The sequence below is a fragment of the Galeopterus variegatus genome, unplaced genomic scaffold (genome assembly GCF_000696425.1).
Source record: "Galeopterus variegatus unplaced genomic scaffold, G_variegatus-3.0.2 Scaffold4140, whole genome shotgun sequence".
Taxonomy (NCBI): Eukaryota; Metazoa; Chordata; class Mammalia; order Dermoptera; family Cynocephalidae; genus Galeopterus; species Galeopterus variegatus.
Window position 1 is genome coordinate 63834 of NW_007730251.1, and position 117916 is coordinate 181749.

The 117916-nt window shown below is 41.2% G+C and overlaps 1 protein-coding gene across 2 annotated transcripts; it reads right to left on the reverse strand.

The window, feature by feature from the left end:
- Positions 1 to 5574: 5574 nt before the first annotated feature.
- Positions 5575 to 101489, reverse strand: CCDC93 (coiled-coil domain containing 93). Of its 2 annotated transcripts, none has more exons than XM_008586827.1 (24): positions 101371 to 101489; positions 96978 to 97091; positions 95356 to 95450; positions 82850 to 82961; positions 78513 to 78611; positions 78057 to 78113; positions 67351 to 67451; positions 60163 to 60199; positions 57482 to 57574; positions 57144 to 57194; positions 56193 to 56279; positions 41332 to 41448; positions 37235 to 37297; positions 33268 to 33341; positions 32038 to 32119; positions 30989 to 31060; positions 29524 to 29577; positions 27837 to 27899; positions 25514 to 25622; positions 23368 to 23450; positions 22053 to 22090; positions 20597 to 20681; positions 15540 to 15653; positions 5575 to 10590 (listed from the first exon to the last, which is right to left on the reverse strand). In XM_008586827.1, exons 1-24 carry the CDS (start codon positions 101410 to 101412, stop codon positions 10537 to 10539), a joined length of 1896 nt encoding a protein of 631 aa, XP_008585049.1. In that variant the 5' UTR covers positions 101413 to 101489; the 3' UTR covers positions 5575 to 10536. The 2 variants fall into 2 exon arrangements, with proteins under 2 accessions (XP_008585049.1, XP_008585048.1); XM_008586826.1 differs by having other exon boundaries at positions 57144 to 57191; positions 101371 to 101487.
- Between the last annotated feature and the right edge of the window lie 16427 nt (positions 101490 to 117916).

A 117916-nucleotide genomic window follows, 5' to 3' on the forward strand; every position in this document is an offset into this window, starting at 1 on the left:
GGGGGGGGGAAAAAACCCAAACCAAGGGTTTCAAACCCCCTTCTGGAAAAAAAAAAAAAAAAAAAAAAAAGTGTTCAGAGTAATCCACACCTGCTGAATCAGACTCTCAAAGAGGTGTGGTAATCTATGTATTATGTTCTCAGGATGATTTTCTTTTTAATCAGTGAGATATGCTTCTGAATGCTTAGGTTGCTCTTTAGGCCAATTAAATTGGCATTGCTGGGGGATAAGACCTAGGTAGCAGTGCTTTTTAAAGCTCATCAGGTGATTCCAAAGTGTAGTGAGAGTTGAGAACCCCTGGTGTCTTAGTCTGTCTTCTGCTATCACAGAATCTCACCGACTAAGTAATTTATAAAGAAAACAAATTTGTTTTTCACAGTTATGGAGGTTGGGAAGTCCAAGGGATGGCACTGTTGTCTGGTGACGGGCACTGCATGGCAGAAAAGCAAGTGAGACTGAAAAATTGGGCCAAACATCCTTTTTATCAGAAACCCATTCCTGCAATTAGTCCATTCATGAGAGCCCTGCCTTCATGACCTAATCACCTTTTAAACATCTCAATTCTTAACATTGTTACAAGAGCAATTAAATTTCAACAATAACTGGGGTAGGGACATTTAAACCATAGCACCTGATGAGGTCTTGTCTTTGCTTCTTTGCCACAAGGGGCAGCAGCTGTGATAAATTTTCCCATTACTTCACCATACTGACTTGTATATGTAATCAAAATACTTTTGAGGTATTCATTTCTAGGCTCAGAATCCTTATTTATAGTGCACACACACATATGCATGTGACAATGAAATGGGGAAGACATTGAGGTATAGGACTCAAAATAACACCGAACCCCTGCCCCCCACCCCAACTGTCATAGTGATTCTTGGTCTTCCAGAAAATATTAAGTGTGGCCCATGTATATAAGAGTCTAAGAGTATGGACTACAAGAACATGGGATAAGTCTACCTGATTTTGGAGGTGAGCTGGTTGTCTATTGATTAGGTTTTAAAATTTGCACAAAAGGGTCTACAAAACTGGCTTATTTGATGTCTGAGGTATACAGACATTCTTTACACTTACACTACAGAGTACCTAAACATTGGGATTTATCAGAGAATATAGTCTACAATGCCTTTTCCAAAGCCTTTGGGAACACATATGCTTTGGAATCAAGAATTTTTTTTTTAGGGTTTAGAAAGGCAATACGGTATACAGTCTATAAATTAGGTAACACCATGGCTGCGTCTGCCTGTATTCAACACCTGAATATTTCTGCAGTAAAATGTATGAACATCTACATTGTGAGAAAAGGTCTAAAAATAGCCTCACATCAGTGCAGGTCATTTGGGTCAGATCAATTTTGTTAAACGAGTTACAACCTTTGCTGCCTGAACTTTTTGTATCTTTGAAATTGTAGATGAGTATTATGGACCAAACCACATACTGTGCCAGATTAGAAAGGTCCCAGCCCTGTTAGGAAGAATGATCTGAAGGAAGTCTGGTAAGATTACATGGTCCAACCATTCCACCATTGCTGGAGGTTGGAACATCATGAAGGTAATAGGTATGGTCCTGTGGACAGCCTTCTTGGAGGTGCATTTTGGAATTATGTTCTTTTTCACTGGAAGATACTACAGGAAACATACTTATAAGCCAATCAATGCATTTCATACAAGGATGCAAAGTCATTCCATTATACTCTCTGCGAAGGCATATTTTCTTCTCATCATAATTTGGACTATTAACTGACTACGCTTCCATTTCCATTTTGATCAGGAGGAAAGCACAGAACCAAATTTCTGGCTTAACTTTGGAATCTATGTAGGACTTGGTCATCTACTTATAGGTGTATAAATGTTTCTAGCTAGTATATAATTTGAGTTCTTATTTACGTTTTCCCTAGTATTTTATGTTCTACTCATATTTGACTATCTTATTCAGCTTATTTCCTACAGCCACCTCAAGTCCTCTGTGAACTAAGGCAGGGAAGAAAGAAAGAAGCAGATAACTGGAGGAAGTGGAGCAGGTATGCATGTAGCTACCAATCAAGTGGTGTTCTCAGTCATCCATCACTGTCTTTTAAGGGCTAGAGCTCAAGCTTGGATCTACTGGGAATTTTCCCTTCTTGGCTAAAAGACAACAAGTGATGTTAATAATATTCTCCCCTTACCTTCATGAAATGCACATTCAGTGACAAATTTTAAGTGCATTGTTTATTGAGCATCCACCATGTGCAGCTGTTGTACTGGGTTTTATATACAAATGCTCATTTAATCCTGTATCTACAAGGTAGGAATTGTCCTCATTTAACTTCACTCCAAGAGGGTAAGTAGCTTGTCAATGGTTACACAGTGAGTACATGGCAGAACAAGTATTTGGACTCAAGTCTGCTTGTATCTAAACATGAGAAAGGTAAAGAGAACTCAACAGAAATCTGACTAAACTCCATGTTTCAACTTGGGTTGTGTTTTACAGCTTGAGACCTGCATGTACCCTTGCAGACTGTACCTGATGTAGCAGATCCTCTTGTATTATTCTAGTTGGATTCCAGGAAGAAGGCTTAGACAAAGACAGTCTAGGTATTATCAGGTGAGCACCTACAGAATTTTTTGGTTTACTCTTGTTATTAGATAGGATGGTCTTATCATTGCTTATTTGACCTGGGATTTGACTTAATCTAGTATAATTATGGGAGCATCTCAGGTAGAAGGAATTGCATTTGTTTAGAGTCTTTTCTTAAAAGAAAGCTGTTTGCTTGCTAATTTGGTGGCAACTTCTGCACCTTTCAGACTTGAACCTTCCAGCTACTAAGGCCTTCCCCAACCACTCACTATAATCATGAAATGCTGAATTTCTGAAAGATTGGTCAATGACTGCTTTACGAAAGAATGGACTTGTGATTCCTTTTAACTCAGGGTATAAATATAAGCCGACTAAAAAAAAAAAAATCTGATTTGCAATTAACATCCCAGGAAGAGCCCTGAAAAGTGTTAATGTCTCTGTTTCAAATCACTTTGCCTATGGAACATTACTCAGATGGAGTTGGGAGGCTGTAAGAAAAATTCTTCTCTTCCTTGTCTGGATTTATTTAATAAGATGTCACTAAAATGTCTTAGTGTCAGAACCCAATTCCACAAAATTCCAGGCCCACAGGATGGATATGGCTAAGCTAATAAGCTTTATTTTATAAATTTGGTTATACCAAAGTATGCTACTTTTCTCCCCTTTAACATGGCCTCCATGTTTCTTCAGGGGTGTTGGGAAGGAATTTGGATTATCATAATTGTTGTCCTCTGTGAGCATCTATTCTGTATGTGAGTACCCATCTGCAGAAGCCTGATCTTCTGGGTGGTGTAGAGAGGTATCTTTTAAACTCCAGGTCACAACCTATCATGAAATCAATTTGGTGGTTGTTTCAGTTAGCTATGTTCTCAATAATTATATGCAATTACTACAAAATCTTGGTGGTATATAGAAATAAGCCTTTATTTCTTGCTCATATGCCTGTAAGTTAGCTGGGATTTCGCTGATCTAGGCTTGGCTCTTCTGGGCTTGACTTCAAGCTCTAGATCAGGTCTAGGTCTGCTCCATGTGTCCCTCATCCCCTCTTGGGCCAGGAGAGTAAGCTGTTCTCAAGGGAGAAGGACAAGAGAGTAAACTCAACCATACAAACACAATTTCAAGACTCATGTCAAGTCTGCCAACAACCCACAGGACAAGCAAAACCCCAAAGTCAAAGGGTGGGGAAAGACATTCCTCCCACCATGACAAAAGTGTCTGTGATGGTGGAATGAAGAATGAAAACCAATAATTCAATACTCAGCATTTAAAAAAAGTACAACAGAAAAAAAAAAAATCAGAGTGTAGTATTGAAAGTGTAAGTTTTGTCTTGTAAAACTTTTGTTTCACTTGTATTTTCATCTAGATTATTACAGTGGTCTTCCTGCTTCTGCCCTGGCCTCCTTGCAGTCTGTAGTCAACAAAGCCTCCAGGGGACAGCATGTTAAAACAAAGTCAGATCACATCGCTTTTCTTTTTGAAACCCTCCAATGGCTTCCCAACACAAGTCCCTTAATATTCCTCAAACTGACCTGTTAGGTGTGCTCCTACCTCAGGGACTTTATACTTGCTATTCCCTCTGCCTGGAATTTTCTTCACACAGTATCTATACGATGCACTCCCTCTAGTCAGTGAGTGAGGCCTGGCCCTAACTTCTCAATATAAAATTGCAAAACCACCACCAAACCAGACACTCCTGACACTTAGTTGCTTTAATGAGCATGTTGAGGCAACATGTGATATAATTTACATATTTATCTTGTTTGTATGTTTTCTCCACTGGAAAGTAGCTCTAGCAAGGCAAGTTCTTCTGTCTGCTTTGTTCACTGCTGTATTCCCAGGGCCTGACACTAATAGAAACTCAAATATTTGTTGGTTGAATGCACAAGTTAACAGGGATTTGTTTTTTCTCATGGAACAAGCAGATGGAGGCAAGTGCTCCACAGGTTAGTTCAGAAGCTCTTCGTGACTTCAGGGAGCCAGGCTCTTTCCATCTTTTCACTCTGCCAAGCTCCATGTGTTGGGATTCTTTCATCATGGTCTCAAGATGGCTGAAGTTGCTTAAACCTTGTCCTTCCTTGACAACTTGAAAAAACAGGAAGGGAAGGCAGAAGCTCTTCTGTGTATCTTTCATTGATTATCAGTAGGAAAATATCCAGGAATCCTTAGCAGTCTTCACCCTACTATCTGTAAATGGGTCAGACATCCATCTGTAAACCAACTTTTGGCAAACAGAAGTGAGATTCTCATGACTATTTTAGAACAGCTCTCATGATTCCTCTCCTGGGGCTGGACACATTGCCAGCCCAGAGTTGGACAAAATCAGAGTTCTCCTGATAAGGAAAGAGGAGTGGGGTAGGATCACCCATAGCAGGTTTCCACACAAGATGGGCATGGCTTCTAAACGATGTTAACAGCTCCCCTTGGACTGCAGCTCAGAAGTACCATCCCCATATTTTGCACCCCCAAAATCAGAGAAACCAGGCTTGCACTCTGATTCTCAAGAGATGCAGGCAACCCTGCAGCTGCCCCAGTCTGCTGCCAGGGCTGAGCCATTCCATTCCCCTCTGTCCCCCTCCCTGCAGCCCAACACACTCATACAGCAGGAGCAGAACCAGCCTCTCAGTGCTTCGTCACCTCAAAGCTGTTCCACCAGAAGAGAACAGCCCCTGTCACACTGGCCTATTGCCCATGAGAACTGAAAAAAGGAGAGTTTAACTACCTTTTTTTTTCTTTTTTGTGACCGGCAAGGGGATTGCAATCCTTGGCTTGGTGTCGCCCGCACTGCGTTCAGCCAGTGAACGCACCGGCCATCCCTATATAGGATCTGAACCCACAGCGGGAGTGCTGCTGTGCTCCCAGTGCCACACTCTCCAGAGTGAGCCATGGGGTTGGCCCGAGAGTTTAACTACTTTTGACTCAAGGGTTTTATCTTCCTTAAGAAAGCAGATTTACTGAACCAGAATCTTCTTCCACCTTGGGTCTTTTTCTTTTTTTTCTTTAGAAAAGTAAACCAAATTAAAATTTAAAAACTATTTATTTTTGAATAGATAATACATGTACATGGTACAAAATTCAAAGGTACAAAAGGTATACAGTGAAAAGTAATTCCCACCCCTGTTCCCAGAGGCAACCAAGACCGCCAGGATGATGTGTGTCCTCCCAGAGATTTTCTAGGCATATGCAAGCAGACACGTGTGACAGACATTTATCTGTGTGTATACATATTATATACATATATATACACACACACATGCACACATCTACAGACACATTTTTCTTCATCCCTTTTCTCTTTTTTAAAACAAACACTAGTATACTATCAGCTTCTTTTCTTCCCCCCATGTAACCATACATCTTGGGGATCATTCCATGGCTGGACACACAGAGCAGCTCCATTCTTTTAAATTCCTACAAAACATTCCATTGTATGGACTGGCATAATTTAGCCTGATATTGGTGGTACTTTCCAACTTTTTGCTATTACAAACAATGTTCCAATAAAAATCCTTGTACACAGGCAAAATTCTCAGAAGTAGCATTGCTGCTTCAGAAGGTTTGTGCATTTGCACTTTTGACAGATACTGTCCCACTGCCTTCCATGGATGTTGTACAATTCACACCTCTGCCAACACCGTAACTGAGTGCTTCTTCCCACAGCCTTACAATGTTGCCCCACTTCTTGGTTTCACATGGCTGAGACATTTCTACCAGTTAAATTACCTTTAGATTCACGACACATTTTGAGCCAAAATACACTCATGATCTTATCTTTGACATTAGTGTGCTCCCTTTCTCTCACTCTTTTTTTCCTTATATAGGGAGAAAACACATCTGTAAAAGGTTTGAAACCTCTGACACCTTTTTTTATCCCAGCCTTCAAGGTGAGAGTATAACAAATGCATTTATATGTCTTATAACTAAGACAGATCGTCTAATATTGCTGAATAGAACTGTTAACCTGTTCTCAAACTAAGCACAAATTAGAGGAAAGGTTAAATCTAAATTTTGATAATACTGGGATGCCAAGTTGCAAAATGGCGAAGCCATTTTATCCAGCTAGCATTTCCTGATCATCTAACTTGAGCCAGATGCTGGGGAGACTGTAGTAAGACAGGCAAGGCCCCCACTTTTGTTGCTGTTACATTTCAGAAGGGAGGGCAGGCAACAAACCTCTCAAGGAACTAAGAGAGATTCACAATGACATGTGCCATCCATACAGATAGCAGGGGAAGGACAGAACATGTTTGGAGCTGGCAGACGACATTAATGAGGTTGCAAGTGTATTAGGTGGTCAGGGAGAGCCACTGCCCAAGATTTTGGAGGGGACGGCAGGGCAATGGCTATGGCACATCTGAGGAACTGACATAAGGCTGATGTGGAGAAACCGCACTATTCCCATGTTGTCAGATATGCTGCAGACCAGGTATTTTAAATCATCCCTAATATTTTTACACAACATATAAGTATTTATTGTGAGAAGAGCGGACACTCTTTACATTACTTTTATGTAGCACTTTCAGCCTATCACCATGTGCTGTAAGAAGGAATGCCCTGGACTGGGTGAAAAGGACCAGAGGGCATGGAGGATTCTCAAGATGCATCGAACAAGGCGCTTCCCCTGGTAATGCCCAACCACAGGCACAGACAACTGGGCTCTTCACTGTACTGTTCTATGTTAAGATGTTCTTTTACCTTGAGGCCTACACTGGCCGTGAATAAATCATAGAGCACTTCCTTAAAGTGTTCTTCCACAAAGCATGTTTCAATCCAACTCTCTGCATTTCAGAAAGAGGGACTAAGGCTCAGCCAAAGCATCTGTCCAAAGTTATTGCTAGATTGCTTAGTTCCCTCTTAAACTGATCATCAGTCACCTACAGAGTGGGTAAGACAAGACTGTCCCAAGGCAGTAGAAATCCAGGCAGCACAGGTTACAGGCCACTGCTCACTGTCCAAAGCACCCTTTCAGGCAGGTCTGCTTTGGTCACTACAGACGTGACCGGGGTCTGTCAATGCTATAACCCTGAGGTCATGGGAATGGCACTTCGTGAGGTAGGAAGAGGGCTGCTGAAGGCTTTCCCCATCCTCTGCTCAAGGTTTCTGGAGGTCCCATGGGCTAGTGTTGTTGGGGACATTTCCCCATGAACTCATGCTTGACAGACTTGGAATTTGCCATCTCTGTTAAAACACACCCCTTATGTGTGACTTTGGCAACTGTCCTCTGACACTCCATATCTCCAAGTGGTACCAATTCACTCCAGTCTTCCAGGAGAGACTGAACGCAGGGCCAAGAATGATGACAACAAATGTCCCAGGTGTCTCCCGATACGTCATGATAACATAGTCTTGTCCTGCTCACAGCAGCTCTGATTTTGGTTTGAACCAGAGTAACCCCATGTACTCCATGAGAAGCACAAGGAAGGGAAGAAGGGGAGCCCCAACCCAAGGCTCTGAGAATCCAGGGCACCCGGCAACCAGCCTGGAATAGTCTGTGCTGTCAGCAAGCTCACTGCTCTGACTGGGAGGAAGAACTTTCGGCTTCCTAGGAAAACTGGATTCCTTCTGAGGCGCACATTGAAAAAAGTAACTTATGGATGTTTCCCCCTTCCTTTTAACTCTGGAAAAGCCTGTGGGCTTAGAATACAATGCCTTACTATGTCTAGGCACATAAAAGATGTGGCCTGGGAGGACTCCCTCCTCAACCCCTGGGGGCTTCCAAAATGATCAGGGGCCTTGGGGCATCTTCTTGGCTTATAAGTCTTTGACTGTCAAGCCCACATAATGTTCTAATCACTCACAAAGGCACTAACCACATGCAGGTTGTTTGTGGCAAACATGGAACCCTCAAGACTTTTGCAGTATAACTCAAAGTGTGTTAAGCAACGGAAACTAATTTATCATCTGTATAGGCTTTGTCTATTAAAAAAAGGAAAAAGATATCTACTGACACTTCTTCTACACCAAAACCAAACTCTTGAGAAACACAGACCAAAATAAATGCCTCCATTTTCAAAAATTATTATTGGTTGTTTTGAATTAGTCATGCCTTACTTTCCCCATCAACACAGAGAGGTAACCCCAGAACGTCACCAGCTCCTGCCTCCCTACCACCTTTGGACAAATATTCAAATAATCTCCATACTGCTCACAAAGTTCAGTTAGCCAGCGGTCGGACTATGAGGTTCTTAACAAGGTAACAAAGATGTTTCCCTAAACATCTTCCCTCTGTCCTCTAAACACCACCTGATCCTTTGCAATTACTTGTTTCAACCTTACTGAGCTCTTTCAAAATCCCCATACTACCACAGCCCTGGGACCAGCAAGGTGGAGCTGCACATGGCCCAGGAAGTACACCCAGCACCTGGGAGTGCCGTTCAGACACTGATGCCTCTGCCCAGTTCATCATGCAGGCCTCGCTGGTCCTGGCATAGAAACCAATAGCTGTCGTTAATTTAACAATAGGATTTTTTTTTTTTTTAAGTCTGTATATGTCAGCCCTGCTTAATCACATACATTTGAGAGCTAAAAATGAACATGATGTTTCTATGACTGTGCTGGGTGCCCAATTTGCCTGACATGTTTAAGCTTTTATATGTTATGGTCCAAAGCTGCTGACTGGTATTTGTGCAAGGCGCATGTAGAATGCAGCACAAACCTCACACCAGGGTTTACTGAACATGACTGAATTGCTAGACTCCTGAGGGCCAGAGCAGAAGGAGCTCCATGTTTGGTCTGAATGGCTCTTTCCAGAGGCTAAAGATGACTCCTCTGCTGCCCTTTGAGGCCCTCCAAAGGCTGGTCCAGTCCATCTTTGCAGATTTGTCTGTACAGCCTCCTGCAGAGACCAGCTTGTCCCTCCTCTCCCATGTATGCCTGTACTTTCCTGCACCTTCTTGAGTTTTTAATCATGTGTATCTTCTAAAACAGCTTTCCCACCTATCTCTACCTATTAACATCCTATTCCCCTTTCTAGGCCAAATGCTGCCTCCTCCATGAAGTCTTCCTGGATCTCTGCACACCCCACTGTGCTTCCTCCTGATGCCCTGTGGTACCTACTCATTGTCTTTCTGCCTGCCCTGACTGCAGCAAGTGGTGTGTGTGTCTCTCTTGTTGAGACCGTAATCTGCTCTGCTCATGAAATGTGCCCTCAATGAGGGGCATACACAAACCCATCCACATGTTGGCTGTGACAGAAATGACAACTAGGGCATGGAAAGATATAATTCTTACTGAATCATCCTCAATATGAGGCCCATTTTCAATTTTTTTTTCTTTTCTGATGACATAAACTTAAGTGGTGTATAAAGATTAAGCCAATGACACTGAGGTTTTACCCTAACTGTTATGTATGCCATCCAAGCCTGCTGGCTGGCACCTCAAGGAGACAGGAACAAAAGGCACCATGGGCAGGTTAAAGGCCCAAGTGGCCAACACCCACATGGACTGATCATTCAGCTAAAAGCCTTGTTAGTGAAAAAAATCTCAGATAGCCAAGCTCTGGGGTCAAGTGGGCTATACCTGCTCCCTGAACTACTTGCTGGATCCTGAGGAGTAGGGACTGTGCTTTACACTTCTTTGGATCTCCCTCCATGCTTACTTGTCAGTGGTTGTTCAATTGATACTTGCTGAACAAAAGAATTCTTCTTTATTCAGAGAGTCCTTACAAATACAGGTACTTTCATGAGTGCAATGTTACTGGAGAAATAAAAGTTGGATGGACACAGAGAACAAGTACTGCCCACATTTCTTCATAGGGTGATGGGTGTTATCCAAGCCACAGTGTTTACACTGTCTGATTCCATCAACAGCCAACACAGAGATGAAATGAAAGCAAAGAGGAGAAAGAAAACATCCAGGGTGTTGAAATCATTACACCTGCATCTCTCTACTGGTGCTTTCAAAACCATTTCATGATCTTGTAGTTGATATATGGCATTAAAAAAAAAAAAATCAAGGACATACGATGATCATTGGGAACACTCAGGAGGCCTTGGCTTTCACCTTGGACAGCAGCACTTCATTCTTGCGGCCCTCCTGGAGGAAAGCAGAAAGAGTGAGTGTAGAGAGATGTGGTGACTACACTAGCATCCCGCGAAGCCCAGAGGTCTCACCATCCTTCCTCCAGTGCCATGGGAGACACCTTCTGACCAACTAAACTGGTCTCTCTGCATGCTGCCACCATCATGGTGATACTTCCTGGTGACCTATTGACTTCAATGCCAATATAGCTATAATGATGCTCAGTTTCTGGGCTGTCAGACTGAGAACAGGACAACAGGATTAGGTACTGTAATTCCAAAAGAGTTCATGAAGTCTCTAAACTCTTCAAGGAGAGAGAAGCAGAAAGCAGACACTCTGCCAGTCTTGGCTGACCACAGTGAGGAAGGGAGAAGGGCCTTAGAGACAGCAGCCTAAGGAGTGATAAAAGGCAGCCCTAGTTTACATAGCAGGCACAACACTAGAGAAGCTCTTACTCTCACAACAGTGAATGCCAAGAATATCCTTAGCCTTAAGAGAGTCATACAGTCAAATAGGATGAGGAGTGAGCTATATACGGCATGTGCCAAGAAAATATTTGAGGGAGGTCACCAGCCCCATACCCTGCCCATGGAATCTGATGTCCGATGGTATGAGTCACCTCTGCATCATATTATATTCCCTTTGCACTTCTTCAAAAGCTTCTTGCTGCACCCTCCACCCCCCACTCTCACTGGCCTTGATAACTCAGGACACCTCCGTCTGCTAGCAAACCTCCAACAATTCCTGCCCCTTCCCTGGGCCAGGTCACAAGGAGCTCTGCTTCTAAACTGGGAGGTAAAAGTGGTAATGGGAAGGGCCTAGAGAAGTAGAGCTTATAGGGCTCAGGCTTGGCAGATGTCATGGCTCCAGTAGCCGTGATTTGCTGGAGATCCATTTAGTGTGCAAGTAAAACTTTCCTTCACCTCTAAACTCTCTGTATCCAAGACCCCCAAAGTCAATTTTTCCATCTCTGGAGGCCCTTTGCTCTCTCTGGCAGTGCTGCGGCAGCATGGCTGCAAAGACCTTGGTTTTACTAAGATGAATTCTGGTTCATCTATAGAATTTAGACTTGTCTTCCACTTGGAGAGCTGGAGAATAGCTGGGCTCTTGGGTCAAGAGTAAGGATGGAGTCTTCAGTTAGACTGTCAGAAACAAGGTGCTCTGACACTTCCTGAGCACATTTGGGGTGGGGAAGCAGTTAATTTTTCCTGGGGGTGGGAAGAGAAATAAGGTGATGTTGGGTTACATTTGCTTTACTAGAAACATTAAGAAGAAAGTTTTCCTTTTTAAAACAAATTGAGATTTTTTTAGGGAAAAATACCTCCAGCTTAAAAAAAAAAAAGTATGGAGAGGAAGAGATGAAACAAGAACAGGCAGATATACTATTACATTGTTATAATACTCTCTTCTTGCATATTTTTGGAAATTTCCGTAATAAAAATATAAAACTATAAATAAGTTAGTTTCAATTATCACTCTACCTCACCTTTTAAATGAGGCAAAAACAACCTGGAAGCACCAAAACCCTCCTGCTGTAAAAAGTCCCCAATCACAGGTAATTCTGTGTATCACACACCACACTGAGATGATGTTTGAATTTTTCAGTAAAGATATCCTACACTGTCACCTGGTGTGTGTGAGCATTGATTAAATTTCATGCATTCTACTAGAAGCCTTTTGGGAGACTATAGAATGATACTGTGTCTCTCTTCAAAGCAAATATAAAAAAGGTCCTCTCGGTATTTCTTTCTAGAAGAAAAGGGAAAATGTCTCATTGCCTCTGTCTCTTTCCTGCTGAAGACTATATCCAGCACACTGTGTGCCAGATACAGTACATACCAGTGAGCGCAGTTCACACAAGATTTTGTACCCAGGGCCGGCCCGGTGGCGCACTGTGCTAGTGCGCTGCTTGGGAAGTGCGGAGGCGCTCCCGCCGAGGGTTCGGATCCCACATACAGACCGGTTCCCGCTCACTGGCTGAGCGAGGCGCGGGGGCAACACCGAGGGTTGCGATCCCGTTGCCGGTCCCGGTCCAGTACGGGGGTGACACTGAGGGTTGCGATCCGTTGCCGGACACGGAAAAAGACAAAAAAAAAAAAAAAAGATTTTGTACCCAAAGCCAGCTTCATAAAAATGTAGGCATTGCATTCACCAGTGCTAAGTTAGAATTTAAATCTTAGTTTCATAGCCTTGTGAAAATTGTGGTTTAGATACAATTAATTAATATGATGCTGCAATTAAGGTGATTTCAGAGTATGTGTTGTTTCTTGGCAGACTTATAATTAACAAACTCTCCTAGGGTGAGGCAGTCAATGGGACTTTAGAAAAAACTCAATGTCTCCAATCAAAAAGGTTCTGATACCAGAGGCGGCTAGGAATTGGATGAGAGCACAACCTGGTGCCTCAGCGATATCCATGGGGCATTACTGGTGCTCCACTAATGTGGGGTAAGCCAAACTCAAGAAAGACAACTGCTAAGATGGCCAAAGACCATATTCTGGACAACAATATTGTGCTTCATATAAAGAATAATTATTGCTCAGAACAAGGGCTAGGAACGAGGATACAGTGAAAAGTCAGAATACAGGAGTACGAGACCAAGGAGGTAGGGGAGAGGAAGATAAAAACAGCAGAACAGAGAGGATTCTGGAAGAAGATTCTACCCTGGGATGAATGCCCAACTTTTCAATCTGCTTTTCTACTACAAACAAGATCTTACTAGGAACTGCAATATGAAAAACAGAAAAACAGCAGAATTACCCTGGCTGAAGATACAGGGTAGAGACTGGAGATTAACAAGTAAGCCTCCATCACTACCTCCTCCTCAGCACCTGTGATGGCTCCAAATTACCTCAGAGGAGCTTGGGAGAGAAAGCTTAAGGTCTTGGAACACTAACACACATGGTTGACAATTTTAAATTTTTGCCAAGTAAAATGTTTAAAAAAAAAAAAAAAAAAGACTAACATCACCATTATTTTATAAGAGAAAGGCAATTTTAACCACCCCCCAAAAAAACAAAGCAAAACAAGAGAAAAGAGAAAATGTTATTTTTAAAAAGGTGAAATATATTTAAATTAAGTATGTAAGAAAATAAAACATTCTTGTTTTTTTTTGACTTGCTTTGGGGTGAAGAAAACTTAAGCACGGGCAAGCACCTAGCCTAGGGGGTCTTTGCTGGCCCTGAAGGAATCACGCTGTCTGTGATGTGAGAGCAACTGTGCGCATGCATAGTGGGAATACGAGACTCTTGACGCTTAACACATCTGAAGAAACTTTTCTTCAGAGGTCATCTTAAGCCTTCAGCCCTGACAGCCTGCAGTGCAAGAATGAGCTTTTCCATTTCATTTTTATTTGCTTTGATTTTGACAGCTTATACTAATCCTCCTCAACTTATTTGCTTTTTGTTTCTATACTGTCAGAAGGGCAGTGCTAGTATGTCCAAGCTGCGTTTGAAATATAATTCTTCTCCTCTGGGCCTTTTTTCTTTGTGAGTTATATGGATTACAGGGAAGAAAGAGCTCCAGAGGGTGAGCAGCAGGTTCCTGTCTGTTACTGGCCACCTCACTCACTGGTCCTTCCCAAACTTCAGCTCCAACCTCTGCTAGCCACAAAGGGCTCCTAGACTGGAGCAGCTCTCCCGGGTCACTCTCCCTGTGCAGCCCGGCCTCAGGGCCTTCACACAAGCTGCTCCCTGGCTGAAGCACTCCTGCTCTCCCCATGGCCAAGCCCCACTCACCCTACAGAGACCTTCCCTGACCACCCCATCTAATTAGTCCCCTCACATGGCAAAGTTTGAAACTGTTATTTACTAGGGTTTCTGTTCATTTCTGTTGTTTAGCTTTTTATGTCTTCCCCACCAAAACATAAGCTCCTTGAGGGGAGGGACCAGGTCTATTTCACAACCTGGTACATACCCAGGGGCAGAGTAGGAGCTGGAAGAACATTTGAAAGGATAAGAAATTTTGAAATGCCCATGGGTTGTGGCTCCCAAAAGTTAAATCACAAAAAAGAGAAGGGGAAGTAGAAAAGACAAAAAAGATGCAGAAGAAAGGGACAAAGAAGTCTTAAAAAATAAACAAGAATGAAATTATTGGCATGGGGAGATAACATTTTTTATTTTGTGGACCAAACACCAGGATACAACCTACCTTTAACTCTTCTGTATTTTCAACAATATATAAACTCACAAAAACCACATAAATTTAGGTTAGGAAGGGAAAGGAATTCTTGAAAATAAAACTGATGAGACCCTGGCAAATGACAAAAAGTAAGTCTCCTTTTTGGAAAAATCTCTTAAGAAAAGGGCAGACATTTTTCTTTCTGGAATAAGAAAGTAACCCTGCCCAAATGCAGGAGAAAAAAACAGGGATAAACAAAATTCAGTTGAGTGTTGGGTGTTAGTAGGTGCTAGACACTGTGCTATGTGCTATAACTCTCATCTGACCCAACAGAGCCCACCAATGAGGAAACTAAGGTTTGGAGGGATTAGGTCACTGCCCAAAGAGCACAGCTGCTAAGTGGTAAAAAGTAGGATTCAAACCCAAGCCTGTCACGCTTCATAGTTCTCTCTCTTCACACCTGGGTTCTCAAAGTCCCTCCAAATCCTAAGACTGGTAGGAGGGAAGATTCTATGTCTGAATCCGTAACAAGTGCTGTTTCCAGGTGATCCTTGATGTGGGTTGATGGCACTATTTTATATGTCAATTTAATGTGTTTACTAAGTGTTAGGAAGATGAAAATAAGGATGTGATGTCTTTTAGAACATTTAAGATGAGCCATAGAATAATGCAATCTTCAACTACCTAGATGCGACACCTCACTGTCAGATCATACCGTCAACTTGATATTTCTCATCACAGATCAGAGGAAAACCAAAAAAGTGACCTGGTTTTTAAAGGCTCATCTTGAGGTGAACATAAATTTCACCTTAGCCTTAACATGTCGTGCCCAACCTTCCTCTTACCTCCTTGAACTCCTTCACAGTCTTAAAGTATAGCCTCTGTTTTTCTAACAGTTCCAAATACTGGTCGTTCAACTGGTCTCTTCGCATTTTGTTCTCTTGCTTTTTCTTTTCCATCTGTTGAAACATTTTGGGAAATGGTAATGAAAAGGAATGTTCTGACCAAGGGCTGCTGGCAACATCCAAGAGGCAACTATTATTAACATTTTCATGGACTTCCTTCCAGTATTTTCCTTACATACATAATTTCTGAGGTTGATTTATTTGCATGAGATTGCATGGAGATGCTATAATTTATTCAGTAATTCTCCTATCATTGGGCATTAACTGTTCCCATTTTCTTTGTCACTACAAACAATTTCGCAATGAACAGTCTGGTGATTCTCCACTGGGGGCTATTTGACTCTTCAGAGATATAGCAATGTCTGGACACAGTTTTGACAGTTACAACTGTGAGGAGGAGGTCTCCTGCTATCACTGGGTAGGAGCCAGGGATGCTGCTAAACATACTACAGTGCACAGAACAGCCCCCACAGCGAAGAGATGTCTGGCCCAAATTGTTAACTATGTTGAGGTTGTGAAATCCTGATTTAAATAACTGAGATCATACAATAAAACTGTGTATCTACTTTTCATTTAACGTATCTCCATGTTATTATAAACTTTCTATAATTTAAAAAATTATACAATATTTCTGATCATTGCTCACTTACCTGTCTTTCTACTGGTAGACAATTTAGATTGTTCCCAGGATTCTGATCTCATAAATAGAGGCTAGACTTTGATTTAAAGAGACTTTTCTAAGGTACCTGAAAGCCTGTTCAGTCAACCAACACTGAACACCCACTGAGTACCTAAAGGTAAGTGGTGAACAAGGCAAAGCCACTGCTCCCACAGAGCGCACATTCTAGAGGGACTGATACTAACAAACACCCTAACAAACAGATACATACTAAAATTCCCAGCAGTGATCAGTACTATAAAGAAAATGAAACAGGGAGAGGTGATAGGGGCCTCTTCAGACTGAAGGCCAGGGAGGGCTTTCTGAGGAGGTAACATCTAGCAAAGCTGGGAGTGGAATGTGCTATATTTACAGAAGACAAACTCAGGGAATTGGCCAGCCAGGAAATGAGGGCAGAAAGAATTATGGTACCAAATCAATGTGGCTCATGGCAGGTGCTCAAGTGCTTGCTCAATGAAATCATGAGCGATGCTCTGCCCTGGCTTCACTGATGCCTGAATATGATTTCTGAGTTTTACTTTGGAAGGGATTTTATGGTTAATAAACACAGGTTACAGGTAAACTGGATGTACTTTCTTCAGTAGTTCTCTCCACTCTTCACACCATGCACCTCTGTTGACCACATGGTTGAAATACAACCTGGTGTCTCCAAGGCCTATCCCAACATTGTTTGGAGGACAGTCCACCCCACATGGGGTTTTATTTGCCTGGTCCAACCTTGACCTTGCATCTACCTCCTGAGCCCCAGGACTCTGTGTCTTCCTCTTCCCACAAGTCTGTATACGGATACCTGCTACATACCTGTGCTTAGAATCAAGTGTGGTAATCTGCCTTGCGCCCAGGTCTTCCAGAAGTGAACATTCCCTCTGAGGACGCTGGCCAGTGCTCTCATACATTTAGATCCCTGGTTTAGCAGCCAGTCCTGCTCCCTGCCGAGAAACTTCCTGAAACTATCTGCCTGGATCTTTAGTGTAGAGGATTCTTAAAGCAAATGTACTTCACGGGGCCTGGTTTTCCAAATCCTTGCAGTTTCAAGTGTTGACCTTGCAAAGGACAGGAAATCTTCCTCAGACTGTAAAGTCTCTGGTATAAGATAAAGATTTGTGGCACAGCAAGGTTGCTGGCTCAAGGACAGACAGGTTACTGATTGATATGTGAAGATACTGGAAAATTGCTTTAAGAAGGAATGTTTGCTAGATCAAGCTTTTGTTGGTGGATCACTTAATTGTCTAATGGAATGTCATCCGACTTGTTTCACTGAAAGTTACCAGCCTATACTGTTAAACTATACCCCCACTATGTTCTCTTCCTGTAACTTCCTGGTCTGGAAAATAAATGCAGGAAGAGAACCCCAATTCGGGGTTAATTTCCCAAGGAAGGGATGGATGACTCTCACTTGAGGGTTCTGGGGAAGTTAACCACTTCGGGGCTTCTCACTGCTCAGAAGAGATGGGCTGAGTAATCCTTTGTGGCTCTGTCACCCAGGGGAAGTAGGGTGACAAATCCATGGTGGGCAAAGCAACACTTTAGCCCCAGCTCATGGTTCCTGCCACAGTGACCCACCAGCCCACCACCACTCCCACCGCTGTTCCTCTTGGACCCCACTTCCCAAACCTGCTAGACACATTTTCTGCTGGACTGGTTAGGACCTCATAGCTAGGTCTCTCCTCTTACTTAGCACAGCAGGCATTTCTCTCCTAGGTCTCTCCTGTCTGCTTTGTATTTTAGTAAAAAATTGGCCATGATAGATTATGTCCTAGTGGTACAGACAACACACTTGAATTCAATTATGAATTTATCCAGGACCCACTATGGGAGGTAGGGTGTTAACTTAGTAAGGGTATGAGCTTGATGCCAGGAGGGCCTGGGTTCAAATCTTCTCTCTGCCACTTACAATGTATCCTTGGACAGGCTATTTTACTTTTTTGGATGACAGGTCCCTTGGCTGTAAAATAAGGATATCACATAGATCATCGGTTTTGTTTCAAGGAATATGTGATAATGAATGTTAAGTTAATGAAAGAACATTTGGTTCAGAGTAGCTGCTCAATAAAGACAGCTTTTCTTAACATTTAACATCCTAGAATGTGTGAGGTAAATGGTAAGAGTCCCACTCACTTGCAGAATCAGGAGCTGACTCTTTGGTCAAAGTCTCATTTTCACACTCTTCTCAGCATCCTGGTGCCCACTCATACCATTCCTACTCCTTACTTATCACCTCTTCACACCTTAGGTCAGGAACTCCAGATTGCTATTGCCAAGCACCTCCCCACAGTATTCCAGTGATCCACAGACCTTACCTCCTGTGGGTAATGTCAAAATGCCTACTAATATGTGACCTCCTTTTTACTCAGAAACCCTTAAGTGGAACATAAACACCTATTCTATCACTTGTACCCAATGCTGGTCTATCACGTGTCAACCAGAACCTGCTAGTTCTGGGGAATCTATGCTTAGGGGGAAAGACTCCCCTGCTACATCTACAGTAGCAGGAACCCATTAGGGCAATGTCACAGGGAGGGCCACATTCATTTTTTTTTAAACAAACACAACAAAACACATCCATCCAAATGAGTGCTGTTGTGCAAAGCAGACTGACTGAGTCCATTCAGGGTGCCAGTCAATATTCAAACCCTATCTGGAGCCCTCTTTGAGAAATGCTTTTAGAGTACACTGAATGAATTCACTCATTCAACAAACAGTTGTTGGGCGCCCACCACGGGGCAGGTGCTACATTAACCACTGGGGATGCAGACCTAAGAGAGAAAGCCCACTCTGCCTTGGGTCTCAATCACCTGCCTGGTGCCCATCACGTAGTGGGAAGGCAGACACAGCGGCAGCTTCCTTCACTGGCCAGCACTGAGGTGCCAATAGCATGAAGCCCAGAGAGAGTGGAGGTAATGAAGGGGTCAGACCCATTTCTTCCTCCAGAAATGCAGCTTCCTATAAACAGGAAGGGGAAGACAAAGGGACCCCCCCCTCCCCCGCCACACACACAAATTTCTCTTTCTCTTTACTACAATCAAGGGCACCTTCCTCAGAAAAAGCAACAGCAGGGTAGAAACTGTCCACCACACTGAGATCTGGGCTGTCACAGGCTTTTGGTCAGCCAGGTTCTCTGTCTACTTCACATGCCAGGATCATCCAGAAGAGATGCCATTTGCTCTCTGCAGGAAAGCCTATCCTGCCTTGGGTGAGTGTACATGCACCAGGCAAGTGCTGACTTAGGTTTGCTCTCATTTCCAAGAAATCATGCTTGTACTTTTTCCCCCCTCCTTTGAAACCATTTTATTGAAGTCATTAATGCAGACATTAATATTTTTCTACAGAGAAAGGGATGTGGATGGCATCTGCCCTTAGCTCATCTCTTGTGAGGTGAAATTACAGGCAGTGTGAATGTTTGTCTTTTGTAAGTGGGTTTTTTATGATGACAGGATCTACAGGCAATTCTTTCTTTCACGTGTTTACATTCTGGCATCACTCACCGGAGCACTTGGCTCCAAGATCACGATAGGTGATACCCTAGGTCCTTGGAAAATTTAACTGCCATGTCTGAGGACCACTCTGCTGTGATACATTTATTTAAGCAGGACTGAAAGCAAGAGCTATCTTAGGATTCATCCGAGAATGGTGATAAACTGCGGCTACGTGTCTGTCTTCATCTATAGTAGTGAGAGAATCCATCTTACTATGGACAAAACAGGGCCCACCTGCAAGACCACAAAGGGAAGAAAACCCCAAGCTGTTCCCAGACTGAGTAGTTCTTTGCAAAGCTCCCTCTAGTGATCCCATGCCTCTTTTCAGTTCTTCTCTTTTTTCTTCTGACTTTCAAGACTCAATTTCCTCTCACTTTAGCAGAACTCAGTTCAGCGATTATTTGACTCTTTTATTGGAGATTCCTGAAAATTAAAATGCTCTCAAGATTCTCAGATTCCTAAGGAATGACTCTAATGGCATCATGTCAGGAACCAAAGATCCAGTAAGGAAGTTATTCTTGGCAAAAGAGGAAATCTGCTGTTAAAAGGCAGTTTCCTCATCTGTAAAAGGGGGGTACTACTCACTTAAGAAGGCTTTTAGGAGGACTAACACAGTAGGTGTTCAATGACTGGGAGCTATTGCTAATAGCAGCCTCTGAACCACCCCATGGGCCCTGCCCACTGCAGAGGCAGATGCATGGGGGAACCCCTCTGCAAGAAACAAGTGTCTACAGGATTGAGAGCACACTTTGAGAACAACCAGAAGAGGCCTATTCTTCCCAGGACCCTCCCCATCACCACTATGAAACCTGGGATGCATTACAGAAAAGAAGCTATCTGACCTTCATTTTGCTTTGCTTAATTCCTTCTACAATCTGTTCCATCTGGCGTAAAAACTGGTCCCGGGAAGCTGGGGAGGCCATGGCTCTGAAAGAAAAACCAGCAGAGGTGTGACTAGTACACAGGATTCTGAGAAAGGCAGAGACACTAAGGAATCAGCTCTGTACACAGATTATGTCCCAAGAGGCAACAGGGACTTTGCAAGGCACAGTGGACCCATGGGAGCTCCTAGGATCCCAGGATACTAAATCTCTGAGGAAGGCATGGAAATTAGCCTGGTCTTGTAAGTGAATATTAACTTTCATTTTTTTTCCTACTTTCCCTACAACTTTCTTAAAGAAAGAAAAAAAAAAATACGTATTTCTTAAAATAAAATGTGACTAAAATTAACAAAAACATTATTTACTTTGAGTTATGACATGTACTTAAGAAATGAATTTCATTTTGTTTTTAAAAATCTGAGGATTCAGAGACACTATTCAAGATTGGTGGACTTTCTGAAATTTCCTAAAACCAGGGCTGGGAAACGAGGTCCTGTTTCTAGAAGCAGCAGCTAAACGAGTGGATTCCCTGATGCCCTAAAACATGCCTCTTCATCTTCAGCTCTGCAGAGGGAAGGATGCCAGGAGGATCAGAGTGCGTGTACACACCTGCTCACACACACGCACACACAGAATTGAGAATATTTCCAAAGGATGGGCTGACAGAGCAGAACTCTTCACAAAAACACTCAAACTTCAGGTTCTCTCAATTATCAGAAAAGAAAGATGAAAGCACCATTCTTAGAAATGTCACAAGGTCATAAGTCACTAATGTGTCCCCTGTCACCTGCCAGAGATTTTGCTAGAGAAGAAAGCCTACTATCTAGGGAGCAAGCCCTGAGCTGCCTGGATGGTGGGGGACGGGGGGTGCAAATGGACATGCTAAAGGCTGGTATTATTTGAGTATTGCTGGGCCTTGTCATCCAATTTTTGGAGGAAAAAATTCATATCTGAACAAATTTAAAAGATGCACATTAACTTAAAAATAAAATGTACCAAAATATTGTCAAAATCCTTAAAAAAATAGATATTATTTCATTATCTAAATAATAAAGCATCTCTATATACTCAAGAATAGATGGTATTAACCTGATTTTACCAAGATAAAAAACTAATATACAAAGATTATATATAGCAGCTAAGCACAGTCAAATTATTTGAAAGGTAACTTTTTTCTTAAGCTCATCCTTTGTGTTTCTAAAATTCATTCTGATATTGTATTTTTGCAGGAACTCAAGGACAGTATAAACCAAGATACACATGCAGTCAGCAGAAGGGGTAAAAGTGTAAGAATCACATACACAGTGTGAAGTCTTGCATGTACCTTTCTCCATCACACTATGGCAATACAAGAGGGGCCAAACACAAAGTACAGGGTGACCGGGAATTTACAGAAAGGAGGACTGACAGTACTTACTGTGAGAAGTTCTCATGAATGGAGTTCAGCAGGCTAATCTGGGAAAGTAAAAAAAAAAAAAAAAAAAAGAAAGAAAGAAAAACAAACAAACAAAAACCAAACTCTCAGTAAAGGGCTGAAAGACCCCTGGCACTACCTCGATCACTGAAAGACTGCCTTGTTTCTGGATACTGCTTCTCAAAGGAACACATACTTTGTTTATGTAGATTAAAGTAACATTTAAAAAAAAAAAAAAAGGGTGCAACATGTTCTTAGCCCCTTAGTTTTCCTCAGGGAACTCACTTCCTTCTACTCACAAAAAACTCTTCCTCTAACGCAGTACCACAGGAGTGCAGGAAGAGGGCTCTGTGAAGGGCCCTCCATCCCACCTGAAAAGATGCTAAGCTAGCACTAGGGCTCTTCAGGTGAGCTGCCACCACAGCCCCTTTCTATCTTGCCAAACACTGAACTTTATTTTCAGGGCGATCAGCTTAGGGGAGTTGGTCGGGGTGGAGTGAGAACACTGTGCCCATCCTATTCCTTCCCACAGAATCTTGCTGTTGTGGCCAGCTGCTGGGCGGCTCTGAGAGCCTCTGAGGGAAAGAATACTTTCAAGGCACCATTCCCATGGAAACTACCTCAGCTCCTAAAGTAGCACTCTCAAACTGACCCAATGATACAGTCCTAGGAAGGGCTCTGAGTCCAGAGTCTAGAAACCTGGGTCCTCTTTCTGGCTGTGGGCTCAGAACCTCTTTCTGGCTGTGGGCTCAGAACCTCTTTCTGGCTGTGGGACTCTCAACCTGTGGACTCAGGACTAAGAAATTACCATATTTAGAATTCAGGTTCACAGTCAGTAAGGCAGAGGGGGTGCCAGTGCCCATGTTAACCCTTTTTCATCCGTGCTTTGAATTTTACAATCCTTTTAGTTCAATCCCATATGTCTGCCACTAATGATTAAATAGCTATTTTCTCCACATAAACTACAGCAAGCCCATCATCCCCATTTCATTAAGCTGGTTCCTCCCTTCCTTTAAAACTCAAACTAAAGCTTCACCAGCTTCAGAGGTTCCACTATGTTTCTTTTTTATGATGGCATTTCTCACATGACACTACAGAGTGACTCTCCACTTGTTTCATGTCACCCCAGACAACATGAGCTCACAAAAAATCTTGCACTTTCCAACTTTGTATCCCAGCACTTGATATACAAGTCACTCCTTCCACTTAAACTGAATGCATCCATCCCAGACATCAAGCTCATTTGATCTTCCTGGAATCAACTGCATTGTTAGCTGCTCATCTGATTAAGCTATTTTGTTTTTATGAAGATTCTTACCTCTTTTTCCAAATAAACCTTTTTATCGTCTAGGGTATTATATAAAGTGAAGAACTGCTTGGTTTCTTTATGCACTGCTGAAACTGTAAATGCAAACAAATCAACACATGAATAAGAACAGGTATCAAAATGACCTAAGCACCCTCTCCCCCATGAGGGACACTGCCAGGACTCAGGGCTGTCAGGGCTGGGAACTCTCTGCAGAAGCCCCACAGTGTACAAAGAGAGTCACCTAGGAAGCTTTTAAATGTCTGATGATCAAAGAAGAATGTCTGCCAGTGGAACCCAGATAATGACAACGCATAGTCAAAGTTGAAGATCGCCCCCATATATGAACAAGTCACCCTTTCCCCATCTGGCTCAAGAATTGGGTGGGGGTTGCAGATATTTAATGATAATGAAAAAAATCATATGGGTATTTTGGTGCAACTGCTTGAAAATTTCTTTGGTGTAACAATGTCCTTATCAAATGGCTTTAACATGTGAAATTCACGCAGTGAAGTATATAGATACAAGGTATTAGTATTGCTAAAAGCTCTTGAGCAAGCAGAAGAAAATTAAAGGGAAAGATTTAACTTAAAGCAGAAACTATTTTCTATGAAAACTGTTAGTGCTGATACGTTATTCTGATCATGGGAGTCCAATGTGAGGACTTGATGGACCTCAGGATGGTGGGGCAGGACTTGTGAAAGGAGGCATGATCTGGACTCCTTCAAGAAAGGACAGTGCTCTAGCTTAAACCAGTAAGGATGTTTGAGAGGCCAAAACCTCAAAGCAAAATCTGTGGTGGATCTTGAAATGCCAACTCAGTGGGAATGGCAGGGCAGTGGCATTCTGGACTTCAGGACCAGCTCATAGGCTAAGATGCAGATGAATGAGAGTGGGGGGCACTGAGTGACTGCAGGGGAAGCTGGATGGTGAAGTGGCCCAGATGATGCAGGACTCTGCAAGGTGTACTTAGGATTCTGAAGATTATCCAGCATGTTATGGGGAGGTATTCATTACGAAAGCTTTTAGAGCAAGGGTATAAAACGATCAAACTTATGTTTGAGAAAGATCTCTCAGACAAGAGTGTGGAGAAGGATTTAGACTCTGGGCAGTGATGAAGAGGCTACAGCAGCAGTCCAGAAGAAACAGACCTGAAAATTACTAAGAAACAGAAGTGGCAAGCAGCATGAGACAGAGAGGACTAGCAGGGGTCCGGCTTGGCTAGAGGAACATGGCACAGAAAGGCTGAATTCAGTTTTGTACCTGTTGAGTTTGAGATACACTGGAAACATGCAAAAGGGAATGCTTAGAGGAGGAGTGATTAGTTCTTGCCTGGGGTGGGGAGCCTGGGATGGGTTTACAGAATCTGAGGTAGGTCCTGAAAGATTTTGCCTAACAGAAGAGATGGGATCTCAGGCAAAAGTAACAGGAGAAGGCTAAAATGTCGAAGCTCATGGTGTGCTCAGAGGCAGTTTGTAAACCGATGAGGCCAGAGTGAGAGTTCAGATCAGAAGAGAGGCCTCCAGGAAGGCTACTCAAACTGGGGAGGATCCCAGGCATAATAAGGAGAGGCTTTATTCAGTAGGTCCTGGGGAGCTCCTGCAGATCTGTCAGCAGAGAGAGCAGTGGTACAATCAGATGAGGAGGTATGGGACTTGGAGAAGGGGTTGTAGGCCAGCTATGGTCCTTCAGCTGAAATATGATGTGATAAGAACAGATATGGCAGGAGCAGTAGGAACAGAAAGGCAACAACAGTTTGGGGGTCCACCTGAGCCTGATGAGACTTGGTCACTGATTCAGGCTGAGGCAGACCCATTCCTGGATTAGTGGATGAAAACTATGCTGTTCAAGGTAAAGACCACATCAGCAAGAAAGTTTGTAGAGAAAAACGATGAGTAAGCACTGATCTACAGACAGAAAGTGCAGTGGGAGCTCAGAGGAAGGCCATGTGGCCAAACAGGACGAGGGAATAAACAACCTGTCCATGGAGAAGGCAGTGAGGGCATCACAACGCTGCTGCCAGATTGCTGAGCAGGCCTGATGATGAACGGAGCCCTTTCTGGTAGTGGTATTTGTGAGCCGTGCTCTAGTGCATACTCCACCATGCTAATGTGCCCCTCCCCAGCCTCAAGAGCTTGTCTGTGGCCGATGCACCTACTCTGGCGGTAGAGTTCAATAAATCTCTTCTGATATTGTATTAGTTCAGCTCGGCTGGGCACTTCATCAATCTTGCGGTGCAATATTGCTATTTCTCGATTTCTTCGAGCCTAAATGCAAAAGGGAGGGGGAGACAATGCTAATTGGTAAAAGGCTTTACATGTTCTCTGGGGAGCCAAAATATTGTCCCCACCCCCATCTGAGCCCAACCACATGCTCTGGAATGCAGGCATAAATTTGCCATTGGCTTGAGGTCCCCATCTCAGATTTTGATTGACTTTCCCACTTTCCCACACATGGGAGGAGGTGTAGCTATGAACCAAACCACAGAAGACATCACATTCATGGACCAGGAAGTAAGAGTCTGCATGAGAAGGGCTTCTGTGGACAGAGGCCGCAGCTAGCCCAGCAGGCCCCAAAGGACTTTAGAGCAGCCAACTCCCGCATCACCAGGTCGGGACAGGCACCCTGTTGCTTCCACAGACATTCCAAACTCTTCAGCCTGGTAGAAAAGCCCCTACAATTTACTCCTCAAATACTTTTCCAGCATTTTCTCCCTTCCGTGGACTTGAGAAATTGCCCTTCTGACTACATGGGTGAGGCGGTGTGGGGTGACATGCGGCAGCTGCTGCGGGTGTGAGTTGCTCAGCACACACACTGCTCCCACTGCACATTAATGGCCTCAGGACCAAAGGGGCTCTCAGCACTGCCTTTCTTCTATGCCTTCATTCTTCCTGGCCTGCTTCACTTGCAGCAGGGGATGTGGGTCTCTGATTCACTGGGGAAATACAAGCCTCCAGGTGGGAAATCCACCATCAGCTCTTGTCACCAAACCCAAAATAGGGTCTCTGCAACTCTGAGCAAAGGGAAGGACATATTTGCCCTTTAGGCCAAGGCCTTGCTCCCCATGGGTCCTCAGGCTCTGACTCCTATTTTTTTTTTCAGGAATCTTAAGATATAATTATTCGCTCTTTTTACGGTATCTTTAACCTTATTCTATCTACTGGCTCCTCATCAGCATTTCAATATGCTCAAGTCCTCATTTCTTAAAAAAGCCCTTCCTTAAACCCATCACCTTTCAGCTACCAGCCTCTTTCTCTCCCCTTTTATAGCCAAACTGAGAGCCATGCACCCTCAGTGCCTCTACTTCCTCCCCTCCAGTCATCCTTCAACCCACTGCAGCTGGGCTTCCCCCACGCCCTACTGAACTGCACCTGCCAAAGTCACTGTAGATCTTCTCAGAGACACATCTAATGGACAATTGTCAGCTTCTAGCTTTCTTGATGTCCAGCAGCATTTACCATCCTCTCTACTGAGCTCTCTGCTTAGGTTCCATGAGGCCTCCTGCTCCTGTCTTCTCTACCCTTCTAGCTGCTCAAAATCATCCTCACTGGTAGATTCCTCCTTTTTCTCTGCTTGTCCTTTCACACTGTGCTCACCAGAGTTTAGTCCCAGGGCCTCTTCTACATTTTCACAGCCTCAGCCATTATCAACACAGTGCAGACACCCAAATCTCCAGCCCAAACTACTGAGTCAGATCTGACAACCACTCTTTGCACATTTCTACTTGATTGGGCATCTCAACTTTTCAAAGCTCCACACAGATCCCATTAACACTCCTATTCATACTCCCTCCCTCCCTCAGGCTTAACCCTACTCCTTCTCTTTATGCTTTTCCTCAGTAACACAAGTACCCACCCTTGTGTCACCAATCCAAGCATCATCTTTGACTCCTCTTTTTCTCTCACCCAGTCGGTACCAAGTTCCATCAGATACGGCTCCTCAATCTCCTCCTTGCCAGTTCATGTCCTTGTAGACATGTAATTTTGACTCTACATGAATTTAGTTTAGAGCTGACTTTAAAACCTACCTCCCCCATATCTGATGCCGGTCGCATCAACGCTCAAGGTTATCAAATAAGACAGCCAAAATGAGCACTCGATTTCAGAGGAAAAGCCCCAGACAAAAACACTGGAATCTGAATCCTGGCTCTCGCACTTACCAGCTGCTTGACTTTAGGCAAGTATTTAACCTACTTGAGTCAATTTCTTCATAAAGAAAATGAGGCTAATAACACCTACTCTCCACCTGTGGTGAGGACCAACGCAAATGAGTGACCATGAAAGCAACATACCAATGTGAGATGACATTACCAAAATCTTAAATCATCGAGTTACACTCCAGATAGAAAGGAAACTGGTAGGAAGCAGCCTTATTACCTGCTTTCTCTAGTTCTTAGATAATGAGACTTTCTATTTTTATGGAGTCATAGGACATTCATACCTAGTTAGATTCACATATTTTTTGTTCTTGTTTTTACTCACCTGTAGTAAACGGATCTTATAAAGTTTCTCTTTTTCCATATTATACCGTCTGTCTAGCTCCTCCTAAAAATTGGAAGAAGCCACAATTATCTGGGAATAGAAAACTGTCATTCTTTGATAGAGTCTTTGGAAGTTGCATATGTTTTTATCACTTCCCCCATCTTGAGCCTTCAAATTCCTTTAGGGTCTGGTTCCTGTCTCATGATAGACCCCTGACGCCCTTTCACATCACATTATAATAACATTTTCTTCTTCTGGATCCAGGCTGAATCCAGTGTTCTTAAGTGAAGTAACCTCCAAATCTATGTGCCCTTTACTCCATCCCCCCTCAACCCCCTGCAAAAACTATGATGATGAGGAAACAAATCAATACTTAAAGAATCTATTGGACTGTCTGGTTAGCTCAGCTGTTTAGAGTGCAGTGTTATAACACCAGGGTCAAGGGTTTGGATCCCTGTACCAGCCAGCTACCAAAAAGAAGAGAACCAATTGTTCTGTGCCTCTGTATTTGAAGATGATGCTGGTTTTCTGTTTCTACTTAGAGCTGTGCTGTCCAATATGATAGCCACTAGTCACATGTGGTATTCAAATTTACATTAACTAAAAGCTAAAAAAAAAATTCAGTTTCTCAGTCGCATTAGCCACACTTCAAGTGCTCAGTAGCCACATGTGGCTCATAGCTACTGTATTAGACAGTGCAGATACAGAACATTTCTACCATTGTACAAAGTCCTTCTGGACAGTGCTGATATAGAGAATAGAAACTAGCCCCTCATTGAAGTAAGAGACACGGCTGGATGGTTTGTTGCCACAGACAAAGTTACAAAAGGGATCCGAGGTGCCCCTCTTCCCCAGCTCATGTGCAAGTGCATGTGCATACACACACACACACAGTTTCCTCCGTAGGGCTCGGCTGCAGGCAAATGCCAACAGACTTCATTGTAGGAGTCCCAAAGCTCATTCTCCTAGGAGATTATGAGGGCACAAAGGGAAGATGGACCTTTAAAGAAGGAAAAAGCTCAGTTTTCCTGCTTTTCTTTTCTTCATCCTCTTCCTTTCCTATTTATTTCTCCTGGAGGTTTGTTGGAGTGCTTGAGAGCACTGGTTTAACTCAGAACAGGGATTAGCAAACTACAGCCTGTAAACTAAATCCTATGGCCTTAGGGCCAAATTTGCCACTTTGCCTATTTTGGTAAATAAAGCTTAGTTAGAACACAGCTATGTCCATTCATTTACGTATTGACTATGGCTACTATAGCAGAGTTGGCCCACAAAGCTGAAAATATTTACTCTCTGGCCTTTTACACAAACGGTTTGCTGACTTGGTATATAGTACAACAGAGAGAGCTCCCTCTGCACCACCCCACCTCTCAGAGCCTATGGGTTATGACTAGCATGTGCAGCCAGTGCAGGCCTCTCCCCTCTCAGCTGAGATGCTGGTGTGAAGATGAAAAGCTTGCACACTGGACTAGGAGAAAGTCCACCAGAGTGGTGGCCTTCAGGGCCATCTCTGGTTTGACCCCACCCCCACCTGTAAAGTGGGATGATGTCCCTGAACATCCAGCAGATGAGAAGCTCGCCATAAAGAACACTACAGCAAGCATAAGAAACTACCATGGGAGGGTACAAAGCTGGCTGCCACACCTGCAGAGAACAATGCCAGTCCTGAGAATGGACAGGTACTTACATTATGAGCTATCATATAGGTCAGGGCATCATGCGTCTGTCCGCTGGAGAGGGTCTGAAAAGATGAAAAAATAATCAGTACCTTTCCTACGAAGGGGAACAGAATAGGAACTGAGGTCTAGCTGTAGGAAGGGGCCGGGGCAAGGGCATGAGAGTGGACCTGAGAAATGCTTTGATACTCATTGAGCTTGTCTGGAGACAGAACAGGGAACAGCTTGTAAATGAGCCCTAGATTTTAAGTTGTTCTTAGATGTCTGTCAGTTACACACTAACAAGCCAAAACAATCTGTAACTCTTTGAATGTGAATAAGAATCCCTCTAATAAGATGTTCTGAGAAGAGAAACGTGATCCTGAAATTCTGTGATTTGTGCACATGAACTGTGATTTAAGCCTCAAAAGTTCCAAGTTTAGAAACAACTGGAAAAGCAGGCTGTGTGATGATGGTCCCAAGCCACTCTGCATTCCTGGGCTCTGTTCTTCACCCACACCAGTCCCCTCACCGCTCTGAATTGCTGTGTGGCCTGGCTGAAATGACACAACCCGTCATAAGTGAGCAGGGCACTTCCAAGGCCTTTGTCTCTCCACTGGGTGTGGTGGTGTCCTGTATAGCCAACAGCACAGTCCAGTGCAGAGTGTTGGGCCAAGCGGAGGATGTGTGGACTCTGGTGCTGGTTGGCTTGGACAAGTCTCTACCCCTCCCCGAGCTCCAAGTTCCCAGGTTTTTACAAGGGAGCAGGAGCTATCGGTAGGTTCTAAGGCCACATCCAGCACTCACATCCTAAGCACAGGGAGGCTCAGGAAATAAGCTTTAAATGAAATGTGAGAAGGGAAAACAAACACAAAGGGATCCCTAGAATCTTATTTGATGAGAGAAGCAGACTTTATGTTCCTGTCCTTATTTTCCAATTTAATGTTTAATGGAACTAGCTCCATGGAAGATGAAGTCCTTTGTTCAGAGCACCAGCTGATCAGATGTGTTCCTTAATCCCAGAATGTTCCTGCAATGCTGGTGTTCTCACATCAAACCCAACACTGCTCTCCTTTTTCATATTCCTTGGTGCCTTTTGGGAGTGGGGCATATCCCTAAGGCAGGAGTGCAGGAGGGTGAAATGAGTAAACTGGAGGAAATTTAAAGAAAAGCGGAGCAGGAAACAGAGCTTGGCTGTTTGTTGGAAACATCTCTTCTCTAAACACAGGGAGAGGGGGGAGTTGTATAATGTGGTAATTTGTGCCTACCACACCCACCACTGCCTTTTACCCCCAAAAGGAAGAGAAAGGAGACAGATGGAAATCTAAGAAAATCATGGGAGGAAAACACTTGAGAAATGTGTATTTACAGGACTAAGTTAAGTAAACTGGCCAGTCGTTTTTTGCACCAGAGTGCTCGTTGGTCCTCTAGAAATCCTTTCATGGTCTACATCATAACAACACCTAGCAGTCCTGAGGACTAACTCAGAGCCTTTACCTTTTCGTCTCCACCTGGTGTTCTCTCAGCTTTTAGGTTTTCAATTTCCTGCTGCAGCCGCGACATCTCCTCCTTTAAAAGCAATATGAACATTTACAAAACTTGAACAAGCTAGTAATTGAATGCAATTATTTAACTATTTGATACAAAAGTCTTATTTCCACATTTCATAAGTTTATGCTAGGACAAAAAGCCAATTAGAAACTAGTTGCCCTAATCCCCAATTTTCAGCCTGGGAAAGCTCTTTTCAGGATACAGGCAGCTGTACCTTCGTCAAAGGAGCCTTTCTTTCTAAAGGGCCGGGGAGATATGAAGGAATCACTGAAAATTACAATGAATGAGTGTTTTAAAGCCTAGTTCCAATCAGCCTTGTCTGCTTCCTCTCCCTAGCTGGCCTCAGCCCTATCCTCCTGTCTACCCTACCTGGGGCCCTTCCAGCCAGGAGCCTTGCCTTAAGTCCCTCTTCCAATTGCCATCCTCTCTGGCCTTTAAGTAAGATACAGCTTTCTGACGGCTCCTGTGCTGGAGTAGCCTTTCTACCCCCGAGCTCACACAAAACTCGCTGGGCCTCATTTCCTACCTCCCACTGCAGTTACCTGTGCACGCATCACCCCCTCTAGACTAGACCACAAGTTCCCAGATGGCAGGAATCAGGGTTTACACATGACACACAGACATCCCAGGTTTCGGGACAGGCCTGGTTTTGTATGATACTATTCTTTTCACAAAGGCCATCTGTCAATAAAATACGATGTATTATAAAAAAAGTTATAAAACTTTTCTTTCAAATATATTTGTAAATTAGATAACATTGTTAGACTGCGCTCTCAATTTTGAGGTTTGGCACACAGTTACTAACCTAACTCACTTCTGGTTTCCTTGGAGGGTGCCTACCAAAGTGCTCTGTTCATCTTACACAATGATACATAACCGCTTGATGAGTCTACTTTTTAAACTGCACTTACGTAAGGATGAACAGGAAAACAGGAGGTAAACCGAGAGATTTTATAAGACCCCTGGTTTGTCTACTGACACCAAACAACACTTACTCGACAATGTGCTTTAAACTCCTGTTCTTGACTTTTCAGATTTTCATTCATGGCTACAAGTGCTCTCAAGTTCTGCAGAATACTGAAGAGAAAATAATAAAAAATCACATACGGCAGGCCATTATGCTTTTATGAATCACAGCTAAAACCAGGTCCCCAGCTACAGAAGGACTCCCTTTTTAATTTCCTGTCTCCCCCAAGAGTGTCAAATGTGTTCTCCACAAATGATAACGACTTCCATTTAACTGACATTATTATTCATTTACAAACTCAAGACCATCAGGCCGGATCCAAACAAACATCACAGATTCCGGTATTAAAATGTTAACTGTAGAAACATCAATGAGTTTCAATAGTACTGAATATATTTAATGATACCCATTATTCAACTGTACTCAAAGTATATACAGCATCAAAAACCATTTTTAATATCCATTCTGAAAAGAAAACAAGTTGCTTAAGGCCATTAAAAGCACTAATTTGAAAACAGTCAAATATCTGACAGCACTTTGCTCTATATCATGAAAGAAAGGTTTCTAATTATACAGCCAAGAAATCTGTGGGTACTTACTGCTAAAAATGTACATCAAACCAGAACTGCTCATTTTGTGTCTGAACTTTTCACGATTTCACCATCTCATTCACATAAGTGATAACGAGACTTTACCACCCACCCAGCGTAGAGATAAAAAGGTCAAATATTAAGTGCTTCCTCTCCTCTAATGATAACTAATTTTACATGGAAAAAAAAACCAAAACACAAAAACAAACTATAGCAGCTGTGTTTTGACAAAAAAATGACTGCATCTTTTCTCCCAAGGAGATCAGGCTAAAATGGGTGCTATTAAAAAACTGGTAACAGTGGTTGAATCTAGAGAGAACTGGGTGGTTGGGGACTGCGAGTGAGGGAGACTTCTTACCATATGCCTTTTTGTATCATGAAGGTGTGGCGGTTTTCAAAACCAGAAAAACAAATAAAAACCATGCTACTTCTGAGTGCAAGGGGAATTGGGAAGAAGGTGGCTAACTCAGTGCAGCCCAAGCACATCTCAGCACATGCCTGAGCATCAGAGTCCCCCTTTCTGGATGAGCATGTGAAATTAATTGACCTGTATGTGGGCAAAACTGATGACCTTTGGATGCTTTATCTGTGCTCAAACCAATTAAGCAACCAGGTATTGGAAAGGTTACTTTCTTCAAGGAAAATAAGCACATGCTGAAACCTCTCACCTTGGATCGGCTTTGGATTCAATCTTCTCGAGGGCTGTTTGCTCTTTGTCCAGTTTCTCACTATGACTCTTCAGCTGCAAGACAGAATGGAGGCATGGATGCCAGGAACTTGGTAGTATAGAAGAGTGAGCACTTCCATTTTCCTTCCCCCTGGCTTACACCTGTACCCTGCTTCCAAAAAGTGGCCAAGCCCACTGGATGTGGCTGTACACTGAGAAAACAGATGGACCAGAAGTGGGATGGGGTGGAGAGGCAACACAAAAAGGTCAAAACCAGACTCATCTAGACATTCTACTGGTTAAAGAAACCTTGGCAATGGTTTTAAATCACAGTAGCAAATGGATGGAAAGCCAAAAGTAATGCTGAGAGCAGGTGCCTTTTGGTAGCAAGGGGAAAATAAAAAGAATGGTTATGAGAGAGACCTGGATTTAAATCTCAGAATACCACTATCATGGCTGTTACCAGAGGCAGGGTTAAAACATTCCAGACTTGAGTAATTTCAGCTTTTTCTGAAGTGGATAAAGAGGAAGTAGATAAAGAGGTTTTTTTTTTTTTTTAAAGAAACTGTGAAGAAACTCAGATTTTAATGTATACAGTGTGCAGTTATATCATACAACTAAATACTAAGCTGCTATTTTAAAAAAAAGAGCAAAGCAGCTTTTTTACAATGATCTTTAATATTTGCTGTGAGGTGAAGAAAACAGAGGGTAAAGCCATGAGCACCACATGCTTCTAATATGTCTAAAGGAATGCATACATTGAATGTAAACATGTGTAAGAGCATATACATGTAATTGCTTGTATATTCATAAAATATTTCTTAAAAGATTCCAAAGAAACTGGCTACACTGGTTGCTTCTGGAGAGGATGTCTGGATATCTGGGTTACCGGCATACATACCCTTTGTACTTTTTGAATTCTAAACCATGTGAATGTTACCTACTCAAAAAGAGCAAGTAAAAAAAAAATCCAAGAGTTCTAGTTGAAAATGGCAGACACAGCACAAGCTGCAGCAACCCCTTCTTGCCCCAAGTCTCAAAACGTCCAGACTTTTATGTTGGAACACAAGAGTGAGTAACCTCAGGGGAGGAGAAAGATGGGACAAGGAAGATGCCCAGCAGGTAGGAACGGACTGAGGAGGATTGCTGTGTGGTGTCAGCAGCTGTAGGAAGGACTGGCTTGCCGGGTTGGAGAGCTACATTAGGAACAGCCAGGTGAGCCACACAATGGAGCCTGACTCCTTTAAACACAAGAGCCAGTGCTTAAGCTTCAGAGGCAGGGCAGGGTGAGATGACCCAGAATATCAGTTACCACTGGCTGACCCCACCAAACAGTAGGCAGCACATTTTTAGAATAAACACATGAAGCAGACTGCGTAAAACAGATACAGCATCCACAGAGATGGTAACAGAAAATTTCAAAATCAAAGATGTGCACATAACCAAGAAGTATCAACAGGTGAGGAAAGATAAAACCATAAAAAGATATTATCAACTCAACAAGTGACCTGAAGAGTTACAAGGAAAGAAAAACTTGAGACACATTTAATCTCCTTTAGGAGACACAAGACAATATTGCATATATTAAAAGGAATTAGCCTCACATATAAGAAATCAAAGTTGTGACTGCTGAAGTTACAAAGTAGACAGACCAGAACCTGGCAGCACAGGCTACTGACACAGGGGCCAGCCAGCCTCCTCCACAGGTACCACAAGCCGCTGCCCAGCACCTTCCACATCTGCTTTACTTTTCCTAAATTTACTGGACAGACAAGTCTTCCCTGTTTCTTTCTTTTTTTTTTTTTTCCTAGTACATAAATAGTGTATGTCTCTCCATTTATTTATGCCTTCACAGCAAAGTTTTGTGATTTTTCTTTTTTTTTTTAATTTTATCGATATACAATGTAGTTGATTTTCGTGTCCCTTTACTGATCCCTCTTTTCTCCCTCCCTTTACCCCCTCCCACCTATCAACATTGTATCTGTTCATTTCTTAAGTTCAAGGAATTGTGATTGTTGTGTCTTCTTCCCTGCCCACCCCCATTTATTTGTGTATTTATTTATTTTTAACTCCCACAAATAAGTGAGAACATGTGGTATTTCTCTTTCTGTGCCTGACTTATTTCACTTAATCTAATTTTTTCTAAGTCCATCCATGTTGCTGTGAATGACAGTATTTCATTCTTTTTTATAGTAGAGTAGAATTCCATTGTCTAGAGGTATCACGTTTTCCATAATCTACTCATCTGATGATGGACATTTGGGCTGGTTCCTACTCTTGGCTATTGTAAATAAGTGTTCACTAGGTTATCCTAGAAGGGCAGGTTTTGCTGGAAAGATAAAAGCCAGAAACTCTGGCGTGAAACGGTTTGGAGTGCTCATGTTGCACAATTCTTGCCATAAGTAGATAAGGAGACCCAGGCCCAGAGATGAAGGTCATTACTTATTCACAGGTGACCAAATCAAGCTTCTCCATAAGTTCTTCAGCAGTAGGTTTTATATAGCTTCCCCTTTTTCTACACAGGAATTAGTTTCACTGTCCTACTAGATAGGAAGCTCTCTGAGAGGGCTTCAGTGCCTGGCAGCCTGCATTTGGATCCTGACACCCCTGTGCAAGGCCTTAGGCAAGTTATTTAACCTCTCCACCTTTGTTTCCCCATCTACAGAACAGGGATGATAACGGCATGGTGCTAGGATTGTTGTGAAGATTTAATGAAATAAGACCAGTGATGTGCCCAGAGCACACCAGCACATAGTAATGTTGGCTGCCGTTATTTGAGGATGAGAAGACTAACCCTTTTTATTGACTTAAATCACACTCCCCACATTTCTAGCACATAAAAAGGGCTCTACAAATACTTGATTTAGTGTATAGTACAAAAAAACCTCTTCATAGCCACTTAAAATTTACATCCTAAGGCATATACATGTCTTAGAAAATTGATATCAAGATGTTTTGTCTTTAATCCTTTCCAGATTGTTATACAAAGACTGATCCATGACTTGGCAAACTTCCTGCCAGGGATTCTGCAGCACTAAAAGTATTACAGCAGCAGGGATTCCACCCCCAGAAGCTTGCCACCTAATCCATAAGGAATGTGGTCACAGAACAATGTAAAGGGAGCTGATCTGTCCACATGCAATGCAGGCATCTTTAGAAAAAATGAAAAAAGTTTTACTCGAATTGCCATTCTTGTGCCTGCCCTTTTCAAACATTCTGACTATAACTGAAAAGACTAGTCCAGGTCAGAATCGAAAAGCTTTGTCAGGTTTATAGCAAGGTGGCAAATTAAGTGCTTTAAATTGGCAAATTTCATGTGAAATTTTAGAAAAGTAGAGACTGGCTGGTTTCAGAGAAGTTTTTGAAGACTGCAGCTTCCACGTGGTCCAGAAATGGTAGGAGTCTCACAGTGAGGCCCTTCCAAAGTAGAGCTACAGCTCAAGCACCAAAATCACAATGAAGAGAGCTTTTCAGATCTGGAGGAGGTTAGCTTTCTGTGGAAATGCAAGGGGCAAAAAATATCTAAACACTCCTCATAACAGAGGTCTCATGAGAGGCAACTGTTTTCCTTGTCTGGTCTCCTAGGCAATCAGAAGTGGGAGGTGAGCAATGCTATGATACTGATGTGAGATGGCACCTCCCAACCTTGATCAGAAACTGAATCACATGGTTCAAATGCACCCCACCTGCAAACCAGGCCTGCCCTCCTCAGGCGGCCTTTCCTGACCCATGCAGTCCCACAGTGACCTCTCCCACCAAGACTGCTGAGGGTTTAGAACATGTCAGTGTCAGAGAACTGATGACATGGGTCACACACTACCATGTAGCTACCCTATGTCCTCAAGTGGGCCAGGCCTCAGAGAACAGGGTCGTGTCTTCTCCTACAGACTGATGAAACACGGCATTCCATTAGTGGTATAGGGCAAAAATGAGTTTCAGCAAAGGCTGATGAAGGAAAATCTGCTTACCTCTGTCAACGTTTTCTTCAATTCATTATATCTGGCTTGTAGGTTGGTATGACTTGCTTGCAGCTGTAAACGAAAGATAAAAGACACTTGCTCTCATCTGATCTTTACAACAACACAGATGTGGATAGTATTTCCATCTCACAGATGAGAAAATGGAAGCTAAGAAAGATTTAAACTGAGCACATGTGGGAATTTTAGAAGGGTTGCCAGCAATAACTATATTTTAAAAAAACCCTCATATTTGATTAGCACCAAGTTCATGTCAGGCAATGTACTAGGTATTCTGCACAAATCATATCACTGAATCCTTATATTCAATGGAAAAATACATTATTATTGTTTTACAGATAAGGAATAAAGACTCAGAGGGGTTAATTTACTTGACTGAAGTCTCATAGCTAATAACTGATGAAGTCAGGAATCAAATGAAGGTCTATGACTTTTTAGTATGGCTACAATCAATTCAATTAACCAACCTCCCTATGCACAGAATACAAACTGCATTTCAGCACTCAGGATTCTAGCACTGAATATATGTGGCTGGCAAATGATGCCAGATAGAAGAAAGGATTCAGGACTTCAACACTAAGAGAAAGAAAACAAATTACCTTTACTGTTCAACATTACATAACTGTAAACTCACATCTCGAAAATGTCCATTCCCTTTTCCTTACTAAAAAGGTATGTCCTTGCATTGTCTATAAACTTTTAGAAATCTGAAAACATTCTTTTTAATTTCAAAGGGTCTGTGTATTTCTACTTCTGAAAAAAGGAAGTGGCAGAAAAGCACGGTCAGATTCTAGTTATTACCTGGGTGCAAGTTAACAATGAAAAATTTTAACCTATATACCTCGATGATTATTTCAAGACAACCTTCCCCATCCTTGAGCCCGTAAGCAACCTATTAGGAGTAATGATTTCTGAAGGTGACGTAACTTCTAAGTTGTGTTCTAGATATCGGTCTTCATGGCTGATGAATGGTTATACTTCCGACAAGGCCTATCAAGAAGCCAACTCAAGCAGACAGCAGAAGTGATAAAGGAGGCAAGCAGGTGGGCTCTGGCATCTCCCTTTCCAAAAGGGGCCATCTGTGCAATGAGAACTTTTATTTACCTGTTTGTGAAAATGAGAGATGCAGGTACTTGTGCAGAAAGTTGGGTTTTCTCTTGAAATCCTAGTTATTTAACTCTTGAGACTTATTACTATGGTCTGAATGCTGGTGTCTCCCCAAAATTTATATGTTGGAACCTAATGCTCAATGCAATAGGTGGGATCTCTGGGAAATGATTAAATCATGAGAGCTCCAACCTCATGAATGAGATTAGTCCCCTTATAAAAGAGACTCAAGCAAGCTTCCTTGCCCCATTCTGTCATGTGAGGAAATAGCAACAAGGCATCATCTATGCACAGAGTAGAGAGCAAGCCCTTAACAGACACCAAATCTGCCAACACCTTGATCTTGAACTTCCCAGCCTCTAGACTGTGAAAAATAAAATTCTGTTGTTTATAAATTACCCAGTCTAAGGTATTTTGTTATAGCATCCCAAACAGATTAAGACAAGGCTCCAGGCAAGGGTTCTGAGCTTTTGCCACCTGCTTCACCATCTGTCTGACCCTCCTCACCCCTACACTCACTCGTCTGACATTTACCCAATGTTCTGATTGAATGAAGTGTATGGGAAAAACCAACATGACACGGTCCTTACCCTCAAGGAGATGGACCAGTAAATGAGAAATTAAAGTATAAAAAGAACTGAGGCAAAAGCAGATCGAAAGGGGGCCTTTTGGAATGAGGCATAGCATTCCTTCCCCCAAATTTAGGCAAGAGGTAGAAGCAAATGTACGCCCGTACTGAGATACTCTGGTTCCTGGGTTCTGCAATAACTTCAAAACTACCTTCTCTCAGAGGATAAAAACATTATGATAAAGAAGCCTCATCCCTAATTCCTGTTCATCCTGATTCTGAGATGAGTTCTTTTGAACCAGTTTCACGTCCTTATCACAATGGTCAGGAGCCGAGGTGATACTCTTTGAGCTAAGAGTTCATTAAAATGTCTAAATAAATAACTGAAAAGAAAGCAAATCACAGTCAATCTTTGCATCCTTCTTTGCTTTTGATCCAGAGCATTTTGGTAAAATCAACTTTTGTTTGTTTAGCTATGGGAGAACAAAATTCTAATAGAACATATTCAAACAAAGAAATGATTGAGCAGGACCATTTTTTTTTTTTTTTGTCCTTTTCGAGACCGGCCACACCGCACTTAGCCAGTGAGCGCTGTGAGCACACCGGTCATCCCTATATAGGATCCAAACCCGCGGCAGGAGCACTGGGAGAACAAAATTCTAATAGAACATATTCAAACAAAGAAATGATTGAGCAGGACCATTTTTTTTTTTTTTGTCCTTTTCGAGACCGGCCACACCGCACTTAGCCAGTGAGCGCTGTGAGCACACCGGTCATCCCTATATAGGATCCAAACCCGCGGCAGGAGCACTGCTGCGCTCCCAGCGCCTCACTCTCCCGAGTGCGCCACGGACTCAGCCCTGAGCAGGACCATTTGATCTGGTAATATCTTTTGAATATGTGGGACTTGAAAGAATGAAAAATGCACAAGCTCAAAATACCAACTGGTACCCATTTTTGGAAAATCAATTGTCATAGACACTACTGGTTCTTCAGAAAGCCATATTCATTCCCATACTCTTCTGCTACATGTATTTTTCTAATTAAATCTCATTGCCAATCCAACTGAAATATGTAACTTTTTATCACCCAGTGACCGTTCCAAACTCCCCAGCTTCCTCTTGTTTCTACTTTCCAAGACAAATATATTAAGGTTTTTCCAAAACGGTCTCCTCAGCCACCAAGTACCATAGAATGCCATCTCCTACAACTGTGTTGTTTTTTTTTGTGACCGGTAAGGGGATCGCAACCCTTGGCTTGGTATTGCCCGCAACATGCTCAGCCAGTGAGCACACCAGCCATCCCTACATAGGATCCGAACCCACGGGGGGAGCGCCGCTGTGCTCCCAGTGCCGCACTCTCCCGAGTGAGCCACAGGGTCGGCCCTCCTACAATTATTTTAAAAATGATCTGGTTTCCTCCATCTCCTCTGCCATCAATAGTAGTAGTCCATGTCTACACTACTGCATCAGCCCCCTAACAGTTCTCCCTGAATCCCTTCTCATCCAAGTCCAATTAATTCATGCTCCCACAGCAAAGAGAATGGTCTTTGCAACATGCAACTCTGTTCATGCCGCTCCCCTACTTTAACCCTTCAGTGGCTTACACTGTCCTTAATACGACCTGGAAGATCCTGTTTGATCAGACTCCTGCTGACCAACTGCCTCACTTATAATGACTCTCCAGCCACAAAACAGAAATTGACCAAGACTCTTCCTCCCCCTGGTCTTTGTTCATGTTGCTCCATAAGTCCCTACCAAAGCCCTCCACACCTCCCATGAAGACTTCCTGCCCAGCAGTGTCCACTCATCTTTCCAGTCTCAGTCCTCTGTGGCCTGAGGCTAGGTCAGGTCTCCCTTCAGTCACTCTCTCAGCTCCTCACACTTCTCCCTCAAGCACTTATCACAGCTGTAATTAAACAATGATGAGTCAGATGTATTTTTTTGGTGTATGTCTCCCATTAGACCTTAGATAACTTGTTCTTCACTCATCCCCACAGCTTAGATCAGTGCCTAACACACAGCAGTGCTCAGTAAATACTTGTGAACTAATGCTATTCTTGCTTTGTGTTGTTCTAAAACAGAGGTTGGCAAACTTTTTCTGTAAAGGGCTAAGTAGTAAATATTTTAGGCTTTGTAGGTCATATTGTCTCTGCTGCAACTACTTTGTTAATGTGGCTTAACAGCAGCCACAGAAAATACATAAACAATGGTTTTGCATACATCCCATAAAACATTATTCACAAATCCAAGTGGCAGCTGGATTGGCCTGAAGGATATAATATGCCACCTCCCATTCTGGAATCTCTTTTGACCAACTTATCACAAAGATCTTAACTCCTTCCCCAATTTCTCCCTTCTATGAAGAATGATTTCACTTTACCTGAATGAAATTATAAAAAGAAAACACCAACCTCTTCCAGATGTTTGGTCTTCTGCAGAATCTGCTTGTTCAAGGAAATCACTTTCCGATGATGTAGCTGGGAGATTCCTAATTTTTCTGGGCTTTCTTCAGCTGATAGCTCAGACTGCTGTGGAAAAACAGGAGGGCAGACCCAAAGGTCTTAATTAGTCCACCTCAATTCATGTGATCCATCCCTGCTCAGTCTGAGTCATCCCTACACTACTGGGCAGTCAATCACACCAAGCCAGGACATCTACAGGGCCCTGTTCAAAACCCTGGTCCAGAGAAGGAGATTCTGACAAAATGATCAAATCCCTATCAACAGAATCTGCATTCCTGGCAGAGGGAACAGTAGAAGCAAAAACACAGAGATATATGACTGTGGTTATGTTAATATTATATAGGAAATAGGCACCTACCACAAAGGGTCTTAAATAGGGTAACAACGCGGTCATAGTGATGTCTTCAAAAGGGAGTTATCAAGAATGTTGAATTGACTCAATTTCACCAAAGCATTACAAGCATACAGTTAAAAAGTCCTACCATTTAGAAGCACTTATGATGAAAAGTGAGTCTCTTAACTAATTTCCCCCCAGGGTTGGGCCCGCTCTCATTCAACCATTTCTTATTTCTGATCTTCTGGTGTTAACAGAGGACAGATTTGACAGGGATAAATTTTGCTGAGAGAGGAAACTTCTGAAACTGTATAAGTGAGGAAGGGATGGAGAAGAAGGGCTAGTCAGGACACAGTGATTGTCAGGACTAGAAGTGGGTAAGAAAGATTTCTGGACAGGATGATGAGGTGAAGGTGGCAACATTTTCCAGAAAAGGAATGGCCATTACTGAGAAACCATGCAAAGAAAGAAGTAGCTTGGTGTAGATGCTGAATGCAAGCACTTGCCCCAAGACCCCTATGAGAAGCCCCAAGAAAAAGAAACGAGAAGGTCGACCCTGTTGCAAAAGGTGTTCTTAAAATACTTCTTGGATGATTACAGACAGTTATATTAAACAACAACATTTCCCTTTGTACAGGAAGTATCCAAATTCCAAGCTAATCATTGATTTTTAAGCCCAACTTCAACAAAACTATTTGGGGATTTGACTTTCCCTGCATGTTTTAATGGTGATCATGGGCTTGAATGTCTGGAAGTCTTTTAACTGCAGAGAAGTGAGATGGGAAAGAGAGGAGGAGAAGATATTGGATGGTCATAACCATCATTTATTTGGTTAGGGATTTTTCTAAATAATTCAGCAGCGTTATTAATGGATGATTAGTTTTTAGCAGTTTAACAACTCTGGAGATGGGAAAAAACCAGCAGGTATGAATGCATAAAACAGATAGGAACATCATTTTCTATCTCCTGGGCTGTTAGGCCATAAAGGAAGTTGAAAAACTAAGCATTTGGTATTACAACATAGCTAGCTTTGAAACATGGGACTTTGGAAAATGCCAACATTATTTCACCTTGTCTGGATTTCTGGGAATTGGAGTTGCCTTTTTAAAATTAATTTTGGACACATCAAGATATTCACAACCTATACAGTCCAGGGAAGGAGAAACTGTTTCTGAAAACTATTTGAGAATATTAAAAAAGGGGGAAGAGGAAAGATTGCCCACTTCCTATTTCCAAATCACTTGTTAGAAAGTGAATTACAATGAACTAATTATATCTCTTCTACTCTAGATCACCCTGAATTATGTTCAAGTTAATGTGGCCACTTTTGAATGCTATATATTTAATAGCTTTTCTCTTACAGTTAATTTCAGATTTGAGTCTTAACATCCAAATCAGATTCCTTGACACTGATTTCCAAAGTGTCACTGTGATATCTTCAGGGCATTTTACTTCACTAGCAGAATTACATAAGCCTTCTAGTTCATGATTTATTAATATCTGAAACAGAATTAATTCCCCATTCATTGGAACTGCCCCACATGATATGTCTCTATGTCTGAATTCAGGATTGTTCTTGAGTATCCTGACCTCCTCCAGCTGCCTGTCTAGCCTCCAGACCGAGATGTGGGCAGGCAGCCTCCCATGGATCCAGGTATCACTCACTCCCAGACCTCCTCCAGTCTGTGGGGGCTAAGTACATACTCATTCAATTCTGTTCTGCAGCTTAGGCATAGGTTGGACAATGTCTCCAACTCTTAGCAGGTTTTCCTGCTGATCAACTGCTTTTATGACCAAAGTCCCAAAAGAATAAAAACTGCATTCCCCACCTAGCTTCCACTCTCTCTTATTAGTGTATGTAACACACATAAAACTATATGACCTTCAAACCTTACTTACAAGAACTCTTCTTAAAGTAAAAACCAATAGCTATCTTATACCTGGAAAGATTTCCAGGCTGGTTGACTATCTATCTATTATCTATCTATCTAGACCTAAATCCTGAACTACATGGTTTTTCAAGACCCTTTCAGGGGGTCTGTGAGGTCAAACACTTTTTTATAATAATACTAAGATGTTATTTGCCTTTTTCACTCTCATTCTTTCATAATTGTACAGTGAAATTTTCTAGGTGTTACATGACAGGTGATATCATTGCTCTGATGTTAACATGTAATGTGTTTATTACTGTTACTTGTAAATGAATTAATACATAAGCTATTGGGTCCTCAGTAATTTTTCAAAGTCCTTAAAGGAGTCATAAAACTAAAAATGTTGAGATCCACTACTTTAATCTAAGGGGACTTACTCACTTGCAAATTCACCCCTTGACTGGGAAACTACTCATTGACTGGAACTTGAGAAATCTGTGTGTTGACTGGAACAGACAATGAAATGTGCCCACTAAGAGGCCAGCTATCGTGCATATAATGCTGAGATGGGAAAGTTCTTTCTGATTCCACTCTTTTACTGAACAGTTGATTCAGAGAACTATACAAACAGAGAAAAAATGACTGCAGTGCATGGAAAGAATCCTGAAGTCTCTCTACAAACCTCTATCATACCAGTGTTATGATAGTATATGTTACAAGCAAACATGGACTTTCAAAATACTTTCTCTTATTGCTAGGTAACAATTCTCATTACTCTGTGGAGTCTCTTAAATTTGCATTTACAAAGCATCAATGCACATTAATATCAGAATATTTAAGTACCATTTCCATATTTGACATTTCTCTAATCCTCTTAAAATAAATAATAGCACATGTACAGATCCATAGTACATATAAATTTGTGAGCTCCTCCACTTGCCTTTGAGTCTAGAGATGGTGCTATGGAAATCTGTTTTGTTTAATAGGAAGTTATTTCGGGACAGATAAAATAGTTCATTACAGAGATGAACTAAAGAGAGTTCTTAACCTAGTCAATGGAAAGCAGATTGTGCCTATATTCCAAACATACTTCTTATTAAGCAATCTAAATTTTCGTTTCTTCCAAATACCCTTCTCAAAGCCAAGAGAACTCAGACTGATGAAGACAGAAACGGGTCCTTAAAGCAATAGGGCTCATACAACAAATCATTCACTGAGAGTTACAATGGGAAAAAAAGCTGAAGATGACCAAGTTAGATATTCAATGATGATTCGAAGCTGGACAGATGGAAAAGAGGAGTAGGGGCTTTATACTAAATCCCTCACAGAAAAAATTTAAATCCTGGGGCATCTTAACTGACTTCTACCTGCAAGATGCAACATCTGTCCAAGAATACCAACCATCTACAAATATCCCATTTATGTTTACATTGGAGTGAGGGTTGAAGTGCCAATCTAATTTTGTTCAACAATTTCAGATTAAGAACGTGCTTTCAAAACCAAAGAGTGGATTAATACAACTTCTAATGCAGATTCTATGTTTTCTAATAATTGACAGATATTCACAACTTCTATTCTTAGAGAAAACAGATTTAAATATCATCAAATAATATTAGTCCAGTTCAAAATGGTAAATTACCAAGAGAAACAAAAAATGATTACTTTAGCTAAAACTATATAATTTTATAATTGAAAGAGACCTAAAAGGTTATCTACATATCAACCTTCTTTCTAATGCAGGGATCTCCTACATTGTCACCCTCCCCCACCAAAAATGGTCACGAAACTGACAATAATAAAGGATCCCTATTTCACGAGGGTGCCAGAAGTTCTCTATACTGAAAAGAGATTTCAGTTTCTGGCACCTTGCCTGACCCTTCGATTGAAAACAAATAAACAGACAACAAGATATTTATTAAAAAAAAAATTTTTTTTTAATCTATGAGCTAGCAAGAATGTTAAAAAACTCTGGAAGGCCCAAAAGAAAGTGAAGGTGGGAATCCAGGAAGGTATGTGTACCCACTGAAGTTGACTTTTTTTCCTGAGGGTATTTGCCAAAACCAGGAGATCTCAAACTTTGATTTTTACAAATCAGTAACAACTTCCCCCGTATACACCTCGACACAGATGTACTGGTATGTCTATGTAGAAAAAAATCTGCAATGAGATTCTGTAACAACAGATTTGCCCTTGTGTAGTTCTACAATCTAAATTCACACACTACCTGGATGGTCAAAAAAACCCACAAATCAGGACTATTTGTAAAACGGACCTGGGCTGAGGTGTCCCTGATGCTTGGCAGAAGCAAAAGCAGATCCTCCCTGGAAGAAAAGAACTTCAACTCTTGGCCTCAAATAATTTTCATAGATAAATTTCCAAGAAATATGGACTCACAGTCAAAAATCAAAAGCACATCAGGAGTCAAAGTATCATGAACAAAGCTAGCAAAAACAAGACAGAATCACACATACATGCCCATTCCTCCCTGGAGCAGAACAGATTAAATCTAATCACTCTTCAACATGACAGTCCAACTTTTCTAGAAGTACCCACAGATCTTCCACTTATCCTTTCTATAACAAGATGCCAGTATCTTTCATCATCTTGGTTGCCATCCTCTAGACATACCCTAGTTTATAAGTGACCTTTTAAAGCATTCCTGATCGGGCCGGCCCGGTGGCGCACTGGATAAGTGCGCCGCTCGGGAAGCGCGGCGGCGCTCCCGTCCGAGGGTTCGGATCCCACATACAGACCGGTTCCCGCTCACTGGCTGAGCAAGGCGCGGGAGCAGCGCCGAGGGGTGTGATCCCGTTGCCGGTCCCCGGTCCGGTGCGGGGGCAACATTGAGGGTTGTGATCCGTTGCCGGACACGGAAAAAGTCCGGTGCGGGGGCAACACTGAGGGTTGTGATCCGTTGCCGGACACGGAAAAAGTCCGGTGCGGGGGCAACACTGAGGGTTGTGATCCGTTGCCGGACACGGAAAAAGTCCGGTGCGGGGGCAACACTGAGGGTTGTGATCCGTTGCCGGACACGGAAAAAGACAAAAGACAAAAAAAATAATAATAATAAAATAAAGCATTCCTGATGGAGTCTGACCACTGCAGATAGGATGGGATCATCCACTTTCCCTTACCTACCCTCTGCTCCCATTAATGAAACTAAATACTAAATGTTCATTTCAGTATTATTGATGCCCACTAATGAAATTCCATGAGTTTCAAAGACCCATATTTATGTAACCTTGCTGAGTTTAAGGCTGTGCTCTGGGTCCCATTTTGAGCAATACAGTATCCCTGCTCTGAATGAACTTTCCATTTAGGAGGAATAAACAATCCAAAACCTCCCACTTTTATCCCCACAAACTACTGTTAGGTCAGAGGGCAGCCTCACCAAAATGTGAATTGGTACAACTGATTTTTCTGAAATTAAATAAAACAGTCCATATTTATCTTCTTAACTGATGCTTTAAGTGATGTTCAAATCTGACAAGCCTAATGCCTATGTCTTTATGTGAACTGATAAAGACTCTGAAATATATCGGTTGTGCCGTATGGCTTGAGACAATCCCACTAGGCTGACAATTCATTAGCTGATACCATTCTCTTTGCTGTTAGTTATTGTACACTGCATAACTTAGTCACTCAGAATTTAGGAAATCTTGGAGCAGTCTGAAAATGTCAACACATTTAGCATCATTCTCTCCATATTTACAGGGTTTCTTACTCTCTTAATTCTGATTACAGTTTTAAATCTCTCTCCCTGCCTTCCTTGGCTTAGTTCAACTAACCTTTGCTCAGACCCTACTTACATGTGGGGCACAGTAGTAGGCACTGCAGAAGTGGAAAAAGACAAAAACCTTACCTCTGGGCCCCCACAGTTTAGACGGGAAAAACCAACTCAAGCATAAGTGCTGTATCCTCCACACTCTCCCCTATGCCTAACTTGTGTCACAGAGGAAAACAGTGTTTTGAAAGCTCTTCTTGTTCCTTCTTCCTTCCTTCTACAGATGTCTGTGAAAACCCCATTATGTTAGGTACTGTGCATATACAATGATCCCAGCCCTCATGTAGAGCAAACATTCTAGTCCTGGGAAACAGGCAGAGAGACATATGAAACAGCACATTGTTAGTAGTGCTAGGAAGGAGATGACAAGGAGTTGATTCCCACACATCACAGAAGAGCCTATTTTAAGGGGAGTCACACTTAATGGCAATAAAAAAGAAGAGTCTCCACAGAGTCTTCAAGTTATACTTAAGCCTCTACTGAGTATTTATCACGCATGAGGCAACAGGAGTACCAAGATGAAATCTTGATCCTCCAGAAATTTAAATTTAAATTTAATTTTAATTTTAGGATGTGACTTGTGTAACACCTATGACATTTTGTGAAGAAATGGGAGACTAGAATGAAAGGGTTTGAAAATCCACCCCAGGCCCCCACCTCTCCTGATCCAAACCTAGGTTTTCCTATCTGTGGCCACAAGCAGGAGGTTGCCAAGAGGGCAACCCCTCCCTCTACTACCCTTCCCCAACTCCACATGCCAATGCTGCTAGCAAGTGGTAAAAAAAAAAAAAAAAAAAAGTGAGGCAGGATGATGGCATTGGAAACATTCAGATCTAAGCTTATTAGAAATCACATAGGGTCCAGCTCAGGACTAATTCTCTAACAAAACCATCAGGGTCTCCTGGTTGCTAAGTTTCCTGGGACCATCTGACCCAGGCAAGGCCCCTGGGGTGTTGTATCCTAAACCCTCCCCTTTTTCATTTCACTTCAACTAAGCACAATTTAAAAAGTCATCCATTCTGCCTAATTTTTAACAGGAAAAAAATTTCAGTATCATTTATGTCAACCACTTTTCTTTGAGCAGATACTAACGTTTCAAACCAAGGAGCAACTGGCATCCACTTTGAAAACACGCAAATTTTGTTATTCTGTAATTTACAGATTGACTGCCTCCTCATTGGAGCTCCTCAGGGCAGCATCCCTGACTTTCGTGTAACTCTACCCCTGTCCCCTACACCTGACACTGCCTGGACACAGTACATGCTCAATAGGTGTCTGCTGAAAAAAGGACTCATTCTCATGTAGGCAGTCAATTCAGTCAGTTCTCTGGCAGAAAAGAAACCAAGCAGATTTAAAATATCTCAAAAATTATATCAATTTTCTTTTTAAATGTTTTAAGAAGCCTTTATACACTAACTGGAAAGACTAAAAGGGTTACAAAACCAGGCTAGAGAAATAACAACATGAAGGCAGCCACTTCAAGAAGACAGATGATATATTAACAATTGATTCTTTTGGGTCAATTCCATTTGATTTAGCCAAATAAATTTCCTGAGAGCCGAGTAAGAACAAAAGTCTTACAGAGGTGCTACCTACATGTGTACCCAGTACCTTTGGTTTAGTAACAACAATCCCTTCCTTTGGGGAATCACCATCTCCTACTTACTCTTGTTCAGAGGGGCTGCCTATCACAGACCCCAATTCTTGACTACAACAACTGGCTCGGAGAGGAATATGTGAGCAAACCATGCCAAACAAAGGAGAGTCCTTTCTTAGGATTTTGTATACAGATATGGGGAGGGTGCAGAAAGACTGAAACAGTCTGTGGCCAGGCTTCCAAGGTGATAAAAGAAAGAGAGAGACACACAGTGAAGCAAGGGAGAAGGGATACAACAAGGCTGTTTGAGTCCCTACGGCTCCCAGTTCTGGGAGCTGATAAAGGTCTCCTTCTGCTTATACCACCATGCTGGGCAGAGCTCCTGTCACTTGCAACCAAAAGGTGTTAAGGCACACTGCCCAGTTGGTGAGTGACGGAACTGAAGAGGCACTTTGCTGGTTGCATCATAAAACAGAATAAAAATGGTCGTAGTAGAGGGGGACAAAACCTATTCTGATCTAACTGTCTGCATTCTCTGGAGAATTCCTTTCCTTTGTGTTTTTATGCATGCATCCTTGACCAATACCCAGGCTCTAATTACCTGATGAGATTCCCCAGGTGCTCTTGAAAGATTTAACTTCAAGACAGAGCAAAGGCTTCTGGCTTACTGCCAGAGAATGGTCCTCAGAATCAAAAGGTCAGAAGCAATGGTGCCAGAATTTCTTAATTGCTGGACAGGAAAATTTCCAAAACCTATTAAGAGAAAAAATTTCTTTCACAAATAAGTCCCTCGATGATCTAAAATACATCTCACTATGAAAATAAGATCAAGATGTTGACAGTCTTCTGGAGAGGATGCTACACTTTAAAGAGCTGGATAAGGATATTATAATGTGGTATTCTCCTGTGATATGAAGTCACTGGATGCCCCAAATAGAAACTTCATAGGTGTGACTGTGTGAGAGCCTGGGCTGTACCATTTTCATTTTCACTTGGTTTTGTGGTTAGTTCCCAGTATGCTCCAGCCTCCTCACTCCAGCTGGCCCAAGGTAAGCAGTCGGGTGGTGGGAGAGTCTAAGGAGGCATGGGCACTGAAAAGCCTAGAAGGCAGACACTGGGGACGGCCAAGAAAGTCATTTCTGCTTCTCCCTAAGGAAGCTCCACCTAGCCAAGGAGGCGGGTTTCAAAGTCAGACAGTCCTACAGTTAAGCCTGGAACTTGTTAACTATATGGTATTGGAAAAGTTACTTAACCTCTTTAACCTTTAGTCTCTTCATCTGCAAAATGGATGTGGTATCACACAGTCATTTACTAAGCTCCAACATTGGTGGGCACTCGATGAGGTTCTGAGGTTACAGAGATGAGTAAAACGTGGTCCACATACACACAATTTCCCCTGCATATGAATAAGTATAATGATGGAGGGGGGCAGAGGATTATGACCAAGGAGGAAGCTTAAAAGAATTAAATGAAATTATAGAAAGTACCTGCACAGAGAAGACACTCAGGTTAGATTCAGATTCTCCAACATAGATCTGTGCCTCTATTTACAAACTGTTCTAATATCCCACCTTAGGGAGATGTTGGCCAAGGAATGATGTAGGTGGCATACTAAGGACTAAAGTGGTCAAAATGGTATATGGTTAGTTAATATGTGCCATTAGGGACAGTCCGCCCCTGCCCTTCTAAAAACCTTGCATTCACCCTGGCCCAGCTTCCTTTCCATTCTTCTGGTTTCCAAAAAGGCTCAGGGAGTATAAGTATTTTTTAGTGGGGTGGAAGTATTTTTTGGACAGTCAGCCTTTTAGGTTTTCTGCATATCATAGTAATAGACTGTTCTTCCCTGTAAAAATGAATGTTATGATGCAGTAAGAATATTAAACATCAACACCAAAATGCAGAATGTTGATGCCTCATTAACACATTCTGGGAAGGGTACTATCCTTTGGAAACAAAAGGAGATGGAGCTACCTGGCCCAGAGCCTATGGATACTCATGAATTTTACATCTGGAAGCCTCTTCACATTCCTCTTCCCTGCTGCTTTATAGGAACCACATTAAATTGAGTTATATATTTCAGAGACTTGCTTTGAAACACACGGATTATTTATCATGTTACACTGTTAGAAGAACATGTGAACTTTACAAATGAAAGAGAATTCTGCACATGTTTTTGACCTCATTTTTGTATATCTCGGTGCCTGTCAACTTTCCGAACAATTGCACCAGGCAAACTACTGAATTTATTCCTTGGTCACAAAATCATTTTCATACTTTATACTCTAAAATTATTTTGTCCCTTTTTTTCACTAAGCAAAAATACATCCTAATCTCAGCCTAACTTGGATTTTTCTCAAGTACTCTGATAGTATTCTTCTTAGGTGTTCCTCAAACCCATCTCTACTTCCAAGGGTTTTATTACTAAGACCCTGATGGTAGCAACACCGATTTTAGATGAATTGCCAGTGCCCAGTATCAGCCTAATCTAGGCAGTAAGATAAAAAATAAATAAGCAAACTGTGATGGACAACCCTACAGTGGCCTCATGATCCCACCTCCTGTTCACACCTGCTTTTGTGTAATCCCTTCTCCTTGAATATGGGTGGGAGCTGTGATGCTTCTAACCCACAGAATACAGCAAAGGTGATGGGATATATGTGATTATATGTACATAATTATGGTATATAAGACTGTAATATCCACCCTGTAAGGAAATGAAAGCCCTGGTGACTTTGATGAAATAAGTGTGGCAATGTTGGGGAGGCTCATGTGCAAGGAACTAAGGGTAGCCTCCAGCTAATATCCAGCAAGAATTAGTGACCTAAGTCAACAGGTTGCAAGGAACTGAATGCTGCCAACAACCACGTAAGCTTGGAAGCAACCCTTTCCCCTTAGAGCCTTAGATGAGACTGCAGCCTTCTGAGAGTCTGAAGTAGAGGACCCTGCCAAGCTGTGCCCAACTGCTGACCCACAGAAATTGTAAGATAATAAATGTGTGTTGGTTTAAGTCAGTACATTTGTGGTAATATTGCTACGTACCAATAGATAACTACACAACCTGAGGTTGAGAAAAGCAGCCCCTGACATCTGAGAGCTAGCCTGGTACTATCCGCCAGGCTTTGATGTTGCTGGGACCTGGCCTGTACTCATAGCCAGGCCCCGGTGTTAAACATAAACAATTTCCAAGAACACCAACACCAGACAAGGCCACCTCGTGATGGTGAGCAAGGATCAAGGCAGAAACATTACCACTCTGTAATTATGTCTGAACACAGACAAAAAACACAAACATCATCCAAATCACAGACTGACCAAACATCTCCTGAAATGGCTGTTATACATATACAGTTTTGACTTTGATTCACTCCTGGTGTTTTATAGATAAGATTTATTAACATGCTCACTCATAGACTCACTCCTCCTTACAGCATTCAACTCAGAGCAAAGCCCCACTTCCTTTAATGCTCCACAAAATCACCTAACACAAGCCCAAATCCTATCCTAAATCCTTTCTAACACCCTCTCACGGAGATGCCCCACAATTCCCATTGGTATGTGTTCTCCCTCTCTACAACCAGCAATAAGCCCACCTTGTTCAACTATATGTGTGTTCCTTGTTGAACACAACTAGGTCTCCAGCTGGAAAGCACTGACAAACCAATAAAACAAGAAAGAGTATATATACAGTTTAAATTAGATATAAAACACAAAAATAGAATAAAGTGTCTCAAAATGAGTATAAAGAAATTATTTAATAAAAGGTATTAGGATAAGTGGATATGTATAAGAAAACTAGGACTGGGCCAGCCTGGTGGCGCACCGGAGAGTGCGCCGCTTGGGAGAGTGGCGGCGCTCCCGCCAAGGGTTTGGATCCCATGTGGAGACCGGTTCCCGCTCACTGGCTGAGCGCAGTGCGGGCGCAACACCGAGGGTTGCGATCCCGTTACCGGTCAGTAAAAAAAGACAAAAAGGAAGAAAAAAAAAAAAAAGAAAACTAGGACAGATGCACACTTCAGGCTAAATAAAAATGATCTCTATGTAGGTTAAAGAATTAAACATAATTAATAAAAGATTAGCTTAAATGTAATGGACTACTTTATCAGATTCATGTGAAAACAATGAACCTCTCATTTGGAGACAGTAATAGAGAAAAAAAGATTGACCAATTTACATACAAATTCCTTGCATGTAATGAAAAACAATACAAAAATAAAATAGTGCTCCAAAAATACTTGCAACACAGTTTCAAAATATTTAAATCTAGAATTCAGACTTTATTCAGATTTACAAGGAAAATATCACATGTCCAAAAGATAAATAAAATCTGTAACAGACAATTCAAAGGAGAAAACAGAGTAAACAAAAACATGGAACCATCTCCAATCCTCTCAGTGGTCCAAGGAGGTGCCATTTCATAGCTACTACAGTAGCAAGTTAGACAAATGAACAATCAAGGCTGGAAATGCTGGGGGTATGGCAGAAAGCCCCTTCATCACTGACAGTATTTTACATTGTTACAACTTTGCAACACAGAAGAGGAGTCATAACCCAATCATCCAACTCCTAGGAAACATTTCAGCATAAACTATCTGCTCAGATTTCACAACAATATTATCTACAATGACAAACAGAAACAATTTGAAATTTTTATAATAGGGAAATGTTTAATGAATTGTGCTGCATTAATACATAGATTATATAATTATTAAAATAAACATGAAGGCTAGAAACATGGAAAATGTTTAGAATGTGATACAACAACAGCAACAAAATGCAAACTATATAAAAATGCAAACAAAGGTTACCATTAGCTGAAGAGCTATAATGTGCCAGGCACCGTTTGAGGCATTTTGGTCACATCTCATTTAATCCTCACAACACCCTGCTAGGAAAGTAATAGTATTCCCATTTTATAGATACCATAGCAAAGAAAGATTAAACAACTGGCAATGAGCACTTAATCTTCTCCAATTCTTTATGAGTTTAATTATATATGTCCTTATAAAAAGACCTGGTGTTGATTCCTGTCCAAAATTACTTCCAATTTCACTCTTTTCTAGAAGAATGAAATGGAGGTAGAGAATAGACCATGATAAATACCAGAATGCAGCCATTGGAGTTGGGTAGAGATCACTGGTCAGGGGTGAGGAGGAGAAAACTCAGGAGATAAAGAGACCCTGAAGGAGACATGCAAAATGCAAGCCTGATTGGGGCAGCTTCAGGACTCCTAGGCAGAGAGAGGGCTTAGGAGGAGAAATGTATAGCAGTATCCCAGTGGATGCCTGAAACCTCAGCGTACCAAACCCTTTATATACTATGTTTTATATACTATGTTTTTTTCTATACATATGATACTTTCTATACTTATGATAAAGTTTAATTTATAAATTAGGCACAGTAAGAGAGTAATTTACAACTTAGGAATTATTTACTTCTGGAATTTTCCATTTAATATTTTCAGACTGCAGTTGACCTCAGGTAACTGAAACCACAGAAAGGGAAACTGCAAGGGACTAATGTACTCCCAACCAAAGGAGGGTCTGCCTGCTTGCTTTCCCTCTTGTAATAATCGGAATTTCTATCTACTCACAGTGGATAAGACTTAAGATAAAAATAAAAACTAGATTCCCTATAAAAATAGCAGTGGAGACCTAACCAGTAATCTTTTTTCTAAAAAACTGAATTTGTCAATGCTATGTGGCCACATAAGGGTGGGTGTAGACTCATACCCTTGCCATTCAGGTGTGTGTGCTGACAGTAAACCAAGATACTTTCCTTGGGGCAGTGACTTACTCATTCTTTCCTCATCTACATTTTCAAGTCTTTTGAGTTTATTTGTACTTTTAGGATAACCAAAATCCTTTCCTAGTCAAATCCTGGATGACGTTTTGACCAGTGTCATCTTTCCTGGGTGTTAAACAGAAAGACAGGGCACTTTAGATTCTATAAGAGTTGAATTAGAAAGCCAAGCCCGTGTTTTTTTTTTTTTCCTTTTTGTCTTTTTTCGTGTCCGGCAACGGGATCGCAACCCTCAGTGTCGCGCCCGTACTGGACCGGGACCGGCAACGGGATCGCAACCCTTGGTGTTGCTCCCACACCTCGCTCAGCCAGTGAGCGGCCGGTCCGTACGTGGGATCCGAACCCTCGGTGGGAGCGCCGCCTCACTCCCAAGCGGCGCACTGTAGCAGTGCGCCACCGGGCCGGCCCCCCAAGCCCGTGTTAAGAAGCACTTACTTGGGGTGTGGGGGAAACAAGAGAATCCCACCCCCAGACACTGCAAGCTGTTTTATCGTTTTGCTCAGAAAACGCCTCACTTGGTGGGAGATGACTGCCTGCTGTATTTGCAGCAGGTAATACCCCCAGATTATAGGTGATACTCTTTCTCTTACTACACCACCTGTGCAATCACTTCAGAAGAATACTGCACAGAGGGCCAGCGCAAAGCTAATTTGTTGTCAAGGCTTTTGAGGCAAGGGAAGAAAGGCTGGATGCTTCAACAGACATCAACATTTTAAGAGTGCAGACTGAGTACGGCTGGGGAAGGAGGAATGTGAAACAATGCCCTGTAAATCTGATTTTACCGATACTACATCTCAACCAGACTAGAATCAGTTATGTGCAAAATGATTAATCACCGTCTCCCTGAAATATTCAAGGTCCTCCTGCCTACTCTTCAGATGGAAAAAAAAAAAAAAACCGATGCTGAAATATGACTTTCAGGCTTTTTTTCATTCTATACCCTTTTAATAAAGTAGAACAAAAAATTTTGCCTTGGGTTTTTTTAATAAAGTAGAACAAAAAATTTTGCCTTGGGTTTGGCTGAGTTATGGAGCTTATCTCCTAAGTGGCAAAGCTTCATTCCTCAGCCCAATCACCAAACTGAGCCCAAGCTATAAGAAGCCTGATAGAGAAGGAAAAATATTTGTGCTGTACCTCAGGCATCAATTTATCAAATGTGATAATTAATCTGTAAAACAGGTTTTCTCTTTACCTTTTTAGAAAAATGGGGGCACTGCAGAAGAAAATTAATTTAGCTGATGGGCAAATGCTGATGGCTGTGCATGGTAAGACCTTGTGAATATGTTTTTGCAAACGTGGCTAAAGAATCAAAACCAGACCCCATCACTGCTGGGGGAGTGGGGTGGGGGAGTGGGGTAGGGAAGTGGGAGAACAAAGCTTTGGGGCAGTATCTGAGGCAGAGACTCCAGATGGGCCCCCACCTACCTTCTCTGTGTACTCAGACACAATCTGCTTGATCTCGGCAGAGCAGAGCCCCACAATCTGGCCCACGGAGCTCGCGGTGAGATGGCTCTGCAATCACACAGAGAGTACATTCTCAAGGCCACAGAACTGGAAAACCTGAACATTCCAAGTACTACTGTAAAATAGATAATATTACCAGGGGAAAAATAATTTGGCTTTGCCCACACATGTATTAACAAGGAAAGGAGAAAACAAGCCTCAGGACAAATGTTAAGCCAAACATTTGTACCTCCTGAGTCACTTGGCTGACTGCTAGATCCTCCTCAGACTCTGGCTACCCCTGGACAATGATTCTTTACTTCTATGCCCCATCCCCAGGTTCCTCCCTGAGGGTCACTAAACAGAGCCTGCAGGGGACTTGATGGGCTTAGGACTCAGGAAACAAAGAGGAGCAAATGGGAGTGGACAAGTAATCTCAGAACCTCTAAAATATCCATTTACTTCCATAGGCCTTTTCCAGCATCAAAAGAAATGATCATTTCAAAGCACTTGGCTAAATCTTTTGTACAGAGACTTTGAGCTCTCGGAGGACCAACTATAAACTCAGTGTTCCATTTCCTATCTAGATAGTGAAGAAGGAAACAGAAGACAAGGGCTCCTTCGGCATGGGAACTTAACTTGTTGTTAAGGAGAGGTAGAGTTGACCCCAGCTCTTCTGCAGAGGCCCTTGTGGGCTGTCCCAGCAGGGGTCTCCTGCTCACACGGGGTCCTTCAAGTCTCTCTCTAGAGGTTCCCCTCACAGCAACACTAGGCATTTACCAAAAGCTACCCAAAAGTAATGCACTGTGGAACAGGAGAAACTGAGTGCTGAAGAGGGAAGGCTCTGGAGAAGGTGGTCCCCCTGGAAGGAGGATCCCCAGCCCAAAGCAGGGCAGGGTGGTGCCAAGTCCCCTTCAACCACTTCCATCTCACCTCCCCATTGGCCATGGCGGTCATCTTGGTCATCAGTGACTGGATACGCTGCTGAGAGAGGAATGCAGAGAAACAGTAGTGAGCAGTTCTAACCATGTAAGATGGAAGCAATGTGCCCACATGGGTCTCTGTAGTGAAATCAAGGACTGTTTTCCTTGATCTCGCTTGATGGTATGCATCGTGATACGTGATGAAAGGAAACTGGAAGATGCAAAAGGCCCGCTCGTAGCAGCTGGCTGTGGGAGGCGCTGGCCATTTGGGAAAGCTGGGGATGAGAGTAAAATTTCTTCCCAAATGACTTGAACAGAAACCTCAGGGGGCTTACATGGACCACATACCTCTTCAGCTGCTCGAAGATCATCTTCCTCATGAGCATCAGCTTTTTCTGTAGCTGATAGCCCTGCGGGAACTGCTGTTTTCTTGTCCTCAGCCTGGAAGGAAAGATGTGAAAAGAGCTGAGTGTTGAAGGTGGAGACTCAGTAGAGAAAGGACAATATTGCAAAGAGGCATGAGTCTGTGAAAGAAGAGCGGAACAAGCCCTTGAGAGAGAATGGACAATCCAGAGACCTGAGCCTCTGCTCAAGCTACAGAGCAGGCAGTTGAGCTTCAGGGTCTGGAAAATGCCTATCTCCATTTCCAAACTGCTTGCTCATTAAATTAACATCAGGTCACACACATCTGTCAGACTTATCCTTACCCTTTTATTGGGTGTTCTCCCTATTTTAACACCCTCAAGAGCAGATCACAGCTAAAGTAGAGTTTTTTCACACTACCAGTTGAGATCCTTTAATGGGACATGATTAGCAGGTATGACTAGCATCTATATAAATTAAATAAAAATAATAGAATAGAATATATCAGAGTGCTTTGTAGATAGCAGTGTTAAGCACTGCTTAGTGAAACTTCTGTTTTTTGGTGTGTGTGTGTGTCTGTGTGTCTGTGTGTGTCTGTGTTTTACCGAATTATGATTAAAAAATAAATACAATTTTTACTGCTGAGAGTGACTGAAAAATTTTGAAAGCCACTGGTCTGAAGAATAAAAGTCTAAACTGCTTCATCTGATGATCACGCTGCAAACCTTGGATCAAGCCTCAGGCTTGAAATGTATCACATCACACTCAAGATGCCCTGGATTAACTGCTCGTCCTCAAACATGGGCTAGAAGTCTATAGTATTAATTCTATCTCTGCCTTCCACTAGCTGGATGACTGCAGGCTTGCCTCCAATCTCTGGATATTAGGGTTTTCTAGGGCTGAAAGAGAGGACTAGGATTGGTCTCAGATGCCCTTCTTGGACCATCCCAACTCTAGGACACCTTTCTATAACAAGTCTATCATTGCTCAGAGGAACACCCTAACTGCTTATCCTCCTACATATCTATAGGGGACAAGACTTTTAATCCAAATGTGCCATCTGACATAAGAATGACAAGACAAGCCCAATTTGAACACTATTTCATGGGTATCTCATGATTTTTCCAGTCATAACCAAATTGCTTTATTTCAGAATACAGTCAAATACACAGACATTCTTTTCAGACTTAAATTATATATCAAATTAAATATACACCTCGAACCTTTATTACATAACACATGACATATGACATACTCAAATCCAAAAAACACCCTGTTCTGGAGAGAATGTTTATTTAGTATTAGTTGAATAAAAGCACAAAATGGAATAATGAGAAAACCAAAATAAAGAGAATATAATCAGTGCATGACTAATTGACAATAACAATACTAATAAGGAGAATAGCATTTACAGAATATTTACTATGCACTGGACCATTCTAAGTCCTTTACATGTTAATCTTCACAACAATGCTGTAAGGTAGGTACAATGACTACCCCCACTTTACAAATGCTGTGAATTAAGGAACAATTAAGTAAATAATCCAAAGTCACACAGTGAAAGGGAGGAGCTAGCACTTGAAGCCAGACAGTCCGACTTTAGAACATATGCTCCTAGTCACTGTTGGTGCCCTCCAAAGACAGATAACAATCACCACAGGAGAGGTGGGAGCAGAGTGGAGGGGTGGTGGGAGAACAGCAGGAAGAGTGTGTCCTATTCAAGAAAATCTAGGAATTGGGTGCAGAATGAGAAAAGAGGTTATTAACAGATCTCAAGCTGCAGAACTCCACTTTTTAAGAAGCCACTGACCATTTTAGCTGGCACTTTATTATTTAGAAGGCAGTGGTTATGAACATAGGCTTTAATGTCAAACAGACCTGGGTTCAGATTCTTATTATGACACTTTAGGGCTGTGTGGCCTTGGACAAACCACTAAGCCTCTGTGAGCATCAGCTTTCTGACCTTAAAAGATGGAGTAAGTACCCTCCTCAAAGAGTTGTTCACAGGAATAAGTGGGGGTGGGGGTGGGGGGAAATTCAGAGCCCTTAATAAAGGGCCTGGAACACAGTAAGAATTTGGTGCTGTAAGATTTATGCTGCTGGTGACCATTAAGGATCATTAATAAATACATAAACTAACAGAAATCTCTGAGATTCCTTTGTGAATTCAGAAAACCCCATCCTGACTTACCTGGTTCCTCCACACTTAGCTGTCTTAGGAGAGGGCAGATCTGTAATTTATGGTTGTGTTCTATCTCATTGTCGCATCATGTTCACACCACCTGTCTAGAGTCTCTCTCATCAGATGAAGGGTACCCTGGGAGTCTTGGGTGTGGACTTCATTGTCACACTTTTACAGCTATTAGATCCCATTTGATTGACCCTGAGGCCACGACTTTTAATAACCCTTCACTGCCAGTGCCAGGATTAGATTGCTGCTTCGTTTCGCCAGTCTGCAGGGGCTGCAGGCTGGAAAATGCCAGGATGGAGATGCAGAGACCAATGGCAGCTACACATCCCTGCCACCCCGGCTTGCCCAGGGACCACAGCCTGGTCAGCAGCAGCCCTACCATCCCACCCCTCCCAGGCTTCTCAGCAGCTGCCCAGCCCAACAGTGTCATTTTCATCTCTTAAATATTCTCCACCATTATCTATGCCTTTCTTACCTTCTCTGTATTGCTCTGGCGGCTAAATCCATATCTCCTGCAGGCCACAAAAAAGGGGAATTCAATTATTACTGCAAAATCACAATAAATTTGGTCAAATGCATTTTGGCTGGATTTTTATATAAGAAGCACCAAAGAGAATTTAGGTTTATTTGGTGACTGGAGAAAATGTTTTGGGAACTCTTGGATAATACAGAGTGCAACATTTTTCTCAAGTGCAATCCTCACTCTTTGAACGAGGAACTGCATTTCAGAGCCACAGTTAAACCTAAAAGCCTTAAAAATATCTGTATAAACAAATGTGAATGTGTTTGCTCAAGCTGAACATGTTCTCTAATGCTACTTCAATAACTTCAAGTCCAGTATATTTTTTATTCTCAAACATAACCCAAGCACGTTGCTGATAATGTTGCATATTCACTTCTCGCAACCTGAAATTCAAAGAAACACACAAACACACTTCAGTTTAAATTAGTTTATTTTCTGGTTCTAGTTAATCTATGCTTTAAAAAAAAGCAAGTATAACAACACAAAAACCATTCAACCTACAACAAAAAGCATAATGCAAAACACCCAGCTTCATACACCTCTAAGTAATTTGTAAGGAAATAAAGTTACATGCAACCATTTAAGAAAAACAAACTAAGGGCTTTTCTCTGCCTTCGCTTGCGCCTCGTCTCACTTGCTGGGTCAGTGTGTTGGCCTCTTACCTGGTCTGGGGCCTCCAGCCTCACTCCCCTCCTACTCTTCCTGCCCATTCCTTATCCAACTTTGCATTGACCTGATCTGCATTAATCAAAGGCAGACTTCTTCCCTCAGGGGAAAACAGGTTCTCTGCAGCAATCTCATCAAGGCTTCTCTTCTATGGCTCTGCCTAACAGCTATTGATCCTCACCTCCAGCAGCTCACCTTACACTCTCTCATTCCATCTACTGCCTGAACAGAGAGCTGTGCATACGCTGAGCTTTTCTCCTCTTTCCCCCTACTTCCTTGTTGGCCCCTTACCCCTCAGCTCTAAAGCATCTTCCCCTCTGAAGCACCCCCCATGCGCACACGCTTGGCCCTGGCCTATCCAGCTCTGAGTCTGCACATGCTCCTTTTGCTTCCCAGATGGCAATTATGTCCAGCTGCCTGATGGTGTGTCTATATCCTTCTCCTTGAGGGTAATGATTCTGCTTTTACATTTTGAATTTCCAATGTTTGTTGAATGAATAAACTAAACCTAAGTAGGAAAAAAGGTGCAGAAATCAAAAAGCCAAAAGTATCACCTAACCTTACAATAGATTGTCATAGACTGTCATATAATTGAAAAGACCAAAAAGTCACTACTGGGCATCTAGGCATAAATCTACAAGCCCAAAGCACAGCAGCAGATCAAAGTTAAATTCTGGGTATCCACACAAATAGCTTTAGGACAGATTCTGTGAGCTGGCTTAATCAGTATCTACCACATCTTCCTATTCTACAGAGGATGGAAAACAAAAGATTCTATTTTCCATACTCCCTTGCACCAAGGGTTCTGAGTGCTATTTAGGTTCCACTAATCACATGTACTTGCTGGAGTTTTGAATGTGGAACAGTTAAATGGGGGGTGGGGGCGGGTAAGGGGCATAAAGGATCCATTGTAGTGGTACAGATTGCAGTAGAAACAACCTGGCTCTGGGGCCAGCAGCTGTCACAGTGGGTTCCTGGTTTTGCAGCAAGAGCTTCCTGATTTTGACAGAAAGAGTGTGTTTCCCTCGTCAGCAGCCGCAGCACCAACTTCCCAATTCTACAGGCTGCTTCTGGATTGTGGAGGCAGAGGCAACTTCCTTGGAGCTCCAGTTCTAATGTGAAGGTGGGGAGATGACCCTGCCTAGTTCCCATCAATCCCATTTGCAGAGACTACTGGGAGGGCACTGAGTTATCCTGACCAATACAGGGTCTCACCAAAGTTTCCTATTCCTAAAAGTGTTTTGAGTATTCCTTGTTTTCCTTTAGTCTGTGGAGACCCTTAGGGGAGAAGACATACCTTCAGGAAGATAGCCCTTATCGAAGGCCCAGGAACTTTATGGGTTTTCCAAATAAAACAGTAAACAACTAAATTTGAGTGACTCGACCCCCAGTCCCATCTACTCCTCCTTAAAGACAGAGGCTATGGAAAAACTTTTCTGATGACCCCAAACTGTTACCCCCAGATATGTAGTTCTGTGTTTATACCTCCAGTGCACTCATTGCACTATGTACAATAATTATGTCATGTGTAATCCTTTAAGCCTGTGTGTTGCGCTTCTGCAGTGGAGGGAATTTTGCTTCATTCACTTTTTTTTTCCCTACGTTTTAAAAATTGAAGTACAATTCATATAATATAAAATTCACCATTTTAAAGTGTATACTTCAGTAGTTTTTAGCGTATTCACTATTGTGCAACCACTACCACTACCTAAATCTAGAACAGTTACATAACCCCAAAAAATAAACTCCATACCTATCAGTAATTAGTCCCAATTCTTCCCTCTCCCTAACTCCCAGCTACAACTAATCTACTTCTTATTTTTATGGATTTGCCTACTCTGGACACTTCACATAAATAAAACCATTCAATATGCATCCTTTGGCTTCTGGCTTCTTTCACTTAGCATCATATTTTATCCATAGTTCATCCATGTTTTAGCATGAATCAGTACTTCACTCCTTTTTACGGCTAAATAACATCCCAGTATCTGGGTAAACCACATTTGTTTCATCAATTGATAGACATTAGAGCTGCTTCCACTTTTTGGCAATTATGAATAGTGTTGCTATAAACACTCACAGACAGCTTCATTCACTTTTGTATCTCCACTGCCTATTTCAGTGACTGGCACATAATAAGTACTCAATAAATGTTTGCTGAACAGATAGAATCCAGCTGACTTTTCTAAAGGATTCCTTCTCCATTTATCATGGTAGCAATGCTTGTATGACAAAGAAGAGCTGTCCTCCAGTGCCCATTAATGCCTGCCTCATTGTATTCCCTGGAGTCTTTGAGACTCCTTCATATTGCTGGATCTTCACAAGGACCATGATATCCCTTTACACCTATCAACTCTCAAAAAGAGCAAGTGGATGATTCAACTTTTCCTACTACAAAAGCATTTACTTTCCCTTGATCCTTCCTACAACCTCCCTTTCTTCTTGTCCTGTCAGCCCTGGCCTTTCCTCCCAAGTGCCAGCTCTGACATGCTGTGCTCCTGCTTCCCCTTCTTCACTCTGACTCATCAACTCTGTTGCTGTCCTACACTGTCAACACCAACAGAGCTCTGGCCCTCTTATCAACTAGTTCACTTCTTCATATCCTAGCACTTGGTCTTTAAATCAAGGATGTATATCTTATAGAACAGCATAGTCCAAAAGAAATATAGTGACAGCCACACATATAATTTTTAAATTTGTAGATTCACATATCCAAGTTATTCCAAACATACTTAAACATTTTCCAATAACTTAATCAAGCAAGAGTTTTTGAATTTAAATTTAACTTAATTAAAGCTAAAATTCTGTTCCTGAGCCACACTAGTCACATTTTAATTGCCCAATGGCCTCATATGGCCAGTGGCAACCATTACTGGACATCACAATTCCAGGAAACACACTAACCTTCAAGAAGAATTGCCTCAGGTCAAATTCAGAAAGTTGTCTAACTATCTAGAATCCAGAACAAAACAGGGGCATAAAAAAGTGCTAAATAGTAATAACTGTAAACTGTTCTTTGTTCATTCAACAGAAACTTAACTAAATACGTCCTATGAGCATGTCATAGGACTTCCATCATAGGGGACACAGACAAGTTGGAAGACATGTCATATTTCATTTACCAACTACAGAATGACTTCAAGTCAACTCAGAATTAAGCCTCTAATACTGTAGAATAGGCTAACTCCAGTATTACAGTGGTTGTGCTCAAAATTCCACTTGCAAATCAAATATACAGCATATAAAATGCATTTCCCAATAGTAGTAGTTTAATAGCATGGTTAGGTGTTTAAGGTAGCTTCCAAAAGTTGATTGGTTCCATAATAAAACTGAAATATTACAGAGTTGTAATTTTGTTTAAGTCTAAAATCAAAACTATGAGTCTTGTTTTTCCAACACCATACCATTTAGAAAAATACGCTTAAACACGTTTTTAACTAATATACAGTCCTTAAGGCCTCCAGCATGGCTGACCAGGCTCAAAGTTCAGCTTTACTTGAGCAACCGAGAGTCAAAAAAGAGGGAAAAGGCTAGACTGCTGACTTCAAAGCCAGAGGACACCATGGACTTCAAGCTGATGAGTGACTTTGACCCCAAAGAAGAAACAGTTTTCAGACCTCTTGCTCTAGGAGTCAAAATACTTTCTCCTTTGTCAAGAGTTCAAGAAATGAGGTGAAAAACAGAAACACTGACAGAAGATGGATGATTTGAATTCCTAAAGTTATGGTACTATGTAGGTGGGAATGAGGAATTCAGGAGTGTCACAAAGGTGAGGGAAGATAGAACAAAGTGAGTCCCAGAGCCAGCAGAGGGCCAGAAATGCTTGATTGGGGGAGGAAGGGAAGAGGGGTGAGACTTCCCATACATGTGCTGAAGTGAGGGCTAGTGCTGGGGCAACGAGTATAAAGGGACAAGGAGAACTGGAAGGGGAGGCTCAGGATAGAACCCTAATTTGAACCTAAAGGTTATATGTAAGAGTATTTGAGAACTGAAAGAGGCTGCTGCTAATAGTGATGATGACAAGGACAACAATGAGAGTAGTGCATAGTTAACATTTACGGAGTGTTTTCTCCATAGAAAAACCTATTCAAAATTCTTTACACATATATTGTTATATAATACTCATTTAATGGGAAGAGCTCCACGCAGTGCAGAGCACCGAATAAAACTTATGGGAAAGCGTCAGATGGCCAAAAAGGAGGGGAGGGGCCACCACAGGGTGGGGGAATAAAACATGCACGTGTTGGGGCTTTAAGTATTATCCAATTTATTTTGTCATTTTTAATAACCACTCTCTTCTTGTTCAATCTCAGACCAAATAACCAAAACTAGGCCTGTCTTTCTAAAACCAGAGAGTGAGTAAAAATATACTTTCGCTGAAAGCTCAAACAATATTTGCAGATAATGATGGTGACATGCTTTTGGAGTTCAAGAGACCTAAGTTCAAGTCCCAGTTTAAGCCTCTAAATAGTTTGCGACATTGGGCAAGTTATTTTTTTTAACATTTCTGAATGTTGTCATTATTATTCTCAAAGGGGAAAATGAGATAATAAACTATCAGAATGTCCTAATTATCCACTACCCCACCTCCTACAAACCCACTCTCTCCCTACCGAAAAGCTAAAGAGAAAACAAATTAAGACCTCTCCTTAAAAACAAAAACTTAAAACCTTCATCAAATACCTACCCTAGGCTTAGAAGTCAGCACGGCCCCACAAACAAGAGCTAAGGAGCCAAGTTTGGTATGAAGACACTTTGCTCTTTTTCACATTCAGAATTTGAGAGAAGCAACAAACAAAACCTGTGCCTTGCTCCCTTCCTTAAAGAGAGGCAACCCATATTCCGGCCTCAAAATGCACCAACCACTCCTGAGGATGGGCACAAATGTTCTGAATTTACTTAGCCTTCACATGGTGATAATAACTTCCATCCATGTCACTGGTGCAAAAGATCCCATTTGAAACTAAGAATTTCAGAACAAAATATTGAAATACTGTCAACGTGGTCTCAGTGAGGTGGGCAATGTACTAAATCTCTGACTCATTTTCACTAGGCACATCTGATTTTCCAAGATAATGAAAAAAAGTGAGGCATGAACAATGCAAACTTAACAAAACCCACTACATTCTCCTAAGTACTCCTCAGTGATGGGGCATGTGGCACCCACAGGATTATCTCTACAGTCTGGCTCTCCCAGGGCTGTGCAGCCTCACCTGCCAACTTGCCACAGCTTGCGTTTGGCTGGAGAGACCTCATCATGGTGCCTGGCGCCAGCTTCATGAGCATACAACCTGTCCAATTACACAGGGTCCCATGCTTAGAATGGTCCTACACTTGGTGGCTGCTGTTGTCTTAAAAAATAATCATCATTAATAATCCTTAACAAAGGGGCTTGCATTGTCATTTGTATTGGGCCCCACAAATTATATAGCTAGTCCTGGTGGTACCTGACTCAGAGGAGGCATTCAATTAACAGCAGCAACTGGTGAGCTGTAGGGACAGTTATCCCACCTGGCTTAGGGCCAGAACTAACTCAACTTACTTTGAGACAGACTAGTTTTTATTCTTAGAAAGACCTGACCCCATACTATTGCCTTAAAAAAAAAAAAAAAAAAAAAAAAAAGTGATTTCCTTTCCTTTGAAAACTAGAATAACTAAGCCTAATTTCCTTCTGGTTCTTTCCAGTACCCTAGAGGGTGAAGCCATCAGATGCTCACTCAGGAAGAAGCTAGTGGTAGTGCTGTTAGTTCCACACACCCAACAAGGCCTGGACTGTGAGACACAGCAGCACATAGGAACATCTCCCAGCACAAGGGAAGGAAGTACAAGGAAACATACTCACATCAAGGGATCAGTTACCTTAAGTAAAGAATGCAGGACATAAATAAAGGTTAATACTAGTGTCAACCAAAAAACTCAACAAAGAGAAGCATGTCCTTGTGTTTTTTTTAAGTAAAAACTAAGAATATAAAATAAGAGTTTGTTTTTTTTAAAAAAAAACTAGAGATGTTTTTAAGAAGTTAAAAAAACTACTTTTAAATTCTTAATTTTCCTAGTCAGGACAATCATCACAGGATACCAAAATTATTATTCTAACACTTAAAGTAAAACTGCTGAACCTGCTTGCATTTCACTCATTTACCTGAAGATTTTAAAAAATAGCAGGGGCATGAAAAGCAAACCACTCCCAGCCTCTGCAAATGCACCAAACACTCCAACTCCCCAAAGAGGGCAGAGCCAGATACACAGTTACACACACATTTCCAGAGAGGAATTGCACAGGTTACCCACAGAAATTTAGGTAATTCAATGCCAGAGAGAAAAAAGCCCCTGATGTTGGAAATGTCATGGTTGAAAACAGGAAACTCAATCAGGTAGAAGCCAATGAAGTTAATCTAAATGAAGCAATTTAAATTAGCTTTTCTTTTGAATGGTTTTATAAAACAGACACCTAGGCTGGGACCCACTCATTACCTGCCATATTCCAAAAGTGTAGCATGGATTCGCGACTCTTCATCGAGCAGCTCCCCTGCTCCCTGTTGGCGTTTGTATTTCCGACGGGGCTTGTAAACATCCTAAGTGGACAAGACAGCCAAATTACTGAGTGTGAAAAGGCTCTCCTCTTGAACTGGCTGCTGGATGTCTGGACAGTCAGGGAAAATGGGTCTTTTCCCATCACAGCCTAGGTGTCCACAGCTCTGCTGCAGGAGGACAGAGGCACTTAGAGGGGCTGCCTTCAGGGATTCTGCTCTACTAAAGACAGAGAGACAAGCTTTATGAAAGCTTGGGGTAAGAGATGATAAACTGAACCTCTGGTTACCTTAGATAATCTATTTATGCTTATACACTCTCCTTTCTGAGAAATAGAAAGGTCCTACCATAAGAAGGGAAAGGTCAATAATAAAACAGGGTCTTTGCTCTTAATTTTTTAAATTATGAAAATGATATGTGCTCACTGAAAAAAGTTTAAATAATACATCAATGTACGGAGTACCCACCCCATCCAACAAGTTAAAACTGTCAAGTGTCTGCTGTGTACCCTTCTCTATTATTTGTAAACACAGTCACTGTCTTTCTATAGTGCATGAGTAAACACAATGGACACTTTAAACAAAAACTTCAGAAAGTAATTTGGTACCCTCGGCTTATTTTGTTTTGTATTTATTTGCTTTAAATTATAGAATGTTACTAATAATGCAGGGATATATTCCTATAAAAAGTTTCAAACATTACAAAGGATGCAGAATTTAAAAAAAAAAAAAAAAAAGTCTTGCCTCACCCACTCTTTTCCTAAATCTAACCTCTCCCCAGAACTACCACTATCAGTTTGACAGGTGTGCATTCTTCCAAACCTTTGTCTGTGTATTTACATATATTACATGTATATAATACACACACATTTCTAAATAGATGGTTTAAAGAGATTTTCTACATAAATTAGAATATATTGTACACATTGCTCTACAACTTTTTTTTTTTTTTTTTGCTTAACAGTATATATTGAAGCTATTTCCATTAAATAAACTTACCCACAAATCTACTTCATCTTTTTTAACAACACATAATATTCCTTAACACAGATGTTTCCAGGTTTATTTAACCTCCTACTGTGGTACATTTAGGTTATTTTCAAGTTCATTTTATAAACAGTGCTTACACTTATGTAAGTAGGTTGGTAGGACAGAAACTTAGAAGTGAAATTACTGTTTGAAGCGTGTTTACACAGCCAAGCAGAGGCAAAAAAAAAAAAAAAACTGTACTAATTTATGTGCTCACCAACTTGTTAACCACACCTTGGGCAACAGCAAATACTCACAAGTTTTAATTTTTTATATATCTTATGGGTGAAAATATTTCATTGTTTTGATTTGCTATCCCCAAATTATGAGTGAGGCTGGGAATCTTCTTGTTTATTTGCCATTTTTCTTGTTTAAATCCTTTGACTGTTTTCCTGCTGATTAATTTGTTATTTTCTTACTGATTTGTAAGCATGATATATAATTCGAGTATTAATCCCTTGATTTTTATTTACTTAGCAAATATTTTCACTCAATCTACTATTTGCCAATTTTGTTTCAACTTGGTGTTTTTTGGTCCCACAACATTTTAATTTTTTATGTAGTCAAATTTATCAATCATTTTCCTCATACTTCCCAGATTTTATGTCTTATTTCTTATCCCAGGGATTGTAAAAAAAAAAAAAAAAAATACTGTGTACCATACTGAGCCTAGGTCAGAATTACCTCAGGAGCCACTTTCCATTGCTTGGTAGATGGTAATCACTGGGACATCTTCTCTGAGTTGTATGTAGAAGTCTAAGCCATAAGGTGAGCATGGCAGAGATGACAAGTTCAAGACGGCCTGCTTTTCTCTAGACTATTATTTAGCCTTTAATCCATTCAGATTTTTTTGTATAGTGAAATGTAGGAATCTACCAATTTTTTTCTGCACGGAAAATTAAAAATCTCAACATTATCCATTCGATAGGCCACCCTTCTCTTGATTTGAAATGTCATCCATATATGTTATAAATCTCCATATAACATTCGCCAAATATAACCCTCTCCAATTCCTTTTGCTTATGAGTCTCCATATTGTCTCCACTGTTCTTTTTTCAAATTTCCTGGTTATTCTTAACACATTTTCTTTTCCAAATGAATTCTCCTATCAGCGTCAAGTTTTTCATTATGAAGAACTCTTGGGTTTGATTAGAATCACTGCAAATTTATAGATTATTTTAGGAAGAACTGGCTTCTTTATTATATTGAATCTTGCCTTGAGAAGAATATTTTGTGTATTGAAGTCTTTTTATTCTTTACTAAACTTTCCCAGAAAAAGTTCAAGTTTTCTATAGTTACTAGTATCCACACTGTTCCACCACCTAGAACCACAAATCAATTCACGAATCACAGACACATATGTTAACCCAGAATACTTAAAAAAAAAAAAAAAAAAACTTAAATGGCAGAAGAGACTCCAATTATTTTAGGCTATAGTACCAGAAAAGGAGAGTGGACATAAACCCTCAGACATACATATCTTTTCAACTATAGTGTTTTGAAGTTTATCCTCAAAAAATTTTATGAAAACATAAAATGCACTATAAACTTTCACTAAGTTTTTAAGTTATTAGAGTGCGATTTAGTTATAAATGTAAAAGCAAATATAGACCTATTTTGTGTAGAACACATTCTAAAATTTTATATATATGTGAGTGTGTGTGCAAAATATATGACATGTAGCAGGTGCTCAATAAACGTAGGTCTTTACCTTCAGACGACCTGGTTTATCACTCTACCTCAAATAAATGTCCTTGACTGCTCAGCTGGTCATCAAATAATACCTTAGTGATATTTGCTCAGGGCTCTCAGTGCAAGTAGGAAGCTGTTGTACCAGCATCATATTCTACTTGTTTGTCCCCGGGTCTTTTTTTCTCCACTACCAGAGTTCACTGCATCTAATCTCTACCTGGACATCACCATAACAAGCATTACTATCAGGTTGCTACAGATAGTGACATTTAGTTCTAATTACAATTGTTCCCCCTTGATAATTCTGGTTAGATTTATTATCATTTTACTTTTTATTATGAAAAGTTTTAAACAAACTATAACACAAACTATGTAATCTCAACAATTCTGTGGAAAAGGGAATCGAACAGGGTCTGGGATGGTGCTGGAGGGTTGTTATTACAAATTGCTGCTACAAATAATCCCTAGTTTGCTGTTGGTATCTACATGAATAGGAAGCTATAAATAACATAAAACAGATTTAAATGGAAATGAAAAATATAATGAACCTGCATGACATCAGTTACTGCATATGATTTAATTTCCACTGAGCTCTACTATTATTATAGCAGTATTATATAATTGAGCTTAACTGCTATCTTCCTTAGTTACCACTGAAAAGTCAATGACCCAACACAGAAAACTGGATCCTTCTAAAAAAAGAATTGACTCCAAAACAATAGCACACTGAAACTAACAGCTAAAAGAATCTTTTATCCTACCGAACAATGACAATGTTGGTTTTTGTGAATTATTCCTTACGCTTTAAAGTATATACCTTCATATACATTTCACTTTTGACATTTTATAACCAGCCTATGAGGTAGAGGAAGGGCACATATTATCTTCGGTTTTCTACTGAGGAAGCAGACATTAATTTGTCCAAGATCCTTAGGATGGTATTAGGCCTGGCCCTAGGTACCCTGGCTTCTATATTCTATATTCTTCTATATTCTTCCCAAGGCTTTTCCATATTCTAATTTGTCCCTAATGGGCACTCTAGCCATCCGCCACCCATTTCAGCTAGCCCTCTCACAAGACTCATTATACAATCTCAAGCTGCCACATGGATCATTATAATGGTTTGCTTAAGAAATAGGACCTAAACGTCAGATGTTTCCAGGCCACCTATAAAGAACTATTGCTAAGTAGTCCTGTAAAGCAATAGAACTCAGGAACACTGGTGTCTAATTCTATGTCAAAGTCAGCTGTATGACTTTGGGAAAGGCAGTTCTCCTCAATTCACTTCACTTTCCTTATAAAATGATGTTGGACTACAGATCTTGAAAGATACCCCCAGTCTCTCATTCTTTGTATTCTTTTAATCCTGCAAAGATACTGACTTGGTAACATAATTCTGTCAATAATTTAAAGTCTGAGAGTAATAAAAAATATACCATGCTTGGGCCGGCCTGGTGGTGCACTGGAGAGTGCGCCGCTTGGGAGTGCGGCGGCGCTCCCGCCGAGGGTTCGGATCCCATGTGGAGACCGGTTCCCGCTCACTGGCTGAGCATGGTGCGGGCGCAACACCGAGGGTTGCGATCCCGTTGCCTGTCCCCGGTACGGGCGCAACACTGAGGGTTGCGATCCCGTTACCGGTCAGTAAAAAAGACAAAAAGGAAAAAAAAAAAAAAGTACCATGCTTTACACATGACTGTGCTCTTAAAAAGGTATACAAAATACCAGCCAGCTGACTTGCATCCACTGACCTTAACAGCTCATTCTCACAGCCCAAACCCAACTCTAATAAACACATCTCAGCCTATGAGCCCCATAAATAAACTCTACCTTCCACCTATAGGGGCTCCAAAGATGTTTTCACCACCAAGAGCAAGTCCTGAAAGATCCCATTTTAAAAAGTTACTGTAACTGAGATAGTTTTTTGTTTTTTTTTAAATATTCTCATTAATAAAACAACAAACAAACAAAACAAAGCCCCTGGATAGTGAGTAAAGGAAATAACAAGAGATGGACAGATGGCAATCATTTCTGTAGAGTTTTCTGTAGAGACACCCCCAAACCTTGTTCCTTTTCTATTCTCTTTTACATAAGCTCTGCTATGCAAAAGTACCTTCTGCTCTTTGAGGTCCAGCACAAGTTGTACCTCAAGTCTTCTTGAGTCTGTACTAAACAGTATAACTTGGTAGGTAAGAGTGAGGTCACTGTGTTATACCAATGAGCTAAAGACAGCCTGTGTCTTGGCCCCTAGGTGGTTTACTTCATAGCCCCATTAGCTCAAATGCTGGCCAGCACCAAACTCAAATTTTTACACACCAAATTGTTTTAAACATAGCCCCAATAAGCAGACTTTTAGCCCTTTAGAGCCTGCTCAGTTTGCATAGACTTCAAACTACACCCTTCAAACCTGTTAGCATTTGCAAACTATACACAAGATAAGCCCTGGGGCTATAAGGGCCCAAGCCACTCACTGCTGCCCCTCAAGAGATCTCTGACCCAGAGACTCCCTGTGTGCTGTTGAGCAACATCTCCTGGACCTGTGAGCCTCCTCTCTGATCCTGGGGGAGTTCCCCTGCTCTCCTCCCCATCTGGATGATGGCTCCCACGCCTAAGCCTCTGGATGATTTTATGGTGTGAGGAACCACCCCATCCTGCAAGCAAACCTGACAAAGCGTCACCCAAATAAAGTTCGTGTACGTTATAGCCACCTCGTGATCAGAGCCTTCTTCTTGATGAGCCCCGAAATCCCTCACACCCGGAATGTCACTGCTGTTGCCCCAGCTCATACAACATGGTCTGGCACACAGTTAAGTACTCAATTAATATTACTGAATGAATACAAGGAGTCAGACAGACCAAGGTTTTACTCTTCGCTCCCTTACTTACCACCTCTCTGATGTGGGGCAAGTTATTTAACCTTTGTGGTTTTCTTTTTATAAAATAGGTATAAGCAGAGCTGATGTAAGGATTAATCAGTCAATATATTTAACAGTGCCTGACACACAAAGAGGGTTAAGATACATACATTCTACATACATATGGATGTATATTATTATTAATAAAACATACTATATTGTTTTACTTGTGTAACCACATTTGCATTTTACATGCTGGTTCAAAAGGCTTTCCCCACAGCAATCCCTATGGAAGAACACTCTGGAGTAGTAATTTTAAATGACATGGTCTCTTAGGTAATCCAATCAGTTCAACAAAGCATTTCTTTCCAAGTAGAGTGGAAGCTCTAAGAAGCCTTTTTTCCCCAATTCCTTCTATTCTCATATACAATTCTAAACATAGCAAAAAAAATGCTCATAAATACTAAACGAATATATATTTGGGGGCTTTGGGTAAAATTTTGTGGGCACCCTTTATTCAAGGTTAAGAGGGAATAGAAGACCTCAGTGCAAAGGACAGCTACTTCATGAACATGAAGGGTGGATGGCTCAGGAAAGGAGGAAATAAGCTGAGAACAGCACACAAAGTCAGACAGATGAGCCCATTATGATTATGACGCAAAAGTGGTAAGGAAAGTCTTGTCCTAGAATAGCAAAAGGTTCCATTTCTGATGTCCTCTGAAAATACTACCTCCTATCAGGCAGGCCTTCTACAAAGCAGCTAGCTATTCTGTGAAGAGGAGGTAGGGAGAAGTAAGAAAGTAACACGTTTCAAATAAGAAAGCAGAGGTACTAGAATAATGCCCAGGAGAAAAAAAAGTAAGGAAGGCCAAGAAAAAGAGAGAACACTCCAAAAGTGATGAGCTCAGATGTTAAAGTTCACAACAGCCTTTCTACCTGGAGATCTGGACAGAGTATAGAAGCCTTAGGTATAACCTTTGACCCAATTCCACTTCAAGGAATGTATCCTAAATAAATAGAGACAAAAAGAAAAAAAGAAAAATCAGCTATGAAGATGTCCTACTTAATGGCCAAGAGGAAAAAAAAAAAGATACAAGCTAAGCTAAATTAACTGTACATAATGAAAAACTGACAACCACTAAAAATGCTGTTGGATATATACAAGTATTTATTGGCATGGAAAGATATCCTCAATACATTGTTGGACGAAACAAGCAAACAACAAAACAGAATATACAGTTTTACGTCATTTTTCCGTGACCTCTAATTCTTTATATTGATATTCATAACTCTAGATTTCCTACTTGGAATATCAAAAGTTATCCCTGGCTGATTTAGTCTTTGTACTTTTTCTCCCTTTCCTAATTTCTCATTATTATTACTACAGTACTTGTATAAAAGAAAAATACTTTTTTTTAAACAAAAATCGTGCACCAAAAAAATGGATGAGCTACTTAACCAAAGATGAACGTAAAAGATTGGAACAGTCTTCTAAGGATGGCTAAAGACAAAAATAATCTAAATATTTAAATGTTTAATACTTTTACATTATGTCTAAGCAAGAATAAGTAAAAGCCTGTTGGTTGAGTCACAATGGTATCACGTTAACAGTTGAAAAAAGAAGATAACAGGACAACCTCCACTTGGCATCCATTCTCCAGCTGGACAGAGTCTTCGAATGGATAAAGTCACAGTAAATACCTCCCTAAGGGACCGAAGAGGTGGTGAGAGAGCACTCAGCCACTCTGGATGCACTGGAGTCTCTGAGATCCAGATTAATAACAGCTCAAAGCGTAAAAATAAGTCAGCAACATTCCTACAAAATTAGTGTTAGGAATATGTGGAAAATCAGAGACCAGGTAGAGAGGGAGAAAACTGGAGAAGCACCAATATCTGTTGTGTTGGAATCAGATGTAAAATCAAAATCTGGCTGCCTCTTCCTTGCTCTGCAGATACACAGAAAATTTATTAACCTTTCTGAGCTTCAACTTCCTGATTCATAAAAGAGAAATAAAAACATAACTCCCTGAGTATTGATGGGGATAAATAAAATAATGCTCGTAAAATGCCTAATTAGGTACCAGACACATAAAAGGCACTCGATAAATACATGGTAGATACATACATATTTTATAAAAGTCTGGGTCTAGAAACTAGGCACCTGTATGTTTATATCTGACCTTATTTTATTCCTTAATTTTCCATTCATAATTTAAATTTGGGATTCTATATTCATCAATAAGGAGTAGGCAAGAAACACTGATAAGCCATCTGAAAGGCAGAGCTAGGAAAAGGCTGGGAGGAAAACAAAATACCCTCCAGAACCTGAGACTTGCAAAGAGCCACAACACCTGGTCTAAGAAAGATTTCCATCCTTTTAGTAAGGGAGGCATTTTCCTTGGGGAGCATGACAACAAATAAAAAACTGCAAGCTTTTCAGTTTTTTATTCTGATTCACAAGAATAAGCCAGGGATATGCACTACAGCCCTGGAGTCTCTTTAGAGCTTTTGGGACACTCATTTCAAGCCAGCTAAGGAAGTGCTTGCAGAAGTGGTAGGAGGGGGACATGAGTTAATGGTATTGGAGCTCAGCTAAGAAATCTAAGAAGACAGTTTCTGGAAGTTAGAAGCATTTTCAGAAGTTAAGGAAAGGAGAAAACAATCAAAACCCAAAAGCAACCTCTAGCCATCTATAAAAATTCTTTACAATTCCTGCTGAAAATGCATTGCTACTCAATTGAGGATTAAGTTCACACATAAAAAGGAAATAAACTAAGCAATACAAATTATAATGAAAGAGACTCACAAATTCTTTTCTACTTCACTTTATTTTGAAATTACTTTCTAATTATCTAGAGGCTCTATAAGACTGGGTTTGTGTCCTGACTGAATCACCAACAATATGACCTTGGGCAATTTACATAATCTATCTGGCTTCAGTTTCCTCATGTGCAAAAACTACTACTACTTCATAGGGTTGTTGTGAGGACTAGATGAGTTATAGATAAACACTCAGAACAATGTCTAGGCATTATGTAAATATTTGTCATTATCATTATCTCATTAAATTCTATGCAGTTACATTATAAACAGAAGTGGATTTTTTTCTCTCTCTCTCTTTATACCTTCACTGGGAACAGAGAAGTTGATTTAAAAAAAAAAAAAAAAACTCTATTAAAAATGAAGAAAACATAATTGTCTCTGAAAGCGTGAACTATTATTCCATGGGTATATTCCTGAAATATTCCAGGCCCAATTTCATTGATAGGATGACTGACAGCTATGCTGGCCTTTTATTTTGGGTTGTACAGGCAAAAGCTGTTATTTTCTCACTCTATATCCAGGGCTAAGAGTGAGATTTACATGTGAAGATATTCAATTAACCACTAAAATTTTTTTAACTTGTACTTATTATTTTTAATAGGTGATACACAGACTTAGTATAAAATTCAAAGAGAACAAAGTTTATAGGGAAAGGAAAATTTCCCTTCCTCTCCTATACCGGCTTCCCAATTCTCTACCTCAGAGGTAATGCTATTACTTAGTTTTCATTTCAAAAAATGAAGTATCATTTAAAACAGGAGAACACAATAGCATGTCCAGACAATTGGTTATTATTTGCTATGAGAAATATTGTTAGGAGAAATCTTTAATAGCATACTGAAGACCCTACACCAGAAAGTGAAAAAAACACAACGTTATATTTTAAGTATGATTCCAATTCAGTTTAAAAATGCTCATTAAAAACATGGAAGAAATATGTCCAAGCACTAAAAGTGGCTGCTTCTGTATTGTGAGATTAAGGGTTTCTTTCCCTGCATCTATCATATGTTTTAAAAAGAACTTATTTAAGGATGTTCTAAACTGAACACCTATTTCATAGCCAAGAAAGAAAATTACTCGGATGTCATATAATTTCTTCTCATTATTATTGTTTAATACTGCCACCAAATCTGAACCTAATATTTGGCTTTGGAGTATGACTATCTTAAAAATTTCCCACCCTCCCATTTCCAAAATGGAATTGAAGAAAAGATACAAATTACAATTAAAAGGTGACGAAGACTTTTTTGTCTTACATAAGCACTTCATGTCTTTCATCATCAAACAATTGCTCTTTTCAGGGTAATCACTTCAGGAAACCACACACTTATTTTTAAGGCAAGCCAGTTTAGATTTCTTTTTCTGGAAAGACTCCATAGCCAGTTTGCAAAGCCATACAAGCCAGAGAACCTCAATCTTTATATTTATACAGTGTAACCCAAGTCACCTGCATAAAAAGTGCATTTGATATTTCAGCTGGGTGGCATATTAATAGAATAGACTACACAGCTGTAAAAATCAACTAAAGCTACATATGTAAGTATGGCTGAATCTCACAAATAAGGCTGAGTAAAATGTTTAGTATGATACGATTTAGATAAAGTAAAAAAGATGCAAAATGACACTGTACATTATTTTCAGAAGAGAGAGAATCACACCCAGGCACTGAGGCTTCATTCCTCTCAGCTCAGGTAGGAAGGATGGGGAGCAGAGGGCTGCTGACAAGGTTCCACTGGTGCTGGCCCGGAGTGTCTTGAAAAGGACCAAAGCTCTCCACTACCCCTTGTGCTGGAGAAGTGGGTGCACATGTGCAGACTCCCATTGATTAAGATGCACTGTATATGGTGAGAGAGGCCGTCCCAAACCACTCTGCCTCTTCAAAGCCGTCATGGGCATGGGGGTGGTAATCTCAATTTATCATGTCCAGTTCATCATCTGCTCTTTGGAACTACACAAAGTTTACAACCGCCATTGGGATAAATGAGGAAGGGCTTTGTGTTTGGATACTTCTCTCTTAAAACTGGAACTGAGGACACCAGGTAGTGGTTGTGGCAGTCTCTACCTGTGAGTGCCAGCGTCCTGGCACTGAACAGGAAAGCAGTCATGGCTTCCCTCACACACCCACCTGAGGCCAGCTTCTGGGCAATCCCAACAAATAAAAGCCTTAGAAAGCAGCATTTCTGTGATTTAAATCAAAGGGCTACTGGAAGGCTGTGCAGTACTCTGACAGAGGAACACGGGAAAGGGAACTTACAGAGAGGTCAATAACTGTCTTGACGGCCTTTTCTTTTCTCTTCATGAAGTCCTCATCCTGCAAGACAAAACACAGAGATTAAACAAATCTCGTGTGATGATTACAACTCAACTGTACCACTCAAAAAATTAGCCTTTATAAATTGACTTTTCATCATACTTTGCCTGAAAAGAAGTCTCAATTTTCTAACAAATTGTAATGCATTCTCCATGGGAAAAGACTAGGACTTCTGCAGTGGCTCCAACACAGATCCCTACAGCCATTAACAAAAAGTGTGGCCATTTGAAGTGATAGGAGGTCCAGTTTCAACGCTGGGATAAAACCAAGTAGGGGCAAAGATGTCAAGCAGGGGGGTGGGGCATGGGAAGCCTGAGCTTACTCTGTTCCTTCCTGGGTAGTCTCTAAGTGTGCACTCATGGTCTTAGTTGGACAAGAAAAGAAAAGGACAATACTGACCTCAGGGAGACTGTAGGTTTTCTGGAACTGAGATATAGAGTAGGAGCGGATGTAGTCGCCCATCTCTTCTTTTGTTTCTATGGCTCGTTTCACCAGCCACTGGGGAAGAAGTGAGGAAACATGAGTTGATAGGGATGAAACCCCACTGCAGTGAAGGCCATCTCAGAGATAGCACAGAGTGTGAACCCAAGTCAGCATGGTTGAACTGATTAGGCGATAAGAAACTATCAACACACACTGTCCTACAGGAAAAGCAGATGGTTGGGCATCCGAGATGCTGAGATGCAGTGGAGCCAAGTGCAGGAGCTTTAAGGCCTTACTTCATACCTCAGGCCTTGATTTGCCTCTCTGTAAAGGTAAGAATATCAGTTCCTTTCACCTCACAAAACTACTGTGGGAGCAAATGAAATCACAAGTACTAGAGTGCTTTGTAAATACCTGAGGCACAAGACAAATACAGCTGTTCCCCCCACCACCCGGTCCCAGTAGCAGATCCTAATATAAATCTCTTTCCTGTGCTGCTTGTACCACAAACCAGGGAAAGGGAAGAGAACCACAGAGAACACTAGTATTAACTCCTCATTTGACAGATCAAAGAAAGTCCAAAACATTCGGATTTGGTAACAGTGCATACTGAATACAAAGCCTGATGCGTTGGTATTGATATTCACGACACCCTCTCTCTTAATCCTCACACTATAAGGTAGATGGTACTGGCTGAATTTTACAGAACTTGAAGTGCAGAAAGACTACATAATTTGCTCATTGATCCACAGCAAGCAAGCTGCCAAGCTGGGAGTCACAAGTTGGAGGCTCTTCCACACCAGAAGACTAGACAAATGGGTTTTATTAAATGTCTCCCAGCTCTACTGCACTGATACCTGGTAGCAGCTGTTCTGCATTTCTCTCAATTTAAACCTCCCAGTTAATTAAAACATGCACACACCCCACCCCAAAACCTAAAGATCAGGTGCTCTGAGGGTAAGAGTGTAAAGTGCAAAAACAGCCTTTGCTTCTCCTCCCTGGCTCTTCATTCACTCCCTTTATTACTGAAGAACATTACATAGGGGATGCCATCTGCTAGGGTTGCCACACCCTCTCCAGCAAGGGCTACTACATCTCAAAAGCAGTTTTTGGATAGTAGTTGTGTTTGCCCAAGAGCATAGCACCCTTGGCGAGGTTTAGCTACCTAAGAAAGTAGACATATGGCACATGGCATGGAGCTTCATGGTACTCCCACAGGGATGGGAAGAGATGCTTGTTCAGAGGGCAGTCAGCTCAAGTAAAGTACATGTTCAGGAAGTAGCTGCCCATGATAGGGGTGGCTACAAATAACTAAAAAAGGGAAAATTCCTTTGTTGTAAGTATCTTTCATTTATTGTCACCACTCCACCCCATCACATCCCACCTCCAAATTATGACCTCAAGCACTGACCAAAATCTAGAAGCAGAGGTAGAAGATCAGATAGCATTCAGAACTTTTGTAGACCCTCACTCACACTCCTACCCCAGTATACCAGCCCAGGACAACTAGGGAGATTGACTCATTACTCAACTCAATTTAGCTCTGCTTTCCTTTGAATCAAGAGACCCAGTTTGTGATCGTTCATATCTGTTTCCTCTTCAGATCTGCCTCCATTAATCCCAGGTCTACTCTGAGTTACTACTTGGCTGGATCCTGGAACATGTGGTCAGATAAGGAAGGGAAAGCCTGCTGAGTCTTAGCATTCCCTTAGAGAACTGAAAGCTCTGTTTTGGAGTTCCCAGAGTGAATGGTTGCAGAAGGAACCTCTTGGACAGTCAAGCTCTGCCAAAGAAAGGACCCCTAGTACTCAAGAAAAATACCTCTTTGTGGGATTCACATGTCCAGAATGGGAGAAAAAGATAAGACCTAGAAATACCAGTGGCTGGAAGTTACATCTGGTTTTTTTTTCCTGGCTGGGATTCAGAAAGCATTATTATAGCTTTGCTTAAATGGTGTGGACATGGATCGTGAGTCTCTAGAGTTGAACTGATAATTAGGACAATGGTTCCCAACTGCTGGTCCATGACTGTTCTTTCACTGGTCCCCAGAAAAACAGGAAAAAACTACAGGCACATGGTGAATTTTTCATAATGCTAAATGTATTCGATTTGAAGGACTGTCCTTTTTTTCCAAGATTGGGAATTATTTCTTTTAGGAAATGACAGTAAAAGCAACATAGTAGTTACTTTTAAAAATGTCCTCGCCTTGCAAACTACAGATGGTAGCCCTAGGTCCACCTACACTTTTGCTTTAAAATTTTACAAGTCCATGAAATTAAGAAATCTGATAGTCATTAGCAGAGGCTCTCCTAGACAGGCACCTCTCTCCAGCATTCCAATCACAACGTGGAACATTTGCAGGCCCTCAAAATGCCCAAACTGACCATAGAAAATCACTTCCCAGGGCCGGCCCAGTGGCGCACTGGAGAGTGCGCCGCTTGGGAGTGCGGTGGCGCTCCCGCCGAGGGTTCGGATCCCATGTGGAGACCGGTTCCCGCTCACTGGCTGAGCGTGGTGCAGGCGCAACACATCTCATTGCTGGTCCCTGGTACGGGCGCGACACCAAGGGTTGCGATCCCGTTACCAGTCAGTAAAAAAGACAAAAAGAAGAAAAAAAAAAGAAAATCACTTCCCATTCATCATCTTCTCATATCTAGACTACATTTTTGGCCCCAAAGTTCTAGCATAGGGTTAAATAAGGTCTAATCCCTAGAGATCCCAGCTTTGGGGGGAAAAGTAACAACCTCATAGTATGATGGGTCAGAGGTTTCAGTAATAATAAACACAGGGTCCCAACTTCGCATTTTCTCAAAAAGGATCAGGTACCATCCCTATGCATCAGAGAGAAAAAAAGTCTAACAAACATACAAATCAAATTCTAAGTTAAAGTCTTGGCCTTACATTTACAAATTTCATTTATACATTTATGAATTTCAAGGCATTCAATTTTAAGTCTAGTACAGGAAAGATTTAACATATAACAACAGAAACAACTATATAACACTTATAAAGCACTTACTTCATAAATCAGAGTTAAATCATTTGCCCAAGGAACATGGCTAGAAAGTGGCAGAGCAGACATTTGAACCCAGGAAGTCTCCAGAATCCATACTCTTAACCCCTACATTACATAATCTTAACACAGAGCTAGAATATTTCTCTAGCAAGGGCTGTGCAGCTTCCTTCTCGGTGGCTGCATGGTGAAGTGGGAAAATCACAAGGCTTGGGGACAAAGAGTTCAGACTGGAATCTATGCTGATCCACACACTAGTTCCCTGCCCTTAAACAGATCGATTAGCCTCTCGGAGTCTCACTTCCTCAACGTAAGGGATTATAATACATGCTTCAAATAACTCAATTAGGGTCTGATGAAAAGTACAGTTCACAAAGCAGGCAACAAACCTGAGTCTATGTGCTCCTTCTCTTTTCAAGGTCCCTGGAGAGGAAGCTCAAACACAAGAACCGAACAGAATACAGGGAGCTATACAGCATAAGTCACTGAATCACAGAGCCTCAAGAAGCAACCAGAGGGAAAGAAGTCTCCCAATAGGCATTTAACCATCAAATAAGGAATGAACCTACAAATTGCTAGACACTCTGGTAGGTGCTGAAGACAAAACAGTGAGCAAAACAGCTGTGGTGCCTGCCTTCATGAAGCTTACAGTCTGGTGGGAGACAGATAAATAATCAAACACACGAATGTACATGGTTACAAACTGCAATAAGGATAATTCCTATGAAGGAAGGGAATGTGACAGTATGAGTACATACAGCAAAGGAACCTGTTCTGGATTAGGGGGTGAAGAAAAACTTTCTTAAAGAGGTTTGGTGGAACTGGAATCTGAAGGATGAACAAGTTAAGCAGGTAAGGAGAGAAGGGAAGAGCATTCCACCCCAAGGAACCGGCAGTGCAAAGGCCCTGTTACAGGAGAAATTATAATAGGTATGGTGAAATCTGAAAGAAAGTCAGAGGAGCTAGAACAGAAAAAACAAAGAAAACCAAGGAATGAAATCAAGCCACATAGCTGGAAGGGACCGGAGAATACAGGGCTAAGAATTTCTATCTTAACCAAAAGGCAGCGAAAAGCCACTGATGAGAACATTCAAAGAGCTTAACAGGTGACAGTGCAAAACTAGAGTATACAGAACATTGGCAACATTTTGAGGATGACGACAAGAAACACCATCATGTCCTGCTGCACCAAATCTGTACCACAGCACTTATTCAGGACCCAAGCCAGATGGCCCTAAGGCCAGACCTGTTACAGGAATTCTGATGTTCAGAGGACAAGAAACCATACAGAAGCTCTCACCTGAACAACTGGAAATATGTGAATAAAATCCATCCCCTGGATCTGGTGGGGCTCCAGCTGGTGTGGACATTTCATCCTTGGCAGGACTGAGACAATTTTTTCTGACAGAGCTCTGTTTGGAAAAAACAAGCAAAAAGTGAGACACACTAAGTGGCCCTTACGGCACTTCTAAAGTCTGAGCAGCATCCACAAGAATCTGGAGGCTTCTCAATGCCAGGCCATTGCCAGACCAGGACAAAGTTTCTCCTGGTTGACTGCAAAATGAGAAAAATAAGCACAATTTAGATGGATGTGTATGCACATAAGGTCACAAAACTGCCTTCATCCTTTATTGTAAGATTTTGTTCTTTCTATTTTTTTTGATGTTAAAATATTTTCTTTATGAAAGGATGATGTTAGAAATAGTTATTAATTTTTAAACATCTTTCTATGGTAAGATAAAAAGTTACCAGTGCTTCATATTCTTTTACATTTCATTTTACTGACCTACTTTATCCAAAAGTCTGGGAACCACTAGATTAAACAGTAAAAAAAAAAAAAAATTCTCAATATCTTTCAGGCAACAATTATCAGACCCTATGCCAGGTACTCAGAATATTAACACAAACATGGGGCCTCATTTCCAAAAGAAGTTCAAAGTTCTCTACTCTGGAACAAAAATATTTTTAAAATAAATAGTAGCCTTTAATTTTTTCAGTACTCTAAAATTAATCCTAGATTTGGGGGAACTTTGTATCCTCACTGTTATTTCCATAGACAGGAGATATTTTCCGCTTCTCATGAAGGACACGCTGACCTCTCTCTAATACCTTGCCTAAGTCCTCCTCCTATGGAATGGCCAGAATTGGGAAGGGAAGTACCCTTCCCCAAAGGGAAGTCTCCCTGACATCTCAGTATTCTTCTAAGTCATCAGCACCCTGTTGGGGAGGTTTCTTAGCCTGGCCTGGACAGTACAGTTTTATGGCAGGAGTGACAGAAGGACTTGTGTGCAAGTCCATTTCATTGCAGCTTTAAGTCTCCTTCTCTAAACAGCTGGTATTTGCTCTCTAACTGTGATTCCTGTTTCTTATATCTTAATTGTATCAGATTTGGAGTAGAGATAAGAGGTTATTCAGTGAGTCTGCTAAACCCCAAAATCATGGTACACAGATGGGAAACCTCGAGAAAGTCACCAGGCATGGCCTTGGGGCCATATGGAGAAATGGAAACTTCTGGCTCGGCCTACATGGACAGTTTAGGTCACACCCCCACCTAAGAGCCTTTCAAAAAAAAATCTTATCGGGCCGGCCCGGTGGCGCTCTCGGTAGAGTGCGGCACTCCCGCCAAGGGTTCGGATCCCATATAGAGACCGGTCTGCTCACTGGTTGAGCGCGGTGCAGGCGCGACACCGAGGGTTGCGATCCCGTTGCTGGTCACGAAAAAAGACAAAAAGGAAAAAAAAAATCTTATCACAGCAGCTAATGTGGCCTTGTTTACAAAATGCAGGACTATGTTCTAATACATGAAGATCCTGGTGAGCAAAGGGTCACTTTAGGTCTTATTAGTTGCTTTAAATTCAACAAGATTTGGGTCTACCAAAAGTGTTCCCTGTTCGAAGAAATCTTGTCCACCTTTATTTTTCTGCGGTTCAGTAATCATTCCCAGGAGACAGACACCCTTAAGACCAACATCTAAGTCAAGCCTGGGTGAGAGCTATTATTGTCTTACCCATGTTCCTATAAGTAGGTTTCATCCCCTCAGTCCTAGTAGGAACTAAGTGGCCTAAAGGCAAATCTAAGCAGCTCCCCAGGGAATGGTCCTCAGAGAACACACAAAGAAACAGCGTTTGGTATCTGGAAAGTAGCTTCACAAGGTGGAACCAAGGTTAAAACTGCTGAGGACAATAGCTACCTCCCACTCATCATCAGATCAAATGTCAAGTCCAGTATTTTAAGAGCAAAATATACAAGGAAAGAAAGATGGATACCCCACTGCACACATGCACAGAAAGGACGGAACATCTACCTCCCAGGAGGGAAGTAATATGAGAACCTTTTCTGCCTCTTTCCCCTGCTCCCTAACAGAAGGGTGAGTGAGGAGTGATTTATTCAAAAGGTCTGAGAACATGAAGGAACTATGTGGCTCTCAGCCCCTCTTCGGGCCCCTCCTTTCTGAGCAGCCTGTCTTTAGGACACACGCATCTTTTCTGCCATGCGATGTGTGGAGATGTGTTTCCTGGTGGAGAAGCCTGTGTGGTGTACAAGTCTGCTTGGGGCTTGAATGGCATAGTGTGATAGACAAGTACTAACAAACTCATTTAGCAACATATCTAAGGTGCTCTCTTTGAAAAGCTTTATTTTTTATTTTGACTCCTATGCCTTGTTTCTTAATTTCTTTGAAACTTGTAAAGGGTACAGATGAGTGTTTATCTGGCACTGCTGCCCAAACTCCAAACTTAGCCAATAAAGATGAGCATCAACGCTGGTTTTGCACCCTTGCTCAATGTAGGGCTTAACTATTTATACATGTGGATCCCAGATCAATATAGCCTTTCCTCTTGGAAGATTTTAATTTCAGCAAGAGAGCCCCCTCTAGAGGCTGCAGATCTATGTGTTTGCATAGGGTTACCCATTGCCTACAATCCCTTGAGGCTGAGACCCCGAACGCCATCCAGCCCAACCCCCTGCAGTTAGACACAGTTCTCCCTGGACACTCCTCAGAGCCAGCCTACTCACTCAGTTCACAAAGGCCCTGAGGAAAGGATATTGTGGGTCATCTTGGGGTTTACAACCCTCTTAAATCAGTCTCCAAGAAATTACTGCCAAGTCTGGACAGTCTCAGCAGACACAGAAGCGCTGAAGGCGCCAACACTGCAAGGAGGTGGGGATGTGGAAGGAAGCACAGGCAGGCTGGAGGCAGGGGAGGAAAGTCAGGAAGATTTCTTACAGAATCTACCAGCCCCAATTTGGTTTCTCCCTGGAGCTCAGGGTAGATCCACCTGACTTTCTAAAAACTGGGAAAAGTGACAACTGCAGAGGTCACCAGGCAGGTTTCCTACTCTAAGATTTTTAATACACTCATTTGTCATTACGGGTGATTAGTTTGATGCCTTTTAAGAGTGTTCACACACCTTTTAACAGTGTTCTGTTCCCTACTCCACTGCAAACAGTGTGAAAGAGAGTGAATTAAACCTGGGTCTAAATTCCAGCACCATCACTCACTCTAGGACTTTTGGCCATCACCCGGTCCCTCTGGTCCAATACTCCCATCATAAAACACGAAATAATCCCTGTCCTGCCTCTTCAAAAGTTGCTGCGGGGCCGGTCTGTGGCTCACTCGGGAGAGTGCGGTGCTAATAACACCAAGGCCACGGGTTCGGATCCCATATAGGGATGGCCGGTTCGCTCACTGGGTGAGCGTGGTGCTGACAACACCAAGTCAAGGGTTAAGATCCCCTTACCGTTTAAAAAAAAAAAAAAGTTGCTGCGAAGGTAAAATAATAAAATGCATGTGCAAGTGCTTGGAACATGGATGCTTAGTAAATGTTGTTGAACTCACTTATAACCAAAATGAATTCATTTCAAGGTAAAAGCCTAAGATCTTATTTATGAGCTTCTGAGCATAGGGCTCTCTGGTAATAAGGCTTTAGGACAAGGTGGGGGTGAAGGATAGAAGCTTATGGAACCCTCAGGAAAGAAACAAGAAGGAGAAAAGGCCCCAACTGTGTGGAATATACTAATATTAATAAAGCAAATGTATTTCATAGGGCCTAGCTTCCAAAGCCCTGTAGTTTCAGGTACAGCCCAACTTTTTAAAATTACACATAAAAATGTTAAGCTTGTGAAAGACAGAAAACTTTCCCCAGGCTAAAGTCTCTGTTGTGGATAAAGAATTGTAACACCAAAATTGCTGGCTCCAAGGGCAGATGTCCTTGGTGCAGCTAATCCTAATGACTATTGCCATGACAATTACCTTACTGTTCTTTTTGTAACCACCTATGTTCCTTTTCTGTAACTTGCTGGCCTGGAGAATAAATACTGAGAGAAGACCCTAGTTCAGTGTTATTTTCCAAGGAATGCTGCTCTCTTGAGGGTTCCTGGAAATTAACCCCTTTGGGGCTTCTCACTGCTCAGAAGAAATGAGCTTTGAGTAATCCTTTGTGTCTCCATCACCCTGGGGGAGAGGTGACAAATGATGCCCTGTGTGAGGAGTTCCATGGATCAGAGACTGACCTGCCAAGACTTGGAAAATAATGAATGTCCAACATTTATATTTGCACATCCTGGTAAGGGAATCCTCAGCCCAGTAAGGGAATCAAGGGTGGCTTTCCATTAGCGACCACATGCCTGCAGCAGGTCAAGCTAGCTTTCAACCCAAAGTTTTTTTCCCTTTTTTTTTACTTTTAAAATATGGAAAATTCTTTAACAAAAGGGGAGACTCAACATAAATTAAAACTCCAATGTCTCCTTAAAGCAGCCGGCTGTAAAGTAACTGAATGGCAGCTTGTAAAACTGTTAGTGGTTATTAGACAACCATATTCTTGGTACCCCAAGGAAGGGAGCCTTCACATAAAATTTGGGGAACAAATTGATCACTGGTTAATTTATACAATGGGTCTCGTCAAGGTGTCCCATCTAACAACTTGGAATCTGTGCCAAGTCGCTTTGAGATCTATTCAAGACCTTAACAAAAAAAAAAAAGAAATGTTTATGTCACTGAAAAAGGTTAAAACTTAATCTTTGCCAGTAACTGAAAAAACTTTTAATTGGACAAACTAAGTAAAAGAAGTTAATATTTCCTTGCAATGTCAGTTTTGTTTGAGTATGTTTTCTTTTAACTGCATGTGCTTCTCTTCTTCGCCAAAGACTCTGAGGCCTTATGAAAAATGCAGCCCTGGCACCAACCAGACCTCCTTTTGGGTCTGCTGCCTTTCTCTGGAAACCCCAAAAGTCAAATGGCTTCATCTCTGTTTCACAGCTCACCCCTTAAGCTCAGTAACCCATTTGAGAAACGAAAACTAGACTAAAATCTACCTGTTTTTGTTACCTTACTTTCTCTAAAACAGGGTGAAGCCTCACAGATAAGCTTTAACATTCTTTAGAAACACAATTTAAATCTGACTGTCCTTTTAAACTAGTGAGTTTTCTATTTTATCTATTTCCTTATTATATTTTAAACAAAACCTATAAAATCCTTATTGTTTCTGTTTATGTCTACATGTTCATGTACATAAATGTATGCTATGTCTACATGCTCATATGTTCATGTCTATATGTGTGTTTGTATTGTCTGCATGGTACCAAATTGGCTTATATTTAATGTGTGCTCATTAAATAAATAAGTATACTTTTCAAGTTCACGTGACTTTAATTTTCTAAAGTTTTGATAAAAAAAAATATTTTCAAAATTTGATTTAAATCTTTTGCCTAATTTGTCTTTAGGTCAATATGCCTCCTCCTTATCTCAGCTCTGGCTCCTGGCCATGCTGGGAGAAATAATATCTATTAGACATTACCTTTGTGAATGCCGCCCTCTGCCTTAAGCTCCACACGGCCTCTCTGGATTCCACATGGCCCTAAATGCCATGTGTGTACTTGGGACCCAGGATGGCTGGTGAAAGGAGACCTATGCCCAATATCTCATAGGCCCTAGTTAACATTATCTGATAAGGGTATAGATTTAATACACCAAGTTTTTGGCTGGGAAACCATAAATATTTATTTGGTAAAAACAGCTGAGGCTCAAACTGGGCTTTGTATAATCTGCTCTGACAAATGGACTCCCATTTACTAACCTGAATGTATAAAAATGTTCTTATCAGCACACATCTTTGCCTGGGTTTACTAATCAAACAGGATTACATTTGTCTTTGCTAGAGGCTCTTAAGTTGTGAACCCAGCCAAAACCAGAAAAACCTTTCTATGATTTTTAGACAAACGAGGCCAATTTAACATTGATAGAAAAAAAAAAAAAAAAACAAGTATGTAAAAAAGAGGGGATATAAAGAAAGCTATGGATATGAGAATGTGGTTGTGGTTAGAAAGGTTAAAAAAAAATACATATATATATATATATATTTATTTATGTAAAATAGCATCTGGTATAGTGTATTTTTGTCCTAAAGTAACATGACTGACTATTTAGGAAGTAGGAAGTATAGGACAAAAACAAAAAGTCTGTGTAAGTCATGATAATGGTTTGTACAGGTTAATTTATAAATTTTTTTTTAAAAATTGGCTAAAATTAAAAACAAATTTTGTATAAGTTTTTCTCAAAATTAAACATCAATATCAAAAGTATTTTGATACAGGTTTAGAGTTTGTTCTCTTATGTTGGAACAAGCAGATTTTCTAAAAGCACTGAACTGATCTTAATAGAAAATTGGAAGAAATTCTATTTATCTTTTAAGATATCTGGCCTAGGAAACATTTCATCTTTTATTGTAATTTCTTGTGCTCTCTACCTTTGAAATCCTTTGTCACTTTGGTTTTATTTTTGTAGTGATTTGTGATCTTATTTAACTGTTTTAAGTCTTTGTTATTTGACAAACCTTCCAAAACTAAATTCTGAAAGCTCAACCTTTTGACTTTAACTTTGGGAGGTTCCAAGGACCCTGGAGCTAATCATAGATAGACAGATTAGATAGATAGATAGATAGATAGATAGATAGATAGATAGATAGATAGAATAGATATATCAAAACCAGTTGGCTTATTTGATAAATTAGACTATATAAAAACATTATCAAAACAAGAAATAATATTTGACCTTCTTTAGTTTTACTAAGATATTATTAATGTGTGTTCCAAAATCTTGTAAGGTTCTTGGCAATCTGTGTCTTAATATAAATGCTACCGGTCATAATTTTGGTTCAAGTATAATTTTAAAATGTTATGTCAATATTTCATGAAAAAACTCTGACAGGTTTAGTTTCCTGACAAACTTTGAGTTCATACCTTTGAACTGAATTTCCAAAATTCTAATGAAGAAACTTATGGGTTTGTGAAATTACTCACCAAGGTCAAAACAACAAAAGTTAATTACATAAAACTAATGAATTGAATAAAAGGAATTATAGGTTTTTACAGTTTTTATTTTGAAACATCGCTCATTAATGTCTTGTTTTCCAGATTTAAGAAAACTCTCTCTTAAGCTATCTATAACTAACAACAGTCTGGTAAAATATAATTTAAAACAGAGATAAAAGCATTTGTTTTCTCCCTGTTTGATCCCCCCCCCAAATAAAAACTTTTGAGTCCTTTATGATTATTATGGCAATGTGGCTATTTTCATAAGTTCAATATAAATTAACTCTCTCTTTATAACAGGATATAATTTAAAACTTTGGTTATAAAATAGCATGTCTCTTCTAAGTTCCTGACCCCTCTCCATGTTGCCCTAATTTGGCCTAACTGCTGTTTCATCTTGCTGTTTCATCTTTCCCCATGACATGGGACCTGACAACCTGGGAATGAGCCTTCCCAGCACCAAGGGATCTATACAAAGAAAAGTAAAACCTTTTCAATCTAAAAATTGATCATCAATGCTTTTATAAGGAATGCTTTGATCATAAAGGGGGAAATAATATCTTGTCTACAAAAGCAGTTCTTTAAAGTTTCACGGCCTTAAAGGGGGTACTCATGGCTTGGATGAGACATCCTGTTCCTAAACAAAAGATTTATAATTGATCAAAAAATTTTACAAAGATTAGATGCTTTGGAAGCAGTGATGTCCTGGATGGGTGAACACCAACAAACTCTTTGAGAACCCTATTCCGGAGTTTCAACTACTGGCAATAACACCCTAATTCACACCGCCAGGAATGATGCCAATGCAACGGCCCTGAGAGACATCGACATCATCAGTCCCCACCTGGGATAAATTAAAAGGACTTGCCATGCTAAAATGATATTAACATTAACAAAATGTCTTTGTCTTAACTGTGAAACCTTGATTATAAGCGTTTGCTTTTTCTTTTAAAAAAAATAAGAACGGGGAAAATGTGGTGTACACTAACATTAATAAAGCAAATGTATTTTACAGGGCCTAGCTTCCAAAGCCCTGTAATTTCAGGTATAGCCTAACTTTTTAGAATTACACATAGAAATGTTAAGCTTGAGAAAGACAGGAAATTTTCCCCAAGCTAAAGTCTCTGTTGTAGATAAAGAATTGTAACACCAAAATTGCTGGCTCCAAGGGTAGATGTGCTTGGTGCAGCTAAACCTAATGACTATTGCCATGACAATTATCTTACCATTCCTTTTGTAACCACCTATGTTCCTTTTCTGTAACTTTCTGGGCCAGAGAATAAATACTAAGAGAAGACCCTAGTTCAGTGTTATTTTCCAAGGAAGAATGCCTCTCTCTTGAGGGTTCCGGGAAATTAACCCCTTCAGGGCTTCTCACTGCTCAGAAGAAATGGGCTTTGAGTAATCCTTTGCGTCTCCATCACCCTGGGGAAGAGGTGACACAACTGGGCACATACAGAAGACAGCCTACGAGATAATGATGCCCTCAATAGGCAAGTGCAATCCTCAGACGTACTGCCCAGCCCACCTATTACATAGACTAGGATATACTGAGAAACTCAATCATAAGGCAGGTTTAGCCTAAATTCACCAAACTGGAATCTCTGTGGGTAGGAAACCCAAACACACAACACATTACAAAACCAAACAGAACAGATTTTTGGATAATGAAGTGCCCTGTGGCTTTAACATTTCTCCTACAGATAATTGCCTGATGTACTACTGAGTCTGGTGGGTCCTTAGACTTGCAAACCACTGTTCCCAGCTTTGTCCACAATTACGGTGCATGGCTCTGCACTTAACAGACAAACATCAAGCACTTATCCTCAATCCCTTATTCAAAACCTTTGGAGCCAGATGTGTTTCAGAATTCAGAATTTTTGAGCTGTTAATACTTTAGTATATCTAAGGAGCATGTACTATATGAGGACCCCAGGGAAATCTAGAGTAGCACCCTACAATTAAAGAAATTAATATTTCTTCAGCAAAATTTATGAATATTCAAGTGGGATCAATAAAAATTATATATAGTCTTAAATGAGGTCAGGTCATGTTTTGCTTTTAAATAAGTTTTGTATCCAAACTTAAAAAAAGTAAAATAAAACAGTTGTCAGTGTTTTTTACTTTTCAGAAATATAGATGAGGGATTCAGAATCCATATAAAAAACACTATGCTCCAATATCTATTAAAAGTTCATGGGATACTGTCACTGATGGGACTGTATCATATCCCCCAAGGATACCAAGGTAGAAAAGGGGCCTAAGAACCACTGTAAAACTCAAAAGGAATTTAGGAAGGAGGCACATGCAGAATCCAAGAAATGATAAAACTAGCCCAAACAGAATGCAGTGGAAAGAAATCCCAGCATCTCAAGGGTGCCACAGGTATGGGAAACAATCAGCTCATATTGGAACAGAAAGTCAGAGGCCTCAAAGAGTATCCTCAAGAAAACAGTGAATTCGGGCGGGCCCAGTGGCGCACTGGAGAGTGCGCCGCTTGAGAGTGCGGTGGCGCTCCCGCCGAGGGTTCGGATCCCATGTGGAGACCGGTTCCCGCTCACTGGCTGAGCGCGGTGCAGGCGCAACACCGAGGGTTGCGATCCCGTTGCCAGTCCCCGGTACGGGCGCAACACCGAGGGTTGCGATCCCGCTGCCGGTCAGTAAAAAAGACAAAAAGGAAAAAAAAAAAAAAAAAAGAAAACAGTGAATTCAAGCCAGTAAATATTCTGATCCAGAAACTGGCTAATCTGAACTACAGGTAAAAGCATATGCTTCTTTTGTCAACAAGAAATAAAGGCAATTAGAAATTCAAGGATAAAAAGCTGTATAAATAAATTCAAAGCAAATTACACCTTGCCTGATTCACAGTAACTCTTAGAGACCACCTCCACTTGCTTAAGCCAAATACTTTGGAATCATCCTTGAGTCCCCTCTTAATCTCATCCCAAATCCAATCTGTCAGATATCCTGTTAGCTCTATCTGTAAAACAGATCCAGAATCCCACCACTGCCAGCCCACTGTCCAGGCTACCATCATCTCCTGCAGGATATTACAACAGGCTAGAGAGTCTCCCCACTCCCAACTTTGTCCCCTTAATCAGTAATCAGAGGGATCCTATTAAAACAAAGAACAGATTATGTTCCTCCTTGATCAAAATCCTCCAATGATTTCCCATCTCATTCAGAGTAAAACCAAAGTACTTACTCTGACTTACAAGGCCCTATATGAACTGGCCCCCATGACCTCCAGGCAAACTCCTGCCTTGTGAGGCCTTCCCACTGGCACATCCCTTTGCCCAGACCCTCCTCCCTCAAGTCTTAGCTCTCATATCACCTTCTCAACACTGATTGTCCTAATGAAAACTACAACTACCTCCTGTCCTACGTCTCTCCCCATACTCATCCCCAGCTCTCATTTTTTCATTACACGTATTACTTTTCTATTATAATTTACTTATTTATTAATTATTGTTTATGGTCTATCTCTCCCAACTAGACTGTACGTCTAGGAGAGCAGCATGTTTTTCGTTAATGTATGCAAAGTACCCAGAACAAGGCCTGATCTGTAGTAGAGGCTCAATATCTGTTGAATGAATGAATAAATGAAAAGGACTCCTTTGTCTGTGATATTTTGAATAATTCTCCTTTAAACATCAGTATTATGGTTCAGAAAATTACATTTCCTTTTTTCTGATTCCATCACAATTATTAGTTCTTATTGTAAATACTGCTTATAGATTTACTTTTAGAATTTACCTATAGATAAAGTATGGACAATTTAAATATTAAGCCCTTACCATTATAAAAATGATACTATGAAAGATGGAGGCTGAAGGTAGAAGGAAAAATAGAAACATTGAAATGTACACCCAACATAATCAGAAACCAAGAGAAACTATTTTACATTAATGGATGAAAAAATAGCAGCTTAAGTAGGTTAAAATTATACAGGTGACCATAAGAAAATGGATAATAATTAAAAGACTGAAAGATTGAAGAAAAAGGGGATGTACTGAATAGCATAGGTAAGCTAATTTCCTATTGTCATTAGACTTTAATAAAAAAGAGACACATATATAGTTGGAGATGTGGAAGTCACCACCGTGAAGAATCTGCAACCTAAACAGTTGAAGATGATTCTTTCCAGGGAATAAAACTGGGGTGTAGAATGGGTAAGGGGAAGATACATCAACTTTATGTTTTGTTCCCTTTGGTACTATTTGAATTTTTTTTAACTTCATAGATATAACACCTACATAATAAAAATAAACAAGAATAAAAAAATCTACCTCTAGATTTAGCCCGGTAGGGGAGAAGAGAGCCACACACCTGGGCTCCATTGCATTGCCTCCTAGGGAAGATGTTCCCATTCAGGTTGCTTGATGAGACACCACAATCCAAGAATGACAGATGGTGGGGATGTAAAGCCTTGCTATTCATGGTGGGTCACTGATGAGCACAGTATCACTGTGCTAAACAATGTCCTCTTTAATAAGGAGCCTTGAGAACTGTCCTTTGGTCTTAATATTAACAATTCCCCATACTGGCCAGCAAGTAAAATTGTCCCTGCAATTCTGAGGGACACCAATTTTGCTTTGACTATGTAGAAATTGTGAAATGGTTAATTTATCATTTTTTCTCTTTTTGTTAACTGTCAGAAAGCTTAGAGCCAAATCTTTGGCACACCCTAGGAAAACAAAGCATTTTGTGGCCCATCACTCATGTGGTAGCCTTATCCCCAACTCTGCCCTTTGTCCCCACTTTTTTCTTTTTCCTTTGCTTCATTTTTCCACCATGACTGCTTCATATGCATAATTTAAGCAATCTTTAGTCCTTTTGAAAGCATTTTTTTCTTGGGGGATGGTAACGCTTCAGAAAAATGAATAGAGTAAGTTACAGAATCATACAGGTGTGAGTTCACAAATCTCTCTTCTTACACATAAGGGAACTGAGGTCCAGAGAAGGAGTGGCTTGCCTGAGGACACACAGCTGCCTACTGGCAAGGCTGGGAGCAAACTGGGTTATCTCAAATAACCTAATAAACAGCCAAGCCCCTGGTGAGCTATGAAAGACTAGGCAGGGTACCCTCAGGAGAAATCTCTGGCAAATAAGCCCATGCTACCTTTTCTGGATGACAGGTAAAGTGAGGCTCTGCCTTACACAGAGGTAACAGGAAGAGAAAGATTCTCCTTTCCTCCTCCTAATCAACCTCCACCCAAATGAGCTGTCTTTGAAAAGAGATAGAAACTAAGTAGTCACTAGAAACCTGATTTAAAAAAAAAAGTATTAGAAATAGCCTTAACATTAAACTGTTATATGCAAGCTGTGTATGTAACATTGGCTTCTTTCAGCCTCAGTTTCGTAAAATAGGTGTAATACCTGTTGAAATGAAAATTAAAAAAATATATATATAAAGTGTCCCACATAAAGTAGACACTCAAAAGTTAGTTCTCTTCTCCCTCACTTTGGGTTCTTACATAGCTAACCCTAGTAACTTACATTTTTTGACCTATTGTAGAGTTTTCCTGAAAGAGCAAATCAACGTCAACATCAAAGTTGCAAGTGGTGATGCACCAAGTCATTCCTCCTACTACCTGCAAGACACAAACAAAATACTTGTTTTCTCTAATTTGGGGAGAAGAGAAGAAGTAAAAGGTAGATAAATCTTACATAGTTCTTAAAAACTCTGTAAACATACAAAATTATATATCTTTGGAGAGAGAGAGAGAGAGAGACAGAGACAGAGACAGAGAATGTGTCCTCCTTACCTATATTTCATCTAAAATAGCCTGTTAAATTTTTCTGCAGTGGTGGAAATGTTTTATATCTGTACTGTCCAATACAGTAGCTTCTAGCCACATGTGTATGGCTTGAAGTATGGCTAGTGCGACTGAAAAACTGACTTTTATTACTAAATGGACATATCATACATAGATCCTCTTCACAGTGAAGAGAACAGATGTTAATTCTCAGCTGAGAGAAGTTTTAACCCAGTTTCAGGAAGGTGTCAGATTCCAAAGGAATTACATATCTTACAGACCAGATGTAGGCAGCAAGGCTGACATTTTGTGGCTCAGTACTTAATTTCCGTAAATCTCATTTTTCTCATCTACCTAATGGAGTTGAGGATCCCTGCTCTACTTTTCTTACAGCATTTCTCTGAGATGCAAATGAGACTAAGGCTAAAAACCCCTTTTGAAACAAAAGCCTTTTCAGACACAGCTGGATACTAGAAAGAACAACAGTGAATCTTACCCCTGGCTGTCTGTGTTTTAGACTCATGTGAGATGCCTGATAAAATACAGATTCTAGTGCCCCAGCCCAGATTTAACAAACCAGAACTTCAATGGGGGAGGCCTGGATATCTGTATTATAAAACAACCCAGGGTGATTCTGTTATGTGCAGCCAGGACTATACTGACTGCAGCACTCAGCTCTGGCTTCCCAGAGTTTTCCTGACCTGCCCTGTCAAGATTTGGATGCTTCTTTTCTGTGCATAGTCCAGTGTAGTACTTACTGCACCACACCATTTATTCTATGCATGTTGGTTCATTTGTCTCTCTTCCCTACTCAATAGAAGTCATGTTCTTTGAGTGCAGGGCTACCCTCTGTACCCTCTCTTTATCTCTGTACCCTCAACACCTATTTACTAAGTCTTGTGCATAATAATTGTTCAAGGTTCTGCTAAACTGAAAGACACCATTCCATAGTGATTACTCCCTTCTCCAAACTCAGAGCGTTTACTATACATAGAATATCTGTCAATGGTCTGTGAGCCCATTGACTTGGGACAGCTAATTATTAACTCTGATTATTTTACTTTACATAAACCCTATAATCCCCACCCAAACTGTAAGTTCCTTGAAAGGAAGAACTATTTCTTTTGCTTCTTTGCCTTTACTAAAGCTTTGTGCACAGAAAGGGAATTCAACCATATCTACTGAAATACCATTACTTTCTTTGAGCAGGAAATTTGAATACTTACATAATGAATCTGAATTAGGTAAAAATGAAAACATGGAAATGGAGAAAGTAGAAACACAATCTTTTCCTCCTTTCTCTGCCACAGTTAAACCATGCCATCCTGACAAAAACTAATGGTTAGAAAGGTTTCCTCTTACCTTGTCAAAAGGTGACAAGCCTTTAATTCTTGCCCTGAAATACCCAGCTGCAACCAAGAGTTCCAGAATTTCAGTCAATTTGACATTTTGTTCTTCATCTTCTCTTGTTTCCACCTAAAACAAAAGGTAACAGTATGGCTGTTAAAAGCTATCTTGAATGAAGGAAGCCAGGTATATCTGCTGATGCCACAATCTCACTGACAAGGAGCAGGTAACATTGGCTTTATCACTGCACTAGATTCTCTGCAAAAATTCAGCAAGCATCACACAGATGTACATGGACAGTGCTGCCGGAGGCCCAAAGAACAAGGTCCCCAATGAGTTGTTAATCGTCATAGCTGGGGGAGAAGACTATTCATCACATGCTGAAAGAATCCAGGGAAAAGGAAGATTAGAGCACATTACCTCCCTTTTCTCTAACAGATGGTTTACTTAACAGGCTTCTCGACTAGATTATAAGCTCCTTACAGACAGAAACAAGGTTTTTGTTTTGTTTTGTTTTTAAAACTTATACTCATCCAAGTCCTGGAAGTTACTGACAAGAGGGGTAAGAATGAAGAAGGGAATTCAAAAATGTATCCCTCTCTGCACTTCCCTTTTTGACCTCTAAAGCAAATATAAGGAAAGCTTTCAACCCAAGTATATTAAAGGGTGATTACTGCCACAAATAGGAGTGCTTTAAAAATAATGAATTCATCTAATATATGTGAACTGGGATTTGATTTAAAATTTTTAATTTATATCTTCTCTTCACCCAGATGTTTACTTATTACCTAGATCTGTCTAATATTTTAGTACTTTTGCATTCATTTACTTTTATGAATTGCCTTTCCTCTTTTCTATTATAGCAGAAAATCAAAACCACTTTTCTATACAAAATAACACCAAAGTATCCTGGTTCTAATTCTTGTACTCATCTCTGATTACCCAACAATGCCTGCTAAATATTTCTTTACTATGCATCTCACATTTATCCTCCCTTCCCTTTTATCCACATTTCATGCCAGGACTATTGCAATTGCCTCTCAATCTTTCTTCACTGATAAGTTTGTCTTGCTCACTCCTTCCTAAATCGCTGCTTTCACATTATCCCTCTTCAACTTATCCCCCAGCCCTCATCATCAATGCATCATACACTGTCTATTACATCACACACTTGTCTATATGATACACTCCAAATTTCTTGGTTTGGCATTCAGATCTTTGGCTAATCTTTTGGCAATTTATCTTTTCAGCTTCATCCTTTGTCTCCCCCCAAAACAATCTGGACACAGCTATGACCAGCCTAGACAGGTATTGCTTGTTCCCATTTCTTCACTGTTTATACCATCCCCCATCTCGATATTCTCCAACCATCCAGAAATCACCTTCAAATTCTAGTTCCTATTTGATGTCATCCCTTAAAAATCCAGTCTAAAATGGCTATTCCTCTGCATTTCTATTTTATTTATAATCCATGCCATTCTTACAATTGAGTATCAACCACTTCTGAGTGACATGTCTGGTATTATGTACATGTCTGTCTTTCCAACTGACTATTGGCTGATATTAGGTGAGGGCTTATATATTATACACTTAGTTTGCTCCTCTGTACCAAAACAGCATTAGGCTCAAAGGACACACTTATTAAATATGAATGGCATTCAATCATTTCATAAAGTATATGACCTAAACCAGTCATGCATTAACAAAATGTTTTCACAGTCATGAGGTTGATAATGGAAATTCAAGTTTATTTTGAAATACAAACTGCCAGGAAAGGGAGTATACACACTAACATATAGTTGAACGGGGAATTACTAAAGTGACTGAATCTTCTGAGATGGGGTAGCAGTAGAGTGGGAGGGGCGACAGCCTTGAGCCACTGCTCATTTTACTTCTCTCTCTCCCAAATTATTATGGTTCAGCCTATCGAAGATTCTGAAGATTAGCATTCACTAGTTCCTAGTGGACATAAAAAATAAAGTAATATTAATTACTCACACCTGCAAGTATCTAGTAGGGATGAAAAAGATCTACAAGTGAAGAGACTCAAAGAAAAGAGAAGCTGAAGAGCAGTTATGGTTCACAAGGATACAGGATAAAAGAAAATGGGATGATATTTTCTTAAAACTCTTGTGATATAAAACAGGAACCCTTCATTTGCTCAATAATCAATTACCATGAAAACATCACTTATCATGAAAACACTTCCAAGAAGAGGGCAATACAATATGGAAGGATAATCCCTGCCTCAACTCCTCTCTAATGAGCACCCACAGGCCACCCCTTTGCAGAGGCATGGCCCAAGCTTCTCATCCACTCACTCCTAGAATGGAGAAGTTTACTTTTGCAATATAACCTGTAAAATAACTTTTTGGAACAAGACACTGAATGGGAATATGTGACTCCAAATTCACTTTGTAGATTAACACTGAAGCAAAATGGAAAAGGGCCACTGGCTAATACACAAGGAATGAAAGACATCCTCTTTGAAGACATAAAAAGCCACCAAGGTGGTTAATACATCCAGTTGTTAAAACTAAAATTCTGATAAAGATGAATGACTGTGAGCTCTTAAACCAGGCACAATAAACTTTCAATTGCCTTGCACTGCAGTTCATGTAAGCTGAAAGGCAGGGCCAAATCTAGATATCCTTCTGATCCTCACATACGTAAAGGGTGAAAAAAAATTTAGTTTAAGTAATTAACTGCACTAGTGACAGCCAGATGACACAGACTATCTATATTCATATGTACTGGTCTTTGAACTAAATGATAATAATTTGATTATATTCATCCTGACTGCCTCCTCATTGCCAGGAACTGCCTGAGGCTCTTGGAAAACAATGACAAATCAGACCCAGCCTCCTAGCTGTCCATGAATGGTTAAACAAAGGACGACACACCCGAGCAGGTTGCTTTTTACTTTAGAAAAGACCACCATCAGTAGTACTGTGAGACATTGGGTTGGAGGAATTTAAGGTAGACCGGACAGGAGTCTACAGTGAAAGGCCTGGCAAAAACTTGATGGGAGCCTAGAATAACGAAGTAACCAAAAAAACAGCAACAACAACAAAAAAAGGCAAAAACAAACATATAGAACCCTTCAAATATCAAAGTATAGATCCTACTCTTCACAATACTGGGTCCCAAAAAAGCAACATGCATGTGAGGTTTTACCTAACACAAGGGTTCTGACACCATCATGCTTGTTACGTTTTCTTAAGACAACAAAACAGACTTACATTCTGGGAGCACACACTGAAGTGTCTTCCCATCACTATATCCCCAGCTTCTGGGCACAAAACACAGTAATCCCTTAATTAGTGGGTAGTGGTGGGGTGAAAGGACTGAGGATTTGGCAGGGGCACAAAGAGGCAAGAGTGGCCACAGGCGGTTAAGTATGAAGGGCCCACTGACCATGTCAAGGAGTCAGTCCCCTAGCCAAATGCCTGCTTTAGAACCTTAAGCGTAGACTCCATTTCTTTCCAGAATCTAGTCTAGTAAACTATTCTAGCTTTTGAGTAAATCAACTACAAGGGAAGACAGATGCAAACTAGCTAAGTGGTATTTGCAGCCAAAAGAAAATGAATGCACTTCCCCCTTATTCCCATCAAACATGGAAATCCAGAAACCACGGACCAGCCTGTCCCTAGCACCAATGAGTACTTAATAACACCTCTGGAAAAGCACCCGCTATCTTCTGAAGCAGCAGCAACGTTTCCTCCCAGGGCTCCGTCCCAGCCACACAGCACCACTGGAGAGTGCGTCCCCACCCGAACACCGCGGCGGCTGACCTAGCCGGTCACAACCCCAACGCACGCTTGGCTCCAAAACTTCCTCCGGCCGCTCGGCCCCGGGTAAATGCAGGGAGTGCAGCATTCCCTCTGGACACCAGGGCGGGTGGGGCTGTTCGTCGGGACCCCGCGGGCCCCGCGAGGTGACGATAGGCGCCCCAAGGTCACCGCCCTGTGCACAACCCAAGCCCGGACCGTCCAGGAGCGCGCGTCTCGTGACTCCTGCGCGCAGCAGCCTCGGCCCTCCGGGCTAGCCCTGCGGCGCCAAGGGATGGGGGTTTTGCTCGGCACAGCGGGAGAGGTGGGAGCCCGGGGTCCCGCGACGCGTGGGGCTGAGTAAGGGCAGACGTCGGGCTCAGAAGGCCACCTCTGCCCCAGGGGACCCGAGAGCGGCTGAAGTTCGTCTCCACCCACCCACTACCCCCTCGCCCAAGCAAGGGGACGACCTGCTCTCCTCCCTCCGCGGACAGGGCCGGTGCTTCCCCGCGGTGGGCACACCTGAGGAAGGGGGCGGGGCTCCCCAAGCGCACCTGGGGCCCCTCTCTGCCCGCCACCCCGCGAGCTCGGCCCTCTCCTCAGGAACCTAGACGTGTCAGGGATAAACGGATCCTTACCTCCGCGAGACCCTGGCCCTCCGGCCCTTTGGGCAGCCCCATGATCCAGCCGGACTGACGAGCTGCAGCGGTGAAGCCTGCAAAGCGTCGGAAGCTGTTCCTGCCGCCAAGCTGCTACCGGGGTGGAGTGCAAAGCGGAAACTTCCTACGCCGCTGCCGCCGCAGCCGCAGCCAGCCCCGAGCGCCGCCGCCCGGCGGAGCATGCGCGCTGAGGCGGGAGCGCGGCGCGACTGCGCCTGCGCGACGGCAGCCCGGGAGAGGCTGGGCCCGGCAATAGGATTCTGCATTGTGCCGGAGTTTTGTGCCGAGGCTACTAATTTGTCTCCGAGGTGCTTCATGAGAAGGGTTATTCCTGCATCTTAGGGACATTTTGCATTCTGTTTCCCTTTCCTGCTTCTCAGGGGCATGTGTGCCCCAACTGAGTCCGGTCCTCTCCGCGAGCTCTTCGGGCGCCCACTCGCTCCCAGCTTAGAGTCTGAGCACAAATGAGCTTGGGTTTCCAGACCCAGGCCTGATTCTAGCCCTGATTAACGCACACTTAGGCAAACTTCTCGGTGTACGGACCAGGAACGGAGCCTGCGAGAAAGGATTTTTCACGCCCGCTGCCCTCCCTAGCTTCCTGGCCGGTGGCATCCTGATCCCAGGAAACCTCGCTTGGAAAAATGACCCCCACCCCGCCACATCCCTGGTTTTTGGATCTTCCTGAAGAGGGACATCTTCGAGAATGCGGACTTCTGTGTTTACGTCATATTAGCTGCCACATCACTTACATGATGTACACCTTGTCTGTCCCAGAGGATGTCAGCTATATAGAATGGTCTCCCTGGCCATACGCCCGCACTCGCTTCATAATGGCCTCCCAGCTTTTTTCCTTTCTTTTCTTTTTTAAGCCACTTAGAACGAGGCGACTTATGTGAAAACTTACGTTAGAGAAGAGACCCTTGCCTCTGTATGTGTGTAAGGGAATGGGGAAAGTGTGAGACTACGAGCTCCTTGAAATCAATGATGTTTTATGTTTGCTTTTTCCTCCTCTTTGCATGCCTAGCATTTTAAAAAGCAGGTATTCAGTAAGTACTTATTGTTGAAGAAATTATTTGTTCCGTTTGTACTCCTGGAGTTTATCCTGACAGAACAGAGTTTTGTCAGGAATCAAAGCACGCAAGTAGGGGCCCTAAGAACGCCGTTTCCTTCTTAAATATAAGCAGCAAATATTTCACAAAGCTGTGTGCTACCTCCCCACCTCTGGTCCAAATAATTTTAAAAATCTGAATATGTACGTTAAGGTGTTGAGATAAGAACCCTTCTGTCTGTGTTACATGACATCTTGCTGTCACCTAGTGTAAAGTCAAAATAAAACTCAATTTCTAAAGTGCCCACTCTCATAACTTCTCAAATGTGTTATTTTTATAGCCTTCAAACTGTCCTTCACTGAAATGGTATAGGTTGAGGAGGAATAGAGGGTGATAATCATTTGTGGCCACTGTAGGGTGACCAGACAAGTACTGACGCCTAGGGACAGGTAGCAAAATGTCACATAGCAGGTAAGCCTAAGTAGCTGTATATAAAGCATCCCTGGGATGAAGGCTCAGGGAATGATATGACTCAGGTAGGCCACACCACGTGTCCCCTGTTGTAAATGCTTTTATAATGTTTTAAAAACATGAGAGAATAACTTTCCTAGTAAGAAACTGTTCTATTTTACTATCTGTGTAGTATGGCAGTAGCAGAGTTGGATAGCATGCTTTTTTTTTTTAAAGATCTCAGCAAAGCATCCATGGCAGCAGTCAAGAAAGTTTGAGCAACCCATGTTTGAGAGGGCAACTCCTGCACAGCCTTGGAGCAGACCTTGAATAGACAATGACAGAGAGGGAGGTATGTGAGGAATCTTTCAGATAAATGCATCTATCTCCCCTGCCCTCTGCCCCAAGTACACCCATACACATTCTGTCTCCCTAGTGGGATATTTGAGGACTAGGAATCTATCATTCTGTCCCTCTTCTGCACATTCAGTACAGAGTTATGTGATGGTCTTCTGATTGCAAAATTCTTTGAAGCCTCACAAATACTTTCCAATTCCTGCATAAAAGGGTGCCATCGTAAAGAGCTTCCTGCTATTATCACCTTTATCTTGAATGAAGTTTTCTATAAAGCCTCAATCATTTTGTTCCAGGCTTCTCCCAGTCCTTCTACTCTGGGCTCTTGCTATCACCCAGAAGGGAAATTGTGAGGTCCTAAAGCAGGAAGGGACATTAAAAGGCATCTAGTGCAAAAATGGGTGTTCAGAAAAGTAGAGTGACACAGTGTCCTGGCCCGCGGGATATTCAACGCAGACCCTGGAGGGGGGAGTGGGAATGGGATGGAACAAGAGACGCGAGAAATGGGAGACAAGACAGTATTCTGATCAAGTCTCTCTTATTGATTCTTAGGTTACATCTTATATAGGAAAAAGCAGGCATGCTGCAAAGGGTCTGGAATGTAAAGATATGATAATATCTTGAGAAGAGACAAAGACAGGACATTCAAAGTAAAGGTTGCAGCCCAGAATGTTTATGGTTAAACAGTTTCTGGAGAAGGATAAAAGGTCACTTGCAAATTAACTTGCATAGCCAGGAGCAATCAGTTTCTGGCATAAGCAGATTTCGAGGCAGTTATCATGTAAAGCACGGCCATCTGAGCAGATTGTCACATAGGAGCGGTCTCACAAGAAGGGGTGTGGGGCTTCAGGCCCCCAACAACACAGCTTAGGTCACACAACACATTTGTGGAAGTGCTGGAGCCAGAGCCCCTTTCTGATGCACAGATTCACAGTGTCCTTTTATTTACCCATCCACCCATCCATCCAACAAATCTTACTGAGTTCCTTCTATGTCAGTGGCTCTCAAACTTGGCTGCACATTGGAATCCCTGGGTTCCACCTTCAGAGATTCTGTTTTAATTGATCTGGGGAAAGGCATGAACATTGGATTATTTTGCCTTGGAATATATTGTTTTATATACAACAGATAGTGAATAGTGACTTCACTAAGAGTATATTTCTTTACAGGCACAGTGACATACAAAATTCAAAATCCATAAAGAAACTAAGTGTCTTTAGGTTAAATGAGTTCTTCCTGAAAATTTGTAATTGTATTCTGTTCTACTCTCAAGCAGTAAAATTTTATAATGTACCATCCTATATTTAGCATATCACATTTCTACAGTAAGGGCCGGCCCGTGGCTCACTCGGGAGAGTGCGGTGCTGATAACACCAAGGCCCCGGGTTCAGATCCCGTATAGGGATGGCCGGTTGGCTCGCTGGCTGAGCGTGGTACTGACAACACCAAGTCAAGGGTTAAGATCCCCTTACCGGTCATCTTTTTAAAAAAAAAAATGGAGACAAAGGTAGTGCAAACTAACTTAAGCCCCTCTACTTCTGGGCTGAAAGTAAAAACAACCCAGCATACACGTCCACACACACACTTGGATGAATTCTTCTAGTATGCTTCTCCAAACAAATGATAGCTTTATTAAATAATTACAATAATTTTCATAGTTTTCGCAACCACAGTCTTAGCTACATTAAAAAGGGCTTGTCAAGAACCTAATTACATAGCAATGAATAAACATGCTTGAGAATATCTACTACATTCTCTGTCTCCCAGAGAAAATATTTAACATTTTCTTGGTAAAGTGATTTAATAATTAAACATTTCTTATGGTGGGGAGGAGGGGAGTGGATTTCAAACCTTCACAGATGATTCTAATGAGCAGCCAATTTGAGAAGTTTCTCTGTGCCAGAAACTGTTCTTGGTGCTGGAAATACTGCAGTCAACAAACCAAACAAGATAACTTTTGACAGAACTTAAACACATAAATTAATGAGATAATATTGAATAGAAATACATGCTATTAAGGCAAAAAAACAAAATAAAATACAGTATAATGAGATAGGGAATAGCTGGGGTCAAAGTCTCTTTTAGATGAAGGGGCCAGCAAAAGGAGAACCATTTGAGGGAGAACTAAGTCCCACAAAGACCTAAGGGAAATGCAATTCCTGCAGAACGAACATCTGAGGTGTTCTGGACAATTCCCCTTTAACCTTCTAGATTGGCTGTCAGCCTCTCTCCTTGCTTGCTGCCAAACAAGGCTGACCAGTAAGGGCTTCATCAGCAGGGCCTGGGGTGTGGGTCCTGGGCTTGGGGATCTGAGTTGTAAGGCCTAGGGAGGAGGGTTTCAGTAGTAATTTGGCAAACTGTTATCAAGAACTTAAAAAATATACTTGGATATGATACTCCCACTTCTAGTGCTTTTGTACAAAAATCTTCATCCCAATGTTACTTATGCGAGAAAAACCGAGAAACCATATAAATAGCCCATAATAAGGGACTGTTTAAATATATTATATTATGTCCATTTGGTGCAACATCATGTTCCCAGTAAAAACGTGCATTTCAGCAGGCCATGAAAGAAAAGAATGAGAGATTAGGCTATATAAATATTAACAATTGCTGCCTGTCATAAAATCATTACCTGTGACAAGCATTCTTACAAACGAGAAAGGAAAATTTAGTAGAAAAATGAGTACAAGACTTGAATAGAGAATTCCTAAAAGAAATTGTCACTACACATATGAAAAAAATTCCCAGCCTCCTTTTAAAAAATTAAAATGAGGTATCTTCTTGCATGGAAGAAATAATGTTTTAAGGACACTAAACTAATACCAATAACACTCCCTTGACATTGAGTAAGTTTTGCAACAGTTCTGGAGGGCAATTTGGCAGTTAATTTTTCAGCCAACATCCATTCTGTGCCTACTGTGTGCCAGGCACTGAGAAGGGTTCTCAATGAGGGTGGGTGGAGTGATTCAGCACCCAAGGGTATTTGGGGTTTTCATAGTGACTGGGAGGTTGTCTTAGTCTGTTCTGGCTGCTATAACAAAACACCATAACACGGGTGGCTTATAAACTACAGAAATTTATTTTTTCACAGTTCTGGAGGCTGGGAAGTGCAAGATCAAGGCACTGGCAGATTTAGTGTCTGGTGAGGCCTGGCTTCCTCAAAGATGGCCAGCTTCTCACATCCTCACATGGTGGAAGGTGGAAGGGACCTCTCTCAAGTCCTCTTTTATAAGGGCACTAATCCCATTCATAAGGGCAGAGCCCTAATCATCTCCCAAAGTCTCCCACCTCCTAATACCATCACCTTAGGGGTTAGGATTTCAACATATGAATTGGGGGTGGCCACGGGGGAGCTGACACAAACATTCAGACCATAGCAGATGTATTACCAGTATTTAAAATCCGGCTGTTATAGATATCAAACTTCCTGCATTGACTTTGGGTCATAAGAATTTCTTCGCCCAGAGCAAAAGTGTGGGCAGATATGAGATTGTGCCAGTTCTGGGTGAGGTGTTAAGAACCATTCTGTGTTTCCTCACACTTACACTGGCACCATCCATCAGAAAATATGCAGGCAGCCACTGCTCCCATCACGTGGACCTCTGAATGAGAAACAGACGTGAGAGAAGGGAGCCAAGCCCAGCCCAGCCCCAGACCTGTGTGAGGGACAGCAGTGTTTGTTGTGAGAATTGAAATTAGAAGGATGGTTGTTAACCATCATTATCACAGCAAAACCTAATACACTGCCTAAGGAAGAATCGACCCCCCAAATGCCATAAGCACCCCCAACCCTGTGCCTGCAAAACACCAGATACAGAAAATGGAGCTGTGCACATGCACAGTCAGCAAATAACCACATCAAAAATGACATGATGAAATGCTGAAAGAAGTGCAATTAATGACAAGGTGAAAGGAGGGACGTGAAAGAGGAAAGGGTGGGGGGATGATTTTGAGTGGGAAGTTAGTGAAGGTTTCTCTAGGGCCATGTCATTTAAGACCGGTGATGAGTGGGAGGTAGACACAGAGTGGGGGAAGCACTTCCGGCCCAGCCCCCATGGGACCTTGGGGGCCACAGGAATGGGTTTGGATTTTACCTAAACAATTAGAGCGATCAAAGAGTTTTTCTGGTTTGTTTGTTTAAACCAAAATTTATTTTTGTAAACATATTTGTCTTATCACTAATGTGATTCAGGTCTTGGTCTATAGAAATGCAACTTGAGTTTCCAGTGTCCCCAGTGTTAAGATTGTTCACATAACATTCCCATCACCTTTCATGTTATGGGGACAGGGTTAACAGCAACAACTGAAGTTCAGCACTGTCTAAAAGGGGAAGGAAACAACTGACTCAAGAAATTCACTTCTAAATAGACTAAATTATAAACCCTTGTCCTTGCAATTTCAGTTCTATCAGCTTCCACTTGAAACTAAATGAGAGAAAATTCAAAATTGCTTTAGAAGAGAGACCAAAAAATGCTGTTTTCTGGATTATAATGTAAGAGACTTCTTAAAGAGCAATAACAACATTTTTGAAATATCTTGAAATCATGTAAGATGGAAACAATTTACTAAGAAGATGATCTGCACTTGTGTATTTGTGTGGATTCATACAGGAAAAAACCAAAGTGTGTTTTCCTACTCTCTACTCACATATTCATTGAACACTTCTGACACTAGATGTGAGGTGTTTTCCCCATACACCAACCAAGTAATTCTCCAGCAGACACCAACTGGGTGTCCTCTAATTTGACTCAGTTCTGATACTATCTATACCTGGACATAGCATCAGCACCCATAGGCTGAGGGCTCAGTTCCACAAGACTACCTGCACTTCAGATGCCAGTCACAAGCCTGGTTGTGACCTGTGCTTCTGACTGGCCAACTATAGATCAGGGTTCCTACACCTCCTTCCTTGGGTTTGACTAATTTGGTGAGTTGTTTACAGAACCCAGGGAAACACTTACTTATGTTTACCAGTTTATTATAAAGGATATTACAAAGGATATAGATGAACCCCCCAGATGAAGAGACAGGGCAAGGTATGTGGGAAGAAGCTTCTCCCTCTCCAGGAACATCACTCTCCAGGAATCTCCACATTTTCAGGTATCTGGAAACCTCCTGAATCCCCAGTCCTTGTGGCTTTTTATCAAGGCTTCATTACATAAGCACAATTGATTAAATCATTGGCCATTGGTGATTAACTCAACCTTCAGGCCCTCTCCTTTCCTTGGAGTTTGGCACATTTTGGCCTATGGGGAAAATAGGATAATTTAGTCAGGTTCCCTTGGCTCAGGTCTGGTTGGGGGTCATGCAGCACATTTCCTTGTAAACAAGTTGTGTGGGGGTTGAGTTAGCATGCATGTGCACCAATGTCTCTTTTTAGTTTTGTTGCTATTGTGTGTTCTTGAGTTTGTGAAGCAGGCTGGCTGGCAGAGACCTTGCGTCTAAAAGTAGAACATGTTTACTCTGCTGGCAGCTGCTCAGTTTCAGTTTGTCTTTGGACTTTGCTGGTAGCAGTTGAGTTTCGGAGTTTCTCTTTGTACTGCCTAGCTCCTAGACATGGGTGTGCTGAATAAAGACTATTCCTTCTTCAACCAAGGCTCCAAGGACCTTTTTGCTAGTTACCTAGCTTATAGACCTGTGTTTGTGAATGGGCTTGAGGGGCTTGTGAGCTCCAGACCCAGCTCTAGCTCCACACAGCCCCACACCTCTAATTGTGCCTTGGCAGTCCCCAGCCTGAAGATATCTTGGAGCCCCCAGCCTTCAGTCATCTCATTAGCATAACACTCATTGTTCTGGAAATTCCAATGGTTTTAAGAGATGTATGTCAGTAAAGTGGGACAAAGATCAAATATATATTTCAGAATATCACGATATTGTAGTTTTATAAAATATCATCCTAAAAATGTTCACATTTCTTGGCAATGATAAAAAAATAACTGTAGCATTTCTGGATTATTTTATTGGACTTGTTAACAATAAAAATACTCTACTTACAAATTGAACAACATGGAAGTCATTATAAGATTGGCAATTAAATAATCTAAAATTATAAAATATGATCCTAAAATTTATAATCCTAACAAGCTTCTATTTGAACTATTATATCATCACTTAATAGCGATAAAACTAAGTGTAGAAGAAATTAGAATTACTTTACTTGAGACAGAAAAAAACATCTTAGTATAGTTCTGAATTTTCAGAAGTGGACTCATCATAAGGCAGAATCAACGTGGAAAGTGAATCACCTGTGTAACCAAGTTGCATGGACAGGAGACAGAACCCAGTGCTGGACACAGACACATTTCTTGTTGACAACAGAGGATGTGATGGGCCAGTGAAGACCCTTGTTGGAGAGGATCCTGGGGGAAAGACAGAGGCAAAGTGTCCATGAGAGTGTTCATAGGATGCATTGTTTGAAATAGAAAAATACTGAATATGACCCAAATATTCATCAAAAGAAGAATGGATATATCATATATGAATTTGTCAGACAGTGGAACAGTATGCAGTGGTGAAAATAACCAGAATTCCATGTTTGAATATGGGTAGATAGGACAAAACATAAATGTAAAGTTGAGTTTTTAAAAAAGCAACATTTTCAATGATTTGCTAAGTTTACAAACATCCGAAATAACGTTTAATGTATTTAAAATAATATTCAATGGGTAGTAAAAATGTGAGTACATGCATGGGAATTGTGGAATATACTATAAAGCATATGTACTTCACAGGGCCTGGTTTTCCAAAACCTTGCAGTTTCAAATATTGACCTTGCAAGGACAGGAAATTTTCCTCAGGCTATAAGTCTCTGGTGTAAGGTAAAGATTTGTGGCACAGCAGTTTGCTGGCTCAAAGACAGGCTAGTTACTGATTGTTATGTAAAGATACTGAGAAATTGCTGTAAGAAGGAATGTTTGCCAAGATCAAAGCTTTTGTTGATAGCCTTACGGGAATGTCATCTGGCTTGTTTCACTGAAAGTTACCAGCCTATACCATTAAACTATAACCCCACCTATGTCTCTTCCTGTAACTTCCTGGTCTGGAAAATAAATGCAGGAAGAGAACCCCAATTCGGGGTTAATTTCCTGAGGAAGGGATGCCTCTTGCTGGAGGGTCCCAGGGAAGTTAACCACTTTGGGGCTTCTCACTGCTCAGAAGAGATGGGCTTTGAGTAATCCTTTGCATCTTCATCACCCAGGGGAAGTGGGGTGACAAATCCAAGGGAGGTGAAGCAACACAAAGCAACAGGAATTATGTTCATGATTGTTTTTTTCTGGAGAAGAAGGAGGGAAAGTAATGGAAAGGGAGAAAGAAGGAAGAACAAAGAGCATCACTATCTGTGATATTTTATTGCTTGGGGAAAGAAGATCTAAGGAAAATATGACATGTCAGTATTTGATAAAAATGGGTGACAAATACATATTTTCTTGTTTTCTGCATATTTTGATTACTTTATAATAAATTTATTTTTATTTTTTTCCAGTTTTTTTCTTTTTCTTTTTTCTTTCTTTTTTTTTTTTTTTTTTTTTTTTTGTTTTTTTGTTTTTTTTTTTTTTTTTTTTTTTTTTTTTTTTTTTTTTTTTTTTTTTTTTTTTTTTGGTTTTTTGGTGTTTTTTTGTTGTTAGAAATATATTTTAAATATAATGAATAAAAGGAACCACAAAAACGAATTAGAGGCAGGAAAGAGGAGACAAAGGGTGTAGACCCCACTTTGGAGAAACTTGGCTGTGAATAGAAGGAAAGAAATAAGAAGATGATTTAGTGGTTACATGGTTGATGGGAGGTTTGTTTCTTCAGCTTTTTTTTTTCTTTAAGATGGCAAAAACTTAAGTATCTTTTGTTAAATTTCAGGAAGGAAGCCAGTTGAGATTAAACAAAACAACAACAACAAAAAGGTTGAAAACACAGACTTGGGCCTTAGAATCTTAACTGTTAAGAACCACCCTTAAAAATAAACAGTAAACAAACAATAAAAATAAACATGTGTTTTACATGTTTTTCTTCCCCCATTAGATTGTCAGTTCTGGGGCCGGCCCGTGGCTCACTCGGGAGAGTGCGGTGCTGATAACACCAAGGCCCCGGGTTCGGATCCCATATAGGGATGGCCGGTTTGCTCACTGGCTGAGCGTGGTGCTGACAACACCAAGTCAAGGGTTAAGATCCCCTTACCGGTCATCTTTTTTTTAAAAAAAAAAAAAAAAAGATTGTCAGTTCTTCAAGGAAGGGCACTGGCTGTGTGTGTTCTGCTTACATGCATGCCTAGACCCTGCCCCAAAGAAGTGCACCATGGATGGATGGGTGGATGGTTGGAGCAGTGAACAGATGAAAAGCCGTAGACTAAGTGTGGTCATATTAGCATAATGTGTACTTCAGAGTGGCCACCAGGTGGCGGATGTGATAGTCAATGATTATTCTTTCAGAGAAAGGAGTTCAGATGGTAGCTACAAGATAATGGACCATAGTTAAAATTTTAAATAAGCTTGTGTAAGTGGAATACACCCAATACTTAAGTGGAAATTTGGGACTATACTGATAGCAGTAGGTTAGGTTAGTCTTCCTGGAGAAGGAGCTCTTGATGAAAAAAAGAATAAAAGGCACTTGTATTGACTTATGTGTCCATCTTCTCTCTCTCCCGAAATCTCACTAAAGTGATGGCAAAAGCATAATTCCACAGGGACAGAGAGAATGGAAGAGGAAACAAAAATGCTATTATAACTGGTTTCTTAAGTACTTGATAAAGTCCAAGCAGGAAATGACCTGAGTTTCCTTCTATCCATCTTCTTTAAATTTGCTCTATCAGATTTCCTTTTCCCATGAGGATGGTATCTTGTGCAGATTCTAAGGCTCTTCTGGGCACTTTTGGCAATTAAAATAGGCTCATTTTCTAGTACTGAAAAGTTCAGTCAAATCTAATCTTCAGTCTTTCATCGAGTCCACACCTTCTTCCCCCTCCTAGCTTGGGTCTCACCCCAAATTTTGCCAAATAGAAGTGGGGGTGCACGCTCTATTGTTTTTTCCCTCCATCACCCCAGTTCTTCCTCTATTCTCTAACTGATGCTTCTATGCCACCTCCATTGTCATGCCCAAGAGGAGGAGAAATTAGAAGAGAAGAGGAAAATAATATTTGATTGGGCTCTTGTACCTAGCATTGGTGCCTCTATGTGGCAGGAGCCCCAAAGCTAACCCTTTCTGATGAGGATGCTTTTACAGGGTTTTTTGCCCACTATGTCACTGGACTTTTGACCTTGCATTGTTTTTGCCACACTTCACTGGGTGAAACACCATGCAGCTGACCTCTCATGATGTTCCCCTAATTCTCTTTCCAGGTACTCCTGCTGAGCCAGAACTCTTGGGTAGGGTTCTTTCAAGCTCACTATTACTTTGCTGGTTTCTCACTTAGTACTTGGGAAAACCCACCAATCACTGTCCAATTCAATCATGGAAGTTTAGACTACTCCCACTGCAGTCCCTTTTTTGTTTCTTGCAGGCATCTCCAGGCAGCCTCAGGTGATTGGAAGACACTAATCTCTCTGCCCCCCACCCATCTGACCCCCTACTCCCAAGGAGGTGGGTCTACCTCTCCCAAGAACACTCTTTCCCCACACTCTGCACAGGTAGTACCACAGAGCAGGACCACAGGTTTCTGCAGCTCAGCAGCAGCTGAGGTCTGAGATATCAGTCTCCACTTCTGGTAGGTAATTTCAGTGTCTTGAGTGTGCACCATGCTTAGCCCAAGAGGTGGAGAAAAACATCCACTTTAAATATTTACACCCCCACATATAACTCTCTTCAAAAAAAACCTGACTCAATTTAAAGAGTCTCTAACCTTTTTATTGATTTTTCTTTCTTTATATATGGGATAGAGGTGGGGAAGTGGGCTAAGGGCACAGGACTTATTTTACTATAAATGTATGATATGTGAGTTCTACATGAATGTCTAGCACCTTTCTTTGGAAAATGGGGAAACATTACATTCTAGGCTTTGAACCTTAGCCAAAACTCCAAATTTATTAAAAACCTCATTTACAAGCCTGTTATACTGTAGTTATATAATTATAATTATAGATATTTACTACTAATAATTAGTAATAATTGGAGAATTAAAGAGGGCTCTTGGGAGTTTAAAACAATGATAGCTGAAATTTAAAAATTCAACAGAAGAGTTTGAAAGTAAAGCCAAGGAAATGTCCAGGAGATCAGACATCCTAATAGAAGACAGTAGAGGAGGAGATTTTCAAAGAAATAATAAAGCGGTGTCATGATTGAAAAGACTCTCCAAACACCATGCATAAGGAATGGAAAAATGACCCACACCTGAGCACATTATTATGACATTTCAGAACAGAAGAAAAAGAGAAGATGCTAAAATTTTACAAAGAGAAAGATCAGTTCACATAACAAAGAAATGAGAATCAGAATGGCATGATTTTCAAGAGTAATACTAGAACACAATGGAGTGATGCATTCAACCTCCTAAAGAAAAATTACTTTTCACCTAGAATTCTATACTTTGTAAGATTTTAATCAACCGGAGGATAGAATAAAAATGTATTTAAACACACAAAGTATAGCTGCTAGTTGTCTAAACAATGTCCATTCTTCCTTGCCTCCTCTCTAGCAGAACTTGTTGGGTTTGAAAATGTTCTCAGTTACATCCTACATTTTTCATGTTTCTGAGCAATAACATGTAAGTCGATGATTTCTAGGAAAAATCCTTGAAGGAGGTAAGATTCAGCATTCACATTGTTTCCCCTTTTCCATCGTTGTCTTCTGCCCGGAAAAGTGACATGAAGTTCAAGTTGGAGTAGCTTCTTTTTATCCATTTCTTTGTGAGTTCTTGTTGACCTGTACACATTTTCATGAATTCCATGACTTTCCAATTTCTAGTTCTGTTGACAAACCTTGAAACCCTTTGCTGCCTGAAGTTTCCTTTTTGATCAGTCTTGAGACTTTATGTGCCTTATTGGTGTCTGCATCCCCAGTGCCCAGGGGAGTAGGTTCTCAATTACAGATTTTATGAATGAATACAGGAACCAAAGAGTGAACAAACATAATCTTCGTCTATTACCTTCCACACCTCCGCCTTCATTCAAGGCTTTAGTACCTGATTCACTGTGACTTTTCCTCACCACCTTTTGCTCACAACCTCCATGATTTCAACACCCACAAATTCCTTCCAACTCCTTGACTCCAATGTGCCTTGACTTCTCTTAAGGGGATAAACTAAGTGATTCCCAACTTCTGTTCCTTCTTACATCCCTATTTTCCTCTCCCACAATTTTGTTGCCTTTCACCAGGACAATTACAATAACTTCCAGTAATTCCTTCACTCCATGACACTGCCAGTAGATTTATCATCTCAACAATTCAGCTCCCCAGCTTAAAAACCCATTTATTAAGTATTGTCTGTGGACGTTAAATTTCCCCTTCATGATCTGGTCCGAACGTTCCTTCCTCTCCTAACTCATCGCAGCCATCTAGACTTCTCACATCTTCTCAAGCTCACTTGGAATTTTCCCAGTTCTTTGTGATGGTTTACGCGACTTTCTCTGCCTAGAATGGACTTGCATTCTCTCCAGTCCACAGCCTACATCTCAGCCAATCGAAATTACACCCATCATCCTAGGAACAATGCTAATGCCAATTTCTCCCATGAAGCCTTCCCCAATGATTCAAGCAAAATTAATCCCTGGTGCCTCTATGACTGCAAAACTACTTTGTGGTCATGTCTATTATAGTGTTTATCAGAACAGTTAAAACTGTACATGGCTACCTGCCATGTACACTCATTGAGGATGCTCCATTTCTGTAACCCTCACAGACCTAGCACACACTCTCTGGCATGTAGTACAGGCTCAAAAATTGTTAGATGAACTGAATTGAGATTCAAGGAGCTATCCCTGACTGTGATTTAAGTTTAGTGTCTTTTGGAAATAGGAAAGGCAATGCATATCTGCTCCCTCAGGAACACTGCTTCATAATTATTTTTAAAGTTTTCTATTTTATCAAAGAGCCTTAGAAACGGCTCCTTTTCAAAGCTCCACCAAAGTATTATTTTCCTAATTAATTATTGTAGCGGGATAACTATTGCATAAATCAATTTCCAACTTAGTTTGATCATGATCACTAATGAAATAGATTGAAGATCTGGAGCCCCAAAGGGAATGTTTTCAGATGAATAATATATTTTATTTGTCAGCAGTCCTCAGGCTCAATTTATGGTGAAATTAACTGACAGTAGATTGCAAATAATTGTCAGCTCATTGTCAGTCTGCATTTCCAAGACCCTGAATAGGCAGAATGACTAAAGGTAATTTCGCTTTTCTTTGTAATTGCTTCTGGATAATACCAGAGTCTTTGAAAAAGAGAGTGGAGCTGTGCATTTTGAAAACTGCAAAGAAAATGCAAAACTTGGATTGAATACCAAAAGTTCTCCATATGTCAGATGTAGCAGAATTAACATTTATAGGGCTCTTCACCGTCTGTTCCACTAAAATTTTCTACAAAAAATAACATGATTTTGGACTTGAGACATGAAAGACACTATTTTACATGTCAACGATGATAGTTAGGATGGGGATCTGAGTCCCAATTAGCTTTATGGTAATTTCTGAAAGGAATTATGAAAAGAATAAAATTTTTTTTACATCATATGAGGAGTCAGTAGAAGATTTTAGCTACTTAAAATTACCAAAGAAGAGAATAATCAATAGTCAATGAAGATGAATGAGCTTCCAAAGAACACATGGAGAAGGTAAGCAGGTAATGGAGACAGGAAAAATAAACTTTGTGAAAGACAAAAATAAAATAAAAACCTCAGCTTTCTATCATTTATTTACATCTAAGAATAAATTAAGATAAAGGAGGTTACTGCTTGTTGTAATGCCACTAAAAATTACTGACCAGTAGGAAGTATCCACACATTGTGCTATCAGATTTCAGATCAACATTTCCTAGTGTGTGTTTTGTAGAAGAATACACTGAAGCACAAAAGAGCTCCACGGTTCAAATAAGTTAGGAAATTTGCATATTATTGCACCCCTTAGAGAATCATAATGCACGTTAACATAGGAAACTCCCTGAGAAGTACTGCAATAGAAAAACTGTGTAACTTTGACCAAATCTTTCCCAAACATATTTTACTATAGATACAATCAATGCCTCCAGGAGCACTGTCTGAGCAATGGTGAACCAGATGACTGTGCTGGCTGGTTCTGGAAAAGGGTCTTGGTCTGTACATTTAGATGTAGTCCATCCCCAGGGTTATGTCTGGGAGAGGTATACCTGCATTGTCCTGTGTGTCCATCAGATACTGACTCAGTGGCACTGTTGTCTTGTGCAGAAGCAGCAGGAAAAGGAAGGACTGAAGTTAAGGTTTATATTAAATGAGTCAATCCTCCAAATGCAAATTGGAAAATAAAGTATTGCTATGGAGAGATTCAGTTGATATCTCAGCCAGTACAAAAATTACCTGAATTAAACATCCATTCTTTTCAAAGTAGTCTATGATGTGTTTCTTGCTGGAAAGCCCCTCCATACATCCCAGAGATGAGTGTAATGTCCTTGGCTTGGCTATAAGTGGCTGCCTGCTCTGAGCCAAGCCCTCCCCCTCCTACTTGTCTCATACCACTGCCTCTGGCTGCTCCCAGTGCCCCAGGATTCCTGGCATTCTTTCAGATCCCCCCATCTCAGATCAGGTCCTCTTGTGGAGCACTGTGATTTTTCTTGGTAGCACTTATTGTGGATGATTAATTATATGTGGGAATATTTGTTAATATTGTATTGAGGTATAACATATACCCAGCAAAGTGTCTACTATGAAGAATTTTTACATGCATATAAATCAGAGGAACTATCACCCAGATCATGCTGTAGAACTTATCACAGATACGTTCCCAGAAGTCTGTCTACTCCCCTCCCCCATAAGTGATGCTCTTTTCTAACTTTCATCACCTCAGGCTAGTTTTTCTACATCTCTCCCCCATAAGTGATTCTCTTTTCTAACTTTTATCACCTCAGGCTAGTTTTTCTTTCTTGAACTTCTTATAGATTGTGAAGGTTAATTCTAGGTGTCGACTTGATTAGATTAAGAAATGTCAAGAAACCTGGTAAGGGGCCGGCCCGGTGGCGCACTGCGCTAGTGCGCCGCTTGGGAAGCGCGGCGGCGCTCCCGCCGAGGGTTCGGATCCCACATACAGACCGGTTCCCGCTCACTGGCTGAGCGAGGCGCGGACAACACCAAGTCAAGGGTTAAGATCCCCTTACCGGTCATCTTAAAAAAAAACAAAAAAAAAAAACCTTTTGACCCGGACAATGAGAACAAAAGAAAAGACCACATTGGATAGAAATTGGCAACAGCAAATGAAAACAAATTTTTGAAAGTAGAACACGACGGAGGACTAGTAACTGGCTTTGTAAAAGGGAGGAAGCAGAGACACCTGGGAGCCCACCTGGGGTAATGGCAGGGAGTGGTTTGCCACATAGAGCCATAGCAACCTCAGGGCCAGGGCACAGGTAGTGTGGAGGACAGGAGTAAAGCTCAAGGCTGAAAACAGGGAGACTATTTGAAAGCATCTCTTAGAACAATTGAACCCATCCTTAATCTCTGCCATCACTTAGAGTGGGGTCACTAACTCCCTGCTTCTCACAAGAAACCATAAAATTATTCT

Bases quoted from the DNA above. Each gene is read 5' to 3' on its own strand.
- CCDC93 (XM_008586827.1), bottom strand. From the start codon at position 101,412: ATGGGGCTGCCCAAAGGGCCGGAGGGCCAGGGTCTCGCGGAG. The intron at 41,449-56,192 runs GTAGGTGGGGGC...GTTTTTCCACAG, and splicing joins TGTCTGAGTACACAGAGAAG to CAGTCTGAGCTATCAGCTGA. The intron at 37,298-41,331 runs GTTGGTGTTTTC...TTTCGTTTACAG, and splicing joins AGACCAAACATCTGGAAGAG to CTGCAAGCAAGTCATACCAA.